At 35.2% G+C, this 101019-nt stretch overlaps 5 protein-coding genes, 1 long non-coding RNA gene, 1 other non-coding gene and 4 pseudogenes across 12 annotated transcripts; 5 read left to right on the plus strand and 6 right to left on the minus strand.

The window, feature by feature from the left end:
* The first annotated feature begins 8027 nt into the window (after positions 1-8027).
* On the plus strand, positions 8028-11897 carry LOC120141319 (serine/arginine-rich-splicing factor SR34-like). 3 transcript variants are annotated; one of them, XM_039156240.1, is made up of 14 exons: positions 8069-8127; positions 8232-8328; positions 8835-8900; positions 9008-9082; positions 9181-9280; positions 9367-9413; positions 9520-9577; positions 9733-9782; positions 9893-9949; positions 10112-10233; positions 10309-10407; positions 11437-11470; positions 11589-11668; positions 11769-11897. In XM_039156240.1, the coding sequence occupies exons 2-14, from the start codon at positions 8242-8244 to the stop codon at positions 11773-11775; spliced, it is 882 nt and encodes a 293-aa protein (XP_039012171.1). In that variant the 5' UTR covers positions 8069-8127; positions 8232-8241; the 3' UTR covers positions 11776-11897. The 3 variants fall into 3 exon arrangements, with proteins under 3 accessions (XP_039012170.1, XP_039012171.1, XP_039012169.1); XM_039156239.1 differs by lacking the exons at positions 11437-11470; positions 11589-11668; positions 11769-11897 and adding exons at positions 10634-10721; positions 10809-11110 and having other exon boundaries at positions 8028-8120; positions 8230-8328; XM_039156238.1 differs by lacking the exons at positions 11437-11470; positions 11589-11668; positions 11769-11897 and adding exons at positions 10634-10721; positions 10809-11110.
* A 1481-nt stretch (positions 11898-13378) lies between these two features.
* Positions 13379-19943, minus strand: LOC120141299 (annotated as a pseudogene).
* Positions 19944-29192: 9249 nt separating this feature from the next.
* On the minus strand, positions 29193-40543 carry LOC120141249. Of its 4 annotated transcripts, none has more exons than XM_039156177.1 (27): positions 40309-40543; positions 39951-40176; positions 39705-39841; positions 38483-38599; positions 38248-38394; positions 37465-38096; positions 37012-37133; positions 36838-36929; positions 36428-36647; positions 36253-36319; positions 35774-35922; positions 35601-35671; positions 35338-35511; positions 35113-35184; positions 34541-34642; positions 34370-34459; positions 33017-33092; positions 32654-32750; positions 31939-32008; positions 31636-31815; positions 31410-31532; positions 31232-31315; positions 30921-31105; positions 30706-30844; positions 30317-30376; positions 29619-29723; positions 29193-29446 (listed from the first exon to the last, which is right to left on the minus strand). In XM_039156177.1, the coding sequence occupies exons 1-27, from the start codon at positions 40396-40398 to the stop codon at positions 29333-29335; spliced, it is 3741 nt and encodes a 1246-aa protein (XP_039012108.1). In that variant the 5' UTR covers positions 40399-40543; the 3' UTR covers positions 29193-29332. The 4 variants fall into 4 exon arrangements, with proteins under 4 accessions (XP_039012108.1, XP_039012109.1, XP_039012110.1 ...); XM_039156178.1 differs by having other exon boundaries at positions 29333-29446; positions 34385-34459; XM_039156179.1 differs by lacking the exon at positions 34370-34459 and having other exon boundaries at positions 29333-29446.
* Positions 38666-62095, plus strand: LOC120141254. The gene is made up of 6 exons (XR_005517761.1): positions 38666-38676; positions 39661-39667; positions 58052-58058; positions 61297-61353; positions 61550-61569; positions 61636-62095. It is a non-coding gene; the product is annotated as an uncharacterized LOC120141254 (long non-coding RNA).
* A 515-nt stretch (positions 62096-62610) lies between these two features.
* LOC120141252 (protein RALF-like 33) lies at positions 62611-63183 on the minus strand. The gene has a single exon (XM_039156182.1). It carries the CDS (start codon positions 63102-63104, stop codon positions 62757-62759), a length of 348 nt encoding a protein of 115 aa, XP_039012113.1. The 5' UTR covers positions 63105-63183; the 3' UTR covers positions 62611-62756.
* Positions 63184-64498: 1315 nt separating this feature from the next.
* Positions 64499-68654, minus strand: LOC120141251 (annotated as a pseudogene).
* A 6683-nt stretch (positions 68655-75337) lies between these two features.
* Positions 75338-78337, plus strand: LOC120141250 (putative indole-3-acetic acid-amido synthetase GH3.9). Its single transcript, XM_039156181.1, is given in 5 exon segments — positions 75338-75484; positions 75487-75691; positions 75807-75908; positions 76631-77454; positions 77692-78337. Coding segments are annotated over 5 exon segments (1788 nt in total). The 5' UTR covers positions 75338-75402; the 3' UTR covers positions 78267-78337.
* Positions 78338-83837: 5500 nt separating this feature from the next.
* TRNAG-CCC lies at positions 83838-83908 on the plus strand. The gene has a single exon. It is a non-coding gene; the product is annotated as a tRNA-Gly (tRNA).
* Positions 83909-90841: 6933 nt separating this feature from the next.
* Positions 90842-91738, minus strand: LOC120141147 (glutathione S-transferase F13-like). The gene is made up of 3 exons (XM_039156079.1): positions 91524-91738; positions 91397-91445; positions 90842-91305 (listed from the first exon to the last, which is right to left on the minus strand). The coding sequence occupies exons 1-3, from the start codon at positions 91668-91670 to the stop codon at positions 90842-90844; spliced, it is 660 nt and encodes a 219-aa protein (XP_039012010.1). The 5' UTR covers positions 91671-91738.
* Positions 91739-93040: 1302 nt separating this feature from the next.
* On the minus strand, positions 93041-96202 carry LOC120141146 (annotated as a pseudogene).
* Positions 96203-97132: 930 nt separating this feature from the next.
* LOC120141205 overlaps positions 97133-101019 on the plus strand; it is a 4268-nt pseudogene continuing 381 nt past the window's right edge.

A 101019-nucleotide genomic window follows, 5' to 3' on the forward strand; every position in this document is an offset into this window, starting at 1 on the left:
TCATCGCTGAATAAATCTTCCAATGTCTTTATTTCATGTTCACGCTTCCACTATATCATGAAATGCTGACGTGCTTGATTTGTAGTTCAATGTCCATAAGAACATTACATCATGTATGTTCATTAACGTTTCCAGACTCATCCACATCATTTACTTAATCCTTAATCCTTGAGGTTACTTGGTTCATTTAGCATTCAAGTCCATTCCAGTGATTTCAGGTTTTTCTAATGTAATCCAGACGTTTTTGAAATTCGTATACATATTGTACTTTCGTTTAATTCAATTTGGTCTTCGTGGTTTATTTGTCTAATGAATATATATTTCTTAGTACCGAATGCGATATAGAGTTGGGCTGGGTTGAGTACTTCAAAAATTATCATCGAGCCAAACTTGAGAAAACGAACACGCATTCAAGTAATAACTATGTCATTTAAGTATTGACATAGCTTTAGGGTTGATCTATTCACTTAAATTGTGTTCCATTACTTTTAAAGGTAGTCCAACATCTATGCTTACTTGGATTCCTTAATTAATCCAAGACATTTACTTGGTATAGGCCATAAGGGTATTTTGGTCATTTTGGTGTTCAGTTTTATTCCAATCATTACAGAGCTCGAGGATATCCAATCATTCCTGAGCTTGGTGATATTCTTGGGTCATTTCCATTACAGGGGTATTTTGGTCATTTTACAGATTAAGTGTATTTTAATCCTTTCCTTCCGTCTGATCTTACTATTAAATTCAATCTTATCAGTTATTTCAGTCCTTTCGAACAATTCTGACAACTGAATACCCCCGATAAATTATTCTTCAGGTATTTACTCATTACTCGGATATTTTCGGGTCAAGTGGCTTCTCGGATTTTACAAACGGAATATCAGGAATTCTCCTGCACTAAGTCAGGATCTTAACAATTAAATCCGTACTTAATCGAGTTAAGTATGAATCCTCTAAGTATTTTCTCATTCAGAGTCAACTCAGACTATTCTACCTCTTAAGGGCATTTACGCAATTTCTTAATCAAATAATTTCAATATTAGCTCTTAACGAAAATAATTATAATTTGGAGATCCTATAATTAATTGTTTTCTCGAACACTCTCTGATCTGAAAATGATTCCCTTAACAGACTTCTAGTATCATTCACAAACCCTCATAAGACTAAAAATCGGTTATCCGTATTTCCTAAGCAAAACTAGCATTTCTTATGCACATCAGTATTTTTATCAGATCAATATGTCTGTAAAATCCTCTTATCTAACTTCCATATTCAAATATTGTCTTTTTATAACATAAGGGTATTTTCGTAATTTTACCTTACCAGAATATTCTCATAATTTCTCATCCAAGTACCTTTAACGTTTAACCTTTGATAAAATAAATTATAAGTTGCAGATACAAGGTTGATTTCTTTATCACTAATCACAAACTTGTAATTTAATCTAACAATTCCTTAATCTCTTATATTAGTCATTCGATCCGTAATTAGTTACAGAATTTATACCACATCATATCGAGTGTATAAATTATTCAACTCCACCAAAGTGACCAACATTATCTTGTTCATGCATTTATCAATATAAACATGTTCCATAAAAGCATAAATAGGTAGTAAAGTATTACCTCGATTTTCGTGCAATACCGATCGACCATAAAAATTTCATTTGAACGCCTTTGATCTTCAATTCAACTTCCAATAATTCCTCAGATACATATCAACATAAATTATATCAGAAACTGAGCTTAATTGCGATAAACGGATCAAATCGAGTGATAAATTAGATAAAAACATATTACCGGGTTCGAATTTGGTGAAACGGACTTCGGATTCAGGACATCGAAAGCATAAAATATGACTTTTCGGAAATTTGGAATTTTCGGTCAAAATCAAAGTCAACGGGTTTGACTACCAATTTCGAGGCCTTCGAGTCTGAATTTCGAAAAACGGATTGCAGAATCGGATTTGGAACGTCGAAAAATGTCAGGATAGGTATACTCGATCAAAGTTTTGGTCAACAGTGGTCAACGCCGGTCAACGGTCAACGGGTCGGGGCGGGTTGTGATCGGTCAAAACAGTTTCAAAACCGGTCAAACCGGTCACTTTTTCCTTCCCCACGCGCAGTGGGGGCACGTGAACAGTACTAAATTCCCGAAAAAATTCTTAAAAATTATTTTAAGCGATTTCGAGATACTTACAAAACTCGGTTCACAATTTTGAACGGCGGAGAGCTGGATTTCAACAAATCGGAAACTTTGACCGTCTCACCTCCTCATGTGTCGCCGTCGACGGAGACCAAGGATGACACCGGCGGACTCGGAACGATGCAAGGAACACGATGGTGCGGGAGGTGTCGTAAACGGATGCTCGGATCGTCGTGAATCGATAAAAAATCAATTGAAATCGAGTTATTACCGATGATACTTCCGACTGAAATTAACAACGAACGGAGACGATTCACGACGAAAGGTTTGAGGGGTTTTGTTCCTCGGTTGACAACGAACACGATGGTGGTTTCGGCTCGTCGATCGGATGTCGGACGGCGAGTAGATCAGAGTTGAAAGAGGGGTTGACGGGAGAGGAAAAACCAGAAAAATTTCCAGAAGCATACGGGAAATTGAGGGTTTATAACGTCTCATAATTAAAAATGGTTAAACCAAGAGTTTAGCCACTAAGTTTCCTACACTTCATAAAACGATATGCCAACTTTAAAAGTTTGCAATTTAACCCATTGTTTCTTTCAAAATACCAAATTAAATCCACCACTTTATAATTTCTTAATTTTAGCCCCTAAATTGGGGTGTTATAGATATTCAAAGTAAATTACATGCAAATATGAGGGAAATGTGATATCTCAAAATATATTCATCCCATATAGAAAGAGTATGGGGTTGAAAAGTGTTTACAAGGTAGAATCAAAATAATGAATAGTTACTTTTTCTTGTGTGCAAAATCGGGATTGATTATTTACCTCTAATCACTTCAATTAATGTATTTTCAATGAAATATCTTGAGAAATTGACGTTCAACGTTCTCAGCATCGATGAGATGACAAATATATTTAAAGATATTTTTTATACATATCTCAACAAATCTTGTTTCCCGTTCAATTTCGATATAAAATGCATTATACCTCTAGAGTCATTACTCCACTTCCGAAAGATCATCCACTCGAGTGATTCTATGTTAAAGTATGCTAACATCTGAATTTCAAATGCAATATATGTTGTTATACAAGCATATACTCAAATAGTTTCGTTTTATTGTTTATAAATATGAAAAACTAACGATAAACCATTATAATGAGATAAAAAAATCATATGGTCATCTGCAGATAATTTTCTTTATTGTTTATCGACGAGGAAAACTAACGACCACCATGATAATAGAATATAATGGAACACCACCAAACTTATTTAGATGTCAATAAAAGCGTTTAACCGTATTCAAAATTAAATTTGGAATCTATTAAAGAGTCTCTGTGGATAAGATAACATTATGTTCCTTAGAAATATTGAATTCAAATAGTTATTTTTAAAGGATGTTTTATTAATTAATTAAGAAAAATATGAACAAATATTATCTTAGAATCACCTAAACTATTAAAAAAATGAAGTGAGTTTTGGATAGCTACTTTACATTAGGCCAAAGTTGCATATGTTTCATTTTCATTTTAAAAAAACCAAGTGATAACACATAATCAATTTCTACAGAAATCGGTTTAATTTCTAAATTAGATAAGTAAATGAACTAAATCAGTAGAGATGAAAGTATTGAGAGTAAATTTCAAAAGTAGAAAGCATACAAAGTGGAGGCAAAATTAGATCTTTTATTTTATTTGAACCGTTAGGAACGATAATTTTGAGTTATGCAGGTGTGGGGACTTGAATTGCACGTCGTTTGGTTGGAGCATTCCATCTTAAGCAACGTTCAAGGATTTTCCGACGTACACCGTGAAAGTAGTAGTTCTCCAAAATATTTTGAACGAATTGATAACATGTATATTGTACTGCTCGAATTTATGATTCTTTAAAGAATGATATTTTCTATTACCATTAAAATCATTTGATGAGTTAATCCACTCTGCTATTTTATTCTGATTGTGAAATGAAATCGACCCCATAAATTAGTTGTCACACATTTTTCAAAATTTTATATATTATTTTATTAATAGAAAATGTTATTCTTCTGAAAGATTATAAGTTTGAGAAACTATGATCAAAATATATGTTATTAATAAATTAAGGAAATTTTAAACATATATTATCTTATCATAGGAATGCTATATTTCATGGACTCCAATCAGGCCTCCATTTAATCCATCCGAAAACGACTTCCACAACAAAACTCTTGACTAAGACCATCGAGAGAAATAACATCTTTCGTTGAGTTGAGGCAATCGGCTAAACTCGGCCACACTTGTCTTCCTTGCTTTTCTTGATTGAAAATCGTACTACTCAAGTTCAAGGATTGAAAATCTAATCTTGAAAACATTGTTTGCCGTCTTTAATTATCGGAGATCATTATGGTCGACGTTTTTCTTGGATGATGCTGACCCTTTTGGGACACAATTCTTGCTGTACTTTTATTCAAAAAGAATTAATATAATTGTAATTATTCTAGTTCAATCAATAGAGCACAAAATTTTTGATGTTATGGTCATAAATTTCATGAATTAATACTCGATGAGTAAAGAAGGTTGATATATAAACCTTCCACCTAACTTGTATCTTGTCAATGTAGGATATAACTGACTTCTTTGCATTATATTATTTTATCAACAAAAAGTTTTTATAAATTATAATTGTTATGCTTCTAGAAACGAGATTCGGGAAATCATCGAGCCTCTGTTAAGTAGAATTCATTAAAATTGGTAATATTTCATTAATCAACTACAATACGTAGATAATACCTCTGACAAACTCAAATAACTTCTCAAAATTTAATCCAAAATATAACCTCTGAATCTGTCTAACCAATTAATCTACAAATAATCATAACGACCCTATCATCGACACACATTAAAGATCACTATAATACCTCAATCAAAACTGAGATGATCGCCCATAACTCATCAACCCTTTTTCTTTTGATAATTCTCTCTCACCCTCATTCACATATCAATTAATCTTCATCATTTCATTCGTCACAACTCTCTATCCTAACTAAGAAAGATTAACCTTTATTTTTATAAAGTGGAATTTGACATCGTTCTTATCTTGAATAAGATTTTAAAATTTAAAACTTTATTTGATGTGCAAGTGGTTTCATTTTTATACTATAATTTTGACCATATAACATTATTTCGAGTACTTTACCGTGTAAAATGATTGAGGATGCAATGGGCATAGAAGGTTCCCCACAATTATATACATGGTCTGCTATACCATTCATCTTCCCTTTAAATACTAGGAATCAGAGAAGACAGTGTTATTATTATTTGTTTATTTTTACAAATAAAATGTAATATCTTTTGGGGACCATGTACGGATCGTGCGGAGTTAATATTCAAGAATAATTGGTTCTTATAGCGACAAACAATTACTTGTTAGTTGGAGAAGATGAGGGTTCCTTATTATTATTAAAATTTTATGATTCTAAAAATACAAAAAAAAATCGTGAAATGAAAACAAATTTATAGCGAATTTATCGTATATGGACCACTTTTAATTACCTTTCGCATTACGTGGACGGTCGTCGCCTTGTTGAGTTTTGACGAGGAGGAAAGAGGCACATGTCCCTATTGATGTGTTGGGTGTTGAACAGTATATATGAAGTTGAGGTTACTTGGCGGGCTGCACTTTAACAATTCAACCCAACTATTTGCACACAGTTTACTAATTCGATTCTTCCTATCCACATCATCTAACATTCGAGTCGTATTACATCAACATGATTCAAGTTTCAACGCGCTTTTACAGTATTTGGTTAATATTAGGGTTAACCATTTTTCCTTTTTTAACTCTATAAACTCTAAAGGTTGTTTGTTTTCTATTTTTTATTTTGTTTAATTATATTTTTTATTTTTCATTTTTTAATAATTATATCTTTATGACATGTTTCTTTTATTTTTATGACATATTTTCATTTATTTTTATGGTACGTTTTTAATCGTTTAATCTTTTTCTGTTTTATTTTTTTTTGTTTTTGGATGTGATGTCTCCTCGATCGGTCAAGTTGATATTTATTTATTATTATATTATTCATCTCTGCTTTGGACCCTCGTATTGGACTTGGATATATGGTTTGCGTTCATAGATAATTTTCTCATGACATTTGTTTTTAGTTTAATTTTTTCAATGATCTTTCAATAATTTAATCCACTGTTGTGGTTCATTTGTTGATGCAGCCAGATTTATTCGTATGTGTTTTTTTTAGATGAATTTTAATATTTTCCTTATATCTTAAGTTACTAATTTATTGTGTCAATGATAATAAAAAAATATTCTAATTATATATTTAATTTATTAACTTTATTATAATTTTAAATATTTTCTCTCCTTAATAAAACTAACTACTCTAATTACCTAAAATAAATAAAATATATTATTTTGTTATCGCAAACTTTTAATTGAATGATTTAACAATTGGAGATATGGCAAGAGATTCACATAAAAGGCTAAAATATTTGCGAAAGAATTATAGTGGTTATTAATAAAGGCTGTAGTGTAGTCAATCATCGATAGAGGCTTTCGTGAAAGCCATTTTAAAATCTAAATTGGGTCCTTGGGCCTGGCGGTGAATCCTCAATAATTTACTAAACGAACAGGGGCCCGTGGCCGACAGACCTCTGATTTTCTTTAGCCTTTGCCTTGTCGGCTGGTGTCCGGTCTCACCAACATCTATAGATTTGCGGGTTCGAGTGGACTTCGGCCCCGTAATGTTACCAACATCAGAATGAATATAATATTATTTAAAAGTAATACATTTATTAAGAAACCATTCCATAGTATTTACAAAATGTCTATGCCAACGTCGTTTAACTTTTTCATCAAACTTATTAAAAAAAAGAAATTCCAAAGAAATTAAAAAGGAAAATCTCAAAACAACATATTTTGATGTATTCAATATTACAATTACTGAAACACCGAGCTATTTTGCGATTGAGGGAGAGGAATGAGACTTGCTGTTTGGATCGTTACTTTGGACGCTTTGGAGGCACCGAAACCTTTGCGTCTTTGAACCGGAAAAGTTAGACAGATTCTCAATATAGGAACGAAGCAAACAACTCCAAGCAGAAGGAATTCAGGCAATAGAGGCCGCGACTAGAAATAGGATCCTGGAGCACACCAATGCACCCAGAGAAACCAGATGGACAGCCCCACCGGAGGGATGGATCAAGGTTAATGTAGACGGAGCAAGGGATACTCGGGATGGATATGCATCATGTGGAGGAATCAGCAAGGGTGAATGGATGATTGAATTAGTTAAAGCAATCGGAATTTGCTCGGCGTTGGAAGCAGAACTTTGGGGAGCATTCGTAGGTCTTACACATGCATGGAGAATAGGAAAAAGGAAGGTAATACTTGGGACGGACAACATCGAAGTATTTCGAATATTATAAAAGAGAACTCAAGAAGCATTATCACCATCAATATTACAGCATATCCAAGAATTAGAAATGAGGAATTGGACAATATCTCTCTCACAAGTGCGAAGAGAAGGAAACAAGTTGGCTGACGTTTTGGCAGAACTAGTTCAAATGGATGACTTTGCAGGAAAGGAAAGGACAACACCTCCAAGAGTAAAAATCGTCTGTGAGAATTACGCAGTTAAGTTAGTAGAGTATATCATTAGTCATTTATTAAAAGGAAATAAAAAAACTACAATTACTAACAAAATAAAATTAAGAAAATTGAGTTTTTATTTTACGTGGCAAAATTAGTTTGGCAAACTAGAGGGAGTATACACGTCAGCATTCATTTTCACGAAATTCAGGTCAACGTCAAAAAGTAGTTTTCATCAGCGTAAACCTGACGCTGTTAGATATAAATAAAATCTACAGAGAGCAACAAGATATCTACAAAGCCCGGTATACCCTAACATCTCTTTTCAATTTCACCTAATTTTTTTTCCCCGAAGATCTCCTTCTCGTTGTGTCGGAACAACCTGCTTTAACGCAGGTAGAAACCCTAATTCCTGAATTCAATCTCTAAATCGATACATCTTCCCCTTCTTTACTTAATTGTTAATTGAACTCTCTGGATTTTTATTTTATTTTAAATTTCTCAGGGAAGTGAAAAGATGAGCAGCCGTTCTAGCAGGACCCTTTACGTTGGGAATCTTCCTGGTGATGTTCGCGAAAGGGAAGTAGAAGATTTGTTTTACAAGGTTAATAACCTTTCATATTTTCTTTTTTAAAAAATCTCTTTTTAATTTCACCTTTTAACTCTTAATTTTATTAGGTTGTGTGAAAGATTTTTAGTTTTGTGGGGACAAACAAGTTTTAATTGCAAAAAAAAAATACTCACAAATATAGGCGAAATTATGGTTTGAATTCCATGCTAGGATTAACTACTGCATGCATATTGAATAGCAAGGAATGAAATTATTAAGATTGCCAATTAGTTATACTGAGAAAATTGTTGAGAGCAAAAGATACCATTCTACAACGGTCATTTTTAATCCATAACATCTGAAGAAAACTTAAATGTAGTTGTACATACTTCTATTTATGATATGCTTGAAGGTTTGCTATGTTAAATTTATAGAGTGAATAACAGTTACTAGTTTCAAATTTTGTCTACTTGGTATGTGTTTGGCTCGTTCTTGGGGTGCTTTTGTTAGACTTAAGGGTTATCTATCGGCTTGTACTCTTCTTTTCGTTTTTGTTGCAGTATGGTCCTATTGCCCAAATTGATCTGAAGATTCCACCAAGGCCTCCTGGTTATGCATTTGTTGAGGTGAGTTCAAAGGTGCTGGCCTTTCTTTTTTTGTTCATTTGTTTATTTTGTGAGGGGATACCATTTTTTTTAGTTTTTAATCCTTTTTTACTTCAAATTTTTTTTAGTTTGAAGAAGCTCGAGATGCTGAAGATGCCATTCGTGGTCGGGATGGCTATGATTTTGGAGGACATCGTTTACGGGTTAGTTTTTTTTCTTGCATGTTTAGGTTCTATTTAGCATCTATGGGGTCATGGATTTGATGTTATAGGTTATCTTTTAATGATTTTCTTATGTAAAGGTTGAACTCGCTCATGGTGGACGTGGCCATTCATCCCTAGACCGTGACCGTCACAGCAGTCATGGTGGTCGTGGACCATCTAGGCGTTCTGAATATCGTGGTTTGAATCTATTTGTATCCATTTATAATCCTTTGTTATATACAAGTAGACTGCTTATGATTTGTCTTGATTGCTATGATGTGCAGTGTTAATTACTGGATTGCCATCTTCTGCTTCATGGCAGGACCTCAAGGTACAAGTTGATTTTGGTACTAAAGTAAACACCCCAAGAGAAACCTATAACATGAAAAGAGAGGTAAAATCTAATCTTTGTTACATTGTGAGGTGTTTTCTCTCAGGATCACATGCGTCGAGCAGGGGATATTTGTTTTTCCCAAGTTTTCCGTGATGGTAGTGGTAAGACATTATGTTGTTCAGTCGTTGTTTAACTTTTATATAAGAGTTTGGTTAAAGTTAGTAAATTTTAAATTTAAATGATTAAAACAATTGTTATTGGGTCAAGACTATAGCTGCAGGTTTACTCACATGAGTTACTTTTTTCGGTTTTGCAGGAACTACAGGGATTGTGGATTACACCAATTATGATGATATGAAGTATGCTGTAAGTTACCTTTTTTCCTTTCAACTCTTATTGACAACCAGAAAAACCTTGTTTAACTTAACATATGTGATAGAGTAATCTGTACAAATATTTGTGGTCCTTTTTTGCAGATTAAGAAACTTGATGACTCTGAGTTTCGTAATGCGTTTTCTCGTGCATATGTTCGGGTATACATCTCAACCTAGTCTTCTAGAAATTGAAGATGATTCTTTTTTCAGTATATATATTTGAGATTAAAACTTACTTGACTTGTTTGTCATTTTTAATGTTATTACTCTGTATTGGCTTTTATTACATTTCGTTTTGCTTACTAGACTTATTGCCTTTAGGTTAAGGAATACGATTCTAAGAGGGATTCCTCTAGAAGCCCTAGTCGTGGTCGATCTCTCTCAAGAAGCAGAAGTCGTAGCCGAAGCCGTGGTCGCAGCTATAGCCGAAGCAGGAGCCGCAGGTTTTTCTTTATTCTTATGGAAGAAATTTACTTATGCCTTAGACATTACGTGTTAACCTTGCAAATGTAAAGCAGCAAATCTCCAAGAACAAAGACTGCACGCAAGTCACCTGTAAAGTCAAGATCGAGGTCTCCTCACTCCCGATCCGCTTCAAGGTCTTGCTCTCATTCTAGGTATTCTTGTTTCTCCCTTCACGGTGACTATTGCCTTTGTTGTAGCAAGGATAATGTACTGGGTATTCTTGTGGTTGTCAACATTTTCTGCTTTTGAGTCACATGCTTTTCCTCATCTAGAAGATGGGCTATCTGAGAAATTGGGTCTGGACTGTATCGCCGTTTTGAACTACATCCACTTTTTTCTCCTTTTGTCATATGAAAAATACCTTGTTTATCTTTTTAGATATGGATATATGCAGCAAAGTGGGGATTGGATATTGGGATCTTGTGGGAATATGGTTCAATTGCATGCAACTCGTTTGGTTGCAGAGGTATGCTATTTTCTAGATGGGAAACTTTAAAACCTTCATTGTCCTTTGTCTAATATACGTAGTATCAAAAATGTCCATGGGTGCTAGATTGGGAACAAAGGAGACAATGGACTACATTTATAGAGCTGGAATTCTTTACAAGGAATTGCAATAGTAGAGCTGGATTTTAGTGAAGTAAATTCTCTTGGATTTGCAACTCACCATCACTGGGCGGTAGAAATATTTCACTGTCAATTCAGCTCCGGATATTGCCAAGCTAATAGGACATGCTTGTGGATTATCTGGGAATAATAGGGGAGCATGCTCATTCTCTGTTACGCCACTGTTGAAATATGAAAAATTAATTCTTTTTAAGAATTTCATTTTGTTAGACCAGGTTTCTTTAATTATGTAAGCAGGTTTGTGAGCTGGTCCCATCTGCATTTTTCCCCTACTTATCAGCTAAAGGCTCTGCTTGGTATGAAGGATGGAAAAACTCGAGGATGGAAAATTTGTTAATCTAATGATTAAGCTTTAACTTAGGGAAGTGGTTAAGAATGTTAACCATTTGATTAACCCATTTCCGATCCTCCATACCAGACAGAGCTTTATTCGTTACTTTCTTATTCCTTTTATACTGTGATTCGGATGTGGAAGGAGCATCAAGGCTCTTAGACATGAAAGTTATAAGGAATGTGTTGTTTTTGAACTTTTGTTCTTTCTGGAACTTTTGCAGATCTCCATCAAGGTCCAGATCTCCTCTGCCTTCTGTAAGTGGCTTCTTTGTGTATAATCTAGTTATGTCCGCTGTGCAGTTAATCTATCAGGTTTTCTATTCCTCTGTTTAATGCTTATTATTGTTTTTATATTTTACTGGATTGTCTGCAGCGCCAAAAAAGGAAGAGTAAGAGTCCCAAAAGACGCAGCGTTAGCAGGAGCCCAAGTGGGAGTAGGAGCAAGAGTTTATCTGGGTCTTGATCCCAAGCCCCTCTGTTGTCTTTTGTTGGTATATTTCGTCTTGTCGAATAAACAAAGTTTTCACTGGAAACTGTACCATATTTCATTTGACAGGTGAGATACTGTTGCAGAGTTGATTCTCGTGTGTCAGAAGCTGTGGAGAAGATGCATACCTGGTTTTAATTTCGGATGAACTTGTAATTATATCAACTATGCTGGGTTTCATACGACTTTTTAGAACATATGATGTTGGGTGTGTTATTTTAACTATTGTTACATGCAAGTTTTTGGCACTTGATAATATGATTTGATTGTTGGTTTAGTTAATCTTGTTGGGATGCAGAAGGAAATACGGTAACCATTTGCTTGGCTTTAGATTTGGAATTTCTGCTGATGAACTTCGATTTTTTGGAAAGCATGCCAAGTTTTGCCCAGATGTTAAAAGAGAAAAAAGGACTGTCGTGAGTCGAGGTTTCGCACTAGGATCAGAACTCTACGCTCAATGATGTACAGTGCAGATTTGGTAGCTATTGCAATTAGTCTTAAATTATTCATTTAAGGGATGAACACTAACGTAATCATCTTAGGTATAATTTTATGCAGCAAAAAGTTGGCGATGTTTAAAATCTTAAGTTTGTTTATGGAAAGTTAGTTTATAGTTTGAGAGGATAGTTTAATCCGAAAAATGTTTTGAAAACTAATATGTTAAATATATCTAATATGTCAAATTTGACGAATTGCCGGTTGAATTTTATCTGGAAATGGAAAAGAAACTGAATTGGTCAGTTAGACTTAAATCCATACAAGTTTGCTCTAAGTGAATAGAATGTAATCTAATAAGCTTTTTAGAAGTTTTTTGTCCTCATTAGAAGCAGAATCTAGGTTGGACTTTTGAGGTCTTTCAGATATATAGTTGACTAACAGTTTAAATTACTTTCTTAAAAGATCAAACTTTATCTTGATATCGATATTAAATGTTAGATACTAATACCGTTATTTCTTGAACATCTTCAATTTTTGTCCATTAACTTTTTCATGTTTATGTCGAGTACGTAGCTCTTTAATAATGATTAGCTTGGTGTTGTTGGGTGCATATTGTTATAGTTGATAAAAGTAGGATAATGATTTTGACAATAAAAGTTAATATCACGTATTTGCGTAATTCTCCAAGTCGGGTATACAATATTATATAATCCTCTTTGGCCTAAAGGGAAATCCTTCCCATAATTGTTTTTTGGAAAATTTAAAAATTTGAAAGGGACGATTATTCCTACCTACCCCTAGATCCATCTTGTTTCACGTAATACTATGAACCCTTTTACGTTAATTTTGTTTTGATTCTTTTTCGTTCCTAAATTCCTAACAAACTCAAACTTCATGTTAAATATATACACCATACTTAATATATTGGTATAAGTATTTTTACCTCGAACTTAAACTTCATGTTAAACGTGTTGTTAGAGAATACGGGAAAAAAATTAGTATATCAATCCTTATTTATATGGGTATAAATTTAAACGGATCCCAATTTTTTAGTCAGTTTAAGGGATTCTTAACAAAGTTCCTGCTCCACGATTTCGAACATATGTGTTGATTTGTATCGATATGTTCTTACTGGGAACACGGCTTTTTTTAAGTGTGGTAATAGCTTCACAAGATTATATGTTAGTTCAATGACCAAAGATAAATATAGGTAATAGCTTCATAAAGGGAGATCCATGGGAAAAAAAGGGTAAAAGAAATAGATTAAACGAGTCCATTCTTACATAGACGCCTCAAGAGGCATAGATTACATTTTGCTGCACTTTTATTGAAATAAATAGAACATTCCTCATAGCTGAAAGAATACTAGGTTAATTATCATCTGCAAAACTCACATGTTACCTATCGGATTTCCACCGCCAGTCGTCTGCGAAAAATTCTCCACGAGATTCGGTTATAACCCGGAAGAGCGGTTGGCGTATTCTTGTACCAATGCTGCAAACAGTGATGGCCTTTCGAGCAAGCACGATGGTGAATCGAATTCTTTAGCCTTTCCTGTGTATTAAAGAAAAACATAAGCGTTAGATATGGAAATTCATGTGACGAACTGTAACCATGAATGTTTTGTATTGAAGTTTGGCACGAGTGAAAAGGCTAAGAGAAAGGACTCGCCTGCATTGACGACTAATACCCTGTCACAGTCCATTACTGTTGGTATTCTGTGAGCGATGCTGATGATCGTGCAGGCTGCAAACTCTTCCCTGATGATCTTTTGGATTACGACATCAGTTTGTGAATCGACGGATGCTGTCGCCTCGTCCATGAACAGAAGCCTGCTGCGCTTAAGCATTACTCTCCCCAAACACAGGAGCTGCCTTTGCCCCACGCTCCAGTTGTCTCCGTTGTCAACCACTGGTGATTGAAATGGTTTCGGTTAAGCAGTACTTCAGTCGGGAGATTCAGAACAAGTTAATAGTCATTTACCTAAAGAATCGAGCTTATCTGGTTTCGAAGCAACCACGTTTTTAAGTTGGCAGCGCTCAAGGCTCTGTAGAAAATATCAACAAATAAGCTTGTATGGCCTAAAATGGTCCATATTGTTTTTGGAATAACATGTTTACCTTCCATATCTCTTCATCCGAATACTGTCCTACCGGATCGATGTTGCTTCGAACAGTTCCTTCGAACAGTACAGGTTCTTGTGGGATGATCCCGAAGCGCGACCTAAGATCATGAAGTCCCAGCATGCAGATATCTATGCCATCAATAATTATTTTCCCTCCTATTGGCTCAACCAGTCTAAAGAAAACTTGGATTAAAGTCGACTTCCCACTCCCCGTCCGACCAACTACACCGATTTTTTCACCACCGTTAATGCTCAGAGTAATGCCTTTAAGTACAAGAGGCGTGCCTGGACGGTATCTAACCTGCTGGCCAAAATTGTTGGCAGTAGTTCATCAACTCTGGCAAAGCATGTAGTTCAAAAGAAGTTACAGAGAGAAAAGTGTTACCCGCAGGTCTTTGAGCTCGACATTGCCTCGGGCAGGCCAATTCGGAGGGGGAAGGCAGTTTTCGTTATGCCATGCCGCTTCCGGCTCGAGCCTCGAAAATTGCTTTATTCTTTCAACAGAAACCATCCTGTTTTCCACAAGGCAGCTAATGTATAGTGCCCAGAACAACACGCTGTTGAGGGACAACCCATATGAGAGAGATAACCCCACATTTTCTGCATTTTTGCAAAATAAGTTTCTTCAAACATTCTTATACTTTGATGGTACAAGGCCAATGAACATATAGAATTACCTGGCTTGACAATGCTGCTAGGTAACACAATCATAAACAAGGTAGAAAGACAGAGGACTACACTCCCGATAAGTTCCAAGCGGAATCCCAACCATTCGTTGCATCCATAGTTGTGGAAATCCATGCGTAAATTGGAATTTACTCTGTCAACATTTTCCTGACAAAAAAAATCCTCCTTTCGGAATGCGCGGATTGTCATAACTCCGGATATGCTTTCCGAGAAGTGATGAATGACAGGTGCTTTGGTGATCGAGTCAAGGCGAGTTAATTCTCGAGATGATGCAAGGAAGTATTCCTGTAATTCAAGAAAAATGACCTAAACAGATAAAAAAAACTGCTGTTTCATATATGTGAATGAAAAGAATTCTTTAAATTTGCATGAAAGACGCGCATACCCGATACCAGATATTCAGCCAAGCAAGAGGAATTATCAGGAATATTGTTGGCCAAGCATATTGACATGTGATTATGAAGATACTGAGCAGTGTAATGTACATATAAATAAGTAGCCCCATGAAGAACGGAACCATGAAATCAACGTTGGTCTGATCAGTTGATGCCTGTTGATTACAAAAGAAGGAATCTGTTAGTCCCAAGATATCTGATCACTTCTTTCTTGTAACTACTTCTCCAGTTGCTTCTTTTAACAAATAATATAAATATGACAGATGATGAAAGTGTCGAAATACAGTCTTTGAAACCTTACCCGACTTAAAATTCTTCCTGACGGTGTGGTATCGAAAAAGGACATAGGGGCATGCATGATGCTTTGAAGAATTTGTCCAAAAAAGATCTGAGCTGTTTGAGCCCCATAAGTGTTACAAAAATGGCCCTGATCAAAATCAACACAACAGACACGGCTGCTATGATGGCATAAACAGAAATAAATACCGAAGGGTCAAATGAAAGTGCGCGTTTGGCTGAAGTTTGGTATGACAACCAATAATCGCCGGCCATTAGAGAACCTTGCCATACCAGAGAAACTAACAGTACTGCAGTCACACCCCACCAGCCAAAGGCCTCAGTGCAGTACATTTTGTACAAATTGAAGCTGACTTTACCGGTTTCCCTCTCTTCATCTTTGATTAGCTTAGAATCCCCTTATCAGATTTCGGGTGGTCTTGATGCTCTCCATTTGCTTCCCCAAGGTTGGAAACACCCTGAGGAGGTTTGGTTGTTTTGTTGGAATTTTCACTGGGGATGTTGTTGCCTGCTTCTACTAGCTCCATAGCCGTTTCATGTGCAGCTACCAGAGCTCCGAAATCCAAGCCAGAGTCGAGTAGACTATTATACTTCCCTGACTGTACTATCATCCCGTCTCGCATCACCTGGAATTTACACATGAATATTTTAGAAACACCGGCATATTCGTATACGAGGGCATGTGCAGGCCTGTATCTGTTCCAAAAATAGATAATACCTATCCTACTTACCAAGATAAGATCAGCATTGTGCAAGAAGTCCACTTGATGGGTTACAAGCAAAATAGTCTTCCCATGAGAGCTCCTCTCACACATTCCTGCAGATAAAGCATACAAAATAAACATAAGCAACATCGATGATGGATCATTTCTTTCCAACAATTGCAAAGTTTGTAATGAATTAGACAACAATGTTACCTTAAATATATCTGTCCCTGTATGTGCATCAACGGCGCTAAAGACGTCATCTAGAAGGTAGATGTCACAGTCTTGGTAAACAGCTCTCGCAAGTTGTATCCGTTGCTTCTGGCCACCGCTGAGGTTAATTCCACGTTCTCCGATTTCGGTCTGATCACCGAAATCCATCATTTCTAAATCTTTCTCCAAGCAGCAAACCCTTACAACTTCCCTGTATTTCTCCTCGTTCATTGGAAGACCAAACAGGATGTTCTCTTGAATTGTCCCATTTTGAATCCAAGATGTCTGAGCTACATATGCAGTCGAACCGCAAAGCTTAACCTGTCATGGAAACAACAAGAATTCATGTTAGAGTTAACACTGTTCTAGAAGAAACTTCATGTACAATCAACTACCATGAAATAAGTATTCACAGTTGCATATATCAATGATGGGGTGAAAAGATAGCCTTAATTCTTAGACTTCATACCTTTCCTGATGTTTTGTGCATCTCGCCAAGAACCGAAGCCAGAAGAGACGATTTCCCGGATCCCACGGTCCCGACTATAGCGGTAAGCTCCCCTTTCTTGACCTCCAAGTTTATATTTTTCAGAACCTCCTCCCCGTTTTCATCATCCCAGCTAAACATCCCATTTTTAACTTCGACGGCAATACTACCGTCACAACCCTCCTGCCTCTCCACTGATGAATCCACTAATTCCTTGCTCATCATATAAGTATCCAATCTCTCCAATGAAATCATTGCTTGTGAAAGCGAGATCATCGACTGTGGGAAGTTCCTGACGGGCTCCTGTAAGATCTTCAAGATCGTTGTTGTCGTGAACACTAGCCCTGCATCAAGTTTCACTCCTAATAAAAGTGCAGTCCAAAATGTGACGGTAGATAGCAGTATCGGTGTTGACCACATCAGTATGATATTTCCAGTGATTGAATAGGTGAATTTTCTTAGCCAGCCGAACTCGGTTTCACGGAAAGATTGGATTCTTTTATTGAAGTGTTCTTCCCATGCCTGGAACTTGATAACCCGCATGTAATTAAGCATCTCATTTGTGGCCTTCATCCTCTTGTCACGATTCTGCATCACCTTGAATTGGAACTGGTTGTTCATTCTGGTTCCGATTACCACAAAAACAAAAACACCAAGAAGTCCAATCACTGCCGTGACGATCGCAACACCGAGGTACTTATACAAAAGCACCATGGCAACCGCAACTTGCAAAGGAGTAATCCAAATAGAATGCAGCTGCAATATCATCTCAGAGAGCTGTTGAGCATCAACAGCCATGTAATTCACAATCTGTCCAACACCATGAGCCTGACGAGCGGAGCAGGTTAACCTTAACCCCTTCTTGTATAAAGAGGTGATAAGAGTGCAACGAATGAGCATCCCTAGGTTCTGAGTGTTGAAGTTGAAGTGATGAGTAGTCCACACTTCGAAAAACTTCGATACAAGAAGAATCGATATAAGATAGTATCCTTCATAAGGTGAGCTTCTTTTCCCCGCAGTGTAGTCGACAAAGCTTTGGATCAGTACCGGACCGACATACAAAAAGCAAAGCCGCACTATTGCAAGGAATGCAGTCAGGGCAACTTCCTTCCAAAAGCATCGTAGCAATGTAGTCCGAACAGGGTGGCTCAATTTTTCATGCGGTTTAGGCCAATTCAGTTCGAAGAGCATCGACAGCTTCTCGGCCCTATGTTCCGGTGACATATTAGGGACATCCTCCAATTTGAGAGGGGATTTGTAGCCTTTTCTCAACAGAGGATTCATCCATATCCAAAAGGCCTTTGATACTATAGAAGCTGAAGCAAAGCCACTCACTTTCGGTTTGCTCAAAAGTGGCTCATGTAACTTGGCTTCCTCTTCATCCATCGTTCGTTCGGGTACTCCAGTCACCGTTATACCAGTTGAACCTCTAATGGCGACAACAAGAAGAAGAACTGATAATGGAAAAGAAACAAAGAAAACCATATCATCCAACCACAAGTGCTTATCCTCATTCTTTTCGACAGACAGCACACGAATGATACCAGACGCAGCGAACAACGAAACGATAATAAAATTCACAAACCAATAAGCACGGAGCGATAACGGATGGTTAACAGCCTCGAATCTCTTCTCATGGATGATTAAGATTGCAATCACAGCATGAGTAATGGCTTGAACTAACCAAAACATACCATCAAATTGCTTCCATGGCTCCTGGATACTCCTAGTGAATGCAAGAATGCATATAATAGTGTAAGAAAACGCTAACACAGCCGTCACAGTCAAGGAGAGTTTGAACCATATGGTAGTCTTGAGAAAGTCCCTGTTATTTCTTATGAGAGGCGTGTTGGTGCCGGAGCTGCCATGGCTGTTTCCTCTAGAATAGAGCTTGTGAGCAGCAAAGCATAGGAGGGTGAGCAAGAAGAAGATATCAACGGCCGAGAAGAGAGCCCTTTGAGGACAAGGAGAAAAGAAAATGAATCTCAGCCATTGGAATACAACATGAATAGATGTCGTCTCCTTGGAGGATTCAATCACAGAGCCTGAACACGAAAGCGAAGTAATCCAAGTGGTTGAAGACATATTCAATTATGCACTCAAGACTTGAACGTGAAACAATACAAAATTCACCGTTTTCTTTTTCAGAGATTGATGATTCCAATCAAAATCTTCACTTCCATCACCTGTAAACAAGACCCAATACATCATCATGTATCTACAAAAAGAATGATCCAAAAAACTAATAATAACAAGAAAACAAGAAGAAAACAGTGAAATGTTCACCAAGGAACTTCAAATCAGATCAGATTTATAGCTTCACCGGTAAAATACTGTAGAAATACCTCGAAAGCTTTGAACATTTAAGCATGGGCTAACATCTTTAACCTGAAGCCAGAAAAATATAAGAAAAGCTTGGAAGGCAAAGGTGAGAACAAGAGGGGGCAACAATGCCACGATGGTCCCTGTTATATAATCTGATAATAAATGAACGAGTCTTGCTGGAGTTCTAAGAGCCAAGCCATCCAGAAAGCCATGAAGCGGCTATGGTGAGCAAAATGGAAATTTGACCAAGAGAATATACCATTTCCCATACTTGTCAAACGAATACGAGATTTGTGTCGAATACTGAATATGTACAGTTGAATCTCACATGCTATTTATTGTGCATTAAAATACCTGTATGAAAAAAGAAAAAGAAAAAAGTAACCAAATAGTAACAGTATCCTCAAAAAGGAAATAAAAGAAAGCCAAAACTCCATTAAAAAGCAAAGGAAGGCTTATAAAACGTTTATAGCAAAACACCCCAGGCAAAGATAAACCATGCAAAACAAAGAAGAAGCCATGGAATAAACCTGAAACTAAGTTCGAGACAAAATAAATGCCAAATTAAACATTGCTTCGATTTGTTGAGTCACGGAACTTTGCACCAGCAGGGATGAAAACCCAAATCCAAAGCCAACTAACACTTGAAAAAACCCGTATAGCTAGCTTCATGTTACAATAAAACCTCTATAAATTAATATTCGATAAATTAATAACTTTTCTAAAATAATATTTTTTTCGATTTGGACTTAAGATATAAATTAATAATTTTGATAAATTAATAAGATAATAATCTTCTGTAATACCCTTATATAAATTTATGGTCCTTTCAATATTATAAATTAATAATTCTATAAAATTACAAATATAACTAGGACAACTTAGTAAAATATGATTCTATTATTGTTTGTTTCCTCTTAAAATTTAAATATAGTTGTATTTCATCTCTAACTCTTCTTATTGCATACACAAATTTTAATGTTGTGTTCTCATACTGCAACAATAAATTGTAAAGAGTTGTTGTCAATATGAGTGTTTCCTTCCGCGTAATTGATTGCAAAAACATTATATCATCTTCAGTTTCACCCTCAATAGAATTTTCAATAACATTAGCTACAATTTCTTCTAAACTTTAGCCTCTAAACATATATCATTTTCATCCGTCTAATCCAATAGGTGCTTAACATTCATTTTGTTTTATTCGTGAAAAATAATGTAGATACGTTGAATTGGAATTTTTTTAAAATTAATGAATTATTAATTTATCAATTAATTAATAATTAATATATCATTAAATTAATAAAATTATATGGTCTCAATATTATTAATTTATAGAGATTTTACTGTATTAGTTAACGCGAAAACAATCAAAAGTCGACCTATAATTATGGTCATTAATTCAAAGAAACAAAATATTATATTTTTAAGATTACGGTGGTACCCTTGTTGTTTTATTTATACGTGATAAGGTTAAGAACATATATTACATACAAAAAAATTATCTATGTGAAACGAATAGGTTTAACTTGGTTTCATTTTTTATGAGTTCATTGCATCACATATTTTTAAAGCATGACCCTAATTTTAATAAAATATTAGATCGAGTTATATTATTATATGTTAAAAAATTATGTTAAATTATGGTTGAAACTAATTACATATTTGTATAAATTTAAGGGGGGAAATTGAATATTCAAAAGTTTGGGGACCAGTTAAAAAAAGGGTCATAGCTTAGGTATGAAATTATAATGTTCTAAAGTTTATAATATTTAAAAGTTTAAAGACTAATTTAGAATGAGTTATAATTTGGGGATGAAATTGCAATATTCAACAATTTAATAATCAATTTAAAATGATGGTTATAGTTTAGGGACATATGATATAATTAACTCTTTTGAAGTTTTTGTGTTAAATTAAAAAACGATGTTTATTTCTATGATTATACCGATCACAGTAAAATCTCTTTTAATATAATGATTTTTCATGATATAATTATATTTTAAGTTTAATTGTCATTGTTAACAAGTATATTTTGTTGCAACTTTATTTTCTACTATTGTCACTTGGTTTGACAAATTTGATATATTTTGTGTGTATTCTCCTTTTTGCGTTGATTGTGACAACTTGTCAACGTGATCGTTACTTTCAATGGAGTTGTAGATTGGGATGTAAATGAGACGAGATAGATCGTGAGTTATTCGAGATTGATTCGATCAAGGTTCGATAAATATTCGAATCGAATAGACTCGACTCGAGTTCTTAACGAGCCGAAACGAGCTACTCAATAATTGACTCGAAAAACTCGTAAGCAGCTCGAAAATATAATATATTAAGATTTTTTTAAATAAATTAATAATAATAATAATATTTATGTATTGATTTTTTTAAATACAGTAAGATTTCATGTATTTAAGATTCATGTTTGAATTTGAGTTTGAGGCTTCAATCGAGTTAAGTTTAAGAAAAAAAATTCATTTCGAACCTTTTCGAGATACTTACGAGCTTCAGTTTAGGATTTCAAGTTCGAGTCGAGCTTGGAAATTTTAAGCTCGCGAGTTTATAAGTCGAATCGAGTACCATTTTAGAGTTTTCGAATCGAGTCGAACTCAACAATACTCAAACTCGACTCAGCTCGTTTACACTCCTAATTTATAGAATATGAATTAATTATTATGGATCTGGTCAGAGTGTGCTTGACCTCAACATTTTCTATTACAATTTTATTATATACTTTTTTACTTAATTACTATTTTCCTTTTAAATCGTTGACGTAGAATGTGAAGTAATTGGGAAATATTTACGTGCGACAGTCTTAATATATGACTGAAAAATGCGTTATTGTTTTTGTTATTATTTAAATAATAAAAGTGATAAAAATAATCAGAAACATTATTATTTCTATCGGTTTTGTTATTATTGGGCGTTTTACTGGTTTTAATAACATATCCAGTAAAACGCTATCTAAAATATTATTTTTTACCACGTTTTTCTACCGCGTTTACATATATCAGTAATTAATAATAATAACAAAATCGGTAAAAATAATAATAATTTTGGTCATTTTTTTATCGGTTTAATAAAACCGATAGCGCCTTTTCTTAGCCGTATATTAAGATTGTCGCACCGTAAAATTTTCTGAAGTATTATATTTGTGGACATCAGTGACAAAATGATAGTTCATCCTTTTTTTAATACAAAATAAATTACTTAAAACATGATTTAGCGTCTAAATAAATTTTTGTTAAAAAAATGTGTTTAAAGTTTTCTCAATTACTTTTTTATGTGCATACTGTTATTTTTTTAAAATTTTTTACTAATAAAAATATAATTTTAAAAAATTAAAAAAAAACTTCATTTATTTATAAAAAATCTCAAATTTTTAATGAAATTATAAAAAAAAAACTCTAAAAGGTTAAAATATTTCATTTCAACTACCATTACAAATCGTCGTCGTCATCTCCAGCCACCAACGTCATCGAACACTTGAGTTTTAATAAGAATTGCACGGTGATTCGAATGGTGGTGGCAGTGTGACTTATGGACGTCAGGATCGGCCGAAATCAACAAAAAAAACAGTGACGGTGACTTAAAATCTGATGAATCTTTAAACGCTTCTCCATAACAAACAGTGATAATTTACAATGAAATACCAACGATAATTTGATCAAAGCTCGACTTCGGTACTGATGAAGATAACGGTCACGGCTAACCGATGGGCGATTATGGAAGGGGAAGGGATACAGGGGGAGGGGGGAAGGGACAGGGACAGGTATAAGCTAAAAACAAATCATATATAAAAAATATATATTAATATTTCCGCGAACCAAATGCATAAAATAGAAAGATATTCATATTTCAATATTGTTTTCATGTGGGGCCGCCGAAGGTAGATTCATTTAATGAGATGCCTCGATTCACCCAAAGCTATATTAAGTTAGACAAAGAGCGTTTTCACCCAAGGCGAGATTTGGTATTTTATATTTTAATCATATTTAACATATATAATAATTAATAGATTTAATATTTTAACTTAATTTTAAGCATATATAAATTTTATTCTTAATTATATTGTGCGTTGTAGTGGTCAATTTTATGATTATAAGATCTATGGTTCTAATTTATACCATTGATGTTTAGATAATGTATTATTTATACCATTACATTTTTATTTATTCTAACTATAATATTAAAGTTTAATTTTAATTTCAATTATAACATTGATTCATTAAATTTTAAAGGTACAATTATATGAACAAAATGTACGATGACATGAACAGAATGATACCATTTGGTACAATTGTTGATATCTAAAGCGATATCTTCTTAGGTATTAGGGCTTTAGGTGTATATCGATTTTGTCACTAAACTTTTAAATGAATTAATTTTAATCATTGCATTTTATTGTAATTATTGACTGTGAATCATCGTCCATTATTGATCGTCATTTGCAATAAGATCAATGTTAAAACATTTGTATTTATCTAATCTTTCTTCTCTTATGATATATTTTTCACAAAATATAGTCAAAATTGACGAAATTAAACAACTTTTTTTACCATTTTAGGGCTTTGAGGGTTTTTTTATATTGAATGGATTTGAGGTTTGCTCGAAAATCCAAATATTGATAAGTATTATCTTGAGAACATAAACAACATATTTTAAAAATAACCTTATTGGAAAACTATTGGAGGAGATCAAAGTACTAGCACGTCAAACCTTTAAATAGATTTTCATTAATTTTGAGTGAATTTCGAGGAAAATCAATATGATGATAAAAAAGATGAATGAAATACGAACATTTTGATGTCGATCTTATCACGAATAACGACCGGTGACTCGCGATCGGAAAAGTGTAGTACCTAAAACAATACATTTTTAAGATTTAATGACAAAATTGATACATGAAAACAAATTGTGTGCCTAAAAACGATATCGTTTTGGGCATCAGTAATCATGCCAAAACGACATCGTATTCTTCACGTTATCATAATGACATAAAAATTCGTTTACGTAATTGCGTTGTCAATTTTTTTACTTATATTAATTAACAAATTATTTTTTTATTTTGGTAAAATTCATTCATCATAATTTATGAGAATGGAAAGTTTAGTCTAATTGAATAATAGATTAAATCCTTTATTCAATTTATGCTTAAAAATTTAATCATTTAATAATATATGTAAAATACGTAATTAGAAGTTTTTAATTGATTTTTTTAGATTATGAGTTTAATATCTATTACGAGTAAAAAAATTATTTTTCCTTAGATATAAGATATTCAATAAAAAACATACGAAAAAAATAATGATTATTTAAATGACATTCATTCCTAATTACATTTTTAAAATGATATTATTTAAACAAAAATACACCACATTAGACATATTTACAAAATTTATTTTAATAAAAATATATATTTTTAAAATGACATTAAGTCAATCAAAACTTTTAAAAAATTAGATCAGAATAAAAGAAATGATAAAATCATCTAAAAAGAAAATATCTAGCATAAACCATGTGATCATGGTGGTAAAAAAATTATTGTTATTTCTTGAGGTCCTGAGTTCAAGTACAAAAAGTGTTAGGGTGTGAACGTTCAATGTCAAATGGTTGAGAGTTATCTTTGAACGCATATTACTTTCTACTTACCTCATAATAATAATAATAATAATAATAATAATAAATCTACATTGTATGTCCTTTTTACAAGTGCTTATACAAACACAATCTAAACAATGACAAAGATATATATATATATGTATATATTGTATTTAAATATATAAATAATGTAAGATTTGATAATATTATGATTAAAATTAGTGATTTTGAACTATAAAAACAAGTATTGAACTTGATCGAATTCATATTAGTACTATACTTAGGTAAAAGTTTATATATTTAGATCTTTAGAATTTCAAAATTTAACAATTGACAGAAAAATATGAATATTCAAAATTTTATTTAATTGTTGTACATATTAATCTGATAAAGTTCAAGATATTTCTTTGACATTCAAAACTAATATTTTTAATTATTAAATTCTTAAATTTTGATAATTTAAATATTAATTTATATAAAAATTTAAATATAAAACATTTGAACATATTGAATAACTGAGTATGAGACTTATATACACATACCATCATCACTACTCAATTCGTTCTCATATTGAGGTATGCACGTTAGACACGTGACATGCATATTCATTTCCAGTAGAAATATTTAGGTAAATAGGCCGAAATCTTGTGGCTTCCAATTAATTGTAAGCACTTACCTTCTGTTTGGTTAAAAGAGTTTATCAACTAAGGGCCAAACGAGTTTAATTAAGGAATTAATTTACTTAATATATTAAAATAGAGTGAATAATAGTTTTAGAACAGTTGGTCATACAAACTGATTAGATGATTTTAACAGTGAAAGAGAACATTATTTTTTCTAAAGATCTTAAATTTAAACTAACATATTTATAAGATATATATATATATATATATATATATTACCAATTAATTAAAAAATTAATTATAAATTATCTTATAATCATTTACACATGTAGACGAAAATATTTATAACTGTGATGGAAAGACAACGAAATACGTACGGACCCCACCTAAATCCAGTGTGGAGCTGTGGATACTCATTTTGTGTCCCACACCGATAACTGCTCATTAAATGTACTTTTCGGTGGTACTCTTAACTTTTAGAGATGAGGCCAGGGCCTTTTACGTGTATAAAGTAAAACATCTCATATGCGAGTGATTCATGTACCGACACATATAATACATAACACATATTCTTAACGTGACACACAATTAATTATAATCAAAATCAATACTTTTAAAGTGTATTTAGACATTGTATAACAAATTTATAAAAATAAAACTTGATTGAAAAATTATAAAATTATAATCATATGATTAAAACAGTATAAATTTTAAAATAATATTACTCATTGTTAAAAAAGGGCATTGATGTGTTCGTTTTATTTAAAAAAATCCTAACATTTAAATAGCTTCGTGATATCTCTAAAGCTGATGATTTTAATTAGATTTACTTACTTTAAAATTAAAGGATTTCAATTACAATGATTAATTAAATATTTTATATTTATAGTTCGATATGATTACAATCCTCAAAGAATATTTGATCTTTTGAGATGAATGCTATAAGATTACAAAAGCAATCAAATAAAACTCGTTACGCATAAAATCTTAAAACTATTATAATACAAATCTTAGGATAAACCGAAAACCTGATTGTAAAAGGTTATTTAAAAATTAGGAACAGCGTTGATGAAGAGAAATGATAGGTTGATGAATAAAGAGATGGCCTACGTTTGAACAGTTGCAAAAGGACGAGGTTAGAGCATGATGTGATGGATTACAAATCCAGCTGTTTTGTTTGGTTAGGCCGTTGACCCAGATTTTTGAAATTTCAGAAGGGAAGTTGGCTGCTCACCCATTCAATTCAAAAACAACAAAATCTTATTATCATATGAAATGGGGTCAGGGGAGATAGGGTAGTAGTCTGTTCTCAACGCCAGATTAAGAGCAATTTCCGTAGAAGATCTCCGGCAGTCAGAAACTTGAAAATAAAGATAAAATACAATGTATATATAAATAAATAAATACATAGGTGAACAGTCTTCATATGCGCGTCTGTAATGAGAAGTTATCCCTGCAAATAAATCCCTGCATAAAAATCTCTGTATATAGACAGAAACGTAAGTCCCGATTAAATTTAAAAAGAGGAAACATGAAGAGAAGAATACACAGAAGTCAGCGATAGCAATGTACGAGAAGGAATAAAGTCAAATGGGTTAAAACCTAAACTAAGGCAACACTACTCCGCTACCCTAGTTCTAAGCCTTCATAAATTTCAATGACAGAAACGTATAAAAAATATAAGTCATGAAAATTACTACAAAGTCATTAAAAAGTAGACAGAGATGTTACACCCTATGGTTGTGACCCACACTACTCGGTTACCATGGTCTTAAGTCTCCATACTTTCCTATCAGAGGTCATGTCCTCGATAAGGGATAAATCCTGTCAGAGACCATACTTTCCTGACCACATCCGACGATTGTCGCCTAAGGACATGCCCAAACCACCGTAGTCTTCCCTCTCTCAATTTTTCGGATACATGCACCACCCCCAATGACATCCTAATTGCAAAGTTTGGTGTCATGTCCCACAGAGTCCTACTACATGCCCATCGAAACATTCTCATCTCTGCGGCCTCCATCCTCCTTACGTGATCCTTCTTGATTGCCCAACATTCTGATCCGTATAGCAGTGCTGGTCTTATTGCCATTCTATAAAATTTTCCCTTAAGTTTTAGAGGCACCTTCTTGTCACACAAAACTCCAGTAACAACCCTCCACTTTAGTCATCCCGCCTTTATACGGTGTGTAACATCATCATCTACACCCCAATCTTTATGTATCATAGACCCTTGGTACTTGAAACAATCCTTTGAGGGGAGAACGTGTCCTTCGATACATACTTCTACATCTTCATCGTTTTGGTTCCCACTGAAGTTTGAACATAAATACTCTGTCTTTTCAATATTAATCCTTAGACCTTTTTCTTCCAAAGCAGTCTTCCATATAGTCAGTCTACTATTTAGCTCATTTTTTGTTTCAGCAACTAGGACAATGTCGTCAGCGAAAAGCATACACCATAGAACTCCGTCTGGTGTCGCACAATAGATGTCATCCATAATTAAGGCGAAGATGTAAGGGCTAAGAGCCGACCCCTGGTGGAGTCTGATTTCCACTGGGAATGCCTCGGTGTCGCCAACTGTAGTCTTGGCGTATGTAGTAGATCTACAGTACATATCGCGAATCGCCCAGATATAAACAGTTGGGATCCGTCTCGTTTCCGAGATCTTCCAGATCGTATCACGGGATAAACTATCATACGCCTTCTCAAGGTCAATGAACGCCGTGTGAAGGCACACAGCCACTCTCTGGGATGCGCTGCATGCATTAGTTACAAACCATCCTGTTTTGAAGGTAAACCTCATTGTCGATTTACCCACTCTGATGCTGTGCTGCCATTTTTCTTTTTGAAAGGATATACCGAGTTTGGAATGATGATGCTACGAAAAACGTAAGCGATCATCGGGAAAGTTGCAAAAGAATTGAATGTATAGGAAAGATAGCAGGAATGTTCATAAATTTGGTTTAATAATTCCGAGACAGAAATGATGAGGGGTTGGGACATTTTCCATGATGGGAGGGTTTAAATGGATCGCATGAGTATGCGTGATGGGTTGTTGCTCATTTAATCAAAAGATTGCAGTTAAGCATTACTCTAAATTAAATGAATTATGTACTATAAAGTTTGGACAGTTTAGGGATATATTGCATGAGTAATTTACTTGGTAGGAATGACGGCACAAGGTTTTTCCCCCCTTCATTCTATTTGTTTTTAACTATTGAAAAGAAAATACAAAATTAAAAGAAAACTTTGGATATTATATATTATCATTTATTCAACTTTCTTATATATTTAAGAAAGTGAAAAGTGAGGAAAAAATACAATTTCACTCTTCACTTTTTTTCCTCCTATTTTTCATTTACAAAACGAAAAAATAAAAAATAAAAATACAGGTAGAGGGTATAGTGACATGGAAACACAAAAATAGGCATGGATTGATTGGGAACACGGCTTTTAATAAAGTTAATCTATTTGAAAAATATATAAATATATATATTATATATTGTAAAATTACTAATAGAAGAGAAGATAGTGAAAAATTAGAAAACCTATAGAATATCTACTATAATAAAAAGGGAGTAGGAGAAACCTGCAATGAAATTCTATGAACAGGACCTCTCTCTCTCTCTCTCACAACTTGGCCACCTTTTTATGGGCGACAATGAAGAATGAAATGAAAAAGGAATGATTGATGCCTATGCCTATTCACAAAGATACCTCCCTCCTCACTCTCCTCTACATGAAGTAGCTTAGGGGTTTTTTCTTTCTTGATCCGCCTTCCCCATATAGATCATTCCATTGGAGCAGCTCATTCATATTTGCAGACTCTGATGACACACTTGCACAAACCTGCATTCCCAATCCCCCACTAATTCAGATATATGCATTTATATATTTCACACTACATTTCTATCAGACATTGAGACATACTACCAACCGCTGCCTACCGAATCATTATCTTCGACAGATCGCAATCTATAATTAGATCTAGATGTATAGTGATCAAGAATAAGCACGGTACCTGCTCATGTGCATATTTAAAATCATCCATCTTCAAAGAACGAATGTCAGAGCTGCTATACAATGACGGTGCAGGTCTATTCTCAGCCACTGCCGAAGCTCTCTCCTGCAATCACATTATATGTTTAGTCTGTGGTCTAATAAACAGTGTACTCTTCCATGTAAAAATGCAGGCAGTAGGTCATAGATTGTGTACAATTACCAGTCAAAAAAACCCCACCCAACTATCATTATTTTTAGTCCTTCCAAATCATGGGCATATATCCAACAGAAGAATTCCTCGCATCAAATTACATTCGATACATCTGAATTACTACTTATTCTTTTTACTTAAAATGAATGTATTAAAAAAAGACTAAGATTGTTTCTTTCCCTTGCCATCTCTTAACCCTAGATGTTTTAAAAATATATTTCATCATCCTCTCGGCCTGCGACACCAATGTGGTATAAATCACCCACAACACACAAACACATGTTTCAGTAATGGCCCACTTCATATCAATAAGTGTTGGGTGCAACGGTAATACACATTGCACTCCCAAGTTCAAACCCACCATACCCAATAATAATAATAATAACCCAATACATAGAATTGCACAAGCTAAGAGTAGCCAAAATATGTAATACTACCAGCCACTACATAATATTTATATGCAAGTATAGCTGCAAACTTCATATAAGCTAAAAAATCAAACTGACCTTCTTTTCCTTCTCCAATATTTCTCTTATGGGACAATGTGCAGCAGTCACACAAAGGTTCTGCAATGAGAAAATTACACAAGGGAAATAAAACATTGGTAAAACAGAAAGCCAACTTAACCTAATAAAAATATCCAATTTATCTCAATAAAATATTTACAAGAGTCCGTTAACAAGTATAGTGAGAAATTAAGTTTAAAATATAATTTATGTCAGAATCATTAAGAACTAATATTTATAGCTAAAAGACACATCAACCAAACTTGCTCAAGTCGGTATAAGAATGTTAATTTGCAGTTGACCTACTTACTCCTATCCTTCTCTAGTTCACAACACTCATGTACGGTTCCAAATATAATACAATCAGTTAAAAAGGTGAAAAGATCAACCTTCAGGTCACTTCCAGAATAACCATCAGTCATGTTTGCGATAGCTTCCAAATCAACATTGGGTGACAATTCCTCTTTGGCTAATATAACTCTTAGAATCTTTTCTCTGTTTGGAGCGTCTGGCAAATTAACCATCAATCTGCACAAAATTCCACAGGGAAGTCACGGGTGCTTAACATGAGATCGGACTAAAAGAAACAGCACAAGAATGTTACCTTCGAGGAAGCCTCCGGATGACTGCCTCATCAAGGTCAAATGGCCGGTTTGTAGCAGCAAGAACCAAGACTCTTTCTTTATCCTTGGTACGAAGACCGTCCCAATTTACCATAAATTCATTCTTCATTTTACGCATAGCCTCATGTTCACCCGGATTCTCCCTTCTTCCTAACATGCTATCAACCTAAAATAACCACCCAAGTTAATAAAACTACATTATCCTATTTGAGCAACAGTAGGAAACTTGTTGCAACTAGGGCTTTACAAAATACCCAAAAAAACAGGAGAATTATATCTAAGTTGACCAAACCTCATCCACAAAAATAACACTAGGTGCAATTTTACTGGCCAGAGAGAAAACGGCTTTAACATACTTCTCTCCTTCACCAAACCACTGCAAGTAATAAAAATATGTCACATACATATATCAAAAGGAAAAGCTATCCAACGGAAAAGGTACATGCCACAGTTCTATAAACTTGAAATACCTTTGAAGTAATGCTGGACATTGATATGTTAATAAAGTTTGCACCAGCTTCAGTTGCAACAGCCTTGGCAAGCATTGTTTTGCCAGTACCAGGAGGCCCAAACAGCAATATTCCTTTGCAGGGCTGCAAAAGCAGTAATATAGAAAATAATATACCATCAGGAGTTGCTTCGACAATGAACAATTCCTAATAACATACGATAAGCAAAACCATTTATTGAAAGAACCTTTGACAACTGCCCCTTGCAAAACAATTCAGGCCTTTGAAGGGGAATCATCACCAATTCCTTCAAGGTGTCTTTGACATTCTCAAGAGCTCCAATGTCATCAAAACTAACCCCAATATAACTTGGGGGAATAACATCCGCAAGAAGTTTCTTTTCAAATTCATTCTCAGTGACCACATCCTGGAAATAGGAAAAAATATAATTCTTTAATATCATACTACCCTTGCAACCAGAAACATTACAGACAATTGTACAGTGGGAATTGGCTACAAACAGAACCTAGGAGAAAGAAGAAAATCATACCTTGAGTGATTTCTTCAAGCTTTTGCTTTCGTTTTGAATGCCTTGCAAAATGTTCAGCCCATATTTGATGCTGCAACAGAAAATTCAGATAGAAAGTCAACATAAGAATAAAATGGAGTAGAAGGTTCAGGTGATCTACACCATGCTTTTTGTCTGGAGCTGGAAGTTCGGATGGTCTTTAGCCAACAAGACGTGGTGATGTGGTGGAAAGGCGGCCATATGCGTGTTTTTTTGTTTTCTTTTCATGTGAAAGCTCCATGGCCTTTGAGTTAGAAGCTGGCTTTTATGGTTTTAGTCAGCTGTCACCCTTGGCTTTTTTCTGGTTGTTTTGTTTGATTGAGTGTCTATCGGGCCTCATTTAGGTTTTTTGTTTGGCCAGTCTTTTTTAGGTTGTTGTTGTTGCTTTGTTGGATTAGGCTGGTTCTGGTAGGATTGTTGGTGGTTGTTTTTGGTGTTTTGTTCATATTGGGGGTGGCTCCCTGGTTGTATCGTGTTCTTTCTATGGTTAATAAAATCTTAAGGCACTCTTTTCCTCCTTCCGCTGATTAAGGAGCTTCTCTATAAGCTCCTTTAATCATGAAGGAGGTTTTTAACGAGGCCTGCAATTCCTATCAAAAAAAAGAGAATAAAATGGAGACAATTCAGTTCAAATAATATTCTCTCCTTTAATATTTCAGAGATCTAAGTTGTGCTATAAATGAACAGAAAATAGGACCTTTCAGTTGAAACTATTAGTTTAGCATCTTTGATCAAAGCTTCAGAAGAATTCATGAAGTGGTGACTCAGCGCCCAGCCTATCACTTTCTCCGAGTCTACAATATTAAAAGGTACAAAATCAATAAGTTGAAGTAAAAATATAGTAAAAGATTTTAGTATTGCCTCCTTCCGAATCTATAGTCCAGTTTTTTGAATTTCAGGGATAAGTTATACTCGATAACCTTTAAACAGTGATCAATTAAATATATTGTTTCACAGGATTCCCGAAATTTTATATATAAACGATAATAAAATATTAAAAAGAAAAAAGAATATACACTTCAACAAATTTTTATATAGTAAGAAGTTAAAGGATACTAACTCTCATTTGTAAGTGTTTGATCTTTAATGCAAAGCGTTTCAAGATCAGGGCAATCCAATCCATTTCGACTCAGAACCTGATGGCATAAAACTGTTATGAAAATCTCCAACTTGAGACTAGTACCTCAAATGTTCAAATAATTCAACTGCTCATTAATTTCTGAATATAACAAGGGCACAGAAGTCAGCTTTCTATCTGGTTGGGATAGGGAGGAGGGGTTGGGGATGGAATAGATGAATTTTATATTTTAACCAGTTTCATTTAGTTTCTCGTCACATCAGGTTAATTACAAGGCTGTCAAGGGCTCGTCGCACTGCACAAAGACATATATAGCCTGAGGCATAAGGCACAAACAAACACTTGCCCGAGTAAAATAAGGTGCATACATATGAATAAAGATATATATGTAAAATTTTTATAAAATACTTAAGTAATTTATGTAAATAATAATTACTCATTTTGGAAATAATTAGTATATTAAATTTTAATGTAATTCATTTTATAAACTCAACCCTAAAGATTCATACACTAATTTATTGCAAAACAAACGTGATATGTAACTAAAAATTGACACAAACTAAATTTATTTCACTTCCATAATCTCTTTAATAGTTTATCCTAATTCCGTGTTTTTTCTGGTTAAAAAAGGCTAGTTCCATTGTATATGCTTATCTCAGTTTTTTTATCTATTTAATTTACAAATCAGTATCAAATCAGTATCAGGTCCAGGTGTCTAAAATTTGAGCTTCTGTCTTCTTCAAGTGTCTAATTACAGAGTTTTCAAACATGCAAAGTGGGCATAGACTAGCATAACAGAGAGAGATTAAAAAAGTAAAGAAAAACATTACTAGAAAAGTTATAAAACGGTACAGACGTTGCTCTTTTTTGAAAACTAAAACAGTAGCTTCTCAGATTTTAAATAATGAGAACAGGCTTTCGAAGAGCGAGAAAATAATTAAAAGAAAAGGAAAAGGGAAAAAGAGAGATTTGGTGGTACGTTTCAAATCATGAAAATCAAGAGTAAATATGGTATTTTAATTTTCAAAATCAGAAAAAAAGGAAGTTGAAAAATTAACTGAAGCTAGCTTTTCTGTCACGTTGACCAGAACAGGTGCAAAAAAGTGGCAATAAGCGCTTGCCTGGGAGGATTTGAAGCAGTTTTAGGTCTTAAAGCTGTGCACCTGTGTGCCTGGGCGTGCACCTTCACAACATTGGTTAATTATCCTACACTTACGAGTTCTACCAAGTGCAAAAAGCGGATAACTGATGTCTTATATGAACAGAAGCTCCTACTGGCATGCAGAAAGAAGTGAAAAAACTGGAATAACAAATCAAGAGTTTAGTTATACGCACTGAACGAGTGCAAACAATATTTGACTGTGCTTTGAGGGTTTCAATGTCACATTCCAGTTGCTGTTTCCAGTCCAAAAGCAAAGCTTCATCCTGACATGATCCAGAAATATTAAAATAAATATTTCAGCACTCTTAACAGGAAAACAAATTCAGAAATGGACATAAACATACCTGAGGCAATTGGATTGTCACTTTGTTAGGGAAAAGCCGAGAAACTTGTTTCATGGTTTTAGGTGTTTCCTTGCTCCTATCATGAAGTCTACCAAAATTATCCTGCAGAAAGAATGATGTTTGCATTAGGTGTGTTATATAGAAGGGGGAAAAAAGGTGGAGGCAAATACTAGATCAGAATGCACAAAGGATGTCATGGCAACACATTTGAGGACACTCATCGGGAACATAATTACTTAAACCCGAAACACTATCCAATATAATGGCATGGGCATTAAGTCATGCCAAATTCAAGTAAGGATCATACCCAAAACATTTAACAATGGTAATTATGCCACAGTTCGAGAGAAGTTAAGAGCATTCAGATTGAAAGTATAAACATTGAAATACTAGCAAACAGTCAGACATGGTCCTTCCAAAAGTTAACACAACTAGAGAGTTAGAAACCACCAAGACAGTAAATTTAACAAAGAAATTTAGACAGCAGTATAAAACTCAACACGGCCCATTAAAATAATCCAACATCTTTCAAGAAATATAAGGCAAAAGAAAGGGGCTGTTGCTTGACATACTGGAAATGCAAGATCAAGTAAGGCACTCTGATTGGATCCAAATTTTGTGAATAAGAGGCCGCTGGGATGAGACTGGAGAAAAAACAAAATTGCAGATATTAAAAAGTTAAAATACTTCACACAGCATTTTTTTTTTATAAGAAAGGGAGGCCTCGTTAAAAACCCCCTTCATAACCGTCAAGAACCGTGGGGTATCTCGACGGCCATTGGAAGGAGGATACTTACTTTCTCCTTGCGATTATCCATCTGGGTATGAGAACCAATCATGACAACATTAGCTGGCAAATTCTCAACCTTACTCTTAAGGGAAGCATATGCATCTGTATTTCCAGCCATGGACTTCTCTATTTCTTTCACAAACAATATCAAGGGACTATTCTTGCTTTCATTCACTGCAACCTATAAAAATGAGTAAGTTGAGAACTTAATGCTTATAAATCTGAACAACATAAAGCAAAAGCTCTGATGCCTTAATCAAAATGACTTACCTCAAAAAGTTCATTAACAGCTAGCTTGTCAACATCATCACCTCCAGAACTATCCAAACGAAGTGAGCTAGCTATAGATTGAAAACATGAGTAAGGTTAGATAAAGAGTCCACAATGTATCATAAAAGATGTTTGAAATGAAATCAATGCAAGAAATGGGCTAAAGTGATCACCAGAACAGAAGAAACCATGATCTTCTTCACAGAGCCCACCAAGGTTGTTTCCCTCGGGAATAGATCTGTCAAATCTGACCCCAATTTTTGAAGAACCATTTTCTTCAAAAGCAAGGAGAACTTTGCCACGAAAACCAATTGTTGGCCCCCTACAAAGAATACAAATATTATACTACTTGTCCTTATTACAAAACATAATCGAAAAGAACTAATTAAATCCATCGCTTGAAAAAATGGCATATTCTATCTACCATCCCAACACTAGCAGCAAATCCTTAAAACAAATATGAACATGCAAGTTGATTGGCAATTGTATAAAGGACTGCAGTCAGATTGGGTCTCAATTATAAGCTAACATGGACAGCTCCAAAATAAGATAAAACTCCATATTTCATTTTGAACTATATTAAAAAAGGTACTAGGTACTTGCTATGAAAGAGAAAACGCCCTTATTGCTAGCTAAATTGAGTAGAAGATACCTTAAAGCAGGTTGTAGAGAGGAAAGTCCAGATGGTGATGTGGCACCTACAAACTTAACTCTATCACCTGACGGTTTTAAATTAAGCAATTTTAGATCACCAAATTAACTGCTGAGAAAACTATGGAATTACACAATAACAAAGCTAAATCTTTCATCTCAAGGAAGTGAAATACCTTTCTTAAATGTATAGTTTTTGGAAGTTGCAGTATATATTTCCTTCTTTGGAAAAGCCTGGGAGCTCAGTGAAGAACCACCTGTTATATCAGCTTCGACACTAGAAGTTGATCTCTTCTGCTGCAAAGCAGCAGCCTGTGCAGCTCTTTTGGCATATACATAAGCCCTCTCCGCCCTTGAAGGTTCTTTCACAGGATCAGCTTCTTTTGATGTTGATCCCTGGGTACATTGGGGAGAAAATAATTGAAGATAGATGCCGCAAAAAAAGTTCAGACATTTAGAAATTCAAAACAATAAAGAAATTTGTGAATCCAGAAAACAAGACTCAGAAGTCAGAACAAACATCTTGCTTTCGCAACATGATATCGACAAAGAATCAAAACAAGCTGAGAGGTGAAAAGAAGCATACTCCAGGTAACAGAAAAGAATCAACAATCAGCAATCTAGCACCAAAATGTTTAGCAAGTGCCTTTGCCAAAGTCTCCTGATATATTTCTGAACCTATACATATTCAAAGACGATTAAAAACTCAGATCAAATAAACATTGTTTACAGAGCCAATTTACAGAAAAAGCAGTCATACCTGAAGGACCAGATAACAGTATACGAGGGCTCATGGTAGGAAGATCTGAAGCATACTTTACAAATTTATTACACTTCAAATGCACATAAGTTGAGGCTATCAAAACTTTCTTTGTGGTATCACTGTTACAATGGAAATTTTCAAGTAAAATTAATAAAATTTCCCCAACACTCCAAATCTGGTAAATAGGCAGTGAATTAGGTAATAACATAAACAGTGACATGAATAATTACGATTAGCACACAAAATTCTATGCTCTGCAACATGCAATGTTGGGTGGTCAACATTCACCACATATGGACTTGCAAAATTGTAAAACTGGATTAGAAAAACAAGTAAAAGTAATAATACAAATTAGGTTTCCCAAGATATAAACACAAGGAATGATAACAATAAACTTCTGAATAAGACGAAAGTGCCAAACCCAATTCAGAGCAAAAGCACAAAAGTTACCTCAAATAATATGGAAAATTTTCAAATGAGACATCTATATTGTCCGGATTGTGAATGCCTTCCTGTAAACTATCTTTAAACGCTTTCCGTTTAGTTGTTATCAAAGCGGAAGGAGGCTCAAATTCCTTGAGCATCTCTCTAATTTCCCTTCGCTCATCAATAATTTTAGTAATGCTCCCACTAAAATCAAAGTCAGTAGATGTACCAGCAAGAATACGCAATAATGGCCTTAAAGAGTAGCCTGCCCCAGGGATCTTTGTATTGTCAGCATCCATAATATCATCCAATCCAAGTCTATCAAGATTAGAGTTTTCAGTGGCTGCATCAGGTGTGGGAGGAACAGTTTTCTCCCTTGAAGGTTCAGTTGCTGGATCAGTATTACTAGCCCTATCCTTCATATCCACTTCTGGTACACGTTCATCTGACATCTCACAGCCAGAAGGTAAAGTAAACATCTCTGAATTTTCTTTTGTTGACAAAGAAGCCAATATTGTTGCCGCCCCAGCAACAGCCGATGAGTCACCTGATCTTGCTTCAATAATCCCTTTTATAGGGGCAGTCTGAGCTTCTAAAACACTTAAAGAAGGTATGCCTGGGGCAGCTAAGTTATCATTGGTGAGCTGCTGAAAAATCTATGTTTCCATTAAGGAATTAAAAGGTTAGATGGAGCAAACATAAAAAAGTCAACGTTGAATAATGAAACATGCTGGAAGACAGTACCACACAGATTCTCATTTGGGAGAGAAGAGTATCAAAATTTGTAAAAACAGTAAAAAAGGATACATAAGCATGATTCCCTGTACTAGTGAAAATCAATTCGTCGCCTGCATTTAGGATTAAACTAGCATTTTTCCGGTAAGTCTTCCCATTAACCTGGACAGAGCCTTTTCCACCTGTAATTTCTAGTAATGCAATTGAACTTCCATCACTCTACATTGGGGAAAAGAAGAAAATCATCACCCTCATAAACACATGAAAATTGAACAATTATGAGAAAATGATTTCTGAAGATTCATACCTCTACATGTTTCACTTTGCACAAAACAGTGCTAATATTGGGATCTTTAAGACATAAATTACACTGGCGACTTTGGCCGACGGTGAATATAGTGCCACACATGACCACATGAGGGTTCTGGGGATGAATTGAACATTAATAAGAATCAGGAGCATAGGAATTTAGCATTAAATGACCATAAAAAATCAAAATCCGTATAAAGAGGCAAAACGGCTAGCTACTTAGTTAGTGGTACACCAAGTAAAAGATTGGCACCTAGGCATTCAAGCAGAATGACTAAAGATCACATCTCCATGACTATATAGCCAATGTATTAAACAATACAATGACAATAAACACCTTTGGCAGATACCCAAAAGGGAAATGAAAGATGATTGTTTACCAAGAAAAATAAAATTTTACTACAATCTTTTTGACTTGAAAAGAGTGTAAACATATTGCACGTTCATACATTCCATTTTTTTAGAAGAAAATGACAAATCAAAATAGAACTCAATACAAAAGCAGGCAAACATACTGAGCCAAGCTAAAAGTAGTTTTCCTTCAGATTTCCCAATGTAACAATAACATCTTGCACGGGGATTCTTCCAACTGAATATGTACAAATAAGAATATTTCCACTGAAAAAATTCAATCTAACAACAGAAACTGCTCTCTCAGATTCCCAATTTTTCTCTGATGGAAAACTTCCATTGAACTAGCAAGACTAAACCAATAGAGTTCCCAATGGATCTAATGGACCTAAAGGGAATTAACTGCAAGGTTAGACCACTGTCCTCGGAACCCAAACATAATTGTCAACTTAACAGCTTGTTTGGTAAAGTTTTCCAGGATATCAAGTATACATCCAATTCACCTAAATGACTAGAGATCTTCTGTCTAATGAATAAAATCCAATGCATTTGAGTTAAGGTCTTTTAAAAAAGGATTTCAGGTTGACCTGTACTGTTATGAATTCCAAGATTCCCTGATTGGAACCGAATTACTCACAAATTATGTAATAAGATTTCATTAGCATCCAAAATTCACGAGCGCAAGGTTTTATAATCCTTCAGCCATAAACAGTTCTTTGAACAAAAACCATATTTTTTTATAATTTCCCTTTAGTGGCTGAAAGACCAAGAACTACAGTATGTATTCCTAATCTTAACCTATTTAACACAGAGAAAATGAACCAGACGGCCTGTTCATACCAATAATAATGCAATTTCGGAGAACATACCTGAGAATATTGAGAAAGAAGCTTTCCCCACGGAGCTTTAGAACCTGATTTAGCAGGTTTTGTTGGCTTTTTCTTAACCCGAACGGTAAACCCTGCAGCAACCACCTTCGCGTTTTCCGCATCCATAGCAGATTCACCTATGTAACCAACGGTACAGAATCAAAACCCCATTAAAATCTCACAAATAACCCTGCAGAAAGATCAGAACCCCATAAAGACAATTGAGAAAACGATCGAGGATAGCACCTAGAGACAGCGGAGACACCAAAGCACCGTTGTCCACATCAACACCAACAGACTTATCAGGGACAGGCGCATCAATGGCCTTATCCGCATCAGATACCGGCAGATCAGAAGATAGAAGCTCCGTTACCCGTGAGTCCAAACCGTATTCCTTCGCCGGACCTATAGCTTGGTTCAGCGGCCCAGTCACCGCCGCTTCATTGGTGAACGAGAACGCCGGCTCCGATGCCTAAAGAGAAAAATAAAATCAGTCGCAGATTCAAATCTAAAGAGGAAACAAAAGGATTTCAACACGCATGAAGCTTGAAAACCCTAAAGAATTAAAAAACGGATTATCAGAAAGGGGAAACAAAGCTAAGACCTTGGATCGTTTACTAGAGGTAGGAAGCGATGTAGCGGGAGAGGAAAGGGGTCGTTTGGAAGAGGAAGAGCTCCGTCTCGTTTCGACCATCGCGTGGCTGAAAGAAGGAAAAGAAGGGAGCTTTGAGGGGTTATTCACTCTGGGTTTTCTCTGATTCAAAAAAAAGGAACGACCTTTGAGTCTATGGAGGTATATGAAAGGAAGAGAGAGAATCAGAGAGGAAAAGAAAATGGTTGCGGAGAGATCAGTTACCAACGTACCCGATTATTAATTTTATTTTATTTTTTCAGAAAACGGTGAAATTGGGCTGTATATGGTTGGTGAGGGATAAAAGGAATCATTAAAAAATACAATCTAATACGTGTAAATTTTATTTTATATAAATAATATTTATTTTAGATTGTAAGAAGAAAGTTGGTAAAAGAATTATTGTAATATTTATTTTATATAAATAATATTTATTTTAGAAGTAGTTTGAACACCAACGATTATATAGATGATTAAATGATTATCGTCAAATAGTTGAAAGTATTTAAAACATATATTATTTTGTATATAATATTAAAATCTTATATTTTAAGTTTTAAAATTAAATTAAATAATTTATATTAAATTAAATAATATTTATTTTTAAGATAATATATATAAGTTATAATTTTATATTAAAAATAATTACATTTAAGTCAATAATATATTAATGCTTTCAACTAAGTTAATCCTTAATTAATAGTCTCTCTACTTTTCATTTCAATATTTTTTGCATAAATTAATTTTAATGATTTTATTCAATATTATTTTTTATTTAATAATTTATGTTTAATGGATAAGAATTATGTCTAAGTTTTCTTGAAATAAATTTATTCACATTGTCAGCTTAAAACCTATTGAAAAAATTTATAACGCTCGTCGGGTGTGGATGAGCACCGTCAATGATAAACACTATTAAAATAAGAGAAAATAACCTCAGTGACCGAAAATTCCTTATAATATACGATTTTGACCAACTTTTTTTCGATTTGCCAAAATGACCAACAAAATCGCAATGCGATCTTTAAATCGCAATGCGATCTCCAGTATCGCAAATCAGTTTCCAGATTCGCAACGCGATTTTGACTATCGCATTGCGATTTTCCAAATTCTCATTGCGATTTTAGAAAATTGCAATGCGAATATGTAAATCACAACGCGATTCTGACTGTCGCAACGCTGAATTTCAAATTCGCAACAGGTTTTAGTTTCGCAACACAAATGTTTTGGGTATATAACTACGCAGCAACAGCAACTCATAACCTAAATCCCTAAATCGCAACTCATTCCATCTCCATCTATCACTCTCTCCGGCGAGACCCGTTCCTATATCCAACGACATCCTTCCCCATCCGATAACAGGTTTTAGTTTCATAGCTCGTTTGTTTAGTAAATTAATTTACAATTGTAGACACTATATTTCATCCTAAATATGTGATTATATAATGTATATATATTATAATGTATATATATGTTATTTACACATTTTTATTCTTCTTGCTACAGACCCAATACAATGGCCCAATAATGCTCCATTTCACATAGGCAGCCCAAGAGAACTCCAAGCCCAGTACAGCTACCCAATAACACGCGACCCGAACCCGGATCCAGGACCTTCTCCAAGCTGACCCGCATTAGCGTCGCATCCTTTGCTTCAGCCGATCCTCTCGCCCAAGCGCCATTTATCCAAACCCGAGTCTACCGCCGATCTTCACGGCGCCATCAACGATGTGGTTCCACGAGACTCCTCCAGAACCAACGAAACAAGAATTAGAGTTCGATTAGAACTCTATTTGCCCTAAAATAGTAAATTAATTTACTATAAATATTACGTGTAACACCATTTGCAAGGGAGGAGGAGAAGCAAAAATCCACGATTATACACTGGAGACAATACCCACGAAATACCCACACGATTAGATAGTGGATTGACACGAGTATTCACAGGAAAATACCTGAGGAAATACGAGAGAAAACTAAGGGATTTGGGGTCTCAAACAAGAAACGAGAGAAGCTCTCCCGGATCGTAAACCAAACAGAGATCCAATCAAGTCGATAAAGCGTGTAGACCATGTGGTAGCAACTTCAACACAGAATCGGAAATAACACAAACTGCCAATCTCGATTACAACAGTATCATCGTGGAGAGTCATCCACAACTGGATGGAACCAGCGAAAGTGGGAACAGAGAGTTATCCTGCTTTTATGGTTTGTCATAATGCTTGGACTTTGAGTAAGGCTCATGCTTTTTTATTTAATATTTTCCACTGATTGATTTGAAAGCACGTGGCCTCCATGCAGTTGATTTCCTTTTCTTAAACTTTGGTTTATATGCCATTAATTAGTGTAGTTAAAACATTGGATTAAAGGCCTCCTTATATTTATAATTAGGTGCCGTGTGTATCCTAACTTACTAACTTGGAGTAAATATGGCCATTAATCACCATTAAATCATATTTTAACTAAAGTAGCAATAATGGTATTAATTTGATTAATTCGGACATTAGTTGTTTTAATGGAGATAGTAACTAAAAGAATCATTCTTATGTTTGATTAATAAATTGATTAGAATTCTTCAAACAATTTGTTATTTGATTAATTCATTTGTTAGGTTAGACAATTAGTATTATTATTTCTATCATTTTATTTTATTTTATTTTATTATTCAATTAATATTTTTTACTCGATATTTTTCTTATTTACCATCTAACATTTTTGATTTTCTAGTAATAATTTTAATCGATCAGAGCTAAGCAATTCGAATCGGGTTTTTAAATTCTAATTTTCGCAATTAAAGACAACCGATAAATTAATTGGTACCGAAAGAGCGATTCAAGGGTGCTAATCCTTCATTGACCGTAACCGACTCCCGAACTCGACGTTTCTGGTACAACGCATATCAGGTAAGATGGTGTCCGACCCACCTAATTTCGTTTTAAAATGGTCGGTGGCGACTCCAATCCACATTTTCCAAGTCGAAGCCCAATTCCAGGGTCCAACCGAAAGACGGTTCCGACAGCTTGGCGACTCCGCTGGGGACAGGTAAGTGAGTCAGGCCAGAATTAATTTTCGGTTGTCTTTTTGTGCGAAAATTGTAAATTTTAATTTATTTATTCGATTCCATTTATTTACCTTTGATTATCTTTCAAGTAAATAGTTGTACTGACATTTTTTTTCAATGATTTCAAATCTTTAAAAGTTTCTATCTCTGGCTCTATACCCGAGCTCCGAACCCTTTTAAGTGGGGGCGAAAGCGACGCCTTCGTGTGAATTTATTCACCGTATGGGCCTAACAAGTAACCTTCGGGATTCATATACCTTATGCCTTCGTGTGAATTTATTCTCCGTATGGGCATAAGAGAATGTTTCCTCTCGAGTTTAACTTAGTCCACATAAGCTTGTAATGGGCTTAGGACTAAGGGTCTGGTAAGCCCAAGGGGGCACCAGCAAGGATAACTCGGGTACCTCTTTAGAACCTAAACCGGGAGAGTGCATGGAATTAGAGCTCACCCCAAGACCTCATTCCAAACCCTAGGATGCTTTGTTTCCTGCTTTATTTTATGTTCAAAGCATGTGAACTAGACAAATATGCGGCTAGGATTTGTTTGAAATTAGCAGGCGAGATAGAAATCATGTCTGTGTAGGAATATTAAGCATGTTTGGGTAGATTATCATATGGGGTATGACTTTTTATTTTTATCATTTTTTTATTATTATCCTTATCTCATTAACTTTTTTTCCTCCATTTCATTTTTATTCTTTGGCATTTTTTTTATCATTCGCATCATTTAAAACGAGGTGTTGATCCACCAAAAATGTGTTTGTTAAACATGAATAATCTGCATTAATGGACAAAGGGATCATAATACAAAGAGATAAAAAGCACAGAAGCCTAGCCGTAGTCAAAAGAATACTCGGAGGCAAAGGGTGCAGGGGCAAGACGAGGAAAATGTTACTGACCCGGAGAGTCCTTTCGAAAACTGCGAGATCAAGATGGCGAAACCCTAGCTAAGCTGGAGATCATTATTGATAAATTCTAGAAACAAGTCGATAAACTTTGGGTGGAGGGCTTCGATGGCACTTTCGTTTGGAACAAGCTCGACATAGAGTGAAAGCCGACGATGCAGTCCTTCGAGACCTTTTGGGGGCAAGCAGCTCGTTATTTGCATATTTTAGCCAAAGGAGCCGGAACGATTTGACAGGGTATTCAACCAGTGACAAACGAAGGCAGAAGACTAGTCAACCTATCAGAAGTTGTTCGGGGTCTATGCCTTCAAAATATTTTTGTCTTTTAAGACGTAACACTTTTGCCCCAATAAGGATTATTTATAATAACAGGTACATTTTTTGGATCAATGCCTCGAACATTTCATGCATCATGCATTCAGACATATTGTGCATTTTGTTATTTTTCTTTACATTCGCATTATTTTTCCTTTTTTTACATTCACATGTCTCATCAAAAATGAGAACATTTTGATCCTATGACATATAAGGAGCTTTACCAACAGTTGTTTCACGCACACGTGGTGTCACCATATCCAGAGAAATCCATGAAGCCTCGTACCCCAGGTAGTATGATGAGAACGCTCATTGCGAAAATCATAGCGGAGTCCCAGGGCGCACTATCGAGAATTACTCCACAATCAAGAGAATCATACATAAAATATGTAACAAGAATCGGATCGACTTCAACAACTTGGGGGCATCCAAGTGAGGAAGATCATTTCATCATTTGAGACATTCTGTTTGAATCTGTTTTTTCATTATTTCTCAAGTTTTTGTAAGGACTTTTAAATAAATTTATGTTGCTTTAATGATGGCAAGCAATGAATCACATTTGCAAACTTGCAATTCTTTGAATATCATCTGAATTAAGAAACTCTGTAAATGGTCCAAAGTTACAGATCTTTGACAAGTAACATAATCTGAAACAAGGACTTTAACCTTACCCAGAATATATACTCAAACACCGTACCCTGCTCTTGCAATTGACCAATGTAACCTTTTCCTTTCATAAGGTGCGGACAACGTGGGGCATCATTTGCATATGACATTACTATGCTTTTTTATTTAAGACGTTCAGTGATGATAATGATCTTCACAGATGGAATAGTCGAGTAAGCGAATCTAGTTTAGGTCAGTTGCTTGAAAATTGAACTCTAAAGATAAAATGTTTTACTTTCAACAAACACCTAGACTATAACAGGTTCTTCTTGACAATCTTAAGAAATTAAATCCGTAAAATTGAGCTATTCCACTAAGGCAATTGGTTACAGAGGAAACTCGAAAGCCCTGGCTTTATGAATAGATTGTATTCAAACCATGACATTGCTCGGACACTTGGCAATTCGGTGTTTGCTACACTGTTTTTTTCAGGCCGAAGACTTTGTGATGAGATGAACCCTTCAGTTAAACCTGATAAAAGTGATTATAATGTTAAGCTGTCCCTCTAAAGTAATTGGTTAAACGCCCCGACTTTATGGATTCAACTAGCCAGACAATGGAAAATTAAATCAAATTTATCTTAGCAAGAAATTTTCGATAATGTTGGACTAAGGGAGTTAAGGAACACCTGTTATAGTCGACTACACACGAGCACTCAAGAATTTTATTTTTAGATCGATATTTTTTCGCACTGCCTTTGTTGGAGGAGCCTACAAAGCTTGAACAAATGGAAGATTTCAGAGGACCGAAATAAAAAGTCTAGTAATTGGTCATTCTAGTTGCGTCATTATGTCCGCACCCAAATGAAATGCCAAAGCATATTTCGATATTTAAAAAAAATGACATTTTGGGTTACCAAAACCTTAGAAAGGAGGCCAACCTAAGGCCAACTCATCCATTTGAACATTTTTCAAAGAACTGTGACTCTAAAAGCATTAAAAAAGCTCTTGATTCCTTTGATATTCTTTGAACTCACGTTTACAATTTGAGTCAATTGCCAACAATATTTTACAACATTTTTTCTCCTAAAAACAAGAAAAAAGAGAAAAACATTTTTCAAACAGAGTAGTCTCAGATTTGAAAGGTCTGTAAAGCCAAAGCTCGAGAAGATAATGGGGCACGATCAATTCCATGAACCAGATTAGCAGGCAAGACGCGGGACTTCAATCCAAGAAATAAATCATAATTCATTCATGATTGCATGCATCTTAGACATACCTAGGTGCATCACATCCATCATTTTCAGCATACATGATTTGTTACAGCCTTTAGAGCCAATTTCAACTTCACAACGAAGGATATTGGACTCCAGACAACGCAAGTTCAACTTCACGACGAAGGGACCACTGGTTGTCAATAACCAACTTCTCAATTTCAGAGCCAATTTTAACTTCACAACGAAGGATATTGGACTCTAGACAACGCAAGTTCAACTTCACGACGAAGGGAACGCTGGTTGTCAATAACCAACTTCTCAATTTCAGAGCCAATTTCAACTTCACAACGAAGGATATTGGACTCCAGAAAACGTAAGTTCAACTTCACGACGAAGGGACCGCTGGTTGTCAATAAACAACTTCTCAATTTCAGAGCCAATTTCAACTTCACAATGAAGGATATTGGACTCCAGACAACGCAAGTTCAACTTCACGACGAAGGGACCGCTGGTTGTCAATAACCAACTTCTCAATTTCAGAGCCAATTTCAACTTCACAACGAAGGATATTGGACTCCATACAACGCAAGTTCAACTTCACGACGAAGGGACCGCTGGTTGTCAATAACCAACTTCTCAATTTCAGAGCCAATTTCAACTTCACAACGAAGGATATTGGACTCCAGACAACGCAAGTTCAACTTCACGACGAAGGGACCGCTGGTTGTCAATAACCAACTTCTCAATTTCAGAGCCAATTTCAACTTCACAACGAAGGATATTGGACTCCAGACAACGTAAGTTCAACTTCACGACGAAGGGACCGCTGGTTGTCAATAAACAACTTCTCAATTCCAGAGCCAATTTCAACTTCACAACGAAGGATATTGGACTCCAGACAACGCAAGTTCAACTTCACGATGAAGGGACCGCTGGTTGTCAATAACCAACTTCTCAATTTCAGATCCAATTTCAACTTCACAACGAAGGATATTGGACTCCATACAACGCAAGTTCAACTTCACGACGAAGGGACCGCTGGTTGTCAATAACCAACTTCTCAATTTCAGAGCCAATTTCAACTTCACAACGAAGGATATTGGACTCCAGACAACGCAAGTTCAACTTCACGACGAAGGGACCGCTGGTTGTCAATAACCAACTTCTCAATTTCAGAGCCAATTTCAACTTCACAACGAAGGATATTGGACTCCAGACAACGCAAGTTCAACTTCAAGACGAAGGGACCGCTGGTTGTCAATAAACAACTTCTCAATTTCAGAGCTAATTTCAACTTCACAACGAAGGATATTGGACTCCAAACAACGCAAGTTCAACTTCACGACGAAGGGACCGTTGGTTGTCAATAACCAACTTCTCAATTTCAGAGCCAATTTCAACTTCACAACGAAGGATATTGGACTCCAGACAACGCAAGTTCAACTTCACGACGAAGGGACCGCTGGTTATCAATAACCAACTTCTCAATTTCAGAGCCAATTTCAACTTCACAACGAAGGATATTGGACTCCAGACAACGCAAGTTCAACTTCACGACGAAGGGACCGCTGGTTGTCAATAACCAACTTCTCAATTTCAGAGCCAATTTCAACTTCACAACGAAGGATATTGGACTCCAAACAACGCAAGTTCAACTTCACGACGAAGGGACCGCTGGTTGTCAATAAACAACTTCTCAATTTCAGAGCCAATTTCAACTTCACAGCGAAGGATATTGGACTCCAGACAATGCATGTTCAACTTCACGACGAAGGGACCGCTGGTTGTCAACAAACAACTTCTCAATTTTAGAGCCAATTTCAACTTCACAACGAAGGATATTGGACTCCAGACAACGCAAGTTCAACTTCACGACGAAGGGACCGCTGGTTGTCAATAAACAACTTCCCAATTTCAGAGCCAATTTCAACTTCACAGCGAAGGATATTGGACTCCAGACAACGCATGTTCAACTTCACGACGAAGGGACCGCTGGTTGTCAACAAACAACTTCTCAATTTCAGATCCAATTTCAACTTCACAGCGAAGGATATGGGACTCCAGACAATGCATGTTCAACTTCACAACGAAGGGACGACTGATTGTCAATAAACAATTTCCGGGTTCCAGAGCTAATTTCAACTTCACGACAGAGGATATTGGACTCGGAACAATGCTACTTATTTGGAAGGATATCCAATTCCAGGCTCAACTTCACGATGAAGGGGCCACCCGCGGTTTCAATCTCACGACGAAGGGAATCGTGCACACAAGCATCATCCATATTTAGATTAGATTTCAACCTCGCGTCAAAGGATATCCAACTCAAAGAAGGATTATCTGTCAACAAAGACCTTCGAGTTCGACTACGCTCAGCTCCAAGGCACATCATTTACAGCATAACTCAAGGCTAGAAGGGTTATCTGCAATCAAAATTGTCGAGTTCGATTACATTCAGCTCGATGACACATCAATCGCACTACTTTCCGATTGCAGTCGAGGTTTTCAAGTCGAGAAGAGGACCTGGGTTAGCCGTGCCTTAGTGGCAAGCAACCATTTTCGGCAGTATAGCTTATGTTGAGAAAATATATTTGTCAGCGAAGACCTTTCAAGTTCGATTTCATTCAGCTCGAGGGCCTGTCAACCGTATGTTGGAGTCAATGAACTATTTCTCAATCGAATATTTGAACCAAGGTCTTTAAATCGAGAAGAAGACCTAAGTGGACTATAATTTGGCGAGAAGCCACATTCCAATTAAGTTCTGAACTACAGCTTCAATTCTACATCATTTCAAGATGGACTCGACTTCGCGACGGAGGAGCAATCCGTAACTCAATAACAGGGAGTCATTTCATATTTCAATTTAGATTTATAAATTAGTCTTAACATCGAATTTCAACTCAACAACAGAGGATATTCGATGTAGATGAAATTTGTGTCTTGAAATCTTTGCTCTAATTTCGTTACACGATAATGAGCAAAGAGGGGCAGCTGTAGACACTATATTTCATCCTAAATATGTGATTATATAATGTATATATATTATAATGTATATATATGTTATTTACACATTTTTATTCTTCTTGCTACAGACCCAATACAATGGCCCAATAATGCTCCATTTCACATAGGCAGCCCAAGAGAACTCCAAGCCCAGTACAGCTACCCAATAACACGCGACCCGAACCCGGATCCAGGACCTTCTCCAAGCTGACCCGCATTAGCGTCGCATCCTTTGCTTCAGCCGATCCTCTCGCCCAAGCGCCATTTATCCAAACCCGAGTCCACCGCCGATCTTCACAGCGTCATCAACGACGTGGTTCCACGAGACTCCTCCAGAACCAACGAAACAAGAATTAGAGTTCGATTAGAACTCTATTTGCCCTAAAATAGTAAATTAATTTACTATAAATATTACGTGTAACACCATTTGCAAGGGAGGAGGGGAGAAGCAAAAATCCACGATTATACACTGGAGACAATACCCACGAAATACCCACACGATTAGATAGTGGATTGACACGAGTATTCACAGGAAAATACCTGAGGAAATACGAGAGAAAACTAAGGGATTTGGGGTCTCAAACAAGAAACGAGAGAAGCTCTCCCGGATCGTAAACCAAACAGAGATCCAATCAAGTCGATAAAGCGTGTAGACCAGGTGGTAGCAACTTCAACACAGAATCAGAAATAACGCAAACTGCCAATCTCGATTACAACAGTATCATCGTGGAGAGCCATCCACAACTGGATGGAACCAGCGAAAGTGGGAACAGAGAGTTATCCTGCTTTTATGGTTTGTCATAATGCTTGGACTTTGAGTAAGGCTCATGCTTTTTTATTTAATAGTTTCCACTGATTGATTTGAAAGCACGTGGCATCCATGCAGTTGATTTCCTTTTCTTAAACTTTGGTTTATATGCCATTAATTAGTGTAGCTAAAACATTGGATTAAAGGCCTCCTTATATTTATAATTAGGTGCCGTGTGTATCCTAACTTACTAACTTGGAGTAAATATGGCCATTAATCACCATTAAATCATATTTTAACTAAAGTAGCAATAATGGTATTAATTTGATTAATTCGGACATTAGTTGTTTTAATGGAGATAGTAACTAAAAGAATCATTCTTATGTTTGATTAATAAATTGATTAGAATTCTTCAAACAATTTGTTATTTGATTAATTCATTTGTTAGGTTAGACAATTAGTATTATTATTTCTATCATTTTATTTTATTTTATTTTATTATTCAATTAATATTTTTTACTCGATATTTTTCTTATTTACCATCTAACATTTTTGATTTTCCAGTAATAATTTTAATCGATCAGAGCTAAGCAATTCGAATCGGGTTTTTAAATTCTAATTTTCGCAATTAAAGACAACCGATAAATTAATTGGTACCGAAAGGGCGGTTCAAGGGTGCTAATCCTTCCTTGACCGTAACCGACTCCCGAACTCGACGTTTCTGGTACAACGCAGATCAGGTAAGATGGTGTCCGACCCACCTAATTTCGTTTTAAAATGGTCGGTGGCGACTCCAATCCACATTTTCCAAGTCAAATCCCAATTCCGGGGTCTAACCGAAAGACGGTTCCGACAACAATAATGAAATCATCTAATGTTGATCATGTTTGAATAGATTTGTATTTTGGAGGGTCATGGGAGAATGTTCATGGTGTTTTACAATATATGTCTTTACCCATGAATCTTCAACTAAAACTGTCATTAAAAAAGTTAACTTATGAAACTCTAATGTTACGTGTTGCAAATAAATTGAATTTAGAGCCCTTAAGTGGATTTAGGTTATCTTATCAGAGAAAAGGTAAAGTTTATTTGTTAACCGACAATGAAGATGTTAAACGATTCATTGCTTACATTAGTGTTTCGCAAGATGATGTTACATTGTATGTTGTTGAACCTAGAAGTAGTGAAGTTGGGTCAGTAGCGGGTAGTAATCAACTAAGTTTTTCAACCCCAGTTTATGGGTGCTCAAAATTTAATGGTTCCACCACAATTTCATCACCAAGCAAATTTTGTTTCACCACATTTCTAATACCAAACACAATCTCAAAACCCACAACCTTTTCCTAATCTAAATCCCAATCAACTTTCAGCACCAAATTCCGATTTTCGTATTGACCAGTTAGACGATGATGAGCCAACAGAAAAAATTGTGAGTACTAGTCAGTATTCGAAATTTGATCTTGGTCAATACCCGGACTTTAATCTTGGTCAATACTCAGATTTTGATGATGTTTCAGAATAAGAAACAGACTCTGCGTGTAATGATTTTGATATTGGTCAATACCCGAATTTTGATGATGAAACAGCCGCTGCTGAGGAAGATGTTGTTGATGATAATGAGGAGGAAGTTACGACTGTGAATGAACATGTTAAACATCCATTCTGTAATTCATATAACCCTGAAGAAGAAAATGAAGAAGAATAAATCCCCGAAGAAAATGCTACGGGAGTATAATTGGAATATGCCAGAATTACTTCAGATACCGGAAGAAGAGTTGGTAAAAATAGCAGTTATTTGTTACACAAAAATTATTCGTATCAAGAAATATGATTGTTATGATACAAAGGAAGACTTGAAGATAGTTTTGTATATGAAATGTGTGGAAGATGACTATCAACTAAAAGTTAACAAATCAAGCAAAGATCGTTTCGAAACAAGGTGTATGATTGACAAAAAACTGTACGTGGCGTATGATTGTAAAGAGGATAAAAGATTGCGAAATGTTTCAAGTTAGGACTTTTATTGATAAACATACATGTTCAAGAACCCAAGTTTTTCTCACCATAGACAGGCAAACAAAAAGGTGTTGGGTGGTTTTCTGGCTGAGTTAATGTTTTTGAATGGCAGGGTATATCGGGGACATGAAATTATGACTGACATGAATGCTCGGTTCAAGATTAGTACCTCATATTCTCAAGCTTGGAGAGCCAAATATTATGCCTTGGAATTGTTGAAGGGGTCGCCAGAAGCATCGTTTGCCCAACTGCCGGCTTATTGTCACAATTTAAAGCTGAAAAATCATGGGTCGGTAACTCATATCAAAACAGATAGAGATGAACGCTTTGAGTTGCTGTTTATCGCCATTGGTGTTGCGGTTAGTAAATCAATATAATTTTGTTGACTCATTTTTGTTAGTTACATGCATTTCACATTTAAATGATTATATTTCTTGTGTATATGATTTTGTAGATTCGTTTGTTTATTACTTGCATGCGCCCAGTTATTATAGTTGACGGAGCACATTTAAATGGTCGATACCTTGGAGTAAACTTATTAGCAGTAGCCATGGATGCTAACAATGGGATACTGCCAATAGTTTACGGGGTTGGCAAATCTGAAACCTCTGATTCATGGACATGGTTTATGGGGCATCTTAGGGATTGCATAGGTCCTATTAGCAATCTGGCAATCATATCCGATAGGGCAAACTCAATTGACAACGTTGTTAGAAGGTGTTTCCCATATGCTTTTCATGGACTTTGTGGTGTTCATTTGTATAGAAATCTAAAATCAAGGTCTGCTGGTATAAAAAATCACAAATGGACATACTGGAATGCTGTAAAAGCTTATCGGGAAGTGAATTTTAATAAGCATATAAATTGTTTAAGACGTGTTTTGCCTCATTGTGCTCAAACACTAGAAGATGTCGGGTTTGAAAGATGGTCAAGAGTACATCAACTTGGAGCAAGATATGGTTTCATGACGTCTAATAGTGCAGAATTAATCAACGCTCTAAGTCGTCATTCCCGGAAATTACCCATTACTATGTTAATGCAGTTTTTTCGAGCTTCTATTCAACAGTGGTACTACAAGAAAAGAAACCATGCAGGTATTATTTCTTTAAATTCGTAACTTATCATATATTTTACTAAGTATTATTTATTTAAATTTACAGGAACATTGGAACATCGTGTTACACCACGGACTGAAAAAAAGATAACGAAACGTGTTGTGAAGTCAATGTCATAGAGAGTTGAACCATGTTCAAACACTTTGTTTGAAGTACTGGATAATAACTTAAATGAGCTTGTCGATCTAAATGCAAAGACGTGTAGTTGTATGAAATGACAAACATCTGGTTATCCGTGTGGCCATGTTATAAAAGTTTCTCTTCATCTAAACCAAGATGATTCAAGCGTATACGCTATGGATTGCTACACTACAGAAGTATATCGACAGACTTATACCGATATTATCTACCCTATTCCACATCCTTCTGAGTGGGACATACCAGATGACTTACAAACAGTTTTGCCACCACCCATGGATAAAAGGCTACCTGGCCGACCAAAAAGTCACGATCGTATACCGTCTAAGGGTGAAGAGAAGAAGAGATCGACATGTAGTCGGTGCAAGGAAAGTGGTCATACAAGGTTGACATGTGGATCACCAGTGCCATCACAATCATCTTTTCCTCTACCAAAATATGGATCATCATCAAAATCCAAAGCTCATATGGTGTCAAGAAAAAGGTAATCAAAATCGCAATCAAAATCAAAATCCCAATCACAACCGGCTTCACCTTTTGGGACTATTAACTTAGGTGGTTTTTAAATGAAAACGTTGTATTATGTGTATTTTATGTGTAAACTTTTAACATTTTCAGTTAGGCATGTATTAGTAACTTGAGTTTGAACATTGCTATGATCTGTTCAGTTCTTATCACTTATTACACATTCATTTGAATATCGCAATGCGAATTTGACTATTATGTGTATTTTATGTATAAACTTTTAACATTTTCAGTTAGGCATGTATTAGTAACTTGAGTTTGAACATTGCTATGATCTGTTCAGTTGTTATCACTTATTACACATTCATTTGAATATCGCAACGCGAATTTGGCTATCGCAACGCGAATTTGACTATCGCAACGCAAAAATCGCAACGTGAATTTGACTATCGCAACGAGAAAATTGCAAAGCGTATTAGACTATCGCAACGCGAATTGACTTTCGCGTTGGGATTTTGGCTTTCGCATTGCGATTTTTAGTGGCAAGCTCAGCCTCCGTGGGTGTCAGCCTCCGTGGGTGTCAGCCTCTGTAATGGAGTGTTGACCTCCTAACAATATAAAAGCTCAAACAAAGTTAAACGTGTACTAGTAATAACTTGTTTATATATGGTAGTATTTGTGTTAACTTACATCATTTATTGTCGCATACCGTAGTAACTCTTCCCAAATCAACAGTCGTCATTTCCTCTTCCAGGAAATAGCTCTAGGAATATCATTTGAAGTTTTAATGCATATGTCTGCATGTCGGGAAAAGCCTCAAATATCCAAATCTACAAAAATAATATAATACACAAACATTAGTAATTGTTAAATAATTAATTATAATTTTGGAAACATTATATAGAAATTCTTACCTTAAAGGCCCAAATAAAGCCTGACAAAGTGTATTTGGAACTATCGCCACACAAACTTTTGCGGTCATCAAAGGCATACGACAACTTATTCCAGGTAGCTTTCCATAGATACGAACCCCACGGAAACAGGTTTCATGCATTTAGGTCCTCTACCAATAATATTAGGTCCTTAGGAATAGGTTGTCTGGCCTCTCTGCCTAAAAAGCCGGCATGCAAGAGTACTAAAAGGCATACTCGGACAACATCGACGTCATCCATCCGAGTAAAACCATATTTCTTATTCAATAATTTCGTCAAGTCGTCGACGTGTAAATTCGACTTCTCCATTGACAGCTCAGGAAAAACCTGGGATAACCATGATGGGCGGGTAATATGACTAGTGTATCGACCTACATCATCGTGTCTGAAGCGTAGACCAGTGATTAAGCAAAACTCCTCCCGCCCAAAACACGTATACGCCGGTGGAAAATGAAATCATATCTCTTCATTACCACGTTTTATACTCTCGGGTAAATCGCTAGTCATGGTCTGAAGCCACAAATGGGTCAACATAACATCTCCACCCGGATGTTGTACTTTCAGCCATGGTCTGAAGCAAGTATCCTCAAATAATTTTCTTTGTATAGGTGAAAGCTTCGACACAATTGTAATGACTAGGCTTATTTTATTCCTTAAGGTCAATTGAGCCGAAAAAAAGTTCTACAAAAACAATAAACATACAAAGTTAGATTAAAAACTACACTGTGAAGATATACCAAAAACAATAATAAACATAAAGAGTAGTAGTAGTTTATTCTTCAAACTTAAATTTGCAACACTGTGAATTTCGTATTTGTCTTTGTTTTTTGGTTGAAGTAATGCAATTCATTCAAGTTAGATTAAAAGCGAATTTGACTATCGTTGCGATTTTCATTTCGCGTTGTGATCCTCGGTTTCAAATAGTCGTTGTCTAAATTTGAAACTTAAATGAATTGCATTACTTCAACCAAAAGACAAAACAAAGACAAATACTAACTTTACAGGGTTAAAGACTAAACAGTTTAGCAGTATTGGCAGCAATCAAATTAATTTAATAAGCAATCTAAGTGAAATGATTAATCTATTATTGAAATTACCAGTAAACTTATGATCAATTTCAATATGAAAAACATAATAATAATACAAAAATTTCAAAATAAAAATAATTAAAAAAACTATCCATTGGTGGTTGATTTGGTTGATTTTCCATTTCTGATCGTGAATGATTGTGAGGGTGGCTCTGAGAGATGGAGATAGACAGATTTCGCCGGAGATGGGGACGGATTTCGTCGGAGATGGGGATGGATGTCGTCGTAGAGAGTGAAAATAGAGATGAGACTGAGTTGTGATTTAGGGTTTTAGGTTAAGAGTTGTGACTACAGGATGTATTAATATTAGTGTTTGGAATTTGAAAATAAAATACGCGTTGCGATACTAATGGCGCTTTGAAAATCACATTACGATTTTGTATTATCGCAACGCGATAGTCAGAATCGCGTTGCGATTATGTATTATCGCGTTACGATAGTCAGAATCACATTTCTATTTACATATTCGCTTTGCGATAGTCAAAATTGCTTTGCGAATCTGGAAACTGATTTGCGATACTAGAGATCGCGTTGCGATTTAGAGATCGCATTGCAATTTTGTTAGTCATTTTGGCAAATCGAAAAAAAGTTGGTCAAAATCGTATATTATAAGGAATTTTCGATCATTGAGGTTATTTTCTCTTAAAATAATTTATAAAATGTTAAATTATAAAGTACTAAATATATAATTATAAATTAGTTAAAAATCTAAATATAATTTAATTAAAATACAATATTCATAAAATATTAGTTTTTAAGGTAAATTATATCATTGACCACCTAATTATTTATCCTTTCTACTTTAACCACCGATTTTTTAGTTTTGTCAATCGAGTCACCTAACTATTTAAATTTTATCGATCAAGTCATATGACATTAAATTACAAACTTATCACGACATAATATATATAGTTAATGGCAATAAAAAAGTAAAATGACCTAATAAGAACTCTAACATGGAATAATTGGGAATACGATATATACATACACACACACAAATATTATATCCGGTTAATATATGAATGTATTATTTTTATTTTAAATCATTTTAATGGAAAAATAAAAAATAATTTTAACATATTATAATTGAAATATAACGAAGAGCTTAGTTGACTTAGAATTTTCCTGATAGTTGAAGGTTTATTGTAATAAACATTTTAACTTATGCATTGATTTGTTTATAACCTGGTTATAGTAAGAATTTTATATTTTATTATTTATTCATTATATATTTGAAGAAAATGTTAGGGGAAACTTGATTTTATTGAATTAGTCTATTTTAATATAAAGTTGTTAAATAATATTATAATTCGATCGACATTAAAATATAAGATATGATACATTTCAATTCAATAAAATTAGATAATGAAGACATTTTATTAATTTAAAATATGTAAAATGATACATTTTAATTACAGCATATTAAATTCACTTTTATTTTAATTTTAGCATTATATGTGATTTAAAATATAAATAAAACATATTCATTTATTAATCAGTTATAATATTTATTTATATATATATATATTATATTTTTATATTATTCATTTATATATATATATATATATTATTTTTATATTATTCAACTATTTCATGTTTGAGTCATTATAAGGTCATTTATTACCATTAATTATATTATAAATTATATATATTATGTTTTGCATATTAAATAAATTTAGTGTTTCAACTTAGTGGTTAGGACGCTTAATTTTTTTTTGCTTACGACCCATGTTCTAATCCCACCAATCGTGATTAATAATTTAATTTACTTTTCATTCATTCAATTGGTGACATGTGGCACCATTTGATTGGATGAAAATTTTATTAAATAAAAAATATTAAAAAGTTACAATCACACAATGACATATGTCACCATCGGATTGAATATTAAATTTATTGAATTAAATAAAAGTTGGGACCAATTTAATAGAATGTGTAAGTAATGAGGAGTAAATGTATCGTTATACAAATTTTATTAACTACCGCATCATATTCTCGGTTAATATTTAACGGCATGTGGCTTGATTGACAATATTTAATAGTTAGGTGACCCGATTGACAAAATTGAAAAATTAGTGGTTAAAATAGAAGGGGTAAATAGTTAGGAGATCAATGGTATAGTTTATCCTAAAAACTAATGTTTTATAAATATTGTATTTTAATTAAATTACATTTAGATTCTTAACTAATTTATAATTATACGTTTAATACTTTATAATTTAATATTTTATAAATTAATTTAACGACACTCATCATTAAACGTATTCATCGGTACTTGTCGAGCTTGACAATATCATCCAAACCTATATAAGAAAAGTAAATTATGGACATTAATTTTGTTTATTTAAAATAATGATGAAGAATCTTGCAACTTCTTATTCAGATTGGAAATCTTACAACTATATTTAACTTTTTATTTCTTTAAAATTATCGATGACGACAACATTTTTTTTAATATAAAATATCGGATACTCTAATTTAACGAAATTTCTTTGACAATTGTGGCAAAGGGCATAGAATATTAAATAGAGAAATTAAATGTCTTGATTAAAAGTAGAGATTAAACTTTTTATTACTGTAATGATGTGGACAAAACATATTATTTTATGTAGTAATTTTTTAGGATGTATCAATTTTGTCATTGAACTTTTAAATAATTTTGTTTGGCATTGTACTTTTTGAATGTCATCAGCAGCAAATCATCACCCGTCACCGATCACCTTTCGTGACAAGATCGCTACAAAAGCATTAACATTTCACTCCTCTTTCTTCTCTTAGAATTGATTTTTCACAAAACTCACTAAAATGACGAAATTTTATTTAAAATATAGACTTGTTAATACTTTGGTATTATTCAATGATCGTATGATAAGACTAGTTTTGAGGTATGTTATTCGTATTTTTGAAATAATGCTTCACATCGTTCGAATTTTTAACAAACACCATAAATCCTGCAAATATAAGAAAGCCTCCAAACCCTATATTTTTTTTTTGTTTAATTTTGTCAATTTCAAGTGAATTTTGTAGAAAAACAAGTTTAGGAGAAGAAAAACAATGAAATACGAACGTTTTGGTATCAATATTGCAATAAAAGACAATTGGTGATGGGAGTTGATTGGCTATCGACGACTAGTAGAAAAGTGTAATTTCAAAAATGGAAATGTTTAAAAGTTCAGTGACAAAATCAGTACACCCTAAAAGTTTAGTGCTTAAAACAACATCATTTTTTACATCAATATTCATATCAAAATGATATTATAATTAATAAAATGTAATATATAACTAAATTATTAATAATATTGGAAGTTCAATCATACAAACTAAATTATTAAAAATTGAATAAATTATAAGAATCATAAAATTGTAATATATATATATATATATATATATATATAATTTATTAAAACTTCTTTTATTTTTCATCAATTAATTTTATTTGGCAAAAATTTAAAATTAAAATAAATATAAAAATTTAAAGGTTAAAATAATCTTCTAAATATTCATGAAATATAACGTATAATACATTTTTATTCAATATTTTTGCGGTCAAGGTTTTAATAGAATTTTTAGCGTAAAAGTACGAACCAAATTATATTAATCGTTAAAAAGATTATTATTTTTAGAAATTTTAAATTAGAGCATTAAAATTATAAAGTCGTTTGAGCTTTCGTTAAATATATAGAATACATGGTTGACCACAACCCTTGACAACTAGGGCAATTCACAAGGCTAGTTACTTTAGACGTTTGAAAAGAAAAGAAAGGTGTAAATGATGAATATAATTAGGGTAAATTATAAATTTCATCACTAAAACTTTACTATCTCGTGTTTTGTTCATTGAATTTTTAAATTTTTAAATTTATTTTAGATATCGAAGTTTTTAGTCACTTAACCGTTATTTTCTCTAACTTTGTGTTGACTTGGAATAATTTCATTGTTGTTTTAATTATATATATTTATTACGTGGTTCACGGGTCTATGAATTATTATATCCAAATATAAAAACTTGCACACACACGCGCACACACGCATACACCATGCACACACGCACACAATGAGTGGTGGTTGGATTTTAGAAAGATGGAAAAAAGATGTGATGGAGAGAATAGAAGGAAAGAAGGAAAATGAAAAAATAAGATAAAATATGATTTTATATGGATTCAAAATTATGTCATTTCGATGTGAAATTAAAATTTTCAAAACGACGTCGTTTTTGTATTGTGTGTCATGTCATAACATCGTTAACTATTTAACAATGAAGTGACCAAAATAAGAATAATTCTAAAGTTTAATGATTAAATTAAAAAATTTAAAGTTCAGTGAAAAAATAGAAAAGATAATAAAGTTTAATGATAAAATTTTGTAATTTACCCATACAATTAAGTGCATTTTTGTTTGTAGCCTACCTTTGGGGTAACATGAATATCCGGCTATGATTTCGTCATATGCATATAAAAACGATTTTAATAATTCCTAATATCATATGATTATCCCAACTATATATGAGAAATATACATCATTAAGTTTAATGAAGATAAAATAAATAAAATTGAGATGCTGATAAAAATATTAACATCATATATCATTATATTAATATAATGAATCATCACATTAACATGATAACGGTAAATATAATTTTTGTTAATAAAGATTTCATATACTATTAAATCTATTTTCAATAACAACGATAACAATCAACGGGTTGACTCAAGTGGTTAGTATCTTAATATCGTTCAAGCTGGTCTCGAGTTCGAATATTTGTGTATGTAAAAAATTTCCACTGGTAGACTCGCCAATCACAACCAGGTGTGTGACCAGAGTCAATCTAAATTAGTCAAGACGAATCCTTCAAAATAGGGGAAAAGGGGCCCTCATGGTAAATATAACAAATATTTAACAAACCTAGACATAAAAAGTTGAAGGAGTGGCATATAGGTAAATTAAAGGCGCAGCCCGGGATGAAAAACGAACGCGGCTACCAGTCTTTAAAAGAAGTAAGGCAGCGATAACTTTACATTTTGGTAATTGGATTAAAATTGGTTGTGCTTGCAATGTTGGCGCTAGAATTTTACTTTCTCGGCTTATTGTGAATGCTAGCTGACATTAAGTAGGGTTTTACTTGTTTTAAGACCAAAGTCTTATACTCAAATAGCATACAATCTGCCTTGTTGAGATTTTTTCCTAATTCCTAGGCAATTTCAACCAGTAACCCATTTGTTTTAGTTTCCAGATATTTGAAAATTTGATCAACAGCATGCTTTGTGTTAAACATTCTGAATTTGGATTAAGTTTTTGCATCATGTCTTTTACCAATGCTGGTGTGGCATGTGCTGACTGGTATACTCTTTTGCAGGACGGGCAAAACTCTGAGATTCAAAGCAAAACACTGCCGATATGACTGTTTTAGTGAGTTCATCAACCCTTTCCGTAACAATGTGAATGATAACTGCTTTTAATGTTTTTTTGTTCTGATAGCACCATTTGATAGGTTCCAAACTTTTTTTTTTATATTTCCGAGTCGGTTTATAGTTTCTATTTGATGCAATCAACCAGTTATTTCTTGTGGTTTATTGACATACCTTTCTTTGAATTATTTTTGCAGGTAGCAAATCTTCTTCAACAAATGGTGAGTTCATAATTGGACTTTGTTGTTGGAAAATCTTTCCTGTTATTGACAAATAGTTTGTTGCAGCAATCTAGGTTTCAAACAATGTCAGATCCCATTATCACAAAGAATATCCTTTTCACGCGTTCTTAAATTTCATTGAAGCGTTTTCACTACGAAATGTATGGAATGTTGGTGAGTTGCTTCACTGATTAGGTAATAGTAAAAGATAGGTTCACACAAATTTTTTCCTTTTCCTTTTCATTCTTGAGCCTAAAGCAACATGTGCTTTTAGTTTCTTTTGCCTATTAGTATCTATTGGCCTATTGGGAAATATAGGCTATCAGGCTAAACATCTTTTTGAGACCGAGATGTGGACCTGTATCTAATAACTGTTATGCTGGCCAGATTTGAACATGTTCGAAACAATTTCGGTTTTTGCTCTATTATAGCAATACTTTAAATAAAAATAGATCGTTTCTTAGTATGGAAATAGCTTTTTTTTGCCTCAGTATTATTGCAAAATGCGGGACATCTACCGTTTACTTAACTCTGAAGCACTTGATGAAATGGGAAACCGCATAAACGAGCTGGAGCAGAGCCTCCTAAACGCTGAGATGGGAGTGGAGGGCTCAACATCCCCATTACACCGGCCAAACCAAAAAATGGGTGAAGTGAAGCAAGAGGAAGGTTCAGCATAAAACTTGGCCAAAGTGTTTTTAACAGTTGGATATGTTTATGATTGTAACTTGGTAATATGTTGTTCTGTTTGAGATTACTATTGGTGAGAGATCAAGGATATTACTGAGTGTGGCCTTTCCCCCACTTTTATTTGTCAATTTATGGAGGGAATTAATGAAATGAGATGGCTTGTTGTTAACATTCTGCTCTACAATCCCAGATTTTAATACTTGAAATTTTTTATGAAGACAACATTCTTAACTCACATCTGGAAATCCGTCGTGGAAAGTTCTTCAGAACCAGACATAATCATATGTTGTCACAATGAGTAGTGAGTTTTCGCATTTCGCATAGCATAAAAATCATTCTAAACTTGTTGGAAGAGTATATGTTCCTCCTTTTTATTTAAATTTGAAGGTAAAATTTCAAACACAAAATTAAAGGACAAAGGATGACATGGGAGCTTCTCCACCAACATAAATAGAGAAACCAATGAAACTGAAGGAAAAAAAGGACGGCGAAAAACCTTAACCCCGGCAACGAGTAATGGCACTGCAGCCTCGATTGTAAGGGTTGGCTTGTGCTCCTGGTTGACAGTTATAGTAGGATGCACCCCTTCGCGAGCATGGCACTGTGTTCCTCTGCAGAGCTCCATAGCTAATGTACTGTGTGGTCTGCAATATGCGCCTGTTAATCCCCGAGTCCATCTCAAACTCATCCTCAGCCATGCATTCAGCCATCGACCCCTTGCAGCTAGACTCAGTCGGAATCCAGCTCAAATGGTGCTCACCATTTGCGTCGACGCTCAACAAGGCGAAGATAAAAGTAACTAAGACCAACGGAACGGCGAGGAGAAAACCAGAGGAATTAACCATTATGGTTGTTGATGTTTTTATTTTGTTTTGGCTATAGTTTATTGTTCTATGAAGCAGTTGTTGAAGTCGGGATAAGAATAAGAGGGTGAGGCAACTGGTTTTAATGCTACAAATAGAAGCGTTGGAAAATTGACATTGACTAATCACTAATGCATTGGCCCAGTGATTAGGTTTCTTTTATATTTACAGACAGAGCAAATCACTAAACTAAATAAATACATAAACAAAAGAAAAAGACCAGAAGGCAACATCCGAAGAAAGCTTAAAAATATGGTTACTTCATAATTTAGTAATACGGAATCTAATAATATATTAGCTGACCCTATTTCTATATGTAATGGGGTGAGAGGAGATAAGGTAGTAGGCTGACTTCCGTGGCGGCAGTCAGAATTATGAATTGACCACCATGAGACTCAATCCCACGACCACAAGATTAAGAATCTTGCACTCTACCAACAAGCTGAAATCGAAGATTATATGTTTGTTCTTTTCATTGTTATGGTTTAGAGAATTAATTAAAATTAAAACATTTAGACAGATTTCATGGAGCCATTGTACTTTTTCACATGTGGAGATAATGATAGTTTAACATCTAAGCACACCCAACACTGCAAGGAGGAAAAAAAAATTAATATTCGAACTTTAAAGATGATATTATCTGAATAAACAGCTATAAACTTCGAACATGAACAGTAAGACGTACCGAGGAGGCAAAATGGTTGACCACCCAGAGATACATAGAATCTGATTGGTTGAAACTTAACAGTCCTTGTTCGTCGAACAACTTGCAATAGTTTGGCTGTCCTAATCCATTGACTAATAAAAGAACAAATAGAATAATAATAAAAGTACAACCTAACCCAACAATGGAAGAAAAAGGAAATATTTTTTCAGTGATATGTATAGCTGATATGTTCAAAGGCTCTTGTGAAAATGTCAAACTCGACTCGATGACTATTTGGAAACTTCCTGGAAATCTTTGTTTTAGCTGTAAATGGATGACCTCTTCTAAACCTAATACAAGAAAAGAATGACAGAAATGGTAACGTGAAAACTCAGAAACAAGATTTTTAATGAAAAACAAACAAACAAACACAACATAACCAGTTGAACATCCTGGCTTTCTCTTATCAATTTTGATGAGTTTCTGAGTTCCAGCCTTACAGGTAGGCAGTAAGAGTTATAGACAGCTTAGGGCCAGCCATTTTGAAACACCAATTTCTTCTGCAATGTTATTTTTATTTATTTATTTATTTGCAAAAGCAAATTTTTTTATCATGGTGTTGGGTCTGCAATTTTCAAAGGCTGTAATAACGTTTCACACTTTCGATGATCGGTGGATGACTAAAGGATTATTGGAAACAACTAAAAAGAATAAGACACGTGCTTCTTTATCCCAATCTCTAATTTACAAAGCAATAAATACACATTGCTTAAAGTATGGATGTAGAATATCCTGTTGTGTAGAAATACCATGGAAAGACAACAGGTTGTCTAATGCAGGAATAGTCTTATAAACAAGAAAGACTCGCATCCACTGTAGAAATCTGTCCTGTCTGGTCTCGGTTTGAAGCACACTAAAATAGGGTTGGTAACATGAGATTCTATCTTTCAAGTTTGCTCAGCAATGCTTCCATTGGTGGCAGCTCCTGCACTATTTGACCAATCAGGCATTCCCTGCAAACAAGAAAAGAGGTTTACAAAATTGATTCATTTAACATATAAAGCACCAGCTTATGGCAGCAATCCAGCATTTTTCTTACTTTTCCTGATCTTCGAACTAGACCATCTAGGCGCAGAATTATGTACACATCCTCACCAGGAGTAACTCCTTCAGCCTCTTGTTGATCCCTGATCCACCTGAGCAAGTAAAAATCTTCAAAGAAAATATATGGAAAATATATGTATATAAAAGGGCTTACAGAAGAAAAGATGCCGAAGGAAGATTTGAGCATATCACTGGTAATTGGAAATGTAATCAATGTTCGGAAACAGTCAAACTTTTGTGAGCTGAAGGAATACATCATAGAACCTTTCTTACATTACAAATGAAAAAGAATAAACAATAATAAATCTAGAGTAGCAGGTGACCTCTCCCATTCTTCCGGCTACAACCTCAGCTCTAAATCGAATTTCAGCTTTCAACTTTGATTTTGCGGTTATAGACTCAGCTCGTTTCTCAAAGTCTTCCTACCATGACAGCAAGAGATTAAAATGGAGAAGAATTTAATCAAAAACCACACCTAGTGCATGCATTAATCATTACACCGGAGCATAAAGACAGTCACATGCATAGTACATCACATATACGCCACAAAGTTAACTTCTAAGAAGTCGTAATAACTAATCTACAATAGGTTAAAAACTTGTAGTTTACCCCAATAGAAGGAAGAGCAGCAGCAGCTGCCTTTACAGATACACCAAAACCTTTCTTCTCCACTTGCGGTGCTCTACCTTCACCCCAAATAACAGGAACTAGAAGAACACCTCGTTTGAGGAGCTCAGTTCGAAATCTCTCAGCCTTTTGTATAGCTGAAGATACAGATTCTTTTTTCCCTGCTAATATAACCTGAATCCAATCTTCAATTAGAATGTAATGAGAAAAACCAAATAGATAGCAGAAAACATAAAAATCACATCAACATGCAAGACAGCAATACACAAGTTAAATTTGTACTTTAAATACATTTTGATGATCAAATAAGACAAATGACAGTGCACTAAGATGTATAAATACTCGAGTAGTCAAAACTAATGAAACCTTCTATAGTAAGTGTAAACGACTTTTGATCTAAAGGCATAGGTCTCAATTTTGCCTTCCGACTTCTCTTCTTTGTCTCAATCACCAGTCCAAGCAACAGCATTAACTAAATAATGTGGAAATGGAAACAGAACTGAGAATAGTTATGGTTGTTCTCGACACAAGAGTATCCACAGAACAATTAACCAACATTAAAGAAACACAGAAAACTACAACAGATAGGTGTGCCATTTCTTTTATAAACCAGAAGCTTAAATTTTAATACTTTGATTACTTTGAAAATGTGTCAAGTATGTTTACCAGATCCAGTACAAGGGATCTAATTTTATCTTTAGATGAAATGAGATGAAGGTTTTCAAATCTTAATTTGCTTATGGCCATGGCCAAAAAAAATTGCTTATGGTCAGAAACATTATTTTTTAATATGATAGTTTTGGAGCGATAATGCAGGCATATCATTTGCAATGATCTATCTAAAATTTGCAAGCATGAAGCAGCAATATCTTGGAAGAAATATTCAAATGAAAAGGGGAAAATTTAACACTAACTGGCCAAACAGTGTCTCGTAGCTGCACAAGTTCAACGATCCTATTGGTGGAAAGGCGTAAAGGCAACCTAGAGAGAGTTTCATTTCGGGAAATTTGTTCAAGTTGCTCTTCCTCCTTCTTATTGTCCCAGAAAAATAATGCCACAAGAACAATGATACCTGCAGATAGCTGGTTGAAGAACTTAGTCATTTTAAAAAGGCAGTTACAAACTATTAGCTTGATGGTCATACGAACAAAGTCAAACATGAAAAAGAAAACAAAAGAGATTAACTCCTAAAATGGCATGTGTGTATATATATCCTAACATACTCATCTCTCAATTTACCTCCAACATTTATGCTGGCATTGCCAACAGTTTCCCAAACATCAGGAGCACCATCACCACCTTTAATAGCACGAATTAGCCTGGGTACAGTGAAGAACAGCGAAATTCCAGCAGCTGCAGAGAATGCCACATAAAAGAATCTCCTAATGCCTCGAAATGGGGCCTGGACTTCACTGATATGTTTGAGATCTCTTCGAAAGCTGTAGCCTATATCTTCTCCACCCAACCTGGCCTGGAAAGATAACAAATAGTTATGAGCAATACCGATGTTTTATTAATTTGATCCGCATCCGAATGAATTACTTTCATGTGATTCCATAGCTGTGCAGTTGGGATATCTTGGTGGGGATTGGAAAATAGGAGTGTCTGGAAGAAAACTTAAGCAACAGACCTCTTCTTGCAATTCCTTGAACTCAGGCGATGCTCTAAGGAAGGCAAGATCAGGATCATTGAGAATTGTACCAAACTTGAGGTTGTAGTCTCTCAAAGCAGTACGGAGACAATCAGCGGCTTTCTTTGCTTCCCCTCTTCCTCAATAAAAACAAAAGATTAATACTAAGAACATCCCAATTTAGTATTAAAACGTTATCTGAGGTTAATGCAGAAGAGTATATAACAAATCCATATATGTGCCTCAAACTAGATTTCCATAACCTTCAGATTTCATAAAACAAGAATCCAGAGACTTTGGCTGAGAGATAAAGGTGTGGTTTTGAATACTAAGCTATACTTTACAGAAGTTAAGGTAGCATCTGGATTGGTCCGATTGAATGGTGGTCTTTTAGTCAAACCCAAATTGTTTCTTGATCCCATTTTGGAAAGACTTGAATTAGTAGACATGCTGAACCCTTTTATTTGACATGACTGGGAAATCCTTAACTTGGGGTCGTAACAATTATGTTTGGTAATCCTCTTCTCCCCTAAAGAAAATATGCATTTCTAGAATCATGCATGGTAATTTGAAATTGTAATTACTAAAAGCATCAGAAATCTTTACATGTAGGCGTGACAACAGGCTTTGTTATAGAGAGCAGCTTGGGCTTCCACAGGGTTTGGATCTAAACTAAGTGCCATTTCGAACTGGACTAAAGCATCTTTAACCTGAAACATCCATTTGACATAAGAGGTACTTCTACAAAAAAAAATATGGTTTTAATTTATTTAGAGCAGTGCAGAAAATGAATTGAGAATATGAAACTTCTGAAAATGTGATCAATATTTATGGATTCATAAAAGCACTTTAAAGGGTCATTGTATGGAGATCAATTAATCTAAGCTAGAACGAATTTGCCAAGTGTCATAAAACCAGTATAATTTTCGTCTTTAAATTATGCACTAGAATGCGAGTCAAGCTACTGTAGGAATGGCAAAATGATGAATGATTCTGAAAATTAATACTTAGACAATAAAAAGTTAGCCTTTAACAAACCAGATAGCAAAAAAAATAAAAAAAATTGCAGTAACCTTGGCCAGGATATCATACCATAAGAGACACATGCAACCCAAATCACTATCTACTCTAGGGTACCATCCAAGGGGTTAAGAACAAAATTAAAAGAGAACCCATTCTGCAAGAAGGGAAAAAAACTCTGGTTCCAAATGTACCAAAAATCACCCAGTCTGAAGACATCACCATCAGAAAATCCTAAATTACTTACGCGTCCTTTGGAGAAGAGGGACAGCCCCAGGTTGACACAAGACTCTGGAGTCTGGACATCGGCCTCTGGGGGCTGCGAAGTTTGAGAGGAAGAGCAAGAAACTATGAAGATATGAGCTTTCTTTTGAGAATTCAAAAGGGTTGTTCTTTGGGGAAACCATGGCCTTGGTTTTGCTCTTATCTTTGGGTCTGATAAGCAAATAACTTGCTGGCTCAGTGCCAGTGCAGGTGCAGCCACAGCCATTCAGATTTCGCTTACTCCCGGCCAAACTAAACAGTTTTATCTAAACCTGAATTTTATTACATGTTTTTTAAGTATCACAAACGCTCGTACCTCGTTGGCACTTGGCGCTGCTGCTGATGGATGCTTGAGACGTCGTCGTTTTACAGTTGGCTGTTCGTTGAAAACTTGAAAGCCTCTCAGAGATGAAAATTGAAAGGAACCCGGAAGCTCTTTTGTTTTCAAGGTACAATTTTTCCTTCTTACAAGATACAACTACTACACCAGAATTCTACGTACTTTTTTTTAGCTGTATCTTCTTTTTCTGTGTTATTGCGTTTATAGATGATATTTTATGTCTGCTTCTGTTTCATTTTCCCTAGATTTTTTGTCACTGTTTAACCATTTGCTACATGCATATCGCATATTCTATGAAAAATTATGTGATAAGTTCTATGTCAAACAACGGATAAGTTCTTTGTACAATGGTCTGGACCTTTGGTGGTGATGTTATTGGAACTGAGGTGATCTTTCTTGTTAAGTGGATACGAAACTAATGACCCTAGTGTCTTGGACAGAGTCGGATATAAGATTTTATGTTAGAAGTCGAATTTTTAAAATTTTAGGAGATGATGAACTTATAAAATGCAAGGATTTGAAAATAAATTATCAATAGTAAATAAAAAAATATCTTAATTATATGATAATTTAAAATTTTAGGGGTCGCTCCCCACTCTATCCATCTATGGTCTTGGAGATTGGTCTAAAGTATGCTTATTAGGCTGCCTTTTGTTTGTGACCACCCTTCATCTAGGGTGCGCATAAATTTTCTTCGGTTAGTTATTCATTTGATTGATTGTGATCATCTTAAAATTTTATTTGTGCCTATCTATATAAAAATATTTCTAGGTCTGCCACTGGTTGAGAGTATATATTTTTTTCCTTGCACCATGAGAGTCGACTATTTGGTGGATTAGGAAGTAGGATTAAGGATGTGATGGAAGACTTGTGTACTGATTCACTCCATTGGCTATGCTGGGATTTTCCTACAGTATTACTCTTAGCAAATTGCAAGTTTTTGCCATTCTGAAAGTGAAAAGTATCCAAATATGTATTCATGGTTTTCATTTTAAAAGATTTACTTTTGCTAGAAGGTAGCTGTGTAACTTACATTAGGAGAGAAATTTTGATCACCAAGCTATATTCTTTCTCGATGGTGGTCTAGAGAACTTCAACTGAAAAGGATTGATCCAAACAGGGGTCGATAAAGTGGAGGGTGAAAAGATCAATTGGTACTATTTGTTTGCCATAAAAGTCACATGTAACAATTTTGTGTCTAAATTTGATATTCATAGCTAAGTTAATACCGTCTTTTGATTGCTCAAAAGAAGAAGAAGAAGAAGAAGAAGAAGAAGAAGAAGAAGAAGAAGAAGAAAAACCATCTTTTGAGTTATGATGCTTATTATAATTGGACCATTTGAAGTTCAGCAACAGGCAAGCTAGTAGGTTACTTTTTCATTTCCTGTTATGATTTCCTTTTTGATTTGAAATTTTATCTCGTATGATTGTTTATTGTTCTGCGTAAACTAACTAAATACCTGCTAGCAATTCACTTATTAGCAATGATACTGGAATTGTTTTAGCTCCATCATAGACATTCTCAATATTTCCCAGAATTGTTCTGGACCATGTTTTTGAGCTGTAAAAGAGTTATGATGATGTCTCAGACCAAGAAGAAATGAAAAGAAAGAAAGAAAAGGTCTGTGAAATAATTAATAAGTGAACCGGAAAAAATTAACAGTCCTAGTAAAAGAAAGATGCTGACAATCAAGAATGATATTGCATCAGATGCTGACTAGTCCTTTGTCCCTGGTAGAATAGAAAAGGTGTCCAGAAAATCAGCATCGAAACTTTTATTGACATTTTATTCTTGATTTGGTTTGGTTAATTAAAGAATTGGTTTGATCCTGATCACAAACATGGGTGATTGTCTACATGAGATTTACCACTATATATAAAATCTGTAAAAATAAAAAGGTAGTTGATTTCATTTTCAAGGAGACAAAACTCTGTGTATGAGACTCAATCACTTGCGCGATTCTGTGATTCTGTCTGATGGTGAGGCAAAGGTAGTTTCAGAAATTCATTTACTGAAGCTTGCATGATTCAAATCCAGAAGTGTTCTTAATATATGGGTTTCTGAAAGTGAGTGGTGATCTCGTACAACCTGAGAATTCTGGTTTTGGGATTGCCTTGACAACTTAATCAAAGAAGAACTTCCCTATCAGTTTGGATTTGTGCTTCATGATAGTACTTCCACTGAGTTCCACATGAGATGATCCTTATCGTGCAACTTGAACACCGTGAAACGAAATTTTTAAAGGCCATTTAAATTGGACACCAACACTGTCTGTCTCACCATCACAGAGAAAAGTTAAAGTTGCATGAATCACCTTGATCAATCAGCTAAAAGTTTATTGGGAGACACTTTTCATTCTCACATGATTCTCAAGGTAAGAAAACTACTTTTTTCTCAAAGCTGTCTGTACATCTTAATTGGCACGTTTCTTTTATATTTCCCCCTGTCCAAAGCCAGGCTTAATTGGTGACGGTAAAATAATCATTCATTCATCCTCCATGGCTGCACTTTATCCTTTTCATTTTCATTGATTGTGTGATGAAGGTCTTCAAGTTGATTCATGCAGATTTGATATTACTTCAGATTAAGGTGGAGCCATTTAAAACTTTTTCTACAAAAAATGCTATAATTCCCTCTGGAAAATTATTTATATCTGCTTTAGAATAATAAGTAGCATGCATTATTTATTGTGTTTCTCCAATTAATCTAATTCATTTAAGTTGTAATATTACTATATTATTTTATAAGTATTTAGTTCAAGATTCTTTTCAACATCTTTAATTTTATTTCGTGCACTCTTCTCGAAGTAAAGGTTGTGGAACATTGTCAGCGTTTTGTGAATACTAAATATGGACGGGAAATATGTGCAAGTTTACACAATCGAACAAGTAATACAACGACGAGTGAGTATCGTATCCACATGGATTCATGGAAATTTATAAGTTCAATCAAAGCAAATAACTACTTTATCCAAGTATAGTTAGTGTGATGGTATGAACTAATGAGAATGCTGAGGCAAAATGAAATGGATGTTGGTGGGAATGGAATGATGGTGTGATGTGATAACAAATGGAGATGTCGTGACAAAAAGGATGTAAATGTTGTGACAAAATAAATTGTGTTTAGTGCAATCAAATGAAAATGTAAAGGCAAAATAAAATGTAAACACTGGACTTGAATAAAATGACTTGATAATCCTCGCACAACAACCTACTATGAGAATGAATGATAGGAGTCACTTAAGAAACCTAAGTCTATATTCTCAGGATGGTCTTACTTCTATGTCTTACTTGTCCGACAGAGTTTACTAAAGGTGCCCTACGATATCTCTAGTCAAGGGACTTGACATGTTGAGAATGCCTTGGCAATACCTCTCGGTATTAGTAGGTGCAAGTATCCCATTGGTTCAGATATCAATAGAATATGTCACGATAATACCATTCGGCGTCAGCACTAACATCTAACATCTCGACCGAGCACTATTCCTTTTAGTCGATTGAAATCCTAGCCTTATGTCTAAAGGTGGATTAGGTCTATTTACTATCTAAAACACATGTTTATGTTGATCCTCCTTAGTTTCTCTCGAACACTAAAGATGAGCTACTTAGTTTCTCTCGAATACTAATTATTTTCCTAAGGAATGGCTACTCTCATAGCTCCTACAACCTTAAGACATTAAGCACCATAAGCAAAACAAATAAGAACATAAAGAAAAACAACCATCCATTAAAGAAAAAGCTTAAACATCCATAGTGAACTCCCACCAAATAAAGCTAGTTTATGGTGGGGTTCGAATATTCCAAGCAACAAGGATGAATATTATTCGTTTCATACAACCCAAATTTGATAAGTGATAAAAACAACAAAGGGATGGAGGAAAAACCTTCGACGTGCACTATCGGAGCTCCCCTCGGCCACCACAAATCGCCTTAGCTTGCTAGCTCATCTCGGATGTCTAGCTCGCCACTCCCACTAGCTTGTTAATGGAGGAATCCCGCGACAAAAGTGAATGACAGAAAAAGGAGGAACCTTTTTCTTCCAATCGCCTCTTCACTCTTTTCTCAAAATCAAGTCTGTCAAATATGGTGACCTTATATTCTATATATAGTGGGGAATAAACCTAGGGTTTTGTGTCAAAATTCTCATAGTACCCTAAGGTTCATTCCTTTCACATGAGAGGTGGTACAGAGGTGGCAACGAGCCTCTCCTATGTGGCTGGCAGCAGAGAACACATGTAGACAATGACAACTGGCTTTTAATAAAAATATATTTGTTTTGTCTTTTCTGCCTAGAAATACCGTCCGAATTGCCGTGACATTCTAATTTTGCTTAGCATTTCCAATTTGTCACGACAGTTCTCCTCGCGCATCCTTGGTCCCAAATCCTGCATATCATTAAACAACACATCTTCCCCATAGTGCAGCTTCGATTTCTAAAATAAAATGTCACGGTAAAATATATTCACCACATGCAACTATATGCTCCTAAATGCATCTATATGATCTCATATGAGCTTTTAGACTATCAATAACTTAAGTGAAAAAAACCCTAAATATAACATTTTTACGGAATTATAAACAATAAAATAGACTATATGCTTGTATTCAAAGGGATGGATATCCAAACTATGTTAGGAATGGGAAAAGAAAAATGTCTCAGAATCATAAAAAAAGACGGTGATGTCCTTTGAGTTACTATGATGAGTCTGCTGAAACTGAAGTTGCATGGATTACATTTCAAGTGGGTATTGTGGTATGGTCCAATTAGATAGTCATGGGAAAACAATGTGATGCAGGGGATCCGAGACAAATGATGTTGAGTTGTCAGATTGCACCTTGATGGCGCTAAGATACCATGAATTGACAGATCAGCATAAAGGCAGAAATTGATTGTGACATGTTCCTCATTGGGGTCGTTTTGAGTATGTTTCAGTCTTTTGGCCATAACTTTGGCTACAGGTGTCAGAATCGCGCATAAGACCCCAATCCGGAAAGCTCTTTTCGACGCGCACGCTACATGTGGCCTTTTTTTAACCTCAAATTCTGCCGTTTTCCCCTCCGAATCACTAGATTTATATATTTTTTACTATTTATGGTAATATTTCGATTGTCAATTAGGAAGTCAATTTAAATCCGATTTAGGCCGGTTTTTTTAGAGATTGCTTATTTTATTTCGAATTTCAATTTAGAGTGATTTTCGGGATTTTGCTATTTTTGGCAAAATTCGAATAAAGTCGATTTTTTGCTATAACAGTCTTGCTTGTGGACTGATTTTGACGTTGTTTGATTTTATAATATTTTATTAAACCCTAGAGACTTTTTTTTCTCTGGTTTTTTGGGTGAATTTTCTTTTGAGAATCATCTTTTGGAACGCCTGCAGGATAATCATTATTCTGTCCGGCGTCACAATGCCCAGTAGAATTACATTTCAAGTTTGCAACGGCACCTGTGCTTTGCAAATTTTTCATGTGGAAAGGAAATTGGGTCTGTTGGCACTTCTTCAGCTTTTGTGTCTCTGACCATTTTGAAAACATATGCTGCAGACAATATTTCTAAATGGTATATGCCTAAGGGGTATTGATTAATGCATGCTACAGCCTCGTTTGGATAAGGGTATTTCAGTATGGCAACCGACAATCCCCTCGAGCATCTCAAATTTCATTGAATGGTCCATATTGTTATTTGTTGAGGAGCTTTTATTCAAATTCTATCATTGAGGACAAGACAGGCATTTTCTTGCAGTCATTTCCATGTGATTTATAAGAATAATTTTTTCGTTAATGGGAGTTGCGATTGATCCTTTTACGCCTGCAACTTGACTTGCTTTGAATTATCTTCCTTGGCAGGTTGTTAACCACTAGACTTGCTGAATTGAAGGAGAGAGAAATAGGAGAAAGATAACATATACTGAATTGAAGAAGTTTAATTTTCTTGGTTTCTTACATGCCTTTTGGGGGAAAGAAATGTGAAAAAGCTCCATTTTATGGACAATAACTGATGTTAGAACCGGAATCAGATACTAACAACCTTGCCACTGTCCATGGTATTTAGTACATACGATCTATGTATGATTATGAAATATCACATGGCTCAGCTGTTAAATTGAAGAATCAGCATGATAAACTATTGTGCAGTGCACATGACAATATCATGGCCAGTTGGTACTTGATACGACTTTTCAAGGTACACACATTCCTGTTACAGTTTCATCTTTGATGAGATGATCTTTTACTCTTCTTTCCAGTTACCCTCTAACATTTTTGCTTAAATGGCAGCTATACAAACTAGAATCTCCTGTCTTGAATTATCACGTTAAATAATGGGCTATTATTTGAACAATTGTATAATTTATGAAAAGAACATTTCCACTATGTTGTTGGATGAGGTCATTGTTTCTAATCAAGAAAAACAAGTGAGGGTCCACAGTACATATCAAATCAGCACGATCTAAAAAGAACAAACGAAATCTGCACAATATGCTTCTGATGACCGGCTTGTAAATGTGGGGAAAATAAGTCCATTATTCAACAGGTACATGACAAAACCAAACTTATTATATATAGAACCTCTAGCATGTTAGTTGTGATCAAGAAGTATTCTCTTCTTATTTCTTTTGTGAACTCGCTTCTTGTTCCCTTTTAACCATAACATGGATGGGAAAAAACTGGAATATAAGGGTGAGGATGCCTTGAAGGAGATTGAGAAGTTAACAGCAACAGCTGGTGAAGTTCAGTCGGCATTTTGAAAGAAATTTTAAAGCAAAATGCAGACAGTGAGTATTTGAATAAGTATATGAAAGGATCTAAAGATGTTTATCAGTTTAGAAGTTGTGTCCCAGTTATTAGCTACAAGAATATCTATCCTTATATCCAGAGAATTGCTAACGGTGAAGACTCTTCCCTCATTACTGGGCGGCCCATAACTGAAATTCTCTGCAGGTTTCCTCTTACTATCTCTACTCTTTATACCATTATCGCTTGTTCTTTGCTTCTTTCTAATAATATTGTATTTTCTATGTTGCAATTTAATTGAAACATGTTTCTCAATTTGCAGCTCAGGGACTTCTGCCGGAGAGCCTAAATTAACGCCATCAATAGCTGAAGACCTTGACCGTCGCACCTATCTTTATAATCTCATCATGCCAATTATGAACCAGTTACCTTACCTCTTCTTCCTTTTTTTTCTATATTGTTTTCCATTGCATCATGCTATTTGACTGTGTATGCATTTGGCATGCATGTTTGTTCATTTGTTGGAATTAGTAACCGCTTAATAAGCTCTTGGAAGGTTCTTTTTCGCCCTATATTCTTTCTTGAAGTGGTTTCTATACTTTTAATTGAGAAGATGTTATTCCATATTTTTGCTTAAAAAATTTCTTTGGATCTTCATGATCCACCACAAATTTTGGGTTCTCCATTCTGAGCAAGGTTTAAGGATGAGATACGATTTGATGCACCGTTAAAGCTGTACTGTATAGTGTTTCCAGGGTACATATTACTATCCATTAATAAGATTGTAAGAACTTGCTGCAAACTCAGCACTTTCAGAAAGTAATCCCTACTTGAGTTGAAGCCACCAGAACTTTTATCCACTCACAAGTTGCTTAGTAGTCTTTAGAATTTGGATCATGTTATTAGTGCATGTTGGCGTGTAATTCATGAAAATAACTTTTCTCTCATCCGCATCAAAACTTTTTGCATAGTAGCATTCGGATTAATGAAAGCACTACTATAGCATCTCAAATATTATAATCGTAAAAGATATTCGTAACTCGATAATGAATTTCTCAGTAAGCACACACTAAATATGAATTCTCCAGTTATAAGTAGTAGATGTTTTGGTTAAAATGATGATTGTATTGACATTTTGATTTTCAGGTACATTCCCGGTCTTGATGATGGAAAGGCCATGTATCTCTACTTTGTCAAGGCCGAATTATCTACACCTTGTGGTCTGCCATTTCGCACCGTGCTCACCAGCTACTACAAGAGCAAGCACTTCAAGTACCGAACACGAGATCCATTTAACGATTTTACAAGCTCAGATCAGGCAATCTTGTGCAATGATAGCAACCAAAGCATGTACTGCCAGTTGCTAGCTGGTCTAGTACATCGTCACCAGGTTACGAGACTAGGGGCTGTATTTGCGTCGGCTTTCCTATTAGCCATCTCTTTTCTTGAGCGTAAATGGGTTCAATTATGCAATGATATCCGCACTGGCCATCTTGACCTATCGATCATAGACCCTGCGTGCCGGTCATCGATGATGGCTATACTATCATCACCTAACCCCCATCTAGCTGATGATATTGAGAGCATTTGTAGCCGTCCATCTTGGAAAGGAATCCTGTGTGACCTTTGGCCCAGGGCCAAGTACATAGAGGCTGTAGTCACTGGCTCCATGGCACAGTATATACCAGCTCTCAAGTATTACAGTGCAGGAAAGTTGCCTTTGGTTTGTACTATGTATGCTTCCTCTGAGTGTTACTTTGGTGTCAACTTGAAACCCATATGTGATCCTGCAGAAGTATCATTTACCCTCTTGCCTAACATGTGTTACTTTGAATTTTTACCATTGGGTGAAAATGGAACACTTTCCATGGACATAGATGAAGAGGAGGCAGTGCCGAATGACAGGCTTGTTGATTTGGTGAATGTTAAAGTTGGCTGCTATTACGAATTGGTGGTTACTACTTTCTCTGGTAAGAAAAAAATTATTTAAAAGGGGGTTTTGCTATTGTTAAGACAATTTAATAGGCCAAAATGGCATCTCAGCAATATGGCATCTCAGCAATTCTAAGTCCTTCAGCTTTCAAATTCACTTGAATGCGACAAGATAACTCATGTCTCCTTTAGTTTGCTGCTGATAAAAGAATTGGTGCATGTTGCTATTCTCGTTGTCACATTCTGCATTAGTTGATGTTTGGTTAATGATTCAGGTTTGTGTCGATATCGTGTTGGGGATGTACTCCAGGTGACTGGATTTTACAATCAAGCCCCACAGTTCCGATTCATCTGCAGGAGAAATGTTGTGCTCAGTGTTGACAATGACAAAACCAGTGAGGAAGATCTTCACAGAAGCGTCACCACAGCAAAGAAATTGTTAGAACCCTACAACGCTTTGCTCGTGGAATACACCAGCTATGCTGATACATCGTCTGTCCCTGGACATTACGTACTCTTCTGGGAAATTCAGATGGTAGACTCCGCCACCTCAATCGATGCTAAGCTGCTAGAAGAATGTTGCGTTACCGTGGAAGAAGATCTCAATTATGTCTACAGACAATGCCGTACCCGGGAAAAGACCATAGGACCACTCGAGATACGGGTGATTGAGCCTGGAACGTTCGAGGCGTTGATGGATTTCTTCATCAACCAAGGGGGCTCTATCAATCAATATAAAACACCAAGGTGCATCAAGTCTACCAGTGCTCTTAAGCTGCTTAATTCTCATGTCTTGGCATCTTTCTCTAGTCCTAGGGATCCCAGATGGAATCCCTTGAATGGCAAATAAACGAATCCTAACTTTGTTTTGTATGGTATGATTTGGTTTGGTTTGTCTTCTCTGTCTACCTAGCTAAACAATTGCTATAATTCCTTGAATCACACAATCGGATAGCTCGATTTACCAGACTATAGTTATGAGCCACATCGCTCAACCTGTAATCTTCATCTTATTTGCAAGTGAATATTTCTATTTCTACCTTCGTGAGCACTTTAACTACAAAATTTTAATACATGCATATATATATATATATATAACTAGGAAAAGTGTTCTGAACTCGTAAGTGCTTAATGGTTTTCCGATTATTACCATACGAGTAAGTTTCTGTCGACACGTCTCTGCAAAGGAATACGTATGGTACTGGATGACTGAGAAAGTTGCTGTCTACCTTTATTCAAGGAAGCATTGTTACTTTGACAAGACAAAGCAAAAGAACACTCTGATAATGGCCATTTTCCTTTTCTTTCACTGGAGCTTAGGCCAGTTAACAGTTTGATTTGATTCCAACGACATTTCAGCCAAAAAGAGAGTGCACCATCTTAACCGAGAGAATTAATAAGAGATTGGGTTAGAATTAATCTTACGCAGAAGTTTCAGAATGGATTCCTTAGCTTGTGTGCATGCATTTGCATTTGTACTTGCATGAGCATGTATACAGCCAAAGGGTACGGTCCATTATGATTTATGAACTTTATGGCGATATTTTGGGAGAAGCATGCGTCACCTACATCTCACAATGATTTCCAAAGGGTGCATTGATCTTGGGAGAAGTGTCTTGTTCACGCCTCAAGCTTCCAGTACCATTAGGTCTTTCTTTCTTTAAACATGTGCCCCACCAGCACCAGGGCGGCTTGAAAGTCCCTGCCATGCACAATGCAGCATCTTTACATAATCATCACTTTAGCCATTTACCCTCCCACATTTCTAGCTCCATCGTGCCCGATGATATGCGCATGCATCCTCTCTCTTCTTTTACGTCACTTTCACTTTGAAAACGATGGATTGGAGAAAAGGTACCTATGGCTATGGCTATGAGATATGACCATGAAACCTTTGCTTTTTCATCAGATTTTCCTGGAATCCGACGTGTTTCAAAGCAGAGTTGAAACTCACATGCTTCCTATATATTAACATAATTGTATGCAGATCAACCAAATGGATAATCTGAATGAACTTGAAAAACAAAGGCTTAATCACATATGTTCTGGAAAATATTGTATGAACTACCAGCACTGAACTCTAAATATATTGTTCAAGAGATATATTTGTATGAAATATATTGTTAATCACAAAATATTACTGTACTATCCACTTCCAAAAGAAATGTATGGGGCACAAAGGCAAAAAAGAAGAAAACGACGTCTAAACTACATTAAAAGTCACCGCATATATGACTAGGACTAGCTAGCACCTTCTAGCAATAATGATGTCAAATCCAACAGTTTCATGTCGTGCTCTATCCACATGTCTGTAAAACAAAAGAGATGTAATTGAAAGACTAATCATTGGTTTAAGGTGGTTAACCATAAAAACAATGTTTAATTACCAAAGGATCATTATCTTAAACTCATACTAATGACGAGATATTGGTGGCAGTGGAAGGAACAAATCAGCTTTCAAAAGTCCATGCGTGGTGTCCAAACAAAATGCAAAAAGATATGATCTTATTGCCAGATTCGATCACTATATGAAAAATCGAGAACGCCAAAAGGAAATGCTGTGAATGAAAAAAAAAGTGAACAGTTCTGTAAAGGAGAATATTTAATTGTGGATAAGGTTGTTCATCTGATACATGACTTGTTATTCCCATTTTACATGGCATAAAAAACAAAAGAATGGTGGAAGTTAAAACTTCTAAATTGATTCGCTTTGCCCCTATAAAAATGTTTTAATCCCCATTACAGGATTCTACTAATTAATGTAAAGATTGTTTACCGTCGAAGGGTGTTGATTATTTTGGAGTGTCTTTATAGTTTTTTCCCCTCTTTCGAATGTCTTATGAGAGGAAGGTAAGGATTTATCTATTCCTTTTTATTCATCATGATAAGATTAAAAAACAGTATTCATGTGAACCCATTGAGTGGTCTCAGCGATCAGAGAGAGTGTTGTTCTCCCTTAACGTTCTAAGTTCGAGCAATTGCATCATGATGTGTTGTCAATATTATAAACAAATACTACCTTAATCAGCCTAAATTATTTAAAAAAAATAGTATTTATGTATAATTTTAAATATGAACAAACTCGCTACATTTATAAATTAAATTACTCTAACTTAAATCACCTGAAGGAACCATATCATTCTTGTATCACTATGAGCATTCCTGAAGTTCATCCTAAAACATTCTCTAATGTTTAAGTTAAAAGAAGGTTTTGAATCTAATGTGTTAGAATGTAAAGAGAGAGATTAAGGGTTTTCTAATCCCTTTATAGAGTCAGTGTTCGGGCAGCTTCATTGTTACAGGCTCTGGACCTTATTTTAGCTATTTTGGGCCCATAAATGACCTAAAAAAGATTCTAACAATTAATTTTAATCAATATTTTAACATCCATCAGAATTAGGGATCACATCCAATAGAAACAATGAACCGAATCGACAATATAAAAAGTTCGGAACCAATCCACTGATACTATCAGAACAACAAACATTAAAAGTTACCCACATTTTGAAATAAAAAAAAAATCCACAGATTAACTACAAGGTAAAAGATAATGGTGATATACAACCAAGACATAGTAATAGCAGATTATGAGGAGGCATAAAGCACATTTGTCCTGGGTAAAATGGAACAGTTTAAGTGATGTAAATGGACATGCATAACTCAAAACAGAAGGCAACATAACTTCCAACTGCCTTTAAATTGATAAAAGGAAAAATCCCAGGAGATTATTACATCAATTTGCTATAATGTCATAGCCATATGGACCAAGGATGGACCGACGTAGCCGAGGAACGACTGCCTTTCTAGAATTTTTAAATGTCTATATAATTTTATATATTTTTATTAATGATCTAGTTCCGTCACATATAATTATATAATTCGTTCCACTGACATCAAGTCCTACTTTGTCCCAGTATAATATAACTTGAGAGAACCATCTTTTTAAGCAACTTAAATAAGAACAAGTCAACAAACTTTACAGTAAAATTGGTAAAGTACTACAATAAGGATTAGTAGTAGATAAATATTGCTTTAAAAGGCTATTCCCAGTATTAAGTTTGCCTGACCATGAAAAGGAGAAAATTACAGAAATTTTACCAAAAAGTCATCATTAATTTCATCGAACAGGTTGTAGGCAACTAAAAAAAAGCCAAATAGCGTTTAACAAAGGGGCGAGTACGCGGTAGATAACGTCAGCATCAACAATCGGAATGTGGTTGTACTGAACAGGGAAGATACCGTATACTTTCCCGATGCGATTCCTCTGGTTAACCCTACTATCCTCATTTTTGCTCAACCTTTATTTCCCTCTCTTCTTTTGACTCCGAATGAGCCTCAGGTTTCGTACACTGGGACGTTTAAAACTCTAATAAAAAAACACTAAAAATATTTATGAATTTATTAAAACTATGATAACGATTATCAGAAGCGCATCTAGTGTAGGGTATCATAGTACCCTCCCACGTACTGACCGGGGTTCGATTCCCCGGATGCGCATTGTGCCTCATTTGAATTTTTTCTCAATCCAGCCAAAACTCCGAAATAACTAAAATAGGGTTTCAATTTCATTATCCTGTGAAATATTTTTTACTCCAACATTTGATTGGATTTCATTATTTTTTTAATCTTTTAAAATATTTTACTCTTAATGTTTCGTTTTGAGTTAAATAGTTTTTTTAAATGTTTTGTGGACGGTTTAATTTTTAAAAATATTTTAACCTTAATGTTTTGTTTCAAATAGTGATTATTTTTATTCTTTTAAGCACTTTAACCTTTAACGATTCATTTTAGGTTATATAATTTCTCTACGAAACATTTTAATCTTAACGATTCATTTTGAGTTAAATAGTTCTTCCTTGGAATAATCACTTTTTATTTTTATTTTTTAAGTACTTTAACTTTTAGCATTTCATTTTAAGTCAAACAATATCTCCACGAATAAAAATCATTAATCAATTGATGATTAATGCAAAATATGACACGATAAATTTACATGATTTCGCACCATAACATGATAATGTCACATGTAAAAAGGTATTACATAGTATATTGGGGTGGGAGGAATCCATTTGATTAAGTTGTGGACTTGATTTGTTTAACAATATATATTATATAATACATTGTATGTACCTCAACTTCAGCATCAACTGGTTAAGACAAAAAACAAAAACAAGGTCAGTGAAAGACTTACGACGTGCTTCTAGTAGCCCGTTGCAGAATGATGCAGGGACATGAGATAATGGCTACTCTCGAATTACATACTGGAAAATGGAATGAAGCAAATTAAACAACAAAATACCAGAAGAATATGATGCAACTTAAATGAAAAAATCTTGTAGAATCTAGTAAGGCACACAGCCTGCAATGACATGTGCATCCTCATCCTGAGAGAACTCGGCTTTTCCTGCAAAATAAAAAAAATAAAAATAAAAAGCATTACTGAAAAAAATAGAATTGTAATGTAGAACTACAGGCATACAAAGTAGCCTGGTTTCATGTTCTGTCCCATACAATAAGAAAGAAAATTTTCTATACATAAATACCTATTCAAATTTAAGTGATTTTCCATGTAACTTAAACCACTGAAATTAACATCACACATGCAGCTTCTGAGGCCACTAAATTTGTGAACAACACGTGGAAAATGAGACACGAGCAGTGGTTAGCCTTAGCCATGCTGCAGGAATCTTATCCAGACTATATGAATTAGAGACAGTTACCCATTTTATGGAATTAGAACTTTAGCATATACTTAAATAAGACTGCAACAATTAAAAAAAATAACAGCTCCCTATATTCTTCTGCATATGTTAGGGCCTTCTCCAAAAATGTTGGAACCCCCATCATCTTCCCGTGCAAGTAAATTTGGTGTGTGTAAGATTGTAGATCTCACACACCGTGGACCAATTGATGTTGAAGTTGAGATTATGTGATGTGTTATATAATATATATCGTTAAGCAAATAAAATTCATATCTCGATCCAATGGTTGAATTCTATTCTTAGATCTTGGGTTCAAACCCTTTAAAAACCACAATCTTAATTGATGAGCGTCTGATGTCATGTAGGTTTTTATATCCATCTCGAGGTGTTAATCGCTATCATTAGTTGATTAATTATTTTTATCTACGAATGACTATTCTGATACAAAATAAAAGATTAAACAAAGAAAAGAATACACAATATATAACTTCTTCAACATCAACTTCTGAAATATTGTTATGCTTAAACATACAAGATGTCGTAGACTTGATCGATGTGATTCCTCCCGTTAACCCTACTATCCTCATTTTTACTCAACATTCCTTTCTCTCTCTTCTTCTAACTCTGAATGAGCCTATGGTTTTGTACACGGGGATTGTTACCTTTCAATTTAATAAACTAACTATATTTTGTAAAATATGATGACCATCGTCAAGATAGCGCATCTAGTGTAGTGGTATCATAGTACCCTCCCACGGTACTGACCGGGGTTCGATTCCCCGGATGCGCATAGTTTTTTCCCTTAATTGAATTTTTGATCTCAGTCCAGCCAAAACTCAGAAATAACTAAAAAGGTGTTTCAATTTCCTTATCCTATGAAAACGCCTACCCCTTTTGCCCAACTCAGTTCTGTGATTTCTTCAAATAAATTCACAAGTGATGTGCTGAACCTGCAATACATTACGTTCTAGCTTTAGTAAATAGCGGGGTTTGGTGGTTTATTAAGGTGGGGAACAAGATGGCTTTAACCTTGAATGCTGTGGTGCTTTTATGCTTGTAGTTCGGGGTTTCACAGATACAGATCGCAAAATATTCAGTTGACATTATGCATGCAAATTTTATCTCAATTGGCACGAGAGGATGTGTTGATGATGCTCTCAGATAATATTTATCCAGGACCTGCCTTTTGAGCCTGGATCACTGCTTGTACAACACATGGAAAGGAAATTTGGAATTGAGTTACCCAGATTAACATAGCAAATCCATCAACATAAAACGATCATCGGTATTAGGGTTCTCCCTGTTGGGGAAAACGGGTTATTTCCCACACGAACGTAGTTTTAAAATTGACCTAAAATGTCAAGATTAAAACCATCAAAGGTTGCACAGCAGATAAACCTGTCCAACTATTGAATATTGAAACACAATAGAAAATAACTGAATAAAAAACAATAAAGGAGAGAACACACCAAATTTACAAGGTTCGACGAGAATATCGTCTACTCCTCGAGCACCACACCGGATGATAACTTCACTATATCGCCAATATTACAACAAATGGAATTCTTTGGAATTCCCAAAGTGGGAGAATGAAGAATACAAGAGGAAGAGAAACTTGTTTTTGGGATGATATCTAATGGAAATACTTAGGCCTATTTATAGTTGAGTTTCAAGAACAAAATGTTCAAAGTTTGGCCACCTACCAAAGAATTTTCCAATGTGTACAAGTTAGCCACCAAATATGAAATTCACATGTTCAAAGTTTGGCCACCAACCAATATGAAATTTCCAATAAGTTGGCCACCAACCAAGATGAAATTTCCAACTTGTCAACTTAATTTCTAGACAAATCTAACAAATCTCCACCTTGGCTTGAAATTACCAAGCATACTCAACTTCTTCAACTCCCCAAATTTGTAGTGCCTCTAATTGCGCTCACAAGCGCCACACACCCGAAGGTGTTCATACTTTCAGGATGTTAATCAAGTTCAAACAATGATTGAACTTGATTACTGTTACCACCTTGGTCATCATATCTGCAGGATTTTCTGATGTCGCAATTTTCTGAAGTAGAATCTTTCCTTCTTCAAAGATCTCCCGCACAAAGTGATACCTCACGTCGATATGATTAGTCCTTGAATGGTAGACTTGATTTTTCGCTAAGTGAATAGCGCTCTGACTGTCACAATAGAGACTAATGTGACTTTGAACAACTCCCAAGTCTTCCATCAACCCGTTAAGCCAAATTGCTTCCTTTACAGCCTCTGAAACTGCCATGTATTCTGCCTCTGTAGTAGACAAGGTCACCGTAGATTGCAATGTAGACTTCCAACTTACTGGGGCTTTAGCAAGAGTAAACAAATACCCAGTAGTTGATCGACGCTTATCCAAATCACCAGCATAATCGGAATCAACATATCTAACCATACACTGACCAAGTGCTTCATCCTGTTCAAAAATTAAACCAACATCCACGGTTTGTTAGAGATACCGTAGAATCCATTTCACAGCTTTCCAATGTCCTTCTCCAGGATCATGCATGTACCTGCTCACAACTCCAACTGCTTGTGAAATGTCAGGACGCATACACACCATTGCATACATCAAGCTCCCAACTGCATTAACATATGGAACTTTTGCCATATACACTCGTTCTTCGTTAGTTTTAGGAGATAATTGAGAACTAAGTTTCAAATGAGAAGCCAATGGGATACTTACATGTTTGGTATTTTCATTCATGCCAAAACATTGTAATACATTTCTCAGATACTGCTTCTGTGTTAAACAAAGCTTCCCTCTCTGTCTATCTCTGCTTATCTCCATACCAAGAATCTTCTTGGCCTCACCTAGATCTTTCATCTCAAACTCTTGATTCAACTGAGCCTTTAATTTGTCTATCTCCTTTTGACTCTTCGAAGCGATCAACATATCGTCAACGTACAAGAGAAGATAAATGAAAGATCCATCTTTGAGCTTTTTCAAATACACACAATGATCATATTTGCTTCTAGTATACTTTTGCCTCCTCATAAAGCTATCAAATCGCTTGTACCACTGCCTCAGAGATTGCTTCAATCCATATAGCGATTTGTTCAGCTTACAAACCCATTTCTCACAACCACCATCTTTGTATCTTTCTGGCTGAGTCATATAGATCTCCTCTTCTAAATCACCGTGCAAGAAAGCCGTCTTTACATCAAGTTGAGCTAGCTCCAAATTCAACTGTGCTACCAAGGCCAACAATATTCTAATGGAGAAATGCTTCACAACAGGGGAAAATACTTCATTGTAGTCAATTCCCTCCTTTTGAGCGTAGCCTTTAGCTACCAACCGTGCCTTGTAGCAAACATCTTTCTTGCTATGAGATCCATATTTCTTTACAAATACCCACTTGCATCCAATGGCTCTTTTATCTTTCGGTAATTGTGCCAGTTTCCAAGAGTCGTTCTTTTGGAGAGATTGCATTTCTTCATCCATGGCACTTTTCCACTTATCACTTTCCAAGCTTTGTATTGCTTCTTGGTAAGTGATAGGGATATCATCATCAACAACTGGAAGAGCATAGGCCACCATATCAACAAATCGAGCAGGTCTACGAATTTCTCTCCTTGGCCTTGTAACTGCAAGTGGTTCTGGTGTCTCCAATGGTTATTGGGTTTGAACCTTTTCATCTTTTGATTCTTCTATTGGAGTTGAAGAATCAGCTGCATCAACTTCTGGGATCATCGTCTGCTGAAACTCCACCTGTTTTGGAGTATGCTCCACCTGCTGCGGAGTACTACTTGTCTGGACAGCTTCACTTGTTACCTTTTTTACTAGGGCAGATTCATCAAAGGTAACATCTCTGCTACAAATTATCTTCTTGGTGTCTAAACACCAAAGGCGGAATCCCTTCACTCCATGGGTGATTCCATAAAGAGAGCCTTCTTTGCTCTCGGATAAAGCTTGGATTCCTTCACATGATAATAAGTAATGGATCCAAATACATGTAAGGAATCATAATCAGTAGCAGGTTTTCCAGACCATACCTCTAATGGTGTTTTTCCTCCTATCGCTGATGACGACAGACGATTAATGAGATGACCAGCATATGTCACAGCCTCAGCCCAAAATGCCTTGCCTAACCCAGCATTAGACAACATACATCGAACTTTCTCCAATAGTGTTCGATTCATACGCTCTGCCACCCCATTCTGTTGTGGTGTATGTCTAATAGTGAAGTGTCGAACAATACCATACTCATGGCAAACGTCAAAGAATGGGTCACTTTTATATTCCCCTCCATTGTCCGTCCTAAGACATTTGATCTTTCTACTAGTCTGGTTCTCGATCATATTTTTCCATTTCAGGAAAATTTGAAGCACTTCATCTTTAGACTTTATCGGATACACCCAAACTCTTCTGGAAAAGTCATCTACAAAAGTTACAAAATAATGGTTTCCTCCCAAAGACGATGTCTTTGAAGGACCCCATACATCTGAGTGAATATAATCTACAATACCTTTTGTATTATATATAGTGGTGCCAAACTTCACTCTCTTCTGCTTTCCCAGAACACAATGCTCGCAAAAGTTCAATTTGCAAGCCTTTGCACATTTCAACAATCCTTTCTTTGCCAGAATTTGCAAGGATTTCTCTCCAGCATGTCCCAACCGCATATGCCACAACTGGGTTGCGTCCAAATCATCACCTCCGGAAGCTGCTGCAACTGCTCCAATAATTGTACTACCTTGGTAGTAATACAAATTATTTTTCCTGATGCCCTTCATCATCACAAGTGTGCCATATGTGACTTTTAAAACTTCATCTCTCATAGTGACTACTGAGCCTTTGGATTCTAAGGCTCCCAACGAGATGAGATTTTTCTTCAAACTGGGCACGTATTGAACATCCGTTAGAACTCTGGTTGATCCATCTTGATTCTTCAATCGAATTGAACCTATCCCAACATTTTACAGGCATTTTCATTGCCCATATAAACAACTCCTGTATTTAGTTCCACTAAATCGGAGAACCACTCCCGATTAGGGGACATATGATAGGTGCAACCCGAATCTAATATCCACTCATCGGAATGGAATGTTGTTGATGAAGCAACCAATGATATGTCAGAGTCATGTGCATCATGCTCTGTAACACATGCATCTGGAGCAGCTTTTCTTTCTTCTTCAGCTTCGGACAATCTTTCTTCCAATGGCCTTTCTCATGACAAAAGACACATTCATCTTTTCCCAGTCTGGACTTCGACTTTGATCTCCCTCTCCACTTTGGCTTTTGACTTTTCGAGCGACCTCTTGCCACCATGGCCTCTGCTGCTTCGTACTTGCTCTCCTTCTTGGTTTTCTTCCTGAGTTCATAACTATACAAAGCAGCAGTTACATCTTTAAGGGTAACATTATCTTTACCATGAAGTAACGTTGTCTCAAGGTGCTCAAATTCATCTGGAAGAGATAACAACAACATCAAAGCCAAATCTTCATCTTTGAAGGTTTCATCCATGCCCAATAAGTCTTCCACTAGCTCATTGAACGCAGTGATGTGTTTATTCATACTGGTGTCTGGTTGATAATCAAATTTGAACAATCTTTTCTTCATGTGGAGACGATTCTGAGAGCTTTTCTTCAGGAATTTTTTCTCCAAAGCTTTCCACATCTTACTTGCAGAAGTCTCGTTCTTGTAGCCATACTTCTGCTCCCTGGAAAGAGAAGATCGAATCGTGCTGCACACCAAACGATTGATTGTTCCCCATTCTTTCTCCTCCATATATTCGGGCTTTTCTTCCTCAATGGCGATGTCTAGACCTTGTTGGAATAAAGCGTCTAACACCTCGCCTTGCCACATGCCAAAATGACTGGATCCATCGAACAACTCCACCGAGAAATTTGCATTTGACATTACCCTCCTCACCGATCCAGATGAAGAGCTTGATGTCTCAACTGATCCGTATTTTGGCATTTTAATTCTAACGAACAATATTCAATATCACGAACTGTATCTTTTCAGCAACGGAACCACCAAGATAACCTCAACCGAAGCTCTGATGCCAATTATTGGGGAAAATGAGTTATTTCCACACGAACGTAGTTTTAAAATTTACCTAAAATGTCAAGATTAAAACCACCAAAGGTTGCACAGCGGATAAACCTATCCAACTATTGAATATTGAAACACAATGGAAAAGAACCGAATAAAAAACAATAAAGGAGAGAACACACCAAATTTACGAGGTTCGACGAGAATATCGTCTACTCCTCGGGCACCACATCGGATGATAACTTCACTATATCGCCAATATTACAAAAAATGGAATTCTTTGGAATTCCCAAAGTGGGAGAATGAAGAATACAAGAGGAAGAAAGAACTTGTTTTTGGGATGATATCTAATGGAAATACTTAGGCCTATTTATAGTTGAGTTTCAAGAACAATATGTTCAAAGTTTGGCCACCTACCAAAGAATTTTCCAATGTGTACAAGTTAGCCACCAAATATGAAATTCACATGTTCAAAGTTTGGTCAGCAACCAGATGAAATTTTCAATAAGTTGGCCACCAACCAAGATGAAATTTCCAACTTGTCCACTTAATTTTAGACAAATTTAACACTCCCTAGGCTATTTTCCTAGAAAATAAAATTAATGGATCAATAATGAGAACAATCTCAAATCTCAAGACTTTTCTCTGAGCCGTTGGACTGGATGCATGGCAGCAATTTACTGCACTTGAGGTTAATTTTTTTTTGACATTATGGCTGTGGTCCAATCGACTAATCCCGGAACCCAACAACGATCTCATAATAGTATTAGGTGAAGGTGGCAGAGGTTAAGCCGTTGGATTCAAACAAAATACAAGCTTCTTTGTGACTTTGGTGCACACTGCATAATGATCAATGGTGACAAATGCATTCCCCTCCACAAATCCTTTACAGCAAGTGATTAGGGTTATATAAAAGAAGCCCACAAGGTCACCATTTTCTACCACCTAAGATTTTCTTGTCTTCAAATTGGTTTGTGGAAAAACTCTACAGCTTGATGAGCAAGAAAGAGCTTTTTTGTTATATTATAATTCATTAAATGATCACGAATCAAGTAACCTCGGTCGTAAAGGAAATGTTATTATTCTTGGTGTTTCAAGTTGAGCACTATGAATGTTAGAGGTACGAGCATTCAATGTCAAATGATTGAAAATTAATTTTTAATATATATTACCTTGTTCTTACCATATATTAATAAAATATATAATTCACCAATGAACAACAATCAAGACACGTGGTTCCAGAAGCGGATGATTATGATATCCATGTAAAGGTTTTCAATTTTGGGTAAACTACATTCCTAGTCATTTAATTATTAGTCAATTACGAATAACATAGGAGAGAAAGAGAAGTGTTTTAACCACTTACTTTAGATTGTTTACAATCCAACTTTCATTTTTAAATTCATGAAGATGTAGGAATAGCATCATGGGTTACGCAAGATCATCTCGAAAATTATATCACAATCCCCAACATATATCAAACAAAATACCTGATAATTAGCAGTTCATACAGCAATATTGAGATCAGAAGAATCTTCTGCATCTTGTCACATAGATATTACTATAATAATCACATAATAGAGTAAACAACAAGTTCCAAATCTTGAAAAAATCATTACAAATATAGAAAGAAAACAAAGCAACAACACCAAAACTAGTTGAAAGTTCATAAAACCAAAATTTATGATCATCAGTTCATTTTCTCACCAAAATTCATAGCCGAAGCCACCTTCTGAAAAGCAGGCCTGGAGGAAATATCTTCCCACCAAGCTTTAACGTGTGGGCGCTCATTTATCAGATCAGCACAAGGAGTTTTCATGAAATAGTAAGTGAAAGACAAGTGGAACAAGTCGGCCAAGCTGTAAAAATCACCAGCTAGGTACTTGGTGCGACTGAGTTTTTCTTCATATACGTCTAGTACTTTGCCGAGCTTCCCGGCGTTCTCGTCGATGATTGCTTGATCGGGGGATTTTCCCTGGAGAGGTGCGGCGAAGAACTGGAAGATGATCGGGGAAATCGCAGGGTGGTATTGCTGGGATTCGACCTCCATCCACACTTTGACCTCGGCAGCCTCTTTAAAGCTCTGGTGTCTGATGAGATCATTGCCGGTTTCCTTGAACTTTTCAGCAACATACACTGAGATTGCTCGTGATTCTGATATATAAACACATACCAAACAATGATCAACTCAAGTATTTTTTCTATCAAATATTTGGATCATGAAGTGATAATAGTGTCGGCGTACCGAAAAGACTGAGATCGCCATCTTCTAGCACTGGAATCTGACCGAAGGGCTGCAATATCATAAAAAAAGTTATGAAATGCTTATAATGAATAGTCGATGAAATAAAAGAATAACACAGTGTGTTTACATTCTTGGCTAAGAAAGGAAGCTGCTTGTGTTCGCCGGCGAAAAGGTCGACGGGGACGAGCTCGAAATCTGCTTCCTTCTCATGCAAGCATGTCATTACACGAGAAGTGCAGGGGGACAAGGCAGCCCCATACAACTTGAGTGCCATTTGTTTTAAGAGATTTGAGAGTGAAAAGAGAAAGGAGAAGAAGTAAGCAAGGAAGCTCGAAGAGATGAAGTGCGCATGTGAAAGGTGGAAGCTGTAGGCCTTTATATAATACAAAGTCTGCAATTGATGACTATCTTGCTTTTGCCTCGAGATTGTATTAGAAAATAAGTTTCAGAGTACGTTTTCTTCTTCTTTATATATATATAGAGAGAGTGTCATTCATATTTTATCTATGATAGTTGTTTGAATGGAAAGAAATAATTTGATTTTTATGTTCTCATTTACTAATATTAATTTCAGTTGTCTACTTAAAAAATAAATTTAATAATCTATTTTTATTTATTCAATAATATTAAGAAGACGTAAAACTAAAGCTTTTAAATGAATCTTAATTTATATATATATATACATATAATTTTTTTCTTTTATATATTTATATGGATTTTTTTGTAGATTTTGAAGCACTTTGGGATATACTGAGTCACCTCGATATATTGAATCCAATCTTCAAGATCTTGGTCAAATATCGCTTTTTAAGTAAGTAATAGACGAGTTGAAATTTGAAGAGATAAATTTAGACTTTAACATTACGTTGTATGATTTTATTATTAGTTATGATCATCTTTGAAATTACAAGGAGAAGAAAGTCTAATCTGACATAGTTAATTAAATGATGAAGTTGGTTTAGCATAATGACAGAGTGTAGTCAAACCACAGTTTTCAGTGCCATGCATAAAAAAACCAAGAAAATGGTAAATGACAAAGCAAAGTATCGTCTTGAGAGATTATGTTATTCCGACATTTGCACATTCGAGGAGAATCAACAGCTTTCGGTTGTGACTTCTACCCAACCCTTTAATATTAATTTATCAATTTATATTATTTTTACTGTTTTCATATAAGCTGAATAGTCAATCTCCTTCACTAATGTTAAGGGTAAACTACATTTTTCACAGCTCAATTTTGACTATATTTCTATTTTGATCACACAACTTTTAAAAAAATTATTCCATCACTAGAGTTTCCAATTACTACAACAAATTCGACCGATTTAATGAGCTAAAATATTAATCAAATATTTTTAGAAGAAAAATTATAAAAATTAAAAATAAATTAAATTCAACTCGATTGATTGAACCATAGATTTTTAACTTGACCCAAAAATGACAATTGCGGATTTTACTCCACCGATTACAACAACTTTGCCTCTAATGCAAATTATATTCCATTGAACAATGAAACCTTCTATTAGTTTCGAACAAAACGAAGCTACAACCTTCGCCTAAAGATCAGAAAGCTTAATGCCCAAGTTACATTCTGATTAAAAACGTCTAGGCATTTAGCGTCGTAAATTGGTCGAGCAAAGTGAATTAAACAATGAAGAGTTGAAATTTATTTATAGGGGGTTACGCCCAACTTTACAAAGCTAAAGTTTAGAATATTTACAAATTACGTTTTCTTTATATGAAATAAGCGTCACACATCAGAAAGATGCCTCTGGTTTCAGAAAGTTGTGATATTCCAGCTGCGTCATTTCCCCACCATTCACCGGGTCGAATTGGCATCGGTAGAAGCTTCATCAATAACACCACCATTCAGTCACCTTTTATCTCATTCAACAATATAACAAACCAAAACAAAGGCAACAAATATAATAATACACATGCAACGATGGACCGGGCGGGTAAATTACCCTTAAAAATTTCAAATTCTTATATATTTTAGATATTTTCTTTGTATTTTCTATTAATGATCTACTTCGTCCTTAAAATTTTATAAGTTCACCTTTTAACATAAAATCATGCATCAATTCATCCCTATGCACGACAGGAAGCATAGGAAAAGAATGTCAAATTGCCTTGATGCTTCAAGGAAACTTACCCAACCAAAATCACCTTTTAAACCCGGCCAAATAATTTGATTTTTAGGATTTTAAAAACCTTTATAAAATTGAATCTCCTACTCCAAATTCTTCTCATCTAAACACACTGAGAATATACAGATGAAATTTCACACGTGATGTTACTAAATTACTCTGTCAGGATCATGACTAATTTACCAAGCATGTTACTAAATTAGATGCTACTAAGCCGCCCTAAAAGTCGAGAATAGTTGCTCCAACCAATTTTTAATAATCCCTGTTAGTATTTCAATTTTCTTACCTTCCGTCAATACCAAGAATTACCACTGTATTCTTTTGGTGGCCAAAAGCAACAATGTACTGAGAACCTTCAACCAGGCGGAACTGGGCCACTGACCACTCCGAGCTGAAGTACTTGGGTAACACACCTGCAAGCAGAAAGCCAATTTTAGACCTTTGCATAGTAACTCACAAAAAGTCCAAAAAGAAAATTCATATAAAAATGCATAATATCTAATATATAGAGATATTTGACACAATCTAGTTAGTGGTTCCATTAAGCGTGAGTATCTTTGCTAACTCTCTTATAAACAGAAAACCACAGTTTAGATGCTCTTCATCTCACTCGAATTCTGAAGACGTTATTTTAAATGTCAATTGACTGGCTGTAATTGAAGGCACAAACTTGTTACATATAGATTAGAATGCTAATTCCCCAGCCAGGTCATCATTGTCATCCAACTAAAATATGTAATTACGTTTCTCATGCAAACGTCACAATAATCTCAGAAACCAGACAGAGGAGGTGCAAGGGGCAATTGACGTTGATTTTTTGTCCATGGTAGATTCTCTCCGTTGCAAAAAAAATTATTTATAAGAAAATCCATTGGATTTACACCATGTAATGCTAGGAAAAGGAAATCAAATATAATTGTTTGCAGATTAAATGTATGAAACAATGGCAACAGCGAAAGTAGCGGGCAAAAGTGGGAACTTTACCCTTGATAAAAGAAAGAGAGGAATGCGGTGAAGTAACAGATTCGGATGCATTTTGTGACCTGTCAATACTCGGAGATCCCCATTAATCTTAAGGCTGAAAACATGAACTGTACCCTTGTCACTTGAAACTGCTAACCACTGGGCATTTAAAGAGAACGCCAGACTATAAATTTCAGCTCTATCTGCACCTCTCCTTACCTATTATCATATACAAGAATACTTTCAGAATGCAAGCGAAGTTTTTGAATATAAGAAAATGGGATAAACATTCGATTCATTCCCGAATCCAAATGCAAACCAGAACTGTAAAAACCACTACAGGCATTAAAATTTTCATATATCTTACACCAGATGCATACAGAAAACAAGAAACAAATATTTCTCGATGCTATCACACATTACATGATAGCTTAGTAGAAAGCCATGAAACAGCAGATTACTTAAATACACATTTAACCATGATCCTGTTAGAATTCTCCATCTATCCTAATTTTGCTCCCAGTTTCTCACATATAACTCAACCTGCTAGCATTTACGGGTAACTCATAAGAACACATTGTTAACCTTTGATTTGAGCAGGAGCCGCCAAACATGTAAATCTTTAATTTGAGCATTATTGGACAAATATTCTAATGAATTCTCTTGAAAATTATGTGTCTTTATATTAGTTTAACCAGAAAATACCTTACATTATTAGAAATTAAAACCCTAATTTGCCTAATTCAGTTCCAAAATCAATAACAAAAGTAACAAAATAGCGTTAATAGTATTAAAAGGTATACCTCTTGCAGCAAGCTACCATCAACAGTATTATAAATTCGAACCAGCGTCCCTTTCGTGCTAGCGGTAGCAAGCAAATGGCCATCCTGCGAGAGTGCAAAGCACGCAATTCTCGAATCATGAGCCATAATAAACTTAGTCCTCTTTGAGGCGTAATGCTCAACCCTAACTTGCCCCTTCTGTAATCCAGGACAAACCAAAACCAAGGACCCGGACCCCTGAGACACAGCGCACAGTCCCTTTGGATTCGCGATAGTCTCAATCTGGTGCAACAGCTTCAAATCAGAAAAATTGTAGACGAATATCTTTTGTTCCAAAACGACTGCGATTCGATCCCTCCGGAGCCGAACTGATCTCACTTCAGAACGGAACGAAAGCTCCCCGATGCATCGGCTCTGGTGGTCATCCCAGATCATAACTTTAGTCGGGGAATATTGCGGGTCGGGTCCACCGCCAACGAGAGCCAAAATATTACACCGAAAAAGCATCTCCACGACTCCAATACCACCCCCGCGATCGAAATCCCGGCGAAATATTTCTCGGAATGGATCGCAATTGTAGATCCGGAAGCCATGGTCAATGCCGACAGCGAAGCAACCATGGTCCTGGTTGAAGGAGAGGTGGAAAAGAGAGGGCGGCGGCTCAGTAGGAGCAATCGCGTCGGATGGAGTGCTGAAATTAGGGTTAGAGTTCGGGACGGACATAGGGTTGGGATCAGAAGAGGGGTGAGGCTCCATGTGCGGGAGAGATTCGGGGTCGGCCTCGGTTTGTTCTGTCGAGGGACGGAAATTAGGGTTAGGGGTTGGATAAGCTGAGAGGGTGGCCATGGAAGGATGTTTATAGTAAAGGTTACAAAAGAAAACAAGACAATAAGAGCAAAGGGGAAAGGAAGCAGATGGATAGAGAGACGAGAAGCGGTTGATCGTTTGACGATTGTTTTCTGTTGGAAATCGGAGGACAGCTGTCTGTCTTGTATTGCAGGTTACCGAACATGTACAAAGAAAACAGTTCAAACAAATTCAAACGCCACAAAACTTAATTTTTCTTATATAACATTAATTATTATTCAACAATCACGCATATATTTCTCGTTTCATCGACTTTCTAAATAATTTAAAAAAGAGTTTTATGAATTTTTTAAAAATAATCAAACAAAGGAAACACTAAAAAATCTCCTTTGAAACTAACATGCAAGTTTTTTTTTGGATGAATAGTTGTAAAACTGAGTTATGCAATTGGGTATCAAAGAGGAGTACTTGGAATAATTGTTCAAATGTCTGGCTTTAAAAATCAAATTTATTCTTTTAAAATATCTGTGTGCATTTAGCTTCAAAGAGACTCGTTAGTGTGATTGTCAACCTCTTATCAACAAAATCTATCAAAGGATTACACATTAACATTAGGTTGTGAAACTCACTCATTTGCAGGGAGATTGCATATGATTTGGTATGTTATATGTAGTTATTAGTTTTATAAATTATTTTGATATAACAAGAAAGAATTAATTTTAGAAAAAAAATGAATTTACGGTCTCTTATTTCAAGTCAATATTTTCTCAAACAAGCATTTGATGAACTTATAGTTTCATTTCTTACTTATGAAACACTTTTTAATATCAAGTAAATAAAATAATTTCAAAAAAAAAAATGAATCCACCATAAGAAGAAACTCATAATATGCTACCAATATAAAACTGTAGTCCCCGTGACTCTAGAATATTGTGCCAATTGCCCGCGCAATTTCAAATCTTTTTTCTCCCTCCACCCACCAAAAAAGTACAGTAAAAAATACTCTGGAAAATGGGAAATCCCATTTTTATATATTATTCCGCACGAGCGAGCTGAGGAGAGAAATTAGAGAGAGATCGGGGTCTGTTTGGTTGATGAAGAGAAGAGGAGCGAATCGGCCAAGCCATAACAGGATGCAAGGGACATTGGAGAAGCACTTTAAGGTTCAGTTTCACACTCACCAATCATCTTCCGCCACCTCGTCCTCTCTCTTCCCCCGGAACCTTCTAGATTTCGGATCTCAGGATGATCCTTCCACTTCCGCTCCCGACCTCGACGCCGCCGATGACAAGGATTTCATTCTCAGTCAGGACTTCTTTTGGTACATCTTCTACTCTTTGGATTCTATACTTTTCTGAATTTCTTATTTAGGTTATTCGCTTTTTTGATGATGGATGCAGCACTCCTGATTATATCACTCCTGATAATCAGAACTTGATGAACGGATTTGGTTGCAACAAGGTATTATTCATAACTTGTCAAAGAGTATCTGTTTCTTTACTGCTTTGAAATTGTTTTAATTTTTTATTTAATTTATCAATTATAAAGGAAAACATTCCTTTCCCTAAGTCGCCGGAGAAGCTGAATACTCTCAAAAGCAAGAGAATTCGACAAGGTAAGATGCAAGTAATTGATGAAAAGTAGAATGTTGAGGATTGATTTTGGATTTGTAGTTGTTTAAAAATTGTGATAGATATATATATATATGGAAAAGATGAAAATTAGTTTTTCTACATCTACTTGCAAGATATGTCAACATGGAGCTCCATTTGAAAGAGATGATTAATCCAGACTTTAATTAGTTAAAGTGATTGGCTCAGATACGCATTGAAATTTCCATGTTGTTATGAGAGCTAAATCATATAATGGCGATGGTTCATTGTGAATGATGAGAGATTCCGTGCATATATCAGAAAGCAAATTAGTGACTTTAGTCATAATGATCACACAATGGTCTGCATATTCATTGTGGAAATTGGAGCTGGGCAAAGATCATAGGCTTTTGAATAGGAGCCATCCTGCATAAGGTCACTGAACGTGTTTAATGACCAAAACCTCAATTTCAGTATAATGATGTACACGATGAAAAAGTAGGAAAAAAACAGCCCAACCTAGAAGTTTAACAGACGGGAAACTTTGTTACTGGTCTAGAAATGATTCAAGATGTTGATAAAAATCAGTCAAATTACTCATATTTTCCATGTAGAGTCATTATTAGTAAAACATGTGAGATAACTATTTTAGTTTCTCCTTTTTATTTCCTAGGAATTTTGTGGTTTCTGACTTGATTTTATATCTATTAATCTGTAGGGTAGCACAGTTCCTGTAAAAAACTAAGCATTGCCATACTAGGTTTATGTATATTAGTACAGAACTTTAATAACACATTTTTTTACCACAATTTTCAATTGAACATCCATTCTTTTCTCAGATGGTATCCTGGCTAATCTCCTCAGTCCTACATTATATAGCTCCCAACAAATAGTGGAACTTGCCAATGACAACTTCGATGCAGATGAAGGCAACCTAGAAAAAACAATCAAACCCGGAGTAAAGAAGGCTAAAAACTATGTTTCTCAATCTGCTGTTGCTCTAAGGTGTCGAGTATGCCACCTCCTTGTATTAAAAACCCATATCTTACCGATGCTTCAGAAGTTGACACTGATCCTTTTAGAAATCAAAGATCAAAGTGTGAAGGTACAATCCTAGTTTATAAAGGAACATTTTCTTTTGTGAAACTGAAACTTCAATATCTATTTTCAGTATCCATTTGGAGAAAGGTTACTACCCTGCATGTCCTAAAATTCGTTATCTAGATGGTTGTAATAACATATAACTTCAATCTACAGGTTTCTTCCCTGCAATTTTCAGTGGAGATGGCCTTTCGCGCTATCACACAGATTTTCATGAGATTGAGGTGTCTATCCCTATTCCATAAGTTTCGGATTTATTTGGAATCATCTGCTCCAAATTATATATTAAATGTCTAACCTCCAGGCTATTGTATCCTCTTTCTTTTTGCCTTGCTTTCCAGCAAATTGGTACTGGGAACTTCAGTCGAGTTTTCAAAGTTTTAAAGAGAATTGATGGTTGCTTGTATGCCGTGAAACATAGTACAGGGAAGTTGCATCAAGACACTGAGAGGTAGCTTTAAATTTTTTATTTTGTTTATTTTTTCAGGTTTGTCTGCTAATTGTTAAGAGAATTTTATTATTAAACAATGTTAACACATTTTAGGAGGAAAGCCTTGATGGAAGTTCAAGCTTTAGCTGCAGTAGGTATAAATTTGTATTTATTCTCTTTCTCCATTTCTTAATTTTTGTTTTGTTCAGTTTAAGAGAATAAAAATGAATTGTAACCTCAAGCATTGATACTCCTTTCCAGGGTCTCATGACAACATTGTTGGATATTACTCTTCTTGGTTTGAAAATGAGCAACTTTATATTCAAATGGAGCTTTGTGATTTCAGCTTTCCAGAAAAACATCTCCTCAACTGTTCACAGAAGTAGATTTCCTGAGAGTCTTGCTTCAGGTTAGCATTAGCTGAAATACATCATCTCTACAAGATTGGTGTAGGGATAACATTTTGAAACGTAAAAAAGTCTCACTGTCTCATAACCATTTGTTAGGTAGGTTGGTTTGAATTACCTTGTTATGACATAACATCACACTATTGTTGTCGAAGATAATGAAAGTTATATTTACTTCTCTTTTCACCTTTCGTGGTTATTAAGAGACTATATCTCTTCTTCATTTTATGCGAACAGTTAGAATAGTACCTCTTTAACCTTTGAATTCGTGATTACATGGTCATACTTGGAAGTTTGGAACCAAAAAATAGTTTCCATTGTACCCTTTTTCATTGTATCGTGTTCTACTTGGTACATTTTACTCTTTAACACATTTTCTTTTTAACACCTTCAAAGTAGATAGGTTATTTGTTTCTTTTTTGTCTTTTTTTTTACTGTTGTCATATTCTATTCTGATGTCAAAAGGTTTGCAGATGGCAAAGGCACTGCAGTTTATTCATGAAAAAGGAATAGTTCATTTGGATGTAAAACCTGACAATATATATGTCAAGAACGGTGTTTACAAGCTTGGTGATTTCGGATGTGCAACCCTCCTAAATAGGAACCTGCCAATTGAAGAGGGTGATGCACGTTATATGCCTCAAGAAATCCTAAACGAGAACTATGATCATCTTGACAAGGTTGATATCTTCTCTTTAGGAGTTACTATTTTGAGGTCATTAGGGGATCACCTTTGCCAGAATCAGGAGCTCAGTTTCTAGAGAAGGAAAGCTACCACTGTTTCCTGGGTATTCCCTACAGTTTCAAAATTTACTCAAGGTATCCAATTTTTTGCTCTAAGTTCTTTAGTTTTAAATATAAACAGATAATTATGTTTTTTTACTGGCTGCCTGTGAGATATTTAGTCTTGATTTTCCTTCTAATATGTCAGTGGTCATAACTTTAGTATATGCAAGCCAAAACTGCTCTGGTGTTATGATGAAGAGCTTGTCAAACAGAGAAGCTCTATAGTATAGAATCTGGCCCAGGGACGACGCTATGGCTAATGCCCCTCCCATTTTTATTTAATTAAAAGGAATATATGGGTAAATACTAAATTAGACCTCCTAGTTTTGCTTATTTTGATTTTGCCCCCCCATTTTCTATGATTAATTATACTTTGCCCTCCTTAAGCTGGTCTGCTCTGATTGTTATATATAAATGCATCTTAGTTCATTTGTCAGATTAGCTTATATAATCCAAAATATGTTACCCTGCTTTCAAGTATGTTCCATGTGTTATCATGTTGATCAGATTGATTAAATCCTCTAAACATAGCTTGCTAGAATAATTTTGTGGGCTTCATCTGATGGGTTATTTTTTTTTATCAGGTCATGGTGGATCACGATCCA

The sequence above is a fragment of the Hibiscus syriacus genome, unplaced genomic scaffold (genome assembly GCF_006381635.1).
Source record: "Hibiscus syriacus cultivar Baekdansim isolate YM2019G1 unplaced genomic scaffold, ASM638163v2 tig00110794_pilon, whole genome shotgun sequence".
NCBI lineage: Eukaryota > Viridiplantae > Streptophyta > Magnoliopsida > Malvales > Malvaceae > Hibiscus > Hibiscus syriacus.

Coding starts and splice junctions, on each gene's coding strand:
- LOC120141319 (XM_039156239.1), top strand. CDS start 8,242: ATGAGCAGCCGTTCTAGCAGGACCCTTTACGTTGGGAATCTTCCTGGT. Junction 9,414..9,519: donor CTTCATGGCAGGACCTCAAG/GTACAAGTTGAT, acceptor GTTTTCTCTCAG/GATCACATGCGTCGAGCAGG. Junction 10,722..10,808: donor CAACTCGTTTGGTTGCAGAG/GTATGCTATTTT, acceptor CATGGGTGCTAG/ATTGGGAACAAAGGAGACAA.
- LOC120141249 (XM_039156177.1), bottom strand. CDS start 40,398: ATGGTCGAAACGAGACGGAGCTCTTCCTCTTCCAAACGACCCCTTTCC. Junction 39,842..39,950: donor GGTGTCTCCGCTGTCTCTAG/GTGCTATCCTCG, acceptor TTGGTTACATAG/GTGAATCTGCTATGGATGCG. Junction 33,093..34,369: donor ATATTGTTTGCACTCGTTCA/GTGCGTATAACT, acceptor TTATGCCATCAG/GTTCTGAGTCGAAATGGATT.
- LOC120141252 (XM_039156182.1), bottom strand. CDS start 63,104: ATGGTTAATTCCTCTGGTTTTCTCCTCGCCGTTCCGTTGGTCTTAGTT.
- LOC120141147 (XM_039156079.1), bottom strand. CDS start 91,670: ATGGCACTCAAGTTGTATGGGGCTGCCTTGTCCCCCTGCACTTCTCGT. Junction 91,446..91,523: donor TTCCTTTCTTAGCCAAGAAT/GTAAACACACTG, acceptor ATGATATTGCAG/CCCTTCGGTCAGATTCCAGT. Junction 91,306..91,396: donor TGGCGATCTCAGTCTTTTCG/GTACGCCGACAC, acceptor TTTATATATCAG/AATCACGAGCAATCTCAGTG.